This window comes from Sus scrofa, chromosome X (assembly GCF_000003025.6).
Source record: "Sus scrofa isolate TJ Tabasco breed Duroc chromosome X, Sscrofa11.1, whole genome shotgun sequence".
In the NCBI taxonomy this organism is placed as follows: Eukaryota; Metazoa; Chordata; class Mammalia; order Artiodactyla; family Suidae; genus Sus; species Sus scrofa.
Genome location: NC_010461.5, coordinates 26,444,071 through 26,588,249, shown reverse-complemented (window position 1 = coordinate 26,588,249; position 144,179 = coordinate 26,444,071). Strand labels below are relative to the sequence as shown.

At 40.3% G+C, this 144,179-nt stretch overlaps 1 protein-coding gene across 10 annotated transcripts; it reads right to left on the bottom strand.

Annotated features, from left to right (window-relative positions):
• On the bottom strand, positions 29,358 to 117,828 carry GK (glycerol kinase). 10 transcript variants are annotated; one of them, XM_013986029.2, is made up of 22 exons: positions 117,495 to 117,828; positions 104,943 to 105,016; positions 100,625 to 100,731; positions 93,538 to 93,615; positions 83,167 to 83,250; positions 79,159 to 79,235; positions 76,205 to 76,342; positions 73,695 to 73,804; positions 72,384 to 72,450; positions 71,300 to 71,317; positions 69,372 to 69,407; positions 68,928 to 68,995; positions 62,211 to 62,253; positions 61,113 to 61,193; positions 48,819 to 48,897; positions 47,745 to 47,841; positions 47,154 to 47,238; positions 46,626 to 46,746; positions 46,373 to 46,516; positions 42,901 to 42,981; positions 39,609 to 39,695; positions 29,358 to 34,885 (listed from the first exon to the last, which is right to left on the bottom strand). In XM_013986029.2, the coding sequence occupies exons 1-22, from the start codon at positions 117,570 to 117,572 to the stop codon at positions 34,881 to 34,883; spliced, it is 1,758 nt and encodes a 585-aa protein (XP_013841483.1). In that variant the 5' UTR covers positions 117,573 to 117,828; the 3' UTR covers positions 29,358 to 34,880.

Genomic DNA, 144,179 nt, shown 5'->3' with positions numbered 1-144,179 from the left:
AGACAGATTTAGTCATAAGCACAGTCTCATCGAAGGAGAGTGACACAGATCTATCTTCAGAGGCAAATGAGATCAGGAGACGCTAGAGTGATTAAGACAGTTGCTGTGACGTGTGAGTAAGACCAAGAATCTTTTATAATCAGGATGTCCACTCTGTATGGATGAGTTCCCAGGGTTTAAGACAGAGCTGGGTATATTGCAGCCATTCAGCAAATATTTGATCAAAGAGTGCTGATTAAATGAATAATGAATAAGATTGAAGGAAGACTTCTAAAATAATTGTCGTATTATATACCCACCACCTAGAAAGTGGAAATAAGCATACAGACAATGGTACTTGTTTCTATGAACCTTCAAATTTTCTTTTTAAAAATATTCCAGTTTTTTTTTTTTTTTTTTTTAGGGCTGCACCTGCAGCATATGGAAGTTCCCAGGCTGAGGGTCAAATATGAGCTGTAGCTGCCAGCCTCTGCCACAGCCACTCGGAATGTGAGCCACGTCTGCAACCTAACACCACAGCTCATGGAAATGCTGGATCCTTAACCCACTGAGCTAGGCCAGGGATGGAACCTGAGTCCACATGGATACTAATCAGACTCGTTACCAATGAAAACTATGAAATATTATGAGAACAATTCCTTAATTAGCTTTGAAATACCTAATAGCCCATCAGTTTGTTGGCTCAATTTTGGGGGCAGATTTTCCTAGAAAAATGTTTAACCAGTATTATTTATTAAATGGATAGATTTGGATATCATCTTACCACCTAAGTATTTTACTATCAGAAATAGAATTGTTCTACAATTCGTAACTGTCAAACATGATGAATTCTTGTATTTAAATAAGGCCGTAATTAAATACACTGTGGTATTCTGGAACAGAAAAAGAACTTTAGAGGAAAAAAACTAGTGAAATCCAAATAAAGTCTGGAGTTAAGTAGCCATGTGCCAGTACTCATTTCTTTTTGACAAAGGTATCATGGTTATATAAGATGTTAACATTGGGAAAAACCAGGTGAAGGGTTTATGAGAACTTTAATAACTTTATAACTTGTCTTTTTTTGTCTCTTGGTCGTTTTCACGGCCCCGCCCATGGCATATGGAGGTTCCCAGTCTAGGGGTGCAATCGGAGATGTAGCTGCCAACCTACGCCACAGCTCACAGCAACACTGGATCCTTAACCCACTGAGCAAGGCTCAGGGATCCAACCTGAAACCTCATGGTTTCTAGTCAGATTCGTTTCCACTGATCCACAATGGGAACTCCTGGGCTTTCAATTATTTTCCCTAATTTTGCTTCTCCACTGGCTCCTTACTCCTCACATATACTTAGGGCTTTCCCACCCTTAAATGCTCTGATCTTTTCACAAATAGCTTATAATTTACAAGGGAAAATACTGTAGCTTCAGTGTGGAGAAATCTTGCAGTCACTACCCTAAATGAGTGATCAAAGTTACCGTCACCAGTAATGTGACAAACCGACATTGTGTGGCTCTTATTAGGACATCATGAGAAGGAAGCATCACTCATGTGATGTTCTTGCCCAAACTGTACAACTAAGCTGAATCGTAGGTAAATATTAGAGAAACCGCTATTAAGCAACATTCTACACAACAATGTCATCACAATATCAATGTTATGAAGACAAAGAAGGCAGAAGAAGTATTCTGGATTAAACATGACAAAAATATGTGTGAGGTCCTGGATTTGCTCCCAGACCGGGAACATTTGCTATGTAAACATCATTATGAAAATTGACAACATGTGAATATGGACCATGGGTTAGATAACGGTGTATCAAATAATTTTACTCATTTTGAAAATCGTAATGTCTTTTGTAAGGGAATGGCTAATTCTTAGGAAATACATTCTTGAACTACTAAGAGGTAAAACAGATGATATCACCAATGTACTCTGAAATTCTTCAGAAAGAAATATGTGCATATATGTGTGTGTACTTATGTATATACACACAGGAGAACAATAAAACAAATGGAGCAAAATGATTTTGAAAGTTTAAAATTAGATTCATATGAAAAGTTATGCCTCTGCAAATCTTCCATAATTTGAGTTCAAAGTTGGTTTTTTGGGGGTTTGGTTTTTTTTTTTTTTTTTTTGGTCTTTTTTGCTATTTCTTGGGCCGCTCCTGCGGCATATGGAGGTTCCCAGGCTAGGGGTCTAATCGGAGCTGCAGCCACAGGCCTACGCCAGAGCCACAGCAACGCGGGATCTGAGCCGCTTCTGCAACCTACACCACAGCTCACAGCTGAGCAAGGGCAGGGACCGAACCCGCAACCTCATGGTTCCTAGTCGGATTTGTTAACCACTGCGCCACGACGGGAACTCCTTTTTTTTTTTTTTTTTTTTTTTTTTTTTTTGTGTGTGTGTGTGTGTGTGTGTGTGTGTGTTTTTAGGGCCGCACCCGCAACATGTGGAGGTTCCCAGACTAGGAGTCAAATAGGAGCTGTAGCCGCCAGCCTAAACCATAGCCACACCAACTTGAATCCGAGCAATTCTCAACTCACTGAACGAGGCCAGGGACTGAACCTGCATCCTCATGGATGCTAGTCAGATTTGTTTCTGCTGAGCCATGACAAGAAGTCTTGAGTTCAAAGTTTTGAACTGAACACATGTATCTTCTCTCCATCAAGACTATTAAAATGATAGTAAAGGAGGAGTTCAGATTGTGGCACAGCAGAAATGAATCCGACTAGTATCCATGAGGATGAGGATGCGGGTGCGATCCCTGGCCTTGCTCACTGGGTTAAGGATCAGGCATTGCGGTGAGATGTGATGTAGGTCGCAGACACGGCTCTGATCCCATGTTGCTGTGGCTCTGCCTTAGACCGGCAGCTATAGCTCCGATTAGACCCCTAGCCTGGGAACTTCCATATGCCACAGGTGTGGCCCTAAAAAGACAAAAAAAAAAAAAATTTTAAATTTAAAAAATGATAATAAAGGAATTTAAAAAGTACAAACATGTAACTTGAAGTAAACAGAGTAAGAGTCACTGAGGGACAAGTGATCACAACAAATTTCTGGAAGACATTAAGAGAGGACTGATGATGACAATAGATGAGAGTAACCACTGCGCCACGATGGGAACTCCTACTATGAACAATAGCTCCTGGGATTGCACAGTGGAAACAACTGTGGTGTAGGTCACAGATGCAGCTTGGATCTGGTGTTGCTGTGGCTTTGGCATAGGCCAGTGGCTACAGCTCCAATTAGACCCTTAGCCTGGGAACCTCCATATGCTGTGAGTGTGGCTCTAAAAACAAAAAAAAAGAAAGTTCATTGTGAGGTGTGCAGGTCTTTGACTATCTACATTGAGTAGCACTGAGAAAAAAAATTAAATGCCAACAAATTACATAACTTAGAAGAAATGGATAAATTCCTACAAACATACAACCTAACAAGACTGAATGATAAAGACGTAGAAAATCTCAACAGGTCAATTACTAGTAAGGAAATTCAATCAATAATAAAAAACCTCCTAACAAACAAAATCCAGGACTAGACAGTTTCCCTGGTGAATTCTACCAAACATTCAGAAAATACCAATCCTTTTCAAACCTCCAAAAATATAAGAGGAAAGAACACTTCCAACCTCATTTTATTAAGCCAGATACCAAAGCCAGACAAGGACACTACAAGAAAATAAAACAGACCAATATCCATGATGAACATAGATGCAAAAATTCTCAACAAAATAATAGCAAACTGAATGCAATAGTACATTCAAAGGATCATACACCATAATCAAGAGAAAATTATCCTTGGGATACAGGTATGATCAGCATATGCAAAATAATGAAGTGATGTACCCACATGAACAAAATGAAGGATAAAGTCATGATCATCTCAAGAGACTTAGAAAAAGCATTTGGCAAAATTCAACATCTTTTCATGATAAAAACTCACAACATACAAATGAATTTATTTACAAAACAAACAGACTCAAAGATTTTGAGATCAAACTTAAGAGTTATGAAAGGGGAAACATGGAGGAATGGTATAAATTAGGAGTTTGGGATTAACATACAGACATTACTATATATAAAATAGATAAATAACAAGGACCTACTATACAGCACAGGGAAATCTCAATATTCTGTAATAACCTACATAGGAAAAGACTCTGAAAAAGAATGGATATATGAAGCAACTTATACAGCTTAACAGCAAAAAAGCCAATCAACCAATGGAAAAATGGGCAAAAGACCTGAATAGACTGTTCTCCAAGGAAGATATACAGATGACCAGCAAACACATGAAAAAATGCTCAATATCGCTGATTATAAGAGAAATGCAAATCAAAACTACCATGAGATACCACCTCATACCAGTCAGAATGGCCATCAGTAATAAGTCCACAAAGATCAAGTGCTGGAGGGGCTGTGGAGAAAAGGGAACCCTCCTGCACTGTTGGTGGGAATGTCAACTGGTACAGCCACTATGGAGAACAGTTTGGAGATACCTTAGAAATCTATACACAGAACTTCCATATGACCCTACAATCCCACTCTTGGGCATATATCCAGACAAAACTCTACTTAAAAGAGACACATGCACCCGCATGTTCATTGCGGCACTATTCACAATAGCCAGGACATGGAAATAACCCAAATGTCCATCGACAGATGATTGGATTCGGAAGAGGTGGTATATATACACAATGGAATACTACTCAGCCATAAATAAGAACGACATAATGCCATTTGCAGCAACATGGATGGAACTAGAGACTCTCATCCTGAGTGAAATGAGCCAGAAAGACAAAGACAAATACCATATGATATCACTTCTAACTGGAATCTAATATCCAGCACAAATGAACATCTCCACAGAAAAGAAAATCATGGACTTGGAGAACAGACTTGCGGCTGCCTGATGGGAGGGGGAGGGAATGGAAGGGATCGGGAGCTTGGGGTTATCAGACACAACTTAGAATAGATTTACAAGGAGATCCTGCTGAGTAGCATTGAGAACTATGTCTAGATACTCATATTGCAACAGAACAAGGGGTGGGGGAAAAATGTGTTCATGTAAGAATAACTTGATCCCCATGATGTACAGCATGGAAAAAAAAAATGAGAAACCCTTAGAGAAGTAACACATGAAGACAATGTCAAACTCCATGAAGGAAAGGCTGAGAAAGAGGGGCTGGGTATCTATTTGCCTAGAAATAATATACATATCAGGTTTAGAAAGGGAAAGAAAAAACTCTGCTTTATTTTTTCCTTTTACATTCATTTATCATCTACTTATAAATTTTTAACACCAATATTGTTCCAAATGCTGAGCTGGGAACTTAGGAGACAGCAGTGAAAGATGTGGAAAGTCCATACTCCTAATAAAGTGAACATGTTAATGAAAAAAAAAGAATGGATATATGTATACATTTAACTGATTCACATTGCTCTACACACGAAACTAACACAACATTTTAATTCCACTATATTCCAATAATATTTAACAAAACATTTGAAAATAGGAGTGCTGGAGTTTCCATCACGGTGCAGTGGAAACAAATCTGACTAGGAACTGTGAGGTTTTTGGTTCAATCGCTGGCCTTGCTCAGTGGCTTACGGATCTAGCATTGCCATGAGCTATGCTGTTAAGTCACAGACACGGCTCAGATCTGGCATTGCTGTGGCTGTGGCATAGGCCTGCAGCTGTAGCTCCGATTTGACCCCTAGCCTGGGAACCTGCATATGCCACGGATGAGGCCCTAAAAAGCAATAGATAAACAAATAAATAAAAAATTTTAAATATGGGGTTCCTGTCGTGGCACAGCAGAAACGAATTCGACCAGGAAATGTGAGATTTCATTTTTGATCCCAGGCCTCGTTCAGTGGGTTAAGGATCTGGTGTTGCCATGAGCTGTGGTGTAGGTCACAGATGCAGCTTGCATCTGGCATTGCTGTGGCTCTGGCATAGGCCAGCAGCAACAGCTCTGATTAGACCCCTAGCCTGGGAACCTCTATATGCCATGGCTGTGGCCCTAAAAAGACAAAAAAAAAAAAAGATTTTTAAATAAGTAAATAAATAAAATTAGGAGTTCCATGGTGGCTCTGCAGGTTAAGGATCCAGCATTGTCACTGCTGTGGCTCAGGTCACTGTGGGTTTGATTACTGGCTGGAGAACTTTCACATGCCACAGGCACAGCCAATAAATAAATAATATGTAAATAAATAAATGGGGAAAAACTCACAACAAATTGGGTATGGGGGAATATATCTCAACATAATAAAGGCCATATATGACAAGTCCACAGCTAACACCATGCTCAAGGATAAGAAGCCGAAAACTTCCTCTAAGATTAAGAGTAAGACACTGATATCCACTCTTACCACTTTATTCAAGGACTGAAGGTCTTACAACACTTAGGTAAGAAAGGGAAATAAAAGATATCCAAATTATAAAAAAGAAGTAACATTCTCTGCAGATGACATGATATTGTATATAGAAAACCCAAAGACTTTACCAAAAACTGTTTTAACTATCAGTTAATTCAATAAAATTGCAATACACAAAATCAATACACAAAAAAAATCAGTTTTGTTTTCAAACACTAACGATGAACTATTAGAAAGAGAAATTTTATAAACAATCACATTTACATAGCAACAAAAATAATAAAATATTTAGGATTAAATTTATCTAACGTGGTAAAAGATTTATACATTGGAAACCATAAAACATTAATTAGAAAAGACACAAATGGGGAGTTTCCGGCATGGCTCAGTGGTTAACGAATCTGACTAGGAACCATAAGGTTGCAGGTTCTATCCCTGGCCTCGCTCAGTGGGTTAAGGATCTGGCGTTGCCGTGAGCTGTGGTGTAGGTCACAGACTCGGCTTGGATCCTGTGTTGCTGTGGCTCTGGCGTAGGCCAGTGGCTACAGCTCTAATTAGACCCCTAGCCTGGGAACATCCATATGCTGTGGGTGCGGCCCTGAGAAAAAAGACGAAAAACAAAAAGACACAAATTGAAGGATTTATGTGTTCATTCATTGGAAGAATATGGTTAAAATGTCCACACTGTGCTTCCTATTGTGGCTCAGCAGTAGTAAATCTAACTAGTATCCATGAGTGTGTGGGTTTGATCCCTGGCTTCACTCAGTGGGTTAAGGATGCGCTGTTGCCATGAGATGTGGAGCAGGTTGCAGAGGTGGCTCAGATACTGCATTGCTGTGGCTGTGCTGTAGGCTGGCAGCTACAGCTCTGATTCAAACCCTAGCCTGGGAACTTCCATATACTACAGGTGTGGCCCCAAAAAAGACAAAAAAAAAAAAAAAAAAGAAAAAAAAACTTCACACTATGCAAAGCAACCTACAGATTCTGTGCAATTCCTATTTTAATTCTAATAGCATTTTTCACAAAAATAGAAAAAATAATCCTAACATCAATAAGTAAGCACAAACAACCCAGAAAATTTGAGGCAATCTGGAGAACAAAGCAGGAGGCATGATACTTCCTGATTTTAAACTATCTTATAAAGCTATAGTAATCAAAACAGTATTGTATTGACATAAAAACACACACATAGATCAATGGAAGAGAATACAAAGCTTAGGAACTCCCTTGTGGCACAGTATGTTAAGGATCTGGCATTGTCAGCACTGTGGCATGATTCTGAGCCCTGACCCAGGAACTTTTTTTTTTTTTAATGGTTTTTGTTTTTGCCATGTAAATTGGTGCAGCCACTATGGCAAATCATATGGAGGTTCCTCAAAAAATTAAAAATAGTACTACCATATGATCCAGCAATCATATTTCTGGGTATATATCCAAAGAAAATAAAATCACAACATTCTATATTCCTTTCAGAAACATATGAGGCATGACAGGGAATCCAAGTGGGAATGGAAAAGCTCTCTTACATGCACTGCTTCTTTCATGGTGGGGATCAGGAGGAGGAGAGGGAATCTTTCCCAGAAGCCTCCTGTAATTTCTCTTCTACTGCAATGACCACAGATGACTCCCAAGGGCAATTCTGACTGCAAAGTTGGCTGGATAAGTGAAGATTTGGCATTTTCAGCCTCTATGCAGAGATAGGCAAGGAAGAAGCCTGGAGATGGCAGTCAACTAGGGAGTCAACAGAGTCTGCCGTAAGCCAGCTCCCTGGTGTTAACAATGATGAAGAGGGGTCCTGAGAAAAGAGATGACTTGTAGCAATTTAGTGTTATGGCCAGAATCAGAACTAGAACTTTTTTTTTTTTATTGCTTACCAATGTATGTGCCTTTAAAAATATCTTCAACCCAGATAATGGTTTTCTTTGTACTGATGTTCAAGTCCTGGGTTGTTCTGAGGCTCAAGTTTACCCCATCCTTTCCTCCACTTGGCTGAGCATCAAAATATACAGGGGTCTTCCAATGACTTCTTTGGCTAAAACTGTATAGGTGTTAGATTTTACTACATCACAAACTACTACAACATTCTAGCTTAGAGCCAGCATTTATTTTGCTCATGATACTCTTGGTCAGCTGGATGATTCTGGGCTGGGCCGCCTTGGTTGATCTCACCTGAACTCCCCATGCACCACTCATGCTGGCAGCTGGGTGATCTAGGAGATGAATTCACTTTTACATCTGGTATATGGATGGAGGTTAGCTGGGGAGCTATGGAAGTGACTGGGCTATGTGTTTTATTGTCCTTGGCAGACCAGATCGGGCTTCTGTACATGGCAATCACAGGGTTCTATGAGGTACAACAGAAATCAAGCCACAGTGTGCAAGCACTTTTCAAACCCGATTGCATCACATTTTTTTGAGGGTTCTACTGGCCAAAGCAAGTCACGTGGTCAACCCAGATTCAAGGGCAGATAGATTACTCCTTGTGAAGGGAGGCAAATAATCATGGCTGTGTTTGCAATCAGCCACAGTTCAAATTAGATTCCTATGGCTTATAATCAACTACTGATAAAAACTTTTTCATTGTTAAATAGTGTTAATGTGGAATGTTTTATAATCATTTCTCATTGGCATAATTGCATTTAACTAGATAGGCAAACTTTACAAGAAATGTATTTGGAATTGATAAACCAACAGTGACTTCAACCTCCTACTGGTATTTAACAGGGTAATCTCATTTTCAAGGACTTTAGAGAGGATCTTCAATGATTTCAGAGACACATTGTGTAACTACGTATTTTGTGTGCTGAAACTACTTCCTTTGTAAAAGTGGCTGGTAATACTCTCAAGTGCTTTTCTGCTTATAGGCAAGGAGGGACAGTTCTAGAAACTGCTGTTTGTAGAGAAGACAGTAACAGCTCACATCCTGTTGCAAAAGAGAACAATTTTGAGTGTCATACTTGGAATATGTTTTACCAGAAACACTGCAGGCTTAAACTTAAAACCCCTTCTAAGGCAGTAGAAGTGGCTCAGCACCTATTATTTAATCTTCCAGCTCAGTAAAACATTCCTACTTCCTCAAGCAGTGATGAGGCCATTTGGAGCCCAGAATGACCAGACAAATGGGCAACATTAGTTACCATTGCTTCTCTGCTTCTCCTCAAGAAACATTAACTAAAATGTCCTTTTAAAGTAAAGCATCTGGACCTATTTATCCCTGTTTCACAGTGTGAAGGGGGTTGCATCCTAACCAGAGGACTGCATTAAGATTCTGAGTATTTATCAAAAACAAATTCAGGGAGTTCCTATTGTGGCTCAGTGGGAAAAAACCCAACTAGTAACCATGAGGATGCGGGTTTGATTCCTGGTGTCACTCAGTAGGTTAAGGATCTCGCATTGCTGTGAGCTGTGATATAGGTCACAGATGCAGCTCGGATCCGGTGCAGCTGTGGCATAAGTTGGTGACTGCAGCTCCAATTCGACCCCTAGCCTGGGAACTTCCATGTGCTGCAGATGTGGCCCCCAAAAAGAAAGAAAAAAAAATTCAACAAGGAGAGAAATGACCATCAGTATCTCTCTTTCCTGAAGACTTAGAACTCTCAATCAGTGTCAATCCGTGTTTCCTTACTTTAGAGTCTTTTCGAATTTTCTAAGGTGAAAAGTTGCCCCTAGATAACATTCTTCAGAAACAAAATTTCATGTGCACTGAGCCTTTCCCTGACCCTCTCTCTCTCTCTCTCTCTCACACACACACACACACACGCACACATGCCTACACACCTGACCAAACTCCTGAATAAATGCTGACTTCTAACAGGCCTCCTCACCCACCCCACCCCCGACCCCCCAGAGCTGGCAGTTCCTTTTTCAGGGCCAATACTGAATCTCAAAAAGTTTTCCAATAGTGAAATGACATCTTAGCAAGGTAAGAGGTAGATTGGCAGCTGGGCTGAAAATAGCTGGGACTTGTTAGGCCAAACAAATTGGGCCTTGTTTCTCTTTGACATGTCAAGGAGAAAGTTAGTTGCAGGAGCTGAGCACTGCTGGAGTAGAAAGATGACCACTTCAATCACTCCTGGGGCCAAGGAGACCTCCCCAGTTACACACTCGCAGTAAGACTCCTAGGGCTGAAAAAGGGAGGGTACGCCAGGGAATAAGTCCTGATACTGTTCCAGCACCCTTTGCTCTGGAATTCATCTTTGCTACAAGATGCACATGCATATTGGGGAGGGTCCTGTGTCCAACCAGGTGTCAGAAATAAAACAAGGTAATTGGCCAAAGGAAAACAAAGACCCAGAAGAACTGTCCTATATAAGTGAGTTAAATCACCTCTGTTGAGCTCCTCACTCAGGGGGATGCCCGCGTCCTTACTGCTCTTTAGGGTATACCTTATTTCTTTGCTTCTGACTTAAACTACTTCTCTTTGTGCTCTCCCACATGTTGTACTATGATGCTAACAATAACTTCATACCTGTTTTCATGGTCTTTGCCTCCTTGATACATTCTTGCTTTCAACAGGGGCAAGAATCAGGTCAAATCTGCTTTTAGCCTCTAGCTAGTTTAGTGGCTAGGATTCCTGATGTTTAACCAGGCTGCCCAGGTTCAATTTCTAAGTCAACAATTAAGATTTGGCTTCACCCCATCACTCACTGCTGTCCCTCCAGGATCGTTAGGTTCATGTTTAGAAAACTATTAGAGCAGCAAGATTGGGATAATTTTTGCTGTGTAAAAAAAAATTAACCCCTAACAGCAAGGTTTAACAAAACAATCATTTCAATGCTCATGATTCTGGACGTAAAGCAAATCATGTGGCCAAACCCTGAGTCTGTATACGTAGGGACTAATGGTGTGGACACAGAAAGGTGGAAAAAAACTGGGGCTCATGACTGCAGCCATCTACTACTTTATCTGTGAGTTCCTTCAAAGCCTGTGGTGTGAAGATGACAGCACTAATGGCCTGAACCTGGCCAGAAAACAGGTTGGGACTTGAACCCACGGGCCGTGACTTGAACACAGCCAAAACCCAGATTGGGACTTAAACACACAGTTTTAAATTGGAACCACCCCCTGGTGTCTGAACTTAGTGAGATTCAGGTTCTTCATGCCTCCATGCAAAAGGAATTCAGCAAGAGACAAAGTGATAGCCAAGAAACAGATATATTAAGATAGGATGCTTGTGAGAGATGCAAGTGGGCAGGCAAGGAGGATCTGCCCCCAGGATCCCGGTGGGCTACAGTTTTATCATCCAAAGGGAGTGGGGTGGGCAAAGACCACCTCTTCCTTTCTGGGAGTAGTAGCTCCTCCCTGGTATCTGGTATCCAAATCATCAGCAGAGTGGTCCTTAAACTCCTGCCCTAGGTCTGAACCTGAATGCAGGCCTCATCCCATCCCCCAACCAATGACCTGAGGAAAATATCTTGCCTCCACAAGTCAAGCAAGCCTGCTTTGTTCTGATGGCTTTCTGGAGCAATTATTAGTTTACAGTGGTCTCCCAAAGTTTCCTAGGTTTCCTTCTCTATCTATGGTCCCTTATTGGGACTTACACAACTACCTGTGCCTATTCCATCCCTATCAGTTGGATTTTCTATGGCCCCAGGGATTTTTTTTTCTGCAGTCCTATATATGTAAGACATGACCAATCTTTGAATAAATTTAATAAGGAGGCTAATCAAGGATAGGAAAGTATGTATGTTGTTTTGATTTTTATTGAAGTTGGCTTCAATTTATGCTCATTTTTCTACTGGCAAGAGTTTAGTGTTATATAAACCAAGAGAACTCATCTTGTAGACTACAGAAAGGTTAAGTAATCATGATCACCACGTGTTATCCCCTCAAACACCACTGTTTATAGACCTACATCCAAAAGTACCCATATACATTCATTTCTTGTTTACAAATTAGTTCTCTACTCGCACAAAGGAGACCACATAATTATTTCAAATATAAAAGAAACACTTTTTTACTCTTTTTGTCCATTATTTCGTCACTTCAAAACACTAATTAGATTACTCATTCATTCCAAAAATAGTTATTTGGCCTATTACATCCAAGCAACACAGTGTCATACAAGATACTGGTTTTCCCAGTTGTTCTCCCCTCCCTCCTGGAGACTTACTCTTTCAGCAAATATCCACTGAGTATATTTTCTATGCCAAGTGCAATTATAACTCTGCATATCAAACTCAATGGAAACAATCTAAATGTCCATCGAAAGATGAATGGATTAAGATATGGTATATACACACAATGGAATACTACCCAGCCTTAAAAAAGAATAAAATAATACCATTTGCAGCAACATGGATGGAACTAGAAACTCATACTAAGTGAAATAAGTCAGAAAGAGAAAGCCAAATACCACATGATATCACTTATATCTGGAATCTATACAGCCCATATGAAACTTTCCATAGAAAAGAAACTTATGGACTTGGAGAAGAGACTTGTGTCTGCCAAGGGGGAGGGGACGGGAGTGGGATGGACTGGGATTCTGGGGTTAAGAGATGCAAACTATTTTATTTGGAGTAGATAAGCAATGAGATCCAGCTCAGCACAGGGAACTCAATCTAGTCAGGTGCGATAGAACATGATGGAGAATAATGTCAGAAAAAGAATGTATATATATGGGGACTGGGTCACTTTGCTGTACAGCAGAAATTGACAGAACACTGTAAACCAACTATAACAGGAAAAATAAAAACCATTTAAATTAAAAAAATCAAGCTCATACATCAATCAACAAATATGTACTGTGTGTTAGTTATGTGCCAGGCAATATGCTAGACAGAGCTGCAAGGCTGCGAAGAGCTCAGGATTCTTTACTTTTTTTTTTTTTTTTTTTGCTTTTTAGAGCTACACCCGCCACACACTGAGTTTCCCAGGCTAGGGTTCTAAATGAAGCTACAGCTGCTGGCCTACACCAGAGCCACAGCAACACAAGATGCGATCCGAGCGGCATCTGTGACCCACACCACAGCCCAGAGCAACGTCGGATCCTTAACCCCCTGAGCGAGGCCAGGGATCGAACCCGCAACCTCATGGTTCCTAGTCTGATTTGCTTCCGCAGCACGACGACGTGAAAGCCCTACTTTCTGGAGTTTACAGTGGACTTTGACAGACCGTTAGTCCAACAACAACAACAACAAAAAAAACACACAAACATGAGTATATTCAATCACAAAATGAAGTAAGACGTAAGTACAATAAGGAAAAAGAATACAACCTGCACTAAGGAACCAGAAAAGTGATGCTTGAGAGATGAGAGGCCTAGGAAAAGTGGGGAGCAGGATGAGCAGGGGAAGAGGCAAGAGGAGAGGAATCCACTGCTAAAGCCACAGCACACAAAACGGCTCTATCGCTGGAGGAACACATCCCAGTACCAGAACTGAAAGAAGGGCAGTGGTAGACAGATGGTGGTGGGCAGTAGGGGATGAGGGGGTGGATCATGCTGTTGAAACCTATGGTGCCCTCCTGGGTACAAAAGCCTTTCCGTTACTTATTTGCAGGAAAATGGTTTCAGCCTTGGAGACCTTCCCCGAGTTCAAAAGCACAGTTGCTAAGCAGGTAAGGGAGGGAATGCAGAGACAAAGGAACAGGCAAGAATCTATTAGTGCAACCATTAAAGCAGGCTCCTGGTTCCTCCTTAAGGACTATGCATAGCAACATCTTCGAGTTCTTCTACAGGAACTGAGGCCCCCAGGTGGAGTACATACAGGTGCAATACCTAACTTCAGGCAGAGCGCAAGATAAATGAAGCACCGCCCACTTCCCTCATCAATCACTAATCACGGAAAAAGTCACACACCCTGCAGCTCTCATCCCAAATACTGCCTGTAAAAACCTCTCCCCCAAGCCATCAGGCAGTTTGGGATCTTAGAGCAGGAACCAACTGTCTCCCTGCTTGGCCCTGCAATAAACCTTCCTCTGCTCCAGACTTCAAAGTCTCGGTTTGTTTGGCCCCACTGTGCGTTGCTCATGTGAACTTGCCGTAGGTAACACTGTGAAAGGCTGAAGGTCATGATCATTACATGGGCTTTTAAGATAAATGAGAGCGGAGTTCCCGTCGTGGGGCAGTGGTTAACGAATCCGACTAGGAACCATGAGGTTGCGGGTTCGGTCCCTGCCCTTGCTCAGTGGGTTAACGATCCGGCGTTGCCGTGAGCTGTGGTGTAGGTTGCAGACGCGGCTCGGATCCTGTGTTGCTGTGTCTCTGGCGTAGGCCGGTGGCTACAGCTCCGATTGGACCCCTAGCCGGGGAACCTCCATATGCCGCGGGAGCGGCCCAAGAAATAGCAACAACAACAAAAGACAAAAAGACAAACACACACACACACACACACACACACACACACACACACACAAAAGAAACACTAAGAAATTTAAAAAAAAAAAAAAAAAAAAAAAAAAAAAAAAAAAAAAAAAAGATAAATGAGAGTGACTGAAGAAGTTTAAGAGGGAGGAGTTCCCGTTGTGGCACAGCGGAAACAAATCCGACTAGCATCCATAAAGATGCGGGTTGGATCCCTGGCCTTTCTCAGTGGGTCAGGGATCCCGTGTTGCCGTGAGCTCTGGTGTAGGTCACAGACATGGCTCAGATCTTGGGTTCCAGTGGCTGCGATGTAGGCCAGCAGCTACAACTCTGATTCAAACCCTAGCCTGGGAACTTCTACATGCTGTGGGTGTGGCCCCCCGCCCAAAAATAAAGAAAAAAAAGAGGGAGGAAGACTAGTCAAGTTTTTTTTTTTTTTTTTTGCTATTTCTTGGGCCACTCCCGTGGCATATGGAGGTTCCCAGGCTAGGGGTTGAATCGGAGCTGTAGCCACCGGCCTACGCCAGAGCCACAGCAATGCAGGATCCAAGCCGCGTCTGCAACCTACACCACAGCTCACGGCAACGCCGGGTCCTTAACCCACTGAGCAAGGGCAGGAACCGAACCCGCAACCTCATGGTTCCTAGTCGGATTCGTTAACCACTGCGCCACGACGGGAACTCCTCAAGTTGGTTTTTAAAGTGATTGCTCTGTTAGGTGAGAGAAGAGGTCAGCACGGTGGATGAAAGGAGAGGAATAGGAGAAATCCCTGTGGAGGAAGTTCAGGTAGGAGTCTGGGCTGGGGTTGCCAGTATAAACGGAGAAAAGGAGATGGATTTTGGTTTTATAGGAGATAAAATAACAGTCTCTGGGATGGGTATGCGCAGGCTGAGGGAGAGAGTGATATGAAAGCTGACTGACTCCAAGATACCCAGATGGCTCAATAATAATACCTCTAGAGAGGTTTCTACGTATGATCTGCAACCAATACCAATGTGTGGATTTCCCCACCCCCACCCCTGACCCAGCAATTCTGACACCAGCTGGGTACCGTGTAAGACAACTCAATTCCAACACCATGTACCTGGAGACAGGGTCACATCCCACAGCAAAGGGCTCAATCCCACAAAACCGCCCCCCACTTCACACAAATCTCCCGTTTGTTACCTGTGCTTCTGACCCACAGACTATGAGTCAGAGCCTCCCACGACCTCCTCCTCAGGTTTGCTTAACTTGCTAGAGCAGCTCACAGAACTCAGAGAAACATTTTACTTACCAGGTTACCAGTTTATTGTAGTTAGGAGAGAACTCAGGAACAGCCAGAGAGAAGAGATGCACAAGGCAAGTCTGTCGGAGTTGCCATGCCCTCTCCAGCGCACCACTCTTCTCAGTCTCGCACAGTTCACCAACCTGGAAATTCTTGGAACCCCGTTCTTTTGGGTTTCTAATGGAAGTTTCACTACCTTGGCCGTTGGAGATGGCCTGCCTCCTCAGGCCCACCTCAAACTCCAGGGTCTGCCTCCTTCAGAGATCTGGGGGTGGGACTAAAGGGGCCAACCCTCTTATCACCTGGTTGGTTCCCCTGGCAACCAGCTCCCAGGTTTAGGCACTTTCCTAGTGACCTTATTAACGTAACAAAAGACACCTTTATTACTTTCATCATAGGAAACTCCAAGGTTCGGTGCCAGAGAAGGGAACAAAGACCAAATGTATATATAGCTCATTGAAAATGACAGTGTCAGAGTTCCCATCGTGGCTCAGTGGTTAACGAATCCGACTAGGAACCATGAGGTTGCAGGTTTGATCCCTGGCCTCACTCAGTGGGTTAAGGATCTGGTGTTATGGTGAGCTGTGGTGTAGGTCGAAGGACGCGGCTCGGATACCGGATCCCGCGTTGCTGTGGCTCTGGCGTAGGCCAGTGGCTACAGCTCTGATTAGACCCCTAGCCTGGGATCCTCCATATGCCGCAGGTGCGGCCCTAGAAGAAGACAAAAAGACAAAAACAAACAAAAAAATCACAGTGTCACACCCAACTTGTTAGAGGTGGAAGCAAGGCACTTTCTTCCGCATGAGAATTGCGAAGGCACTCCATCAAGTCATTCAGGAGAGGCACCAGTTAGTTTTTACTAGGTCATAAACCATCCCCAAAACGTAATGGTTTAAAACAACAATCGTTTATTCACTCACAATTTTGAGGTCTCACGATTAAAGTTGTGCTTGTATGAGTGGTTTTTTTCTACTGCTGACCTCCAGGCTCAGGCCGATGAGTGCAGACAGCTGGAAATACAGCTAACTAAGCGTCCTCAGCTGAGGTGACCTAGTCACTGTTCCACCTGATCTTCTGGTCTTCCCGAAAGCAAGCGTGGCTTCTTTCCATGGTGGTCTCAGGGCTCCAAAGAGTAAGGAGAGAAGTTACTCCCAAAGAGCTAAGGCTTTTCAAGCTGCTGCTTGCATTTTGTTTACTTTTGTCCCACTGGACAATGCAAGTCACATGATTTAAGCCCAGAGTCATTGTACAAGAGGATCACTCCGGGGCATGGATAAAGCAAAGGGAGCTGGGACCGAAGAGGAGAAAATAATTGAAACAACCTGCCACACGTGATTTCATTATTTTAATTATGAATGACTTGAAACGTGTGGGAGGATTTCCTATGATCTCAGGAATTTATTTACATTTATGAATCAATACATTGTTATTGCCAGCTAAAGAAGGTCACTCATCATCCAGCTGTATGAACATTGAGCTGTATTTTTTTGTTTTTTGGCCACCCCGAGGCATATGGAGTTCCTGGGCCAGGGATCAGATCTGAGCCAAAGTTGTGACCTAAGCAGCAGCTTTTGGCAATGCCAGATCCTTAACCCACTGTGCTGGGCTGTGGATAAAACCTGTGTCCCTGTCCTCCCCAAACACCACAAATCCCTTTGCTTCACATCAGGAACTCCAAAAGATTGAGGGGTTTTTTTTGGGGGGGGGGAGATTTTTAAGGCTGCACATGCAGCATATGGAGGTTCCTAGGTTATGGGCGGAATCCGAGCTACAGCTGCTCGCCTCAGCCACAGCAATGCCAGATCCAAGCAGTACTTATGAGGAACAGTTTATAAGAACAACTCACCTGTTGTGGCAAAATACAAGATCTATAGAGGTGATGATCCTAAAACCTGGTGCTAGCTGTGGTGATGTAATGTGTGTCCTTAGTAGTCAAGATTATAGCATAGAGTTAGTTGACGTTCATCCCTTTGATGGATTGCCATCACTTTGATGCATCAATTCCCTAGCAGACTCTCCAGCCCTTGCTGGTTTTTTGCTTCTAAAGAAAAAACTTTGAATTATTTTTTTAGTCTCCAATCTGTCATATTTGACTCAGAGTGTTGCTGGGATCACTATACATTTGATTATGTCAGCTTTCGATTGTAAAAATACTCTTTCTTTCTGACATAATGATTGTTTCAGTCAGCTGTTAGTATGTAAATGACAAAATACAAATTTTCTGATGCATACAATAAATACTGATTTTGCTCACATGTCTGTGGGTCTGCCGGGGAGTCTATAGATATAAGCTCATCTGAGTCAGCTCCATGTGTATCTTATTGTTGTTCTTGATCCATAGGATTAAGGATTTTTCATTAAGGACATCTTTTTTTTTTTTTTTTTTTTTGGCTGAGTTGCAGGCACGCGGAAGTTCTGGGGCCAGGGTTTAGACTTATGCCAAAGCAGAGACCTGAGCTGCTGCAGTGACAGCTCTGGATCCTTAACTCACTGAGCCACCAGGAAACTTCAGTAATGACTTATCTTTTAAATCTACTGGCCACACCCGAGTTTCTGGGTTGATTGGCTTGCTTGTGTTTTATTTACTTTTTTATTTTTATTTTTTGGCCTTTTTGTCTTTTTAGGGCTGCCCCCGTGGCACATGGAGGTTCCCAGGCTAGGGGTCTAATCGGAGCTCTAGCCGCCGGCCTACGCCAGAGCCACAGCAACGCCAGCTCTGAGCCGCGTCTGCGACCTACACCAGAGCTCACGGCAATGCCGGATCCTTGACCCACTGAGCAAGGCCAGGGATCAAACCCGCAACCCCATGGTTCCTAGTCGGATTCGTTAACCACTGAGCCACAACGGGAACTCTAGTTTGCTTGTGTTTTAATTTGCCTCTCCGCTCTCTGCATCCCTCTCCCCACACACCTGTGTTTAAAATCTGGTTTTTAAAAAGTTTTAAGACACAGTAGCTGCTTTCTTTGACTTTTTATTTCCAATTTTTAAAATGATTTTTTAAAAGACAGCTTTTCTTTTGTCCACTTTGTTTATGAAATGTATTAGAGACATTTTAGTGTGTCTATTATTTCTACACTTGTCAGTTGCCAGATTAGGTGGGTAAGAAATTTGTTCACTAAAAGTAATTTATCAAGTGTATGACTCACTGTGCCCTTTTTATTCCAACTATATCAAGACATTTTTTCCTTTTCTGTATTATTAGTCACAGAGGATAGATCACCTTCTGTCCTTAACTTTAAATGAAAGTTCTAGCTAGACATTTATCAAACATCCCAGTACTTTCAAAGGCTGTTCAGGCTATTTTGCCAGTTATCTGAGAAGCAATGGCCATGAAAAGAAGCTCTGAAATCTCCCCAGAGAATCAGTGATGAAAAAATGAATTACTCCTAAAATAGATAAATCTTCTGTGGTTGATGGGATAGGAATTTGCTAATTTAGGGTCACCTACTTAGGTACAATTACATATGCTTAATGGATTACTAATAAATATTAATGGCAGAAGTTACTGAAGTAGAAAATAAAGACTTGCAAGTAAATATACCTGCAAATATTCACCATGACAACTTTATTGAATAAAAGTGGGCCACATTTCTAGGAAGCAAGTTGTGTCATACACTAGACTGTGGAATCAAAGCTAACCCAGTAGGATTTCAGGACATGTGGCTGAATTACATGTGACCACCTACTATCCCACTATCATTTCTTGGTAACATGTCTGAACGTGTACATCACCCAGCTTTTGGCCTCAGAAATACATATGGCAGGACAACAGTTAATAACTCCTCAGGGAGTTCCCACTGTGGCGCAGCGGAAACGAATCCGACTAGGAACCAAGAGGTTGCGGGTTTGATCCCTTGTCTTGCTCAGTGGCTTAAGGATCTGGCGTTGCCATGAGCTGTGGGGTAGGCTGGCAGCTACAGCTCTGATGAGACCCCTAGCCTGGGAACATTCACGTACCGTGGCAGGTGCGGCCCTAAAAAGCAAAAAAACAAAACAAAACAAAAACCTCCTCAGGAGTTCCCACTGTGGCAAAATGGGATTTGTGGTGGCACAATTGGGTGGAGGATCGGGCATTGCCACAGCTGTGGCATAGGTTGCAAGTGCAGCTCAGATCTGATCCCTGGCCCAGGAACTTCATATGCCAGAGGGGGCATATGACAAACAGAAAAATAAATAAATAAATAAGTACCCCCTCCCCAATAATGATCAGAAGAGAGTCAGTGGTGCTAAGAAGTCTGGTAGCATGGTTAAGAGTATTGGCTATGGAGTCTGACATACTTGATCCTGTGTCTCGGTTCTGGTCCTCACTTGCTCTTTGATCTTGAGCAAATCATTCAACACCCCTGAGTCTCCTCGAGGGATTCAGGGATCTTGTCTTTCCTGGGGAAGATTCTAGTCCTAGGATAAGCCTCCTTGAGCACCACTCTACCGTTGCCCCTCCCTGCTCCTGCCCACCCACAAAGCCTCTGAATTTCCCTCCTGTGGTGTTTGTAGGGAGAAGAAACTGAGTCTCCCTCCTGGTGGAGACTTGGGGCTCTGTGCCTTTTCTTTCCTCACTCACTGCCCTTAGTTGCATTTGCATCCCCTCTCTTGTCCCTTCTTCCTTGTGAGAACACAGTGAGAAAATGGGTGTCTATGAACCAGGAAGCAGGCCTTCTCCAGACATCGAATCTGCTGTTGTCTTGCTCTTGGACTTCCCAGTCTCCAGAACTGTGAGAAATAAATATTTTTTTTGTTCAAGCCACCAGTCTATGGTATTTTTGTTACCATAATCTGAATGGACTAAGACACTGTCCAACCACAACCCCCTCCACAGACTTGCAGAGTTAATCACTATTCTGACTTTCATGTTGATCGCTCCCTTGCATTTTTTAATGGTTTTACTACCTACATATGCCTAAAAAAAATCACATGGCCTTTGGGATTTCCTCTTCAGCGAGGTGCTTGTTCCATTCTTCTACCCATCTTTCTAAACTAGGTTGTCTGCCATTTTCTTATTGATTTGGAGGAGTTCCTTTACATTCTGGATACAAGTTCTTGGTCATATATATTATTTGTCCACTTTCTGACCAGCGTTTTCATTTACTCTTTCTGCTGTTATTTCAGCAGGTTCATTTTCATGAGGCCTTGTCTTCTAGTGCCATCATGGACTCCATGCTGGTCATTGCAAAAGAACAATTATTACAAAGGCCTAGAATGGAGGAGCTTTGTGGTTTTACCAGGTCAGACACTTCAGAGCACTTCCTGTCTAGATTGCATCTACTAAGTTCAGGGCTTGAGGGACCCAACTCACTAAAACTATGATTTCGGGGGCTACACATCTGCATGAAGCAGGCATGTGCCTACTACTCAGGGAGTCTTCTCTTTCTTTCTTTTTTCCTTTTCTATTGTCTGCCCTGTGGCATATGGAGTTCCTGGGCCAGGGATCAGATTTGAGCTGCAGTTGCAACCTATGCTGCAGGTATGCCAGGCTGGGGATTGAGCCTGTGTCCCATAACTGCAGAGATGCCACAGATCCCATTGAGCCACAGTGGGAAACTCTTTCATTCTCTTTCTTCTTCTCTAGCTGTGCTCAGAGCCAAGGCAGGCTTCTCTGTAGTCTCCTGAGGGAGGGACTAAGGGAGTAGGTCCGGTTCTTAACCAGGAGGTACAATCTTCTTGGGTCCTTCCATAATGCTGGAGAATCACTTTTATTTTGAATGTGTCCTCGTGCTGGACATAGGAGTTGGAAGTGTGAAGCCCATTCATCTTTGGTGCTCTGATATCTTTTATCTCAGACTACAAATTGCCATCCTCAAACTAAAAATTAACCTGGGAGGATAAATAATAAGATCCTATTGTACAGCACAGGGAACTATATTCAATATCCTGTGATAAAACATAATGGAAAAGAATATGAATAATAATATATATATGCATAATTGAGCCACTCAGCTGTAAGCAGAAATTAACACATTGTAAATACATTAAAAAAAATTAACTTGGGAGTTCATTATTGGTTTTTTTGCTCTTCAATATTTTTTTCCTTTTTGACTGTGTTCATGGCATGTGTAAATCCATTGGCTAGGGACCAAACCTGCACCACAGCAGCAACTCAAGTTACCACAATGATAATGCTGGGTCCACAATCCCATGTGCCACAAGAGAACTCTAGCTCTTCAATACTTTTAAGATATTATTTCAACATTTTCAGTGATAAGGTTGACCAAATAACCTGATATGGTAAGTATGGCCACAAACTAACTGCAGCTCTTTCTACCAAGAGATGAAATCTATTTTCCTTTTGATTTGCTTTGACCAACAGAGAGATATAGAGGTGACACTGTGGGACTTCCCAAGCCAAGGCCTCAAGAGGCCCTGCAACCTGTCCTTTTGGAACCCAGCCACCATGAAAAGTAAGAACAACTTAGGTGCTCTGGTTGAGAGCTTTAGGTAACTTGTCAGATGTGTGAATCGGGTGGACCGGGGCCAGCTAGCCCCCAGCCAACTTGTCATCTGACTTTAGGCCCATGATTGATCTAAGCAAGGTCAACAGAAGAACTGCCCCCAAAGACCCCTGGCCAAATTGTTGGTCCATATATTGTGATCAATAAAATTGTTTGGGGGCAAAGTTTTGGGGACAGTCTCTTATGCAGCAATAAATAACCTATACACATAGCTCACCAGTTATTAAAACTACAAGTACCCTAAACTGAAATCTTAATGCTAAAAAATCAATAACTTTTTGTTATTCATTATTTTGAGAAAATATTTATGTAAAATTTGTTAATAAGTATATTCTACTTAAGTAACTAAATATTTGATAGCAGAATTGGATTTTAATCATTTTCTCTTTTCCTTTAGAAAATGTTTAAGCATACATAGTTACAATGGCCAAGTCCATTTAGATATACTAAAGCCATTTGTTTAAAAAAGCGGATAAGAAAAACTCCACCTTCCTTTCTCTAATCCCTTCTCCAAGGGGACTAAAATTAGCTCCACTAAAAGCAATTTTAGAAACAAAATTCATTATTCTTTGTTTTTGTCTTTTTGTCTTTTTAGGGCTGGACCTGTGGCATATGGAGGTTCCCAGGCTAGGGATCTAATCGGAGCCGTAGCTGCTGGCCTACACCACAGCCACAGCAATGCCAGATCCGAGCCACGTCTGTGACCTACACCATAGGTCACTGCAAGGCAACGCCGGATCCTTAACCCACTGAGTGAGGCCAGGGATCGAACCTGAAACCTCATGGTTCCTAGTCAGATTCGTTTCACTGCGCCACAATGGGAACTCCAAAATTCATTATTCTTTAACTTTGCTCTGGCTGTGGTCTAGGCCAGCAGCTGCAGCTCCAATTTGCTCCCTAGCCTGGAACTTCTGTACGCCACAGCTGTGGCCTTAAAAAGGAAAAAAAGTTCTTATTTTATAGCAAAAGAATTCCATTTAAAATGTACTTTACCCAAAAGATACCTAAGGAATAAATTGTTAAAATTGTTGGCTCAACAACTGTTTTATGATTAAAGGAATTTAATCCTATTTATAGCTTATTAACATTTATAACAATCTATCGTGATTGTCTTTTCAAAGTATATCCTTTGTCTCATACAACTGCATGTGGAAAATGTTTGAAAAATATTTTATAAATTAAGTTAGTCACCATTTTCCAGATTAGTTGTGTTTTATCATATTTGGATGCAAAAGTGCTTATGGTGCTTAAAACATATGATCAAAGTTCTGGTGGACTGTAGCAATAAAGAACATTTTCTTAATAACTTTGTAAAGCTCTATATGTAAGAAGCTAATGACAATAATAGAGTTTTAAGAGACTTGCATGATATTGAGATAATGATGGTATAAATAAAAAGTACAATTTGTCTTGGTCATATTTGTGGATTGCTATTAAGAGATTATTTATTTATAATTTTCTAGAACCACATAGGTGAAAAAAGAATAAAAAGAGGAAGAATAAAAAAACAATTTGGTTGGTATTGGGGAAAATAATGGGGTGCAAATTTTGCATTGGAATTTGGTTGATTCTATAAGGTCCAAGAGTAAACTATGAACACAGATGTTTAAAAAAGCTTTTTTTTTTTTTTTGTCTTTTTGCCTTTTCTAGGGCCACTTCTCGTGGCACAAGGAGATTCCCAGGCTAGGGGTTTCTTCGGAGCTGTAGCCACCGGCCTACGCCACAGCAACTCAGGATCTGAGCCGCATCTGTGACCTACAGCACAGCTCACCGCAATGCCGGATCCTTAACTCACTGAGCAAGGCCAGGGACTGAACCCGCAACATCATGGTTCCTAGTCAGATTCGTTAACCACTGCGCCACGACGGGAACTCCCTAAAAAAGCTTAAAAAAAGAAAATAGGCTTTAACTATGAAGATCTTTATGATTGAATAAATTTAGGAGAGTATATAAGGTACAATTGGCGAAGATATTTCAGTTTTTAAACGGTTAAATGTAAAATTACAGATGATGAATAACGTTATCTATAAATCTGAGTTTTATCATTAGTGGAAGTCTAAGGAAAATCAAAGCTTCAGGAAAGTGTAAACAGGTTGATGGCTTCGCTCAAGCCTTCGGTTTTTATGATCCTAACATGAAGGCATTCTGGACACTGCCTCTATTACTACATTACTTTCATGTAATTATGATTACTAAAGCCAGTACCCCAGCCATTTCTGCAGTATAGGCTGATGGAAAGGAAGCCTACCTGAGACAAAAGAAAAGCCTGAACATTCTCTTACACCAGACACAAAAATAAACTTGAAATGGATCGAAGCTCTAACATAAGGCTGGATACTATAAAACGCTTAGAGAAAAACATAGGTGAATGTAAATCAAAGCATATCTTTTTTGGGGGGGGCACACCCAAAGCATGTAGAAGTTACCAGGCCAGGGATCAAACCTGTGTCATAGCAGTGACACAAACTGCTACAGTGACAATGCTAGATCTTAACTATCTATGCCACAAGGGAACTCCAGCAATATCTTTTTTGATCCACCTCTTAGAGTAATGAAAATAAAAACAAAAATCAGCTAATGGGAACTAATTAAACTTAAAAACTTTTACACTGCAAAGGAAACCATAAAAAAAAAAAAAACCCAAAAAGACAACCCACAGAATGGGAGAAAATCTTTGCAAATGAAGCAACTGACAAGGGATTAATCTGCAAATATCTCATACAGCTTATATCAAAAAAACAATCAAAAAATGCTCAGAAGATCTAAATAAACATTTCTCCAAAGACAGATGGCCAAAAAGCACATGAAAAGATGCTCAAGATCACTAATTATTAGAGAAATGCAAATCAAAACTACAATGAGGTATCACCTCACACCAGTCAGAAAGGCCTTCATCAAAAAGTCTACAAACCATAGAAACTACCTTGTGGCACAGAGGGTTAAGTATCTGGTGCTGTCACTGCAGCATTCCAGGTCGCTGCTGCGGTGCGTAAGTTTGATGACTGGCCTGGGAACTCTCACATGCCACAGGAATGAGCAAAAAAACCCCCAAAACCTACAAACCATAAATGCTGGCTAGGGTGTTGAGAAAAGGGAACCCTCCTACACTGTTGGTGGGACTGTAAATTGGTGAAACCACTATGGGGAACAGTATGGAAGTTCCTTTAAAAACTAAATACAGAACTACCATATGACCCAACAATCCCACTCCTGGTTATATATCTGGAGAAAACCATAATTTGAAAAGATACATGCCCCCCAATATTCACTGAGGCACTATTTACCATAGCCAAGACACAGAAGCAACTTAAATGTCCAACAGAGGACTGGATAAAAAAGGTGTGGTACAGAGTTTCTATTGTGGCACAGCAGGTTAAGGATCTGGTGTTTTCACTGCTGTGGCTCTGGTTACAGCTGTGGCTCGAGTTCCATTCCTGTCCTGGGAACTTCCTCATGCAATGGGCATGGCCAAAAATAATCAAAAAAGGTATGGTACATATATACAACAAAATTCTACTTGGCCATAAAAAAGAGCGAAGTAATGCCATTTGCAGCAACATGAATGGACCAAGAAATTATCATACTAAGTGAAATAAATCAGATAAAGACAAACATCATGAGATCATGAATATGTGGAATCTAATAAAAATGATACAAATATACACACTACTATTCAAAAAATAGATAAGTAGGAGTTCCCATTGTGGCTCAGTGTGTTATGAACTGGACTAGTATCCATGAGGATGCGGGGTCAATCCCTGGTCTCACTCAAGTGGGTTAAGGATCTGGCATTGCCATGAGCTGTGGTGTAGGTTGCAGACACAGCTTGGATCCCTTGTTGCTGTGGCTGTGGTGTAGGCCAGCAGCTAAAGCTCCAATTTGACCCCTAGCCTAGGAACTTCCATATGTCACAGGTGCGGCCCTAAATAGCAAAATAAATAAATAAACAAAATATATAAATAAAAAGGATCAACTGTGTAGTTCAGGGAAATTTCAATGCTCTGTAGTGACCTATATGAGAAAAGAATTTGAAAAGGAATGGAGGAGTTCCTGTCATGGCTCAGTGGTTAACGAATCTAACTAGGAACCAGAAGGTTGCGGGTTCCATCCCTGGCCTTGTTCAGTGGGTTAAGGATCCGGCGTTGCCATGAGCTGTGGTGTAGGTCACAGACGAGGCTCAGATCCCACATTGCTGTGGCTCTGGCATAGGCTGGCGGCTGCAGCTCTGATTAGGCCCCTAGCCTGGCAACCTCCATGTGCCGCAGGTGACAGCCCTAGAAAAGACAAAAAAAAAAAAAAAAAGGAATGGATATATGTATACATATAACGGATTCGCTTCACTGTACACCTGAAACTAACACAACATTGTAAGTCAACTACACTCCAACGAAATTTTTTAAGAAAAAAAGCCTGAGTGTGGGAAACAGCGCCACCTAGGTATTGAATTTGCTTCTAACAAGCCAGCTTTTTCAGAGGTCACTAGGTTCTATTCCACATTACCTTGAGCAAGCCAGTAACAGGTTTTAGACTACAAGTAATAGACTTTAAAAATATAGGGGGAGACTTCAAAAAATATTACAAAGGCACGGTCATCAAAACAGTGTGGTACTGGTATCAAAACAGACAGACAGACCAATGGAACAGAATAGAGAACCGAGAAATAAACCCTGACACCTGTCAATTCATCTTTGACAAAGGAGGCAAGAACATCAAATGGGAAAAAGAAAGTCTATTCAGCAAGCATTGCTGGGAAACCTGGACAGCTATATGCAAAGCAATGAAATGAGAACACACCCTCACACCATGCACAAAAATAAACTCAAAATGGCTCAAAGACTTAAATATAAGACAAGACACCATCAAACTCCTAGAAGAAAACACAGGCAAAACACTCTCTGACATCAACATCATGAATATTTTCTCAGGTCGTCTCCCAAAGCAATAGAAATAAGAGCAAAAATAAACCCATGGGAGCTAATCAAAGTGAAAAGCTTTTGCACAGCAAAGGAAACCCCAAAGAAAACAAAAAGACAACTTACAGAGTGGGAGAAAATAGTTTCAAATGATGCAATAGACAAGGGCTTACTCCCTAGAATATATAAGCAAATTATACAACTCAACAGCAAAAAAGCCAATCAACCAATGGAAAAATGGGCAAAAGACCTGAATAGACTGTTCTCCAAGGAAGATATACAGATGACCAGCAAACACATGAAAAAATGCTCAATATCACTGATTATAAATGCACATCAAAACTACCATGAGATACCACCTCACACCAGTCAGAATGGCCATCAGTAATAAGTCCACAAAGAACAAGTGCTGGGGCTGTGGAGAAAAGGGAACCCTCCTGCACTGTTGGTGGGAATGTCAACTGGTACAGCCACTATGGAGAACAGTTTGGAGATACCTTAGAAATCTATACACAGAACTTCCATATGACCCTACAATCCCACTCTTGGGCATATATCCAGACAAAACTCTACTTAAAAGAGACACATGCACCCGCATGTTCATTGCGGCACTATTCACAATAGCCAGGACATGGAAATAACCCAAATGTCCATCAACGGATGATTGGATTAGGAAGATGTATATATACACAATGGAATACTACTCAGCCACAATAAAGAACGACATAATGCCATTTGCAGCAACATGGATGGAACTAGAGACTCTCATCCTGAGTGAAATGAGCCAGAAAGACAAAGACAAATACCATATGATATCACTTCTAACTGGAATCTAATATCCAGCACAAATGAACATCTCCACAGAAAAGAAAATCATGGACTTGGAGAACAGACTTGCGGCTGCCTGATGGGAGGGGGAGGGAGTGGGAGGGATCGGGAGCTTGGGGTTATCAGACACAACTTAGAATAGATTTACAAGGAGATCCTGCTGAGTAGCATTGAGAACTATGTCTAGATACTCATATTGCAACAGAACAAAGGGTGGGGCAAAATGTATACATGTAAGGATAACTTGATCCCCTTGCTGCACAGTGGGAAAAAATAAATTAAAAAAAAATATATGGGGGAGTTCCTGTCATGGTACAGCGAAAACAAATCTGACTAGGAACAATAAGGATGAGGGTTCGATCCCTAGCCTTGTTTAGTGGGTTAACGATCCGGCATTGCGGTGAGCTGTGGTGTAGGTCACAGATGTGGCTTGGATCCTGAGTTGCCGTGGCTCTGGCGTAGGTCGTAGGTCGGCGGCTACAGCTCTGATTAGACCCCTAGCCTGGGAACCTCCATATGCCTCGGGTCCGGCCAGAGAAAAGGCAAAAAGACAAAAAAAAAAAAAAATCTATTAGACAAAGCAACTAACTAGCAGTCGCATCTCCCTGATTATGAGTAAAGAGAAGTGAAATATGCATCCATAATGGGGAGGAAAAAAAACCCAGTACAGGTGAAACTGGATAAACTGTTCAGTTTCAGAGCTTGGTTCCCTTCCACAGCAGGTATTAATCATTTCGATCGTTACACTACCATTTTATTTTACCCATATCTTTGTGGTCTTTTAAACACATGTTTGGTAGGCAACAAATTTCAACCAATTTTATTATTTAGTGCTTTTTTTCAACTCTAATGAACTTGCGTCTAAAAAAGAATAAAACAGGTCTTGTGCCTGATTTGAAATCCAATATAATTGCAATGATCTTTTCCCCTTGGTATTAAACAAATCTAGAATCGAGACTTTTCTGCCTTTAATATGTAATTATAAATATAGTGGGCTGACAGCAGTGGGATTATATATTAAGATTTGCATAAGGTTCTATATCACAAATAAGACAAATAAGTATCTTTTTGAGTTAGAGTTCATAACAAATGGCTAAGCAAGGATATATTTTCTAACACACATTATTTTTTCTGAATACCGATGTTTTATATGAGGTGCTTGAAATAACTGCCAGAACAGATTTCAGCCCTTTTAATTGGAAATGGTGTCAGAATAAACAAATAACTGCCAGAACAGAAAGATTTCAGCCCTTTTAATTGGAAATGGTGTCAGAATAAACAAAATTACACTAATGGACAGTGAGAGATGGACTTAGATAAATATAATCAGGAGGACAATACACAATCTTTTTATCATGAAACATTTTAAGCATACAGAGAATATAGTGAATACACCCATACCCACCACTCAGTCAAAAGATTTTGCTATTATTTGCTTTAGCTCTTAATTTTTTAAGAAAAACAACTTTCCAGGTTCCAGTGAAGCGTCTTGACCTGATTCCATGCTCTGCTTTTCAAAGGTAACAATCATCTTAAACTTGGTATCTTTCATCCCATGCAAGTTTCATACATCTAATTCACCAGTATGTATCCATATACATGGTCATTATTGTTTTGCATTTAAAAAATTTTATATCAAGTTTATGAACATTCAAGATCTATGAAAATACCACCTTAAAAGTCTGGGGAAAAAATGAAAGTAAACACAGGCATTATTTAAGACTCCGGATGATTTTCTAGTCTTTTAACTTCTTTTACTTTCCAATTTTTTGAAGAAAAGTATTAATCTAATTTTCAAAGAATTTGACCCAAAAATTAATGGACAGAAATGCTCATTTTACAAAGACCTCCTTTGGCTGCTGAGAAACCAGTGGTGTAGAGAGTGACGTTGCAAATATTCACTAGCTCTTGAATCAGATTTACAATTAATTGAAGAAGTGGGTGACAAAGACCTATCTGTTTGCTCCTGTAAACACTGTAGTAAAAGGAAAAGATGTGGTGGTAAATTAAAGGCTGAAAAGTTTAACATGAGTTTGGGAAGAAAGCTGATGATAAACAGATGAAATTAAACTTTCAAAAAAATTAAGAAACAGCATAGTTAGAAAAGATTCCACTTAGGAAGAAGTCGTTGCTGGTAATCATGGTAATATATTTTGTTGAATATGTTCAGAAGACTACCTCCTTTATATCAGTATTTTCCATCCTTTTTTTGGGGGGGGGTGCGCCCATGGCATGTGGAAGTTCCCGGACCAAGGATCAAACCTGTACCACAGCAGCAACCTGAGCCACAGCAGTGATAATGTTAGATCCTTAACCAGCTAGGCCACCAGGTAACTCCTATATCAGTATATTCTACTGGACAGACCATGAAAATTGCTGGGAAGATAAATAGAAGCCCAGATCTTCTATTTCATCATAATCTTTTATGTATCAGTGACAAAAGCCATTTTTCTTTTTTCTTTTTTTTTGTTTTTTTGTCCTTTTAGAGCAGCACCTGCAGCATATGGAGGTTCTCAGGCTAGGGGGTCTAATTGGAGCTGTAGCACCAGCCTACGCCAGAGCCACAGCAACACCAGATCCGAGCCGCATCTGTGACCTATACCACAGCTCATGGCAAGGCCAGATCCTTAACCCATTAAGTGAGGCAACCTCATGGTTCCCAGTTGGATTAGTTTCTGCTGCACCATGACGGGAAGTCCAAAAGCATTTTTCTTATTTCCAATATTAAGATACTTGAAAAACAATGAAAGTGAAATTCAAATGAGAAAAGTTTATTAAGCTCCATTTTTCAAAGAGCAAATAAAATTTATTTCCTTCAGAGGGCTTGTTTCAAGGACTACAAGCTCACATCCTGTCAGAGACTGGTCATTTTTTTTTTTTTTTGGTCTTTTGTCTTTTTTTTTGAGGGCCGCACCCATGGCACATGGACGTTCCCAGGCTAGGGGTCTAATCAGAGCTGTAGCCACCGGCCTACGCGAGAGCCACAGCAACGCAGGATCCAAGCCGAGTCTGCGACCTACACCACAGCTCACGGCAACACCGGATCCTTAACCCACTGAGCAAGGCCAGGGATCGAACCCGCAACCTCAAGGTTCCTAGTCGGATTCGTTAACTACTGCGCCATGATGGGAACTCCTGGATTTATTTTAAATAAATGCAAACTAAAATTACATTTTTATTGAGATATAATTCATATACCATAACTGGACTTCTTTAAAGTGTGTAATTCCGTGTTTAGCATATTCGTAAAGTTGTGCAATCATCACCTCAAAAGAAATCCTGTCCATTAGCATTCAGGTGCCATTTTCCCTCCCACCCCCAGACTCTGGCAGCCGCTAATATACTTTCTGTCTCTATGGATTTGTCTCGTCATATCATACAATTGTAATCATAAAATATGTGGCTGTTTGTGTATGACTTTTTTTACTTTGCACAGTTTTCAAGGTTCATCCATGTAGTAGCATGTATCCATACTTTATTCATTTTTATATCTCAACATATTCCATTGTATGGATATACCACCTTTCATTTAACCATTCATCAAGTAACAGACATTTGGCTCTTATGAATAATGTTGCCATGAACATTCAAGTACAATGGCCTGTGAATTTAAGTTTGAAAATTTTAAATTAGTTTTCTAAATAGTTAATAGGTTAACATGGTTCAATCTTATACATACTAGCAATTTACATGATTCAAATACATAACATACACACACACACACACATATATATATATATACACACACACACCTTTTTTATATACATATAAAAGTTTTTCCCCACTCCTGTCCCCCATGTCTAATCATTGCTTTCTGTTCCAGTTATAATCTTAACATTATAAACACTGTTAATAGTTTATTTATGCATCCTTCCAGAATAGGCAAAATCTCAATTTTCCCTCATTTTTTAAAAATGGAAAGGTAGCAAATTTACGTACTCTTCTGCATCTTACTTTTTCACTTATCCTAGATGTTCACATATGTAAGTTTCTAGACCGTGTCTTCATTCTTTTCTAAAGCTGTATGTTTGACATTGTATGGCTGTATCACGGTTAATTTAACCAGTCTCCTTTTGATGAGTGTTTTGAGGATGATTTTTTTTTTCTTGGCTGTGCCCACGGCATGTGGAAGTTCTTGAGCTAGGGATCGAACATATGTCATAGCAGTGACCCAAGCCGCTGCAGTGACAGTACCAGATCCTTAAACTCACTGTGCCATAAAGGAAATCTGTGGATGATTTAAATGATCTGATATTTATAAAATCCACTTGTAAACTAGTCATATAATAAGCAACCAATGAGATAAATAATATCAGGTTTAGTAATAAGCAATAAAAGAAGCTATTTAATTTTAATGCTACACAGGAAAATTGAAAAAGGCCTGAGGTAGTAGTTATTATCATCTGTCAACCATTATGCCATCAGGTAAAATTAGTTGTCTGAAATAGAAAGAAAACTGATAAATAAACATATTGGTCTAGTCAAACAACTTGTGTTTTAACCTATCCTCTGCTTCTCAGAATATTTATGTTTATAGATCCCAAATTTAATTAATCATTTTCACGAAATCTGATGACAGGGAAATATCTCCAGAAGTACTTGTGAGAGTTTGATATTTAACATTTTATACTCTATGATAAGACTAGAACTAAGGTATGTGCCTATAGGTACAGACCAATTAAATTGGTTTTAAAAGTCACTAAGGGAGTTCCCATTGTGGCGCCGTGGAAACAATCTCACTAGTATCCGTGAGGATGCAGGTTTGATCCCCGGCCTCCCTCAGTGGGTTAAGGATCCAGCGTTGCTGTGAGCTGTGGTGTAGTCACAGACATGGCTCGGATCTGGCGTTGCTGTGGCTGTGGCGTAGGCCAGCAGCTGTAGCTTCAATTCGACCCTAGCCTGAAAACTTCATATGCTGGGGGTACGGCCCTAAATAAAAATAAATAAATAAAAATAAAAGTCACTAAGTTTTTGAGTTCCCTGGTAGCACCAGGATCTGGCATTGTTGCTGCTGCGGTGCAAGTTTGATCCTTGGCCCAGGAACTTCTGCATTGCATGGGTGTGGAAAAAAAAGTCATTAAGTTTTCCACTAATTATCTATTATGTGACCTTATGGGTTGTTAGGTTGCAAGAACAGATCAACTGTACCTCATTATTTGAATATTATTAGTTAAAACTAGCTATTATAAAGTTCTAGTGAAAAAATAATTTTTGGAATCCTGTAGACTGTTGAATGTAAATCCACTATGGAAAAACAGTATGAAGATTCTTCAAAAAAATTAAAAATAGAACTACCATATAATCTAGCAATCCCACTTCTGAGTATATATCCGAAAAACTGCATTATTCATAATATTATTATTCACAATATTATTATTACATTATTCACAATATCCAAGATATAGAAACAACCCAAATGTTTACTGACAGAGGAATGGATAAATAAAATGTGGCATATTCAAATAATGGAATCTTATTTGGCTTTAAAAAAAGAAGGAAATCTTGGAGTTTTCTTGCGGTTCAACGAGTTAAGGATCTGGCATTGTCACTGCAGCAGCTTTGCTCTCTGCTATAGCACGGGTTCAGTCCCTGACCCAAGAATCTCCACATACTGCTGGTGTGGCCAAAAAATAAAAAAAGAAGGAAACCCTACTATTTGTGACAACATAGAGGGACTTGGAAGACATGTTAAGTGAAATAAACCAGACACAGAAAGACAAATAGTGCAATGATCTCAGTTCATGAGTGGAGTCTTAAAGTTAAATTCGTTGAAATAGAAAGGACACTGGTGGTTAGCAGGGGCTGAAGTGAGGGGGGAAAGGGAGTTGTTCAATGGAAAAGAAGTTACAGTTATACAAGATGAGTAAGTTCCAGAACATAGTGCCTAGAGTTAATAATATAGTATTGCGCACTTAAAATTTTGTTAGGAGGGTAGATCTCATGTTAAGCTTCTTCACACATACACACACACACAGCAAAGGGATACAAGGAAACTATTAGAGGCAATGGATATGTTTATAACATTGATTGTGGTGATGGGATACTGGATATATGCGTTATGTCCAAACTAATCAGATTATATACATGAAATATGTGCAATTTCCTGTATATCAATTACATACCTCATTGAATCTATAAAAAAATAGCAATTTTTGCATTTCTATTTACTATTAGGTAGACACTATGCAGTAAATACTACCTACTCTACTGCCAATGCTGTTAGTTTCTGTGCTATGACAGCTTTTTTTTTTTTGGTAGTTCCTCCTAAATACAGCTACCACTCTTCATTTCCACATGATACAAAATACCCATAAACCAAATAATTGAGCTTTCGGCATTTCAAAACAAACACTGAAAAAATTCTAACACATTACTACAGAAGAAAAATGCTTTACTCATGTTACTGATTACCCGGAGAACAAAAGATTGAGGTGTTCACTATTGAGTTCAGAGAATGATTTCATACTTGACTCCACCAACTAACCCAGGTAGAGAGGAACAGAAACAGAGAATGGAACCAGTAGGTCATGGTTAGCCTTGACCGCAAGACCCTATTGATAACAACTGCTGACCTCACCAGGGTATTTTCTGGATGCTGAGATGGACCAGTGTAGTCTTTTCTAACAAAGTAAGATGCTCATCATTCCAGAAACTAGTTCTTCGGCTGTTGGTTAATTCTTCAGAGTGTGCCTGATCAAGTGCTAACAGCTGAGTTTCACGTTTCCTGAAACATCTCTCTCAATTTAACTTTGATCTAAGTTCTAGTCTGTAAATGAGAAATGGAAGTAAGAATGAAGGTCAATTAAATTTATCATTAAATATCAATGCATACAATTTCAAACATTTATAAATGTGGCAATTTATAGAAAAGGAACGTAATCATATTATTTGAACAGTGATTTTCACAATTACTTGCACTAACTCAACCTACCTTGGTAGAAACATAATTATGTTTAAAAGTATATAAAAGTAATAATTTCATAATGTCTTTCTATAATATTTATGTCACTGAAGTGGCAGCTGCATCAATAAAACCCAGCAGATTCAGTAATTTAGAAATAGCATAATCAGAACTGCAAATGCAAGCTACTACTAATTCCAAAAAGACCATTTTACTTTAATATAAATATTTTCCATTTTCAGCACTGATAGAAGAAAATAACCTTATATGGACTAGTGCTTGTATTTGAAAATAATGATAAGGTGATATTTGTAGGAAAACCAAAATTTTAAGATATTTTAATGATGACATTAAGAAACTTAACTAGGTAACTTTTTACAACATATAACACTAAATTTTGAGAAATTCTTGGTGAAACAGTAAAATCTTTTCCTTAAAAAAAATTTTTTTTGGGTCTTTTTTGTCTTTTTAGGACTGCACCCACAGCATATGGAAGTTCCCAGGTTAGGGGTCTAATCAGAGCCGTAGCTGCCGGCCTATGCCACAGCCACAGCAACGCAGGATCCAAGCCGAGTCTGTGACCTATACCACAGCTCATGGCAATGCCGGATCCTTAACCCACTGAGCGAGGCCAGGGATTGAACCCAAAACCTCATGGTTCCTAATCAGATTTGTTTCTGCTGCGCCAAGACGGGAACTCCTTTTTTTCAGTTTTAATGCAACAATAAACAGAGATAACTTTGCCATCTCAAATAGCTATTATAATTGCTTATTAGCAGTTGAAATATACTTGGATAGAAAGAGACTTGGCTTTTTTTTTCTACTTATGTTTTTTAAACTTTTTTTTGACATCCCCTCAAAAGGATCCTAAATGTCTAAAATTATGTTGAAGGAAAAATAACCTTATATGGACTAGTGCTTGTATTTGAAAAAATGTTTACTGTAGTATTCCAGTTTTTTCTTTTTTTAGCATATAAAAATAAAGTATAATAAATTATAGTCACAATAAAATACATTTTCTTTTATTGATATAGAACTTATACTTAAATTTCAAAAGTTGGCTCTTTAAGAAAAAACTTCTTCCGGTAAATAGTATGCATGACTATTACCCCAAAATGTATACAGCTGTTTTCCCCCAAATATTTGTACATACAGTGGCCTATATAAGACCAGCCCGGTTATACCTACTGAATACAATGTGGTCTTAATTTATAAATGGGCTACCCTCCGTATATAAAATATATAGGTATGTATGTTACACATATAAAGTAAGAAATGTAAAAAGGAGATATGAAAAGAAAAAAGAAACAGAAAGTGTTCTTCCCTATAAGATCCAGGCAGAAATTTGGATGATTAGTGAGAACGTGTACTCAATTTATAAATGGTCTACCCTGCGTATATAAAATACATAGGCATGTATGCCTATATATACAAAGTAAAAAATATAAAAAGGAGAGATGAAAGGAAAAAAAAAAGGAAAAAGTGTCCTTCCCTATAAGGTTCAGATAGCAATTCAGTGTGATTAGTGAAACCATATAACATACATGAAGAATTTTCAGTTTTGGCAAATACATTTTAGAAAAATGCCTAAGCTATGAGAGTACTAAATTTCCATTTTAAGAATTTAGTAGAGGTTTCCATTTAAACATTCAGTGAAGATGTTGTGGTCTCCCTAACATGCAGAAAAAAAGACTTTTTCCACAGAAAAGAAACTCACGGACTTGGAGAACAGACTTGTAGTTGCCAAGGGGGAGGGGGAGGGAGTGGGATGGACTGGGAGTTTGGGGTTAATAGATGCAAAGTGTTGCCTTTGGAATGGATAAGCAATGAGATCCTGCTGTATAGCACTGGGAATTGTATCTAGTCACTTGTGATGGGGCATGATGGAGGATAATGTGAGAAAAAGAATATATATATATATATATATATATATGAATGACTGGGTCACATTGCTGTACAGTAGAAAATTGACACAACACTGTAAAACCAACTATAATGGAAAAAATAAAAATCTGTTAATGACCAAAAAAAAAAAAAAAAAAAAAAAGACTGGTTACAGTGGGGGGAGGGGCAGTCTGTTAAAAGGAAACAAGCAAAAAGTCACTCATTTTTAGCTGGTTAGTCTTAACTCCTTAATCAAGGGTATGTAGTACAAGAATCAAATACTGGCCCATCAAAGTTTGAATATGTGTGAGAAAAGATTTCAATGGACAGGATCTGGGTTCTTCCTAGATCTTAGAGGGAATGAGGCAGGAAATGATGGCAAAAGAGGGGCTCAGCCCTAAAGGTGGTTGGTCAAATTTTAACCACTGACATTAAAAAACACACCAAATGTTTCTATATCATTCTTTCTGCTGCATTTTCTTTATTTCAAGCCACAGATCTACTTGGAGGGTCATGCAGCTAGTGGCTTATAAATAAAATCAGAGTCTATGAATAGTGTCATGACATTAAAAGACAGAATTGCTGGATTCTTTCAATAGGTAAAGAATTCGCGTCTTTGGAATCCACGAGTCGGTATTATTTATGGCATACCTGAATGGGGACAAAAATCATATGTCAATAACAATATACATGCAATTCAGGAATTAAAGCAACAAAGACTATTCAGTCACTTATTGAGCTAGAAATTACATGATTCCTAAATATTGCTTCACAGTTAAAATGCAACAAACATAACTGGGCCACTTCCCAAAGTAGCAAATGAACACTACTGTTAACAGTAACCAAAGCAAGCCATTCCCATTCTTCTCAAATCTCAGCATATGTTACCAAGAGAGATCCTAAAGATGGTAACCATATTCATTTGGGAAGCCTAGGAATTGGGACACTTAATGTATCCTTGAGCTTAGAGATATGCTACATATCCTAATTTCTAATTTTAGACCAGGGCTTTCCATACTGGTATCAAAGAGGAAAATGGAAGGAGAAAAAAAAATCAATGAAAACATTCAGCTGCAATGTTTTTTTTCCCTCCCTTTTCCAGACAATCATTATGCAGGCAAAAAAACTCAGGATAAAGAAAAAAAATAGAATTTTTCCTAAAAGAGCATTTAAGTTTTTAAAAATAAATTTAAATTACAGTTCTTCTGGTGAATATTTGGACTTTTTCACCAAATATTCCCAAGAAACAGAAAGAAAATAAGCATATGCTATTTCTGTATAGATTACGTATACAGAAGCCCTTTAATAAGGTGTACGCACAAACAATACCAACATAAGGTATGGTTATTATGGAGGCAGAAGATGTGAATGAATTTATCATGAATATAAAGAATACAGAAAAAGGTAATCTAGTCTTAAATCCTCATGCAAATTGATAAAATGCAAATTTTATCATTAATTAAAAGATAAAGTTCTGAAGTAATTTTCATTCCATTTCTGCTGATGTAAATAACTTTCATTCCATGTAGACAATACTTTGGTGATTATGTTAAGCTGATTAATGCTTGTCAAATTTCTACAAACAGATATTACCCCATCAATAAAAAGTATTACATTTTAGCCAGATTGTCTTAAGAGAAATAATTTAACACTTCCTAGTTAGGAAGATTTTTTACATGTTTCACTTTCTTGGCAACATATGAAATATATCATTTCCACCTAGGCCACTCATTTGAAGAAAAACTGAGCTATCCTAAGGAACATCTTCCAAAAATTATTATATTTAATACAGGTTATACAATATGTTTCATAACATACTGAGCAATTTTATTCTTCTAAGAATATTCAGAAGTTAATCGGCAAAAAAATGATAATTCAGTTTGAATTTCAACCCCAATTTATTTCAGCAATAATTTTCAAAAACTTCAGTTCCCAAAATGTATTTTTTTAACTAAAATAGAAGTGAATATGAATCTCCCCCAGTTTTAGAGTTTTACAGAAACTCTGACAGACTCTTGCTGAAAGTCTAACCAGAAATGACTTGTGCAGCAGACTTTCATAAGTATGAAAAACAACTTATGTCCTTTTCTTTTTTTTTTTTTTTTTTCTTTTTAGGGTTGCACCTGTGGCATATGGAGGTTCCCAGGCTAGGGGTCGAATAGGAGCTACAGCTGTCAGCCTACACCACAGCCGCAGCAATGCCAGATCCAAGCCTCGTCTGTGACCTACACCATAGCTCACGGTAACACCAGATCCTTAACCCACTGAGTGAGGCCAGGGATAGAACCCGCATCCTCATGGATACTAGTCGGATTTGTTTCCACTGTGCCACAACAGGAACTCCCAACTTAGGTACATTTGAAAGCCAATTTAGTTGGATTCAAATGCAGTAATTTACATGTCATCTGTCACTCTGAAAGTCTTTTAATTTAACCATTAACAGTAGTATTTTTACTTGTGCTTAATGTTGCAGCTAACAGCAGAAAGTAGTCCCTCAAAGGAATCATCAACTACTGAAAATAAGAGAATAAAAACAGAGTCACAGTCCTTATATCTGACTACCCCCAAAGATTAATTGGTCTAGCTAATTAGACCTTTAATGGATTTTCCAGATTCCCAAGAACAGGAAAAAGGAAAAACACTGAAAAATACACAAATACATTAATGCTAACTAATAAATTGTCTAATTTAAAGAGGAACTGACCTGAGAGGTACCTTGCTCCGATTAACATTACCATGCTACTCACTATAAAAAAGCCCAAGGGTAGACTACAGAAGATACTAGGGTCACCTGTGGTCATCCAAGTAGGAGGGAATTCCAGTCAAGCAAACCAAAAGAGAGACACATAATTACAATATTTGTGTTAAGAATCACATGATAGCAAAACAAAGTTATAAAATCATATATTCATAGAAGCTAGCAAAGAGTTATCACTTCAAATTAAAAACAGAATCAATATTGAAGGCTTATGACAGTTCACAAACAATACAGACAGCATTCCACAAGTAGCCAAGAACATAATGCATAAAGACCAACATAAGCCTTCTACTAGCAAAGCCAAAGAAAGCTGATGGAGAACTTTTTGGGAGGCTGTTGATTTTAGCCTTCTTGATTCTTCCCCAAAAGCTGCTAAGTGGGCAACCCAATTCCCCTCAAATTCAAATTACAGATCCAATGTACCTGAATATTAGTGTTACTATAATTTAAAAACTAAATTGTAGGAATCTATATTTCAAAATATTGCCTTAGAACACTTTTTACAAATATTTTCTAACCTCAATTCTCTCAGAATATTCTCTCAGAATATTCTTCTAAAGAATATTCCACATATATGTATATATTGAACTTAAAAATTATAGGAGTTCCTGCTATTGCACAATGGGATCGGTGGCATCTTGACAGTGCTGAGATGCAGATTTGATCCCTGGCTCAGCACAATGGGTTAAGGATCCAGTGTTGCCACAGCTGCAGCTTAGATTGCAACTGTGGCCCAGATCTGATCCCCGGGCTTGGGAATGCCATATGCCACAAGGTGGCCAAAAAAGAAAAATAAATAAATAAAAATTTTGTGTCTAGAATATTTAACACTTTAAAAAAAAAAATGTTGTCTTGGTGGGTTTGGAGTATAAAGCCATAAAGTCATCATTTATTATAAGCTCTCTCCAAAAAATATAAAACCCCCAATCACTGAATGTACGTTAAAAATCCTTTATAATACATTTAAAGAAAGCAAATATAATTGCTTAAAAAATGGCAAAGTGTTTTGGAAATTAAGCGAACATAATATTCTTCCCATAAATTAAAGCAATTTAAAGAGGATGAGAGACCAAGTAGCAATTCAAATACCCTTTCAAGATTATTAAAATAGGATTCTGTCTGTATTGCTATTACCATAGAGCGTATTGCTATATCATATGGCTTATGTTGCTTAGGGAATACAAATAGCATTTCTCCAACTGAATATTACTATTCCATGCTTATTATACAGTTTAGAGAGTCTCAAAATATTATACATTAGATTGCTTTTCATAACTCTACTCAAGATTTTTTTTTTTGGTCTTTTTGTTTGTTTTTAGGGCCATACCCACAGCATATGGAGGTTCCCAAGCTAGGGGTTGAATTGGAGCTACAGCTGCCAGCCTACATCACAGCCAGAGCTGCCGGCCTACATCAGGATCCAGAGTCACATCTGTGACCTACACCACAGCTCAGGGCAATGTCCGAACCTTAACCCACTGAGCGAGGCCAGAGATCGAACCTGCAACCCAATGGTTCCTAGTTGGATTCGTTTCCGCTGTACCATGGGAACTCCTACTCAAAGTATTTTTCAAACTTTGACTTAAATCTGCTGCAGTCTAATAGAGAGAAAAACAAAGCTTGAAAAATTTAAAGCTCTCAAAAAACTTAATTACTTTATAATCAATGCTAATAGCAGAAACCAAATAAATCGTATAATTTTCTTTTATCAACTTTTCCTTGGCATTAAAAATTCACTGACAAGATGAGGTAAGCAAACAGAGAAAATGATCAATTGGTTTTGTTGGAATTTTGCAAGTAAAATTATATCCTCACCTGCTAGTAAGGAGAAATGTGTGTATGGCACTGAGGTTGGAGCTGGGGGGCGGGGTGGGGACACAGGAAAGATTGTGCCATTAAAAAAAAAAATCCACCTAGTCAAAGAAACCATTTTAACTCAAATTTGCCTGAGCCATTAATTAAAGGCAACGAGAAAATAAATCAGAGTGCACACCTGTCATATCTTGCACAGCAACTAGCACTGTGCTACAAAAATACCTATGATTGAGAAGTCTATTTTATGTTTTAGGGTCATTTGTTTGTTTGTTTGTTTATTTATTTATTTAGCGTTTTAGTGCTGTACCCATGGCATATGGAAATTCCCAGGCTAGGGGTCCAATCAGAGCCGCGTCTGCGACCTACATCACAAGCTCATAGCAACAAGGATCCTTAACCCACTGAGGCCAAGGATGGAACCCATATCCTCATGGATACTAGTTTCGTTAGTTACTGCTGAGCCACGACAGGAACTCCTGAGTTTAATTATAAAGAGTCTCCAAACTGCAAACAATCTTAGCAAGAAAGGTCTTGCCACTCTCTTAGAAAGGTGAATCTCTGAACAAAATATTAGAAGAAAATGGGTATGAAGCTTATTTAGGAGAATAAACAAAAGCTTCAAATAGGAACATCTGGGACTGAAAATAGAGACCACAGTGGCCTGCGGTAGATGATACCAGAAGCTTCTCCCAAAAGCCAAATACATCACAAGTGGTTCTATACTCACTTCGGCCACTGTTCCATTCATTATGCTCCAAACCTTGCATTTAACAAAGGATTAAAATATATGCCACATTAAAGGAATATTTAAGGCCATTTCGCTATTAAAGGCAGCTCAGGGCTATCTGCAGCAATGCTGGATCCTTAACCCACTGTGTTGGGTCAGGGATTAAATCTATGTCTTGACATTGCAGAGACAATGGCATTTTTAATTTACTATGTTAGGTACTTTTCTTCCTCTGATTCCAATGAATTCTCATAACATACACTCACTAAGAACTTGGAAGCAGTCTAGGAATTGATGAAATACATTCCGAAATTAATGTAGCTTTTGGTTGGTTCAGGTCATGAAGACAGCCCCCCAAAAAGGCAAAGTCAGACACGGAGAGGAAAAAAGAGTCTAGCTGATTTTTTTTTTCATTAAGAAGAAACTAGAAATAATTTGGCTCTTAGAAAACTATCAATCGAAGTACCAGGAATCAACAAATAAGGAAAGATAAGGCAGGATGGAGTTAAGTATATCAACCTGATAATTTACATTTTATGTTTAGAATTTTAAAAGTGTTTTCAAAATGTTAGAAACTATGACCATATACTAATGCTTTTATTTAGAGCAGCCTTGCTAAGCATAAATGGTCATATACTTAAATAAGCCATTAAACATATTAAGACAAAGTAGCAATAATAATAAAAACATTTTTACCACTTTCTGAAGACTGAGTTGTAACCCAACCCATTGACTTCATCACGGCTTTCTTCCACGTAGAATAACGGATTTCACTTTCTGGAAATAGAGGGTAGGAAAACCACTCATAAGAAAGGTAAGATGTTCTAAGTACCATACTTAGGTTCACTCATCATTCTTCTTTTTTTTAAAATGATTTTTATTATTCCCATCATAGTTGATTTATAGTGTTCTGTCAATTTTCTTCTGTACAGCAAAGTGATCTAGTTACACACACACACACACATATATAATGCATTATTTTTCTCACATTATTCTCCATCATGCTCCATCACAAGTGACTAGTTATAGTTCCCAGTGCTATATAGCAGGATCTCATTGGTTTCCATTCCAAATGCAATAGTTTGGATCTACTAACCCCAGACCCCCGGTCCATCCCACTTCCTCCCCCTCCCCCTTGGCAACTACAAGTCTGTTCTCCAAGTCCATGCGTTTCTTTTCTGTGGAAAGTTTCATATGTGCTGTATATTATTTTCCAGATATAAGTGATATCATATGGTATTTGTCTCTTTTTTATGCACTTCACTTACTATGAGAGTCCCTAGTTCCATCCACACTCAATATTCTTAACAAATTATTACGTGTATTCAAATGATATTTATTACATGTATTAAAGTTTGGAGCTTTACCAGGACTCCAGAATATCTTTTTTTTTAAAACTCTGATTTGGGAAAATATGGGTGCTACTGATGGCCAGTGACTAGGAGAGAAGCTTGCTTGGAAGTTCGAGGGAAATTCAGCACAGCTTGCAGGATGAAGGGAGTTAGGGAGAAAGGCTATGTGCTAAGATCTGGCCATTCACAAGCAAGTGGTGATGAATTAGAAAGGGGAATTCTATTTGATCTGTTTTCTCTTTTGAGGTGGCAGAGGAGCTTGGGACATAGGGAAAGGTATGTTATAATATGGAAAGACTAGGAGGAGAATTATTTTTGGTCAAAGGAGTTGACAAATATTGATTTCTCACAAGATTCAAATTGCAGTCCTGTGAGAAGAGATGTCTTATTATTTATTTATTGATTGATTGGTCTTTTCGCCTTTTCTAGGGCTGCTGCCTTGGCATATGGAGGTTCCCAGGATAGGGGTTGAATCGGAGCTGCAGCCGCTGGCCTACGCCAGAGCCACAGCAATGCAGGTTCCAAGCTGCATCTGTGATCTACACCACAGCTCATGGCAACACCTGATCCTTAACCCATTGAGCAAGGTCAGGGATCGAACCCGCAACCTCATAGTTCCTAGTCAGATTTGTTAACCACTGCGCCACGACAGGAACACTGAGAAGAGATGTCTTTAAAGGTGGAAATCCACAATGAGAGGACTAAGCGCATATGCACACTGAGGTATATGGAATGACAGGCCAACAGGTACCTGCTGTATAGCACAGAGAACTCTACCCACTATTCTGTGATAATCTATGTGGGAAAATAATCTGAAAGAGAATGGATATGTGTATATGTATGACTGGGTCACTTTGTTGTATAGCAGAAATGATCACAACCTTGTAAATCAACTATACTTCCATAAAACTTTTTTTAAAAAAAGACTAAACAAAAATGGGCACTGGTATGTACACATATGCTGCACTCTTCCTAATGAGAGGAAACTGCCCTTTCTTTTTTTAATTTTAATTTTTATTTTTGTCTTTTTTTTTTTTTAATTTTATTTTCCCACTGTACAGCAAGGGGGTCAGGTTATCCTTACATGTATACATTACAATTACAGTTTTTCCCCCACCATTTCTTCTGTTGCAACATATTTTTGTCTTTTTTAAGGCCACACTGTGGCATATGGACGTTCCCAGGCTAGGAATCCAAGTGGAGCTGTAGCCACTGGCTTATACCACAGCCACAGCAATGCCAGATCCGAGCTGTAACTGTGACCTACACCACAGCTCTTGGCAATGCTGGATCCTTAACCTACTAAGCGAGGCCAGGGATCAAACCCGTGTCCTCATGGATGCCAATAGGGTTCATCGACCACTGAGCCAGGACGGGAACTCCTGATGCTATTTTATACACAGGTTTTAAGGAAGTTTTAAAATGAAATTCATTATATAAAACCTTATTTTTATACTCAATATTTCAATTTTTTTACTGAATTCAAGAGATGCATGCATCACAATACTTTAATAAAGGTATTGGTCACTTTAATAAAGGTATTGTGGCTTAGCTTTGTTAGGATGGTGAATCAAATATTTAATGCTCATTTATAGAAGTTGTTGCTGCTTTTGTCAGGCTAGCCCTGCTATGCTTAAAAGTTATCAGAATGTCCCTTAGCATAGTTAATCCTGTCCTAAAACTGGTCTGCCCCACCAAAGATGGTCAGATGTAGACATAAGAGGTCTGTGGCTGATACAACTCTCTTCTCACTGTCAAAAAAAACCTATGCTGGGAGTTCCCTAGTGGCCCAGTAGTTAGGACTTGGCACTTTCACTGCGTAGCCCAGGTTCAATCCTGGGTCTGGGACCTGAGATTCCACATCAAGGCACTGCATGCTCTAGGGGAAGAAAAAGGTTATACTAACAAGCTAGAGTTGACTGTGGCAGAGTTATCCTTGTACATGAAAGGACTGTAAACAGCAGAAGTGAATGGTAAAAAGGTGATTTTGAAGTTTTTCTTTTTTTAATAAGGAAAGAGAGTTACTCGGTGGCTTAGAGATTAAGGATCCATTGTTGTCACTGCTGTGGCAAGGGTTTGATCTCTACCTGGGGAATTTCCACAGGCTGTGGGTGTGGCCAAAAAAAAAAAAAGAAGGAACTATTTCACTCATTCACACACATTTAGTGTAGCCCAATGTGCTTAGTAGCTAAATATGAAATAGTAGCATTTGCTACTATCTTATTTAGTTTCTTCTTCTTCTTTTTTTTTTTTAGGGTCGCACCCATGGCATATTGGAGGTTCCTAGGCTAGGGGTCCAGTTGGAGCTATAGCTGCTGGTCTACGCCACAGCCATAGCAACGGCAGATCCAAGCTGCATCTGCAAACTACACCATAGCTCATGGCAACACTGTATCCTTAACCCACTGAGCAAGGCCAGGGATTGAACCCGCAACCTCATGGTTCCTAGTTGGATTTGTTTCCACTGTGCCATGACGGGAACTCCCTTATTCAGTTTCATATGAATAAACCGAAAGGCAAACTCTCTTTCATTTTGCACAGGAAACTTTTTTTTTTCTTAAGGGCCATACCTACAGCATACGGAAGTTCCCAAGCAAGGTGTCGAATCAGAGCTATAGCTGCCGGCCTACACCACAGCCACAGCAATGTGGGATCCCAGCAGCACTTGCAGCCTATGCCTCTGCTTGCAGCAACCCCATATCCTTAACCCACTGAGCGAGGTCTGGGATCAAACCCAAGTCTTCATGGATATTGGTTGAGTTTGTTACTGCTGAGCTACAATAGGAACTCCTGCATGGTATACTTTTAAAAAGTACCCTCAGCGTTGATCTGAGGTTCAAACCGCTCCACTGTGACAGCTGACAAGTCCTCAGGGTCAAGACTCCATACACCAACTCCTTCAGCAGCTCCTGCTGCCATGGCGGCTCCCAGGGCAGTTGTTTCAGGCATGGAGGGCTTCACTGAAGGAAGAGAGCTCCATCAGTATCTTTGCAGTTACGTATGCCTAAAACACACTTCTTCCAAATGATGCATTACTCTTGGAGTTTAAAGAAATGAAGACTTACTAACCTACTGGGATATATAGAATGTCTGCTTGGAGCTGCATGAGAATTTTGTTGTTGGTCATCCCTCCATCTACCTGCAGGTGTCTGAGTGGCATTCCACAGTCACGGTTCATGGCATCCAAAATCTTATATAAAGCAGTACAATGAACATAATTAAAGAGGTTGGTCTTTCAGGGCCCTCCTTGATCTGATTACAACCAAACATTTCTCTGTGTTCACCTCTACATCCAGCCAACCCAAACCACTTTATTTTGCATTCTGATTTCTTGCTACGATGCCTATGTTGTTACTACTGTTTTCTTTGCCTAATATGTACCAGTCAGTATTCCCCCCAACTGTAAAATTCCCAGTGCTTGGCAGATAACAGGAACTTAGAAAGGAATGGCAGCTGGAAAAAGACCAAAAACTTACATTTATTAACTATTTAGTAAATTCACTATAAAGTCTTGAATAAATTTCAAGCATTAACATACAATTTGTTTAAGAGTAATAAAAGTAGTATAAGTACAAGGAAAAGGCCCCTATTTATTACCTCTCGGGTTTGGAAACAAACAGCTTCCAATGCAGCAAAAGCAATATGGCATCTATTGGTGAACTGAGTAAGCCCACAGATGATCCTAAAAATATATGCAAAGATTTTTAAGATTAGAGTGGAATAAATGAGAAATGTCCTAACTATGGAAAGGTTGAATTTGGTAGTTAGAAATGTGCAGGTCGAAAAATAGACATTAAAAAAACAAAACTGGACATAAACATTAAATAGCTCAGAAAGTACTTATAGTCTATGGTCCTGCACTCCCATATGGAAAAATTCATGATCTATCTGAATAGATGACAGTAGTATAAAACCCAATCAGTATTTATCTAGATGATGTCCCTTTGGTACATAACTTACAGGTATCTTAAAGATAAAAGATAACACTAACATGAATGTGAATATGGCAAGGGCTTACTGTCAGATTATTTATAACTTCTTGGAATTTAAAGGTTCTGAAATTATACTCTCCAGGTAGAAAAGGCTTCCTCAATATTTGAAAATAGAAAACTATTAACATATAAGTTATTGGCTAATATAGTAAATAAATCAAGACCAACAAAAGCATACCTTATTTTAAATTCTTACCCTCTTGCACTAGGCTCCCAATATGGTGCATACAGCCCTGAAAACGCTGGGACGAAATAGCAGCCATAAGAAGTACCTACTTCTTTAGCAAGTTTTTCTAGCATTAAAAACAAAACAAAAATTGCTCTAATATATGCTACTTATTTTAGTTAATAAATACACATGTTTAAAACATTAGGACAGGGATTTTGGTTTCCTATTATTTAGTATAGCAAAATGTTCCTAATTATAGCAGAATATGGGAGAAACAAAAGCAACTTTTTCCGCACTGAACACCCTCCACTAAAACATAACCCACCCAGCCCAAGAAATAAAGGAGCTGGATTAAGATATTTTAGCTCATTTCCATGATTTTTAAGGTTGTTAACCAGCAGATGAAGAAGTGGCCTTCAGTGTGTTCCTAATTGGGAATGTTGGACTTGCCATGTGGCTCACAGCATAACTAATTGGGAATGTCTTCCCGATTGTCTCATTTTTAGGTGAAATTAAACAAGTAGATGAGAGTGGGTAGGGAGTTCAAAATAATTACCCATCATCTGAAAATATCAATATCAATACTCTGAAAATAGCCATATTAATACTTAAATTATAGGAACTGGAGTTTATTTTTTTAATTAAAACTCCGTGGCATGTGGAAGTTCTGGGGCCAGGGACTGAACCTCTACCACCGCAGCAACCTGAGCTGCTGCAGTGACAATGCTGGATCCTTAACCCACTACACTACAAGGGAACTCCATACTGGAGTTTTAATTCTTACTCTAAGAGTTCTTTCTCATCAGATAAATTTAACTGCATATTCTGACAATCTTTGGTGCTCAGCTTTACATTTGGGCAATTTGTATACCCTGCCTTGCCAGTTTATTAATAACCTCCACTACTGATGTCAATTTATTGTTTTATAAATCTACACAAAATAGTCTTATAGGTAAATCAAATGCAAATAGGGATCAATCAAAATCAAAAGGGATCCATAGTTTAATGTCACATATGGGGCAAAGTAGAAGTGTTAACAGGTTGCACAGGTAAAATATATAAAATTTTCAAGATTCTAACCCTTTGTTAGAACATACTCACCAATTTCCTCAGAGGTCTTTATAATTCCAAGATTGTCTCTTAGCCAGCGAACAACAGCACCAGCTATAGCTACCGAACCCTATGGGGAAAAAGAAATTTGAGAGAAACTGTATGTTATCACTATAGAGAAAGTTTTTTTTTTTTTCTTTTTACGGCCACACTCATGGCATATGGGAAGTTCCCTAGCCAGGGGTCAAATCAGAGCTGCAACTATATACATATACCACGGTCACAGCAACACCAGATCTGAGCTGTAGCTGTGACCTACACCACAGCTTGCAACACCAGATCCTTTACCCACTAAGCGAGGCCAGGGATCAAACCCACATCCTCATGGACACTAGGTCAGGTTCTTAACCCAATGAGCCACAATGAGAACTTAGAGAAAGTTTTTGAGCATAACTTCTATGAATGACACTACCAGATGGGAAAAAAAAAAAACTGAAAAAAATGTCAACTCTGGGACTTCTACAAATATCATAACTTAGGTCTTCTAACACAAATATAGTTTTATCTAGGTCATTATGGAAGTTTTTCATGAGAGAGAAGAGAGCCCTCCAGTACACCTTTGGACCTACCCCTGTAGGTAGACATTAATGCACTGAGCAATTTGCTTCTTGTACAACTGGTCTACCTGTTGCTAAACTACTGAGGTATATTATCATCCAGAATACATTCTGATCTCATCCACAAAGTTACTGGGAGAGCCACCCTGAAAGTTTTTTCCAAGCGCATTTGCCATATCTAATAGTATATTAAATCTAGCAACCACAACAAAAAAGTGAGCAAAGAAGCTAATGAAAAAGTAATTATTCTTGACTACAAAATCACTAAGGGATGGGGTGGAGAGGGATGCACAACTATGGCAATAAGGAAGAAAACAGACAATTTGGAGTCAGATGAACTGGGCTTGAGTTCGAGTTCTAGTTCTTAATTGCTATGTGATCTCAGGCATACTGGTTAGGCTTGCTGAGACTTCATTTATTCACCTATGTCATGTGGTGACTCTAACAACAGTTACCTAAACAAACTACTAAATACAGGAAGTATACGGGAAGGTTCTTACTGAAAGAAGTATTAGCTTCACCAATTCTTTAAGTGTTAAAGAGTATCAGCTAAATTCCAATGATTCATGTATGGATAAACAACATGTAGTATAACCTCACAATGGGAAATATTTGGCCATGAATAAATGTGAAATTTTGCTACGTCATGGATGAACATTATGCTAAGTGAAAGAAGTCAGTCACCAAAGACAACACATTGTATGACTCCATTTATATGAAATGTCCAGAATAAGCAAATCCATAGAAACAAAGAGGAGATTAGTGATTGCTGAGGGTTGGGGTAACAGAGTTACTTTTGGGGATGATAATATCCTGGGGGGAGTTCCCTGGTGGTGCAGCAGGTTAAGGACTTGGTGTTGTCACTACTGTGGCTTAGGTTGTTGTTGTGGCACAGGTTTGATTCCTGGCCTGAGGAACTTCCACATGCTGTAAGTGTGGTCAAAAAAAGTGTTCAGAGTCACCCCAAACCAAAATATCAGGTGATATTAAGTGAAGGAAGTGGAGTGTACTTTTTTGTTGGTTGCTTCCCTGTACCCAATTCAGTGAATTAATTACAAATGGTTACCCTACCTGCCATTAATTTTCAGGATGTAAACAAACGATATGCTGACCATACTGATACATTCTATCATTCACAGCTGCTATGAGAACAAGTCACTATATGCTTCTGCAAAGTTGACAGAACATCACAGTTGTTCTTTTTATACAGTGGATTTTCAGCTATAAAAAATTATTTGAGGAACAGATTGATATCACTGTGCAAATACAACCAGACTTTAATAATGGGAGAAAAGACAATTTAGCAAATACCTGACAAAGGACTATAACACAATGCCTCCTCCCAAAAAAGAAGTTGTTAATATACTTCCTAACTTTGATACATTATATAATTAGGTACATGGTTGGACTATCAAGGAGAACTAAGTATATTTTTTGCTTTTGGAGATAATTCAATTCTTAAACACCCTTTGGAAGCAAACAATTCAGAGATAGTAGTTGCCAAAGACTAGAAAATATAAAGGATTTTCTAGACAAGTGCTATTTAATAGAAATTTAATGTAGGCCACACACATAATTTAAATTTTCTACTTATCATATTTAAAAGGTTACATTACATTTTGCTTAACCCAATATATTAAAAATATCATTACAACAATCAGTATAAAAATTGAGATCTCTGTTACATAATTCTTTGAAATTGGTTATGCATTTCACAGTTACAGCACATCTCAACTCTGACTAGCCACATCTCAAGTGCTTAACAGTCACGTGTGGGTAGTGGCTACCACAGTGGACAGCATAGTTCTAGATTTAAATGGAAAAACAGATGTTCTTTCTCCATAACTCTAAAATAGACTCTGGATCTACATGGCATCTAACCAAGAAATGTGCATATTTTCAATGGTTTTAGGTGAGTAAATAATGAATTTTCAAAAGCTACTGAGCTAGAAGTCTAGATGAGTGGTCCTATGGCTACCAGCTAGTGTAAATTTATGTTTTGGGAAATCAAATGCTGATGTACCTCATTTCTACTGGTCGCTAGCCTGGGAACCTCCATATGTCATGGGCACAGCCCATAAAAGACCAAAAAAAAAAAAAAGAGAGAGAAACCTCCAAATTCACAAAAGATGTGGTGGTCTTCTCAATCCAGAGGCAGGAGATAAAGTGGAAGATGGTATAATACTTTGAAGATGAGCAGAAAGATAGAGTACAGGAATGGAAACCTAAAATGATAGATAGAAGGTGACTGTCTACTTGATATCAAATGTTATTTTCAATTACATCATAAATACAAAGACTCAATACTTCAGCTCAACTAAAAATATGAATCAACCCTTATGCTAAATCACGATCCACTGGGAAAGCTGCAAACAAGCCTAACAGTGGCTCTCTAGAGAAAAACGTAAGAGAAAGGAGAGGGTAAAAAGAAGAATAAGTTCAATGATAACCAGACAAGAGAAGTAAATTATGCAAAAACTAAACACATAACCTGGAAAGACAAAGGCTAAGTAACAGGCTATGAAGAAAGATGAGGTTAAAAATGAGTAGATCATGGAGTTTCTGTCATGGTGCAGCAGAAAGGAATCCAACTAGGAACCATGAGGTTTCGGGTTCAATCCTTGGCCTTGCTCAGTGGGTTAAGGATCCGGCATTGCTGTGAGCTGTGGTGTAGGTCACAGATGTGGCTCGGATCTGGCATTGCTGTTGCTGTGGCGTAGGCCAGCAGCTGTAGCTCCGATTAGACTCCTGGCCTGGGAATGTCCATATGCTGTGGGTGTGGCCCTAAAAAGCAAATAAATAAATAAATAAAATAAGGAGATCTGATGTCATGTCATGTCATAGCAGGCAAACCTACTTTCCCTCAAAACCTCCTTGACATGAATGCCATTGCCATGGATAACAGTAGATATTTCAGGATGCAAGGGAGTTGTATTTTACAATGCAGTTATGGTTAAAATCAGTAAGTGTGGAAAAAAATGTAAAATTAAGGTTACCCTTAAGTTGCTTCAAATTAACAATTAAGCATAGTAAACATAATTTTGTGTATGCTACAGTAACATGTAACATTATATATATAATTTATACTTTCCTTAACTTCTACATGATTACAAATGCAAAATCTAACTCTACAGCAATCTTTTTTTCTTTTGCAGGTGTGGCCATGACATGTGGATTTGGGCCAGGAATCAAATCTGAGCCGGAGCTGCAACATATGCCACTGTTGCAGCAACGCTGGATCCTTAACCCACCATGCCAGGCTGGGGATCCAACTGGTGCCGCCACAGAGACAAGCTGGATCATTAATCCACTGCACCACAGTGGAAACTCTTTAAATTTTTAAAAATCTTTTTTGGCCATGCCCATAGTATGTAGAACTTTCCAGGCCAGGGATTGAACCCGGGCCACAGGAGTGACCCAAGCTGCTGAAGTGACAATGTCAGATCCTTCCTAAACTCACTGTGCCACAAGAGAACTCCTCTATAGCATTTCTAACTGCAAAGAAAGGAGAACAGGAACACAGCATTGAATTGAGAAACCATTATTTCTGAAATGTAATCTGAATTATTAATACTTCAGTAACAAGTTTGGGAATTAAAATTAAAGGCTCTCACTCAGAAAGTATACTTTCCAAGAAAGTAGATTACAAAAGTTCATGAACAATGTTTATAGGCTGTGACAGACAGATTTTTTTTTTTTTAATTTAAGGGCCACACCCACAGCATATGGAAGTTCCCAGGCTAGGTGTTGAACCAGAGCTGCAGCTGCTGGCCTATACTACAGCCACAGCAACAATGGATCTAAGCTGCATCTGCAACCTACACCACAGCTCAAGGCAATGCTGGATCCTTAAGCCACTGAGCAAGGCCAGGTATCAAACATGCTTCCTCATGGATACTAGTCGGGTTCATTGCTACTGGGTCACAATGAGAACTTCTGGATTCTTAATTAAGGTGGCCCCATGATCCTCGCCTCCTGCTGTTCATGTCCTTCTGTGATCTCTTCCCCTTGAGCAAGGTGGGATCTATGACTTGCCTCTGACAAAAAGGACATGTCCAAAGGTGATGGGAAGTATGTGATGTTGTGTATGTGACTACATTGCCACACCTGTTTTCTGGACTCTTTCCCTCCTTTGCTGGCTTTAAGGAAGCAGAGGACCATATTAGAAGTTGTCACATGGGAAGCAACTGCAGGTGGCCTCTAGAAAATAAGGGTAGCCTTTGGCTGACTGCTAACAAGAAACTGAAACCCCCAGTCCTACAACCACAAGGAACTAAATTTGGCTAATAACCTGAGTAAACCGAGAAGCAGATGGAGCCTCAGATGAAATTGTAGCCTCAACCGACATCTGGACTGCAGCTTCTTGAGAACACGAGCAAAGGAAACAGCTAAGATTTGCCTGGACTCCTGATGTGTGGAAACTGAGATAATAAATGAGTATGGTTTTAAGGTGCTTATATCTGTGGTAATATTGTTATGCAGCAATAATTAACTGATATATGAGGCTTTTACCTAAAATGGCTCAAGAGGGATGACAAACTCCAAAAAGGAAATCTTAACACTCTAATCATAAATCACACCAAAGAGATGAGAAAAGGATACTAAAAAAAGGAAGGATATAAGGATCAATTTTTGAAGTACATATTTAATAGACAAAAATGGCATAACATAGGATTTGGCATGTAAACAATATTTATTGAGTATCTACTACATGCCAGACTCTGAGATAGAGTGGTTGGTGAACACGGCAAATAGGTACTCTGGCCTCAGGGAACTTATATCCTAGTGACAGAATGGAGGAATATGGAAGTCTCAAATCCAAAGTAAGCTCAAATTCATAATCATAATCAAGGCCCCCCAAAGAATTTTGTTTTGTGAAATAATATTTAGAAAAAGATGGTGAACAGGAAGGGAGAAGCACAGCTTGGGGAGGATAGTGCACACATGATAGAAGGAAGACAAAACTACTGATCTATTTTGCTTCAATTATCTTCCACTACTAAGAACATTTTCCAACTTGAAAGAGTGGGACAAACTTAGGCAGTTTAATATGAGTTTAAAGCCTCATAAACACCTGAAGGATCATGTGTCCCAATTCCTTTTTACTAATAATGAAAATAGGGACCTAGAGATGTGAAAATGTCAGACTTAGATGAATCACATGCCAGGGGGTAGGGAGAAAAAAGAAGAATTTTCTTGGTGATGAAAAAGGGGTAAATATCCCTATCAACAGAGATGGCTGAGTTTGTACTTGAAAAATCAGATAACAAAATGTAAGAGAAAACCACAATAGCACATGTTAAATAGAGAACAGTACTGATGTCGACAAACAGAAATGCATGACTGAGTAGGATCTGAGGCCACAGGCATGATAGATTCTGATTCATTTTTCTGTATGTATGTATGTATGTGTCAGAGAGCAGGAATGGTGGCCTGAACTGACTCTTACAGAGGAAAGGAATCCAAAGTGTTTTCTGTAGACCAAGAATATCATCAGTGCTTGAAGCTAGAGGCTAGGTGGTACACTCTTGCTTGTTTAGGGATGATGGAAAACAAGCAACTGTCTACTTGCTGACTAAGGATATTGGCTTAATGGGAAATGATATCAGAAGGGAAAATTCCAAAATACAGAAAGAAATCTATTATTAAAACATTAGCCATAGTGTTGGGAAAACAGAACAGCTACATGCAAAATAATCAAACCAAGCTACTTTCCCACATCATATGCAAAATCCAACTCCAAATAGATTAAAAACTTTAACAAGACCTGAAACCATAAAACTCCTAGAAGAAAACATAGCAGAGTGTTCTTTGACCTTGGATCTTAGCAATATTTTTTGGCTCTGTCTCCTCAGGCAAGAGAAACAAAAGCAAAAATAAACTAAAAAACATGGATGGACCTAGAAAGCAATATGCTATGTGAAATAAATCAAAGAAAGAAAATATAGTATGATTTCACTTATATGTGGAATCTAAAAAATAAAACAAATGAATAAATATAATAAAACAGAAATAGACTCAAAGAAACAAAATCAAATGCTAGTTGCCAGAGGGGAAGGGGGAAAGGGGATGAGTGAAAAAGATGAGGGAGATTAAGAGGTACAAACTTCCAGTTATAAAATAAACAAGACATGGTGATATAATTAACATAAAGCAGTGGGAATATAATCAATAATACTGTAATAATTTTATATCATGACATGCTAACTAGACTTATTGTGGCGATCATTTTGTAATGTATAAAAACACTGAATCACTATGTCGTACACCTAAAATTAATATAATATTGTAAGTCAATTATACTTCAATTAAAATTGGTTAAATTAAAAAATGTACTTTTTGATAAATTAGATATTACTGCATCTCATATGCTAGCTTGCAGTTATCACTTCTTTTTTTTTCTTTTTGGCCGTATCTATGGCATGTATGTAGAACATCCCAGGCCAGGGATCAAACCCACACCACTACAGTAACCACAGCCATAGCAGTGAATGTGGGATCCTTAACACACCGAGCAACAAGGGAATTCCAAGTGTCACTTTTAGTAAAAATGTGTGGAAGGGAAAAAAATGACGTTAGTCAACAAAATGTAACAGCTAGAATAGAATTCATTCTACTCTGACAAAAGTATGTGCTAAAAGTACTCAAAGAGGTAAATTAACATATGATTACAATTAAAACCTCATGAATTACAAATCAAAAGAGAAATAAGACAAAAACAGACACAAAAAAATAGCCAGTTAAAGATTCTAGAAATTACTGAGTGAAATTAAAAAAATATAATAGGAGTTCCTGTCGTGGCGCAGTGGTTAACGAATCCGACTAGGAACCATGAGGCTGCGGGTTCGGTCCCTGCCCTTGCTCAGTGGGTTAACGATCCAGCGTTGCCGTGAGCTGTGGTGTAGGTTGCAGACACGGCTCGGATCCCGCGTTGCTGTGGCTCTGGCGTAGGCCGGTGGCTACAGCTCCGATTCAACCCCTAGCCTGGGAACCTCTATATGCCGTGGGAGCGGCCCAAGAAATAGCAACAATAACAACAACAACAACAACAACAACAACAACAACAAAAGACAAAAGACAAAAAGACAAAAAAAAAAATAATAGATGAGATAGATAGACCTTTCTTTTTTTTTTTTTGCTTTTTAGGGCCACACCTGTGGCATATGAAGTTCCCAGGCTAGGGGTCAAATTGGAGCTACAATTGCTGGCCTATGACACCACAGCCATAGCAATGCGGGATCTGAGCTATGTCTGCAACCTATGCCACAGCTCATGGCAAAGGCAGATCCCTGACCCACTGAGCGAGTCCAGGGATTGAGCCCGCATCCTCTTGGATACTAGATTAATTTCCACTGCACCACAACAGGAACTCTGAGATAAACCATTGAGTAGGCAGAGATAATACATAAATTAGTATTTCCATACATGGTATTTCTACATGGTAATGAAAAAGAACGAAACAATAACTATATCTAACAATACAGATTAATCTCCCAACTATAAAGCTGAGTGAAAGAGGACAGATAAAAGATTGCATAATGTATTAGTCTCTTTCTTTTATATTTTTAAGATATAACGAATTAAAAACATGTAAAACTAAACTCTGGTGTTGCACATTTAAGTGTTAGGACTATGTAGAAAAGAAAGTGACTATAATAAAAGTCACGGCAATTGTTACGTAGGGGAAAGGAAGGAGGCTGTGACTGGGAGAGACACAAAGAATTCCTGGTAGTGTGCTGTTTCCTGACCCAGGTGAGGTCACACTAGTCTTCCCTTTGGAGTTATTTGTTAAGCTGTACATTGATGTTTTATGCATTTTTTTGTATATATCTTATATTTCACAATGTAAAAGTTTTTGTCTCGTCTGTTTTAAAGAGAGAATTTGGCAAGGTAAGGTAGATACTGAGAAACTCACCAGGGATGCAGCACAGAGAAACAAAGAGATTTAAAAAATATAAAAGGGCAGTAAAGAGACATGGAGGGTGGGTTGGAAGGTTCCAATATCCATAAAATAGCAATTCCAGGAGAGGATGGAGGTAATGGCTGAGAAGCAATATTTGAAGATAACTGCTGAGAATGTTCCAGAACTGAAGACAGACTTGTATCCAAGTACCTAACAGAATAAGTAAAAATAAATCCAAACTCAGGCACATCATAGTAAAACTATGGAACATTAACGATAAGGATATAATGTTAAAAACTTCCAGACAATAAACCAGATTATCTATCTACAAAGGAGCCACATTTAGAACAGAGCAGCAAAGGGCTCATCAGCATCAAAAAATGGCCAGAATGGGTGTAGAAGAGATTTTATATCCACCCCAGAGAGAGAGCAAAATAAAGACACACCAGGAATTCCCATTGTGGCTCAGCAGAAACAAATATGAGTAGTATCCATGAGGATGTGGGATCCATCCTGGCCTTGCTCAGTGGGTTAAAGGTCCAGCGTTGCCCTGAGCTGTGGTGTAGGTCACAGAGGTGGCTCAGGTCCCTCGTTGCTGTGGCTGTGGTGTAGGCCAGTGGTTACAGCTCTGATTCGACCCCTAGTCTGGGAACCTCCATGAGCCATGGGTGTGGCCCTAAAAAGACAATAAATAAATAAATAAATAAAGACACACCTAAAAAGAATAGTCTCACTACCTCAGATTCTATGAAATATGAAAGGCTGTTCCTCAGCAAGAAAACTGGGCATGAAGGCGTCTCCTGGTGGCTCGGCTGGGTAAAGATTCATTGCAGTGGTGCGGGTTCCATCCCTGGCTTGGGAACTACCACGTGCTACAGGCACAGCCAAAACAAAAACAAAACAAAAAAAAAAAAAACAAAAATAAAATCCAAAAGGAATTCCCACTGTGGTACACTAGGTTAAGGATCCAGCTTTGTTTCTTAGTTAGCAAGGGTTTGATCCCTGGCCCGGCATACTAGGTTAAAGATCTGGCATTTCTGCAGCTGTGGAATAAGTTGCAGCTTCAGCTCGGATTCATTCCCTGGCCCTGGGAACCTCCATATGCCGTGGGTGTGGCCCTAAAAAGACAAAAGACAAAAAAAAAAAAAATCTATCCACTACTAACATAACACTAACATACGAGGGGTGTGTGTGTTGTGGCTGAGTTGCTAGATTAGTAGAAGGGTGTGATATATGTGAGATGCAGTGAAAACAACAATGGGCTTGGGAGATTGGAGCCCTGAATATTCAGATTTACAAGGAAGGAAACGGCACAGTGGGGCTGCCTAGGTATCTAGACTTTGATGTCTAATAACCTGGATTTGCAATGAGGACTGGCTGTCAAATTACCTTGGCCATGTGATTACAATTTCACTTGTCTTCTTCATGTATAAAACAAGGGCTGGGTGTAGCGAAGCCTGTTGCCATTTAGTCTCCTTTCCCTCTCTGCTTTAAAATTCTATGAAACTAAAGAAATTACGTAAATTGAGACAAAATCATAAGGCGTATTTGTTAGGTCTCCAGATGAGACAAAACTAGAAGAGAAACAGAGTCAAGAGTGAAAAAGAGGAGTTCCCATTGTGACTCTGGTAACAAACCCAACTAGCATCCATGAGGACTCAGGTTCGATCCCTGGCCTCACTCAATAGGTTCAGGATCTGTCACTGCCGTGAGCTGTGGTGTAGGTCACAGACATGGCTCAGATCTGGCATTACTGTGGCTGTGGCATAGGCCAGCAGCTACCATTCTGATTGGACCCCTAGCCTGGAAACTTCCATATGCCCATGGGTGTGGTCCTAAAAAGATAAACAAACTTGGTTTGATAATTCATTTGAAAAATAGCTAGTAGATATCTTAATATATAATCCTGGACCCAATTATATGATGGGGCTATTAGACTAAATTAATGAACTCTCAGGCTATAGTAGCCAAAATGTTTATAGTCACAGAGGCATAAACCAAACAATGGGCATACTCCATTTTACTGCTCTTCACAGTCAGTGAGTTTTTTGCAAATAGAAGATTTGTAGCAAGCATGTGTTGAGCAAGTCTATTGGTGCCATTTTGCTAACAGCATTTGCTCACTTTGTGTTCCCGTGTCATATTTTGGTAATTCTTGCAATATTTAATACTTTTTCATCATTATTATATTTGTTAAATGACCTATGATTAGTGGTTTTGGGTGTTACTTTGCAATTCTTTTGGGGTGCTATTAACGGTACCTATATAGAACAGCAACAATAAATGTTTATGTTCTGAGTACTCCAGTGTTCCCCATCTCTCTCCTCCCTCTCCTCGGGTCTCCCTATTTCCCAAGACACAACAATATTGAAATTAGGCCAATTAATAATTCTACAATCACTTCTAAGTATTCAAGTGAAAGAGTCTTATGTCTCTCGCTTTAAATCAAAAGCTAGAAATAATTAAACATAGTGAGCTAGGAATGTCTAAAGCTAGGACAGGCCAAAAGCTAGGCCTGTTGCACCAAATATTTAGCCATATTGTAAATGCAAAGGAAAAATTCTTGAAGGAAACTAAAAATTTTACTCCAGCGAACACATGATAAGAAAGTGAAACATCCTTATGTTGCTGATATGGAGAAAGTGTGAGTGGTCTGGACAGAGGAGCAATCCAGCCACAACATTCCCTTAAGCCAAAGCTTAACCCAGAGCAAGGCCCTAACTTGATTCAATTCTATGAAGGCTGAGAGATGAGGAAGCTTCAGAAACAAAGTCTGGAGCTAGCAGAGGTTGGTTCATGAAGTTTAAGGAAATAAAAATCAACTGTTTCTGTAACATAAAAGTGTAAGGTAAAGTAAAGCAGCAAGTGCTGATGTAGAAGCTGCAGCAGGTTATCCAGAAGATCTAGCTAAACTAATTAATTACAATGGCTACACTAAACAACAGATTTTCAATGTAGATGAAACAGCCTTAAAATGGAGGAAGATGCCATCTGGGACTTTCACAACTAGTGAGAAGTCAATGCTTGGTTTCAATGCTTCAGAGGACAAGCTGATGCTCTCGTTAGGGGCTAATACAGATGGTTACTTTTAAGTTGAAGCCAATGCTCACTGACCATTCTGAAAATCCTAGGCCCTTAATAATTATACAAGATCTACTCTATCTGTGCTCTATAAATGGAATAAGAAAGCCTGGATCACAGCTTTACAACACGGTTTACTGACTATTTTAAAACCTACTGTGGAGACCTAATGCTCAAAAAGGGATTCCTTTCAAAACATGACTGCTCATTGACAATGCATTTGGTCGCACAGATGATCTGATGGAGACATGCAATGAAATTAATGTTGTTTTCATGCCTGCTAATGCAACATACATTCTGCAGCCCATGGATCAAGGAGTAATTTTGAATTTTGAGTCTTATTATTTAAGAAATAGATCTTGTATCGCTAGAGCTGCCATTGATGGTGAGTGATTCCTCTGCTGGATCTATTCTGAGCAAAGTATATTGAAAACCTACTAGAAAGGATTTACAATTCTAGATGCCATTAAGAAGATTTGTGATTCACGGGAAGAGGTCAAAATTACAACATTAATAGGAGTTTACAAGAAGTTCATTCCAACCCCCATGGATGACTTTGAGGGGTTCAAGACTTCAGTAGGGGAAGTTACAAGAAATAACAAAGTATTCAGAATTAGAAGAGGAGCCTAAAGATGTAACTGAATTGTTGCAACGTCGTGATAAAATTTTAACGGAGTTGCTTCTGTGATTTTCACTAGCCTTGAATGTTTGTCATATTGGCTATACTAACTGAAATGTACTTACTTCTAATGCATAATATACTGGTTTGTCTCTGCCAAGTTTGTAAGCCACTGTAGTCAGAAGGCCATGTTCAGAAAATACACACTGCAGGAAAAAGAAAAAGATTTTATTAGTCAGGAAAACAAAAAGATACCATAAGAATATTTTTAAAGCAAAACAATCTAGGTACAACATAAGTCAATAAATAAAAAATTAGAAATTAGATCTTTTTTTGTCTCTTTTTTTGTCTTTTCTAGGGTCGCACCCACGGCATATGGGGGTTCCCAAGCTAGGAGTCTAATCAGAGCTGCAGCCACCAGCCTACGCCTACGCCAGAGCCACAGCAATGCTGGATCCAAGCTGTGTCTGTGACCTACACCACAGCTCACGGCAATGCCAAATCAGCTAGGGATCGAACCCACAACCTCATCGTTCCTAGTCGGATTCGTTACCCACTGAGCCACGATGAGAACTCCTAGAAATTAAATCTTAAAAGCCAAAATTACCCATATTAAGAAAAGTACACTTAAAGAGTACAAAAAGCTTATCCCTTGTTCCAAATTAGGTTTGTATAAAGAATCTGACATGGTCCTAGATGATACCCTATTAATACAATTAAAAGCACACATATAAAATTCAAAGAACCTAAATGTTTCTTACAAGAACAATTCAAATTTAGTGATTTTCATAGTTTTTATTGAGCTCTAAACTAAACTCTGATAAAAATTAAATAAAAGCTGCTGATTCAAAAGTAACTTAAAAGCAATTTTTTTGTTGTTTGTTTGTTTTGCTTTTTAGCGTTGCACCTGCAGCATATGGAAGTTGCCAGGCTAGGGCTCAAATCAGAGCTGCAGCTGCCAGCCTATGCTACAGCCACAGCAACATGGGATCCAAGCCTCATCTGCAACCTATACCATAGCTTATAGCAATGCCAGACCCTTAACCCACCGAGAGAGGCCAGGGATCGAACCCACACCCTGATGGTTACTAGTCGGATTCTTAACCTGCTGAGCCACAACGGGAATGCCCCTTAACGGCAAATTTTGTTGAAGTATTACTCATATCAAGTTAAAAAGACTTCCATTAATCTTTTAATTTGAAAAAACAAACCAACCAACCAACCTTACGGCCAGTGTTACATAATAAGAAACAGCCTGTTCCATACCTAGAGTTGGGGAAGAATGAATAGTAGGACAATTTTATTAAAAATAAATGATGAAACATTAATAATACAAAAGTAACATTTAACTTAGTACAATAAAATTAAAATTTTAGAAAAGTTCCAAAAGCTAACAAACATTACATACTCTTTTAGGAATAACGTTTTAAAGAAGACTCTAAAAGAAAATGTACTTAGAGCAATCTTAATGGAAATATGCAAGTATAGTATTTGGCGCTTGGTCAGTCATCACCCAAGCTGTGTTTATAAAACACCACTGAGTTACAACAAATCCTAAATTCAGTCATAGTTACATTGCTACTAATTCATGTGGAGTGGAGTAAGAATAAGGGCCATTCAGCAATGGGGCTGGCCAGCCTAGCTCCATGATAAGTAGAGTCATAAACTTCTGGCATGAAGAAGGGGCCAGATCCAGGTTGTGGGGTAAGTGTAGCTTGACTGGACAGGAGTGGCCTAGAGGGAAGATTCTTTCAGGCCTCGCTTCCCCATTCTCTGTGCAGGACAGGATGTTCTAACAGTGGTGGGAAAGTCACAGTCAGTCAGCACGTCACACAGCTGCCATGGAAGAAGTGAATTTATATTGTGGCAGCCTTATCAGCATAAGCTTTGGAGCCTGCCACAAGCTGGTGCTTGGACATGAATGAATAGTTTTGACTCGATTCGGCAAACAAGCAGTCCAAACTGCTATCAGGAAGGATCATGTGGCAACAGTTCTCAACTGAGTTGGCTGCAGACTGTCACCATTGGCTCTCAGCTGTCCTGCCTGAGCTTGGGATTCCTCCCCATGGGCCATGCTGCAGGGCTCTGTGACATTCATCCAGGCAGGTGGTAGAACGGGAAGTGCTCAACCCTGGGGCCAGCAGAGAGGGTCCCAGCAGATGCTATCACCAGTCAGTGCTAAGTCAACAAACCCCTTCAACTGTGTCTATCTTGTGGAGCAAACAGAAACCGTGGGCAATTTTTTCTGAGGAACATTTTCCCAGTCATTAGTGTTGTGAATCAGAATTAACCTAGGACTATCTAACTCTTCTGGCTTGATTCTAAGCCTATTTGATGAGCCATTAGCACATTTGAGGAGCATGGGACTAAAGAACAACTCAGTTTACACTAGGTACTGGTAATAACACATTCACAAATTCGAACACATAAATTGCTATACCTTTTTACTTCTGCCACGCTGAAAAGGCTATATAAGTCAATCTCCTTTAATAAATATTTATTAAAGTGGGAGTTAATGATCTGTTACACACTTTTTTTTGTTTGTTTGTTTTGTTTTGCTTTTTAGGGCCACACTCGAGGTATATGGAGGCTCCCAGGCACAGGAAATTGGAGCTGCAGCTGCCGGCCTACACCACAGCCACAGCAATGCCAGATCTGAGCCGTTTCTTCGACCTACACCACAGCTCATGGCAGTACTGTATCCCTAACCTACTGAGCAAGGCCAGGGATTGAACCTGCATTCTCACAGATACCAGTCAGGTTTATAACACACTGAGCCACAATGGGAACTCCCTGCTCCACTTTTTATTTATTTATTTATTTTTTTGTCTTTTGTCTTTTTTTGTTGTTGTTTTTTTGTTGTTGTTGTTGCTATTTCTTGGGCCGCTCCCGCGGCATATGGAGGTTCCCAGGCGAGGGGTTCAATCAGAGCTGTAGCCACCGGCCTACGCCAGAGCCACAGCAACGCGGGATCCGAGCCGCGTCTGCAACCTACACCACAGCTCACGGCAACGCTGGATCGTTAACCCACTGAGCAAGGGCAGGGACCGAACCCGCAACCTCGTGGTTCCTAGTCGGATTCGTTAACCACTGCGCCACGACGGGAACTCCCCCTGCTCCACTTTTTAAAGGAAAAATCTGTACTGATTTAGTCCCCATATAAACATTCTGTATACGGAATGGTCGTGTACAAGTCTTAAAGTACAAAATTGATGCAGAGGCTCAAGGCACTTAATAAAAATGAATTCTTAAATAAGCATACTTAATAAGTAATTAATGAGCATTATCAACATATGAAAAGACTCCCTTGCTGTATTTAGGCCACAGCTTGCAAAGTAGTATAGAGGTAATTACATTCCTCTTAAATTTTTATTATTTTTTTCTTTCCTCTTGTCAAACATATATAGGGCTCTCAGCATTTAGGTGATCTACGTATTTTTCCTCAAGACTGCACTGTGTTCAAATACCACAGAAAGATATCTGACTTTTCTAACTCCTGGGAAGGTAAATGTCATTTGCCATCCTCCGTGGAGAGGTGTGCCATAGAGGGTGCACCAGGGGAGAGTGAGTGGCTGTGGCCAAAACTGTGAAGGAGGCAGAGGGCTTCCTCTATTACCTATAGTCAGGGCATCTGGGGAGAGGAGGCACTTAAAGCACAAACTCAAGAATGGAAACACAAAATTCCCCAAAGTTGGCAAGATCCTGTTCATCTAACAAACTACCTACTTCACTCATTGATCCTGGATGGTTCCCTTTCTGCAAAGCACAGTCTTTCTGTTTCTCTTTTCTACCCACCCATAGCTCTTTTGACCGTTTGTGATCTGGCTTTCATCCTGAGCATTCTAGCAAAGCCTCACTCTTGGAGGTCACCACTGAAAACTGAATATCTAAGTACAATGGTCTGTTCTCACTCTTACTCAGCCTCCAAGACCTTTTTGTAGTATTCTGCACTGCTAACCAAGCCCTCCTCTTAAATAGCTCTCCCTGGATCTCTACGTTAATGACTAACTAACTACATTCTATTTGTCTGAATTCTCCATCTTCCTTCTAAATATATCCTCTACCTATATACTTTTTCTTGGTAATTTCCTCTATTCTTACTGCTTCAAAAATCACTGAAGTATGAGAAATTCAAAATCTCTACTTTTCTACTGAACTTATATCCCATTTCTAAATGTGTATAATGTATGGCCTACTATACTAGTACCACGAACATGTCCCAAACAGAAATTCCTCTACTTGGACCCATTCCCTACTTTGGCTAAGAATAACCACTGGGCCCAGGTGACTAGACTCCATAAGTCCTTCCTGTCTCTTGTCCTTCTGCACCTCTGCAGTGCCATGGACATCCACCCACATCTCCCTCTGTCCTCACTCTTCTCAGTTCCTTTTTTTTTTTTTTGGTCTTTTTAGGGCCCACCTGTGGCACATGGAGGTTCCCAGGCTAGGGGTTGAATCAGAGCTATAGTTACCAGCCTACGCCTCAGCTCCAGCTATGCCAAATCCGAGTCACATCTGAAATCTAGCCACAGCTCATGTCAACGCCGGATCCTTAACCCATTGAGTTAGGCCAGTTATCAAACCCGAGTCCTCATGGATACTAGTCAGGTTCATTAACCACTGAGCTACGACGGGAACTCCATCCTTTTCAGTTCTTGTCCTTGATATTTTTTGTTTATTTGTTTGTTTTTTGTCTTTTGAGGGCTGCACCCATGGCATATGGAGTTCCCAGGCTAGGGGTCCAATCGCAGCTGTAGCTGCCGGCCTACACCAGTCATAGCAATGTGGGATTAGAGCCGCATCTGCGACCTATGCCACATTTCACAGCAACGCCGGATCCTTAATCCACTGAGTGAGGCCAGGGATCAAACCTGCATCCTCATGGATGCCAGTCGAATTCTTTACCATTGAGCCATGACAGGAACTCCACCATTCTCAGTTCTTGTCCTTGATACTGAGATGTCATAGTGGCCTCCTTCATGCCCTCTTTTCCTGGAGTCTCCTAACTTTAACCCAGGATCACCATATTACTAATGAACAGCTCCAGTCATCGATGAACACCAGCTCATGAACCTTTAGAAGTGTCCCACTGCCTTCACAAAATAACTGCTCTGCCTGAAAATTAGGGTTTCATGACACCACCCTAGCCTTATTTTCCCACAACCACTCCGCTACCCGAATGTTGTCTACATTCTCTAAACAAGGTCTTCCACTTCTCTGTTTGCATCTTGGTTCAGTGTTCCATACATTCCCCAGCATCACTCATTCCTTTTTGTTTGTTTGTTTTTTAGGGCCACATCTGCGATATATGGAGGTTCCCAGGCCAGGGGTCCAATTGGAGCTACAGCCGCCAGCCTACACCACAGCCATGGCAACACGGGATCTGAGCTGCATCTGCAACCTACACCACAGCTCACAACAACACTGGATCCGTAACCCACTGAGCAAGGCCAGGGATCAAACCCGCAACCTCGTGGTTCCTAGTTGGATTAGTTTCTGCTGTACCATGAGGAGAACTCTCTCTCTCTATATATATATATATATATATATTGCTCATTCTTCAAAACATCTCATTACTAACCATCTTTTGTGATTTTTCTCCCCTCCCTTTGAAACCCAACAGCAGTACTTTCAAGTTTCTTATGACATTTAAATTCTGATTTATAATATGGTGAACTGTATATCTGTGTTCTTTCCCCTCAGGAAGAAAAACATGAGCCCAAAGATCTTACAATTTGCTCTTTCTCTCTTCCAATCTGCAGTGGCTGCAGAGGTACTCAACAAGTCCATCCTAATTTAAATTCATCACTTTAGGACTGGGCTGCAACCTACGCAAATCCTTTAGCCCACTGCCTTGGGCTGGGGTTCGAACCTGTGCCTCCACAGAGACAAGCTGGATCATTAACCCACTGCACCACAGTGGAAACTCTGGCATAGTGTATTTAAGCGGGAGGGGAGTATAAAGAGAAGGAAAATGTGGCAACTTTATTGGGCACCTCCTTTACGCTCTATAGTGCGTTATGTTCTTAACAAATAGAGATAGCATCTGATTTACTAGCATTAGTGAACCTGGCAGAGGAGGAAAGAAGGGGGTGGAGGGGAGAGTCTACTTTTCGATCATTTCTCTTGACTCCTGACTCAGCTACCTAGAGCCCAGAGTTCAAAGATTATGTTTCTGGACCCACAGTAACTCAAGCTCTCCTTGATGGTAACCTCAAGATATCATGACCTACAAAGAATTTTCCTATGTCCCCCTCAACCAAAAATTCTCACACAAACAATGTCACACTTTTGCATGAAGACTTCTGATCCTGCTAGAACTACAAGAACTAAAATGTTAGACATCCTATTATTCATAAAAAAAGAACATAACCACTGAAGCTAACATTGATGAGAGAATTAGAAAATCCTCAAGAAAAGAACAATAAAGTGTAGATGGCCTCCTGGTGGGTCTATGGAAATCTTTTCCACACAGAAGATGGTAAAGCATAGATGTTAAGTGCCCTGGCTAAGTCGAATCAGCTGGATCTGGGTGCAAAGACTGCTTCTTTCACTTACAAGCGTAACCCTTCTGAACATCTGTTTTCTCATCATAAAGTGTGAATCATATTACTCTTAGATATGGGGCTTGTTATTGACTCTGCATATATGATTAGTAAGACGATGAGATTAGAAAGAAAATGCACCAAATCTCTACTTCCATCATTCCTTCTGCTTCTTGTAGGAGAAACTCCAGATAATGGGGAGATTGCACGGTGGCAGGGAAATAACATTGAAAATCCCACAAAAATGACTTTGCAATTAGCGAGAAAGTCTAGGGCAGGAATAATTTGTTGAAAATTGTGTTTAATGACGGCTGTCAACCTCCCCCAAAGGCAAGTGTATTTTTTTTTTTTGTCTTTTTGTCTTTTTTGTTGTTGTTTGTTGTTGTTGCTATTTCTTGGGCCGCTCCCGCGGCATATGGAGGTTCCCAGGCCAGGGGTTGAATCAGAGCCATTGCCACCGGCCTACGCCAGAGCCACAGCAACTCGGGATCCGAGCCGCGTCTGCAACCTACACCACAGCTCAGGGCAACGCCGGATCGTTAACCCACTGAGCAAGGGCAGGGACCGAACCCGCAACCTCATGGTTCCTAGTCGGATTCGTTAACCACTGCGCCACGACGGGAACTCCGCAAGTGTATTTTAAACCAACATTTAGTTTCTGGATGGGAAAGGTACTGAATTTTATAAATTAATGTTTTCACCAGCCTCATCAGTTTGCTTGCATATGGCATAGTGTATTTTTTTTTTTTTTGGCCACACCCATGGCTTTGAAAGTTCCCAGGCCAGGGATTGAATCCAAGCCGCAGCTGCAACCTATACAAATCCTTTAACCCACTGCCTTGGGCTGAGGAATCAAACCTGTGCCTCCAGAGAGACAAGCTGGATCATTAACCCACTGTACCACAGTGGGAACTCTGGCATAGTGTATTTTATGTGAAGGAGATAAAGAAAACAAAAGGCAAAAAGTCTAAATATCTGCATTGGAACTCAATTTTCAGAATGGATGAACTTCAAAAGCTTTTCCTCATTCAAAACACTAAAGAGGAAAACAAACCAACAAAACACCATTGGTTTTTCAGGTCTGTTTCTTTCTTTCTTTTTCCTTTTTCTTTTTTTTTTGGTCTTTTCTTGCCTTTTCTAGGGCTGCACTAGCGGCATATGGAGGTCCCCAGGCTAGGTGTCTAATCGGAGCTGCAGCTGCCAGCCTACGCCACAGCCACATCAACAAGGGATCCAAGCCGTGTCTGCAACCTACACTACAGCTCACGGCAATGCCAGATCCTTAACTCACTGAGTGAGGCCAGGGATCAAACCCGCAATCTCATGGTTCCTAGTCAGATTTGTTAACCACTGAGCCATGACGGGAACTCCTTCAGGTCTGTTTCTTAAACTCACGTGTTTTTGGCTTGTCCATCCTGGAAGCACATTTGTCCCACCAATGCAGCAGACTGGTCACCCAAACACTGAAAATATACATGACAGGAAAGAACAGTGACTGAGACGAAATTATTAGTTTCCTTTTTAGAAGAACCATAAAATTGATTTTCCCTTCTTTATTTATGAAAGAACGAATTGTCTTATGGTCTTTGCATTGCCTCCATTAGGCCATTTCCCCAGTTAACACTCCTAGCCGGTATAGGATGGGAGAGGTAGAATTTATTGATTTTAAAAATTCTCAGTATTCCACACTGTGCCACATAAAGACAAGAATCAGCCAATCCTGCTGCTCTTACTTATTGGCCATCATTAAGGATGGAGCAGATTGATGAAGGAATGCCATAACATGGAAGGGTATAGGAGTGGGGAGGTAGCAGGGAGATGTCTACTGGCGAAACTTACCCCGGATATTGGCACACCTTCCAAGGCCCCAGCTTTCTAATAAAAGTTTAAAAAAAGGGTTATGAATAATCACAAACTTGGCTCTGTGAACATAATTGCAACAGGAATGAACACAAATAGCAACATGCCAGAGCATGTGGGCAGACAAAACAAGGCAAGTGTTTCAACTACATGAGGGGTTCAGAGAAAGAGACATTAGAAATATTTCTAGAATGACAAGAGACCTGGACATGAAACAATTGACTGGGTGTCAGCAGACATGTGTTCTGCTCCTGGTTAGTCACCGAGCAGGCCACTGAAATTTCTCTATGCCTCAGTTTATATATCTACAAAATGGGCCTGGGCTTTTATGAATGCCAAAGGCCATGAGCTCTTCGCTATTACTGCTGTTACTAAGAACAGATTACACTATATCCTTTAAAATGAAAACATAAATAGCTATCATACCAGTACAGAACATGCTTATTTTTGGAAGGCTGTATTTTACCAAATGTTCTTCCTACCCAAACTGCTCTTAAGAAACATGACAGTGTTCAGGTATTGGGTATTTGTTCATAGCCAACATCATTCTTCAAGTTTTGATCAGCAAGAGTTAATCTATGTCATTAATAGTGTTTTTTATTTTGATCAAGTATGGCTAGAATCTCAGGGAAAAGAGGAGAGTTAACTGGCTGACTGAAGACAACCAATTTTAATTTTTAAAGAAATTTATAGTAATACAAAACAATTTGTGTTGGTATTAAAGAATTAGGGGGAATGAATGTGATCCTTAAAACATGTACAACGTACTAGGAAGAACACCAAACAAAAGCTTTGGCCCAACCTCTCAGTCTGCCATTTGTTTTGTTTTGGTTTTTGTTTTACAGCCACACCTGAGGCATATGGAAAGTTCCCAGGCTAGGGGTCGAGTTGAAGCTGCAGCTGCCAGCCTACACCACAGCCACAGCAACAAGGGATCCGAGTCGCATCTGGAACCTATGCCACAGCTTGCAGCAATACCAGATCCTTAACCTACTGAGCCATAACAGAAACTACTCAGCCTGCCATTTGTGAGCCTGTATCAGGGCCTCTGGAAGCTTCAGGTTCCCTGTCTGTTGTAGTGAAGGTAGGAAGAGAAGCCACCTCACATATCTATGATCACAGAATAATAGCATATGTGTGGAAACCCTTTATAAAAGAGAAAATACTCTCTAGAGAATGGATTTTATTTCTTTCATGCTTTCTGGTTAATTCAAGGTCTGTCTTTTTATATACTATATACAGTCCTAGAGAATCTGAACTTGGATACTAAGTGAAGGATAAGCTTCATAAAGGGCTGAAAGTGAATCAGGAAACCTAGAGGCTGGCTATCTTAACGTACTTAAATATTGAAAGAAGACTTTGCTTATACTACTGAAGTTACTATCCAACTACAAGCAGGATCAATTATGTGTGGTCAGGTACGGGAAGTGCTCCTTCATCTTCACAGGAAGGGCGGGGGGAGGTCTTTGGAGGATTCCTGGGAATTTCCTCTGATGAAGCATGCAGAAAAAGTGACAGTGCATTTCCAGCTAACTGGTCTGAAAGGCTGGGCAAGAAAGATAACATTTAAGATAGATGTTTATGACATCTAAAAACTACATCTAATTTTCCAATTAAGCTAAAGCCCAAAGCACATCACAACTGTACTTTATAACGAGGTCCACAGAATTTCTCACTACCTCAGTTTTTTATTTTGAAACATCACTGTCTCATGGAAGACTTAAATGAGATTAGGCTTTAAAAATACCTAAAGCTGGACTAGAGCTTATAATAATTTGGAGGGTCATGGAAGGTTCTAGATAAATCTGTTATCTGTAAATGGACTTCTGCTTATCTAAAACTAAATGGAAATGCACTGTATCTTTTCCAAATGAATGGGTAGCATAATTGGTGGGCAACCTACTCACCAGGCTATGAGAGATTTTCTATAGTCAGCAAGGGGGAGAGAGGGGGACAGAAGCATAATATTTTAAATGCAAGAGAAAACAGGCCAATTAAATTTTTCAACCATCCTCTGAAACTGTTTCTCAAGTATAGCTTTTTCTCCTCCAAACCAAGTCAGTTTACAGATAGCTCCGAAATTATCAAAGCACTTTTTAAACTATAGATAAGCAACAACAACTATGCTTCCCTTAAAAGATCCGATGTGGCCTTCAAAGGCTTGATTGCAATTTAAACATTTACTAGTTTTTGCCTAAGCTTTATCCAGAACACTTTGTCTTCTATTGTATTATTATAACAAGAGATTCTAATGCTTTTCATGAAATGTCAAAACATTTTTTTCAATTCATCCTACACCTTTCTTAATTTTTACCATAAATTCTAGATTTTTGAACTGAAATATCCATTCAAGTCCTCCAAGAGGTTTTCATCCATGATGTGTAATCAGAGATATTCAGTGATGCTAAGTGTACTTTTTGCTGAGACTACTTCTTCTGTGGGTTTCAATGAAAACAACAGTAAAAATATCCATGATGAAAATCAGTTTAATTAGCAATCACAAGAGACTCTTCGCTTTCGGTTTCTTTGCTAAAGTTTTGCTCAGGCTGATAAAGAATCTAATATGAGACATGGTTTGGCCATTAAAGGAAATTCAACAGAAAAAGAATACCACTAACATGTGAAGAGACCATCCTATAGATTAAAAGCAGGCAAGAGAACTACTAAACAGATTATTTGGATTAAAGAATAAATTGGCTCAAATATTTCCTGCTACCCTCTGCAGTGAGATTACCAGATTATCTGAAAAATATTTTACAATACTCAAGGACAAGCCATTTAAGTTTATAAAATCAGCTGGTAAGTAGGACTCAAGAATTTTTAGTTATAAAACTATTTAAACAATACTAAATTCTTCTTTCATACTGCCAACATTCACAAAAAAATCACAGGTCTCAAAATATAAAATGTAACACAAAAGACTTTTGAATTCTGAGTAGTAAAGCTTTTTTTTTTTAAGATAAAAATTATTGTTTTTTTTTTTTTTTTTACCATTAGGCCATAGATCTCAGAAGAACTCCGAACATTTGGAAGAATTTTCATTGGAATTTCAAAAAATCTGAAAAACAGTAAGGTAAGATTGGGTATGCAACTATTTTAATTTTTTTTTGCTTTTTTTTTTTTTTTTTAAGGCTGCACCCACAGCATGTGGAAGTTGCCAGGCTGGGGGGGGGGGTCAAGAGATGATTAGATTAGGAAGATGTGGTTTATATATACACAATAGAATACTACTCAGCCATAAAAAGGAACAAAATAATGCCATTTGCAGCAACATGGATGAAACTAGAGACTCTCATCCTGAGTGAAGTAAGTCAGAAAGAGAAAGACAAATACCATGTGAGATCACATATCTAGAATCTAATATACGGCACAAAGGAATCTTTCCACAGAAAAGAAAATCATGGACTTGGAGAATAGACTTGTGGTTGCCAAGGGGGAGGGGGAGGGAGTGGGATGGATTGGGAGCTTGGGGTTAATAGATTCAGACTATTGCCTTTGGAATGGATTAGCAATGAGATCCTGCCGTGTAGCACTGGGAACCATGTCTAGTCACTCATGATGGAGCATGACAATGTGAGAAAAAAGAATCTATACACGTATGTGTAACTGGGTCACCATGCTGTATAGTACAAAATTGACAGAACACTGTAAACCAGCTATAATGAAAAAAATACAAATCATTACATAAAAAATAAAATAAAAGCTTCTTGTAAAAGAATATATAACACTGAGTTCCCGCTAGGGCACAGTAGGTTAAGAATCTGACTGCAGTGGCTACGGTAGCACAGAAGTGCAGGTTTGATTCAGCCCCACACAGTGGGTTAAGGATCTGGCACTGCCACTGTTGCTGTGTAGGTCACAGCTGTGGCTTGGATTCAGTCCCTGGCCCAGGAACTTCCTTATGTTGTGGGGGCGGCCATGAATTTTAAAAAAATTTACGAGTTCCTGTTGTGGCTCAGCAGTTAATGAACCCAACTAGGATCCATGAGGAGGCGGGTTTGATCTCTGGCCCTGTTCAGAGGGTTAAGGATCAGTCGTTGCCATGAGCTGTGGTGTAGGCTGGCGGCTACAGCCCCAATTTGATCTCTAGCCTGGGAAACTCCATTCGCCATGTGTGGCACTAAAAAGACAAAAAATAAATAAATAAATAAAAAGAGAATATATACCATAGACTTGCATATTGTAGTTGTAATATCAACAATTTTAAAGTTTGGTGCTCCAGTGACAACTGAAAACAGTACGATTTAGGTGATACATAGGCAAGACATTTGGAAAAAATTCTTAGGGCAAAACACAACTCACTCGCAGAGTTCTTTATCCCATTCCAAAGAATGAATGTTGAAAAGCATCGTCCTGCTTGCATTTGTTACATCTGTACAATGGACACCTCCATTGGCTCCTCCTGTCAAGCACTAGATAGAATGGAAAGGACATATTAAACATGTACTTACGTGCAGTGTAATTTACACTTTGTCAAGAGTCATAATCAGCAGCAGAGCACAAAAAGCAGGAGAATGGAACATTTTAATTACTTAATTCTCTCCTTTCCAGCAGTGTCCAGTAGAAACATAATGTGCACTACATATGTAATTGAAAATTTTCTAGTAGCTACATCTAAAAAGTATAAAGAAGGAGTTCCTGTTGTGGATCAGTTGGATAAGAATCTGACTAGTATCCGTGAGGATGCAGGTTTGATCCCTGGCATTGCTGTGAGCTGCAGTGTAGGTCACAGATGTGGCTTGAATATGGCGTTGCTGTGGCTGTGGCGTAGGTTGGCAGCTGCAGCTCCGATGCGATGCCTGGTTTGGGAACTTTCATATGCTGCATGTGTGGCTCTAAAAAAAAAAAAAAAAAAAGCAGGTGAAATTAATAATACTATATGCATTTTTAAATGCAGTATATCCAAAATATCCTTTCAATATTAAAAATTATTACTGAGACATTTTACCTTCCTTTTTTTGGTACTACTAACTCTGAAATAGAGTCTGTATTTCACACTCAGGCATACCTTGATTCGGACTTGCCACATTTCAAATGCTAAATGGCCATCTGCGGTTTAGTGGCTACCATGTTAGCACAGTTCTAGTCAACTGATCGTTAAATAAATAATCAGTTTTGTTTCCATTCTCTTTATCTTTCAAAGATGCAGAGTCTTGTTAAATTTAACAAGGTGAAATACATTGAAATGCCTGCCTCTTAAGATCTTGCTGAACCCTGTGTTGCTGCTGTTTGTTCACGTGTGTGTGTGTGTACAGGTGTGCACATCTTTTGGAATAACAATTCTCACTTGGTTGTCCTTGCACAGACCCATGCACATATTCTGAAAGCAGAGTTTTAAACAGATTTCTTCTAAGCAATTGGCTAGTGGAAAAGGCTAGTGGAAAAGAAGTACAGTTGACCCTTGAGCAACACAGGTTTTAATTGTGCAGACAGGTGTATTTATAGGTGGATTTTAAATAAATACTATGGTACTATATGGTCTGTGGATACAGAACTTCTAACTATGGGAATTTAAGTATCCTTGGCGGGTCCTAAAACCAATCCCCAGCAGATACCAAGGGACCGTAGGGACTATATGACAGGCAAGAGATAAAGGCTACTTAAATCTGCCAACTGCTGGAGTTCCCATCGTGGCTCAATGGCAACAAATCTGACTAGTATCCATGAGGATGGAGGTTCGATCCCTGGCCTCACTCAGTGGGTTAAGGATCCAGCATTGCTGTGAGCTGTGGTGTAGGTCACAGATGTGGCTCGGATTTGGTATGGCTGTGTTGTAGGCCAGCAGCTACAACTCTGATTCAACCTCTAGCCTGGGAACTTCCATATGCCATGGGTGTGGCCCTAAAAAGACATACACAAAAAAATTTGCCAACTGCTAATTACATAAATTAGTTATTCTAAAGATAATACACACGAGATATGATTTTGGTAATCATCCACCATTTTTACTGAAATAACGCAAGAAAAAAGAAAGGAATTAGGCATAAATGCCTCTTAAATAGAGGCTAAAAAATGTTCTGCTGTTTCTTGGAGTTCCCATCATGGCGCAGTGGTTAACGAATCTGACTAGGAACCATGAGGTTACAGGTTTGATCCCTGGCTTTGCTCAGTGGGTTAAGGATCTGGCACTGCCGTGAGCTGTGGTGTAGGTCGCAGATGCAGCTAGGATCCCGAGTTGCTATGGCTCTGGCAAGGGCCGGTGGCTATAGCTCTGATTAGACCCCTAGCCTGGGAACCTCCATATGCTGCAGGAGCGGCACTAGAAAAGACAAAAAAAAAAAAAAAAAGCAAAAAAAAAAAAAAAAAACTTCTGCTGTTTCTTGAGTGGCTTTCCATTTATTTTCTTTTTTGGCCTTGCCTGCAGCATGTGGAAGTTCCTGGGTCAGGAACCAGGGATTGAACCTGTGCCACAGCAGCAGCCCAAGCCACTGCAGTGATAATGCTGGGTCCTTAACCAGCTGTGGCACAAGAAAAATCCTTGGGTGGCTTTTCTTTTCTCTTTCTTCTTAATTTTTTTTGTATTTTATGGCTGCAGTTGTGGCATAGGGAAGTTCCCAGGCCACAGATGCGACCTACACCACAGCTGCAGCAACATGGGATCCTTAACACACTGCGCAGGGCCAGGAATCAAACTTACACCTCCACGTTGACTCAAGCCACTGCAAGTTGGATTCTTAAACCACTGCCCCATGGTGGGAACTTCTGTGTGGCTTTTCTTAATGATTCTGTCAACTAAAAGTATGAAACCCTGAGTAGAAAATTGATAGGCAGTCTAAACAATTTTTCTATATGCACATGATAATTAGACATACCCAAATAAGCCATGAATCAACGGTCCCAAAAAGAGCTCTCTCTTCTTCAACTGCTTTTTGAACTTTTCTCACATTGTCAAGGAGCCAACGAAGTTTCACTGCACTGAAATAAGTGCTAAGTGGAAGGCCTGTCTTGGACTAAAAACAGATATGAAAATCAGCCAGCAAGTTAAATTCTTAACAGTTTAAAATAAAATAAAATACCAAATTAAAACCCAACAAATCACAAAATATTCAATGGCCCTAAAGGCAATCCCACAGTATCATGGATAAAAATACTTTTCCAATCTCATGACACAGGAAAACACTTTCATGAGCAAAGATCAGAGTGACACATTTGCAGTTCAAAGAACATCCACGTAGCAAGGTAAAGAGAAAATTAAATGACACAATGCCCTAAAAATCTAGATAGTTGAGACTCAGATGTTAACTTTTGTGATGTTACTATTATATATAAAAGCCTAGTTCAAAACTCTTTTATTTTATATTCTGCAAAAGTGATAAACTATTGAAAATTACAGAATTTATTGAATCAAACTAATGACCATAACCAGAAGATTATTTTAAAACATATGAACCAGCAACAATATATTTATATGTGTAAAAACAAATAAATACATATTCAATACACATACATATTCAAATAACACAACAAAAATTAGTGGAGAATAGAGTTCAAAGTTATGCCAGATTAAAGGAACATAAAGTTATTTTACTTAGGAAAGTAGTTGCAAGAGTTCCCTGGTGGCTCGAGGGTTAAGGACTCAATGTTATCACTGCTGTAGCTCGGGTCACTGCTGTGGTACAGGTTTGATCATTGGCCTGGGAATTTCAAATGATGTGGAAGCAGCCAAAAAGAAAAAAAAAGTAGTTGCCAGTTGAAATATGTTGTACACATGAAACATAGGATGTTATAAACCAATGTTAATGTCAACTTAAAAAAAAATAGTATATATTAAAAAAGAAAGTAGTTGCCTAAATTCAGCAAATACACTGAACACAGGGATGGTGAAGTGAATAAAGGTTAAAGGGTAAAAATGAAACCCAGATGGACTTATCAATCTTCCATGAGAATGGATCAAGTTCAACTCATTTTCATTAGTATGTTAAAAACTATATTTATAAGGGCTAGTGAAAGTAGTTAAGAAAATATGTACATCAAAATAATGCAACTCTCTTCCTCCTTGATCCCTATTCTCATTTATCACCTAACTACAAAAAGTGATCCCTTTTCCTTTTAATCTTTTATCAATATGATTAGTAACAAAGCTCAAACCAGGAGTTCCAGTGGCACAGCGGAAACAAATCTGACTAGAAACCACGAGGTTGTGGGTTCCATCCCTGGCCTTCCTCAGTGGGTTAAGGCTCAGGTGTTGCCGGGAGCTGTGGTATAGGTTGCAGACGTAGCTCAGATCCTGCATTGCTGTGGCTCTGGCGTAGGCCGGTGGCTACAGCTCCAATGAAATGAGAGCCTCGGAACCTCCATATGCCACAGGTGTGGCCCTAAAAGGTCAAAAAACAAAAAACAAAACAAAACACACAAAAAAGCTCAAACCAGAGGATTTAATACTTTAATGCAAACTTTTTTTTCTTTCCTTTTTTTTTTTTTTTTTAAAGGCCGCACCTGCAGCATATGTAAGTTTCCAGGCTAGGGGTCAAATTGGAGCTGCAGCTGCCAGCCTACACCACAGCCACAGGAACACAGGATCTGAGCTGCATCTGCAACCTACACCACAGTTCATGGCAACGCCAGATCTTTAACCCACTGAGTGAGGCCAGGGACTGAATTCTCATTCTCATGGATACTAGTCAGGTTCTTAGCCCGCTGAGCTACAATGGGAACTCCTTTAATGCAACCTTGTAAGTTAAGAATCTTAATTCAGTTTTCTAGCTTCCCTAAGGGGTATAAAAAGATCAGTGCTCAAAAATAATAAATGCAAATAACTTATGGGAGTATTCTTCTTCGATTTGCGGGATCAAGGGTCATCTCACAAACCAAATAATGAGACAGCATATAAATATCTCATTTTCATGATTTAAGTAGAAAGCATACAAGTTGACTACAACAGCGTTGGAGAGAAAAACATGCATCCCTTGAAGCAATGTGCAGCTGAATGCAGCAGTGAGGGTAAGGGCAGGTTGATCAAGAGAACAGAATATGAAATGGGTAAGGGTATATGCAGAACAAGACTGAAGTTATTTGTCTGGGTGAGGGTAGTGGATGGTTTGTTAGATTGCTCCAATTTATGGGATTTGAGCACTAGTTTCAGAACCAAGAACCCCAAGAAACTGCCATCTAAGAGGCTCACTGACAAATACAAAGGGAATAAACCAAAAATCAGAACTTCCCTTTGAATAGTAGGAGAACTCGGCCTTCACTGTGCTAAGAAAAATACCTCACCTGTTTCAAAAATGTTCTCTCTTCATTTAACTAAAGAGAGATCTATCACATAAGGATTGAAATTAGGCATTATTCTTATCAGCTTCTTCCTATGAGGAAAGTAGAAGAGCAGCTCAAATAAAGGATGGCGTGTCTTCTACTTTCTCTCCCTGAATGATGCTTAAAAACTCAAAATCACCTAGAAATTTCTTTGATAGACAGTAGGAAATAGGAGAGAAGGATTTGAAAAGCACAGCTGAATTAGAGGAAGCACTAGGTAAATCAGAGAAGCGCTCTTTGGGGAGTACAGTTTAAGCCACTGAGGGTGGTAAACCACTGGGATATCATACAATCCCCTTCAGTTTATCAACCTGGAATGCTATTCCTCCAATGCACCACAAGGCCAGGAAAACAGAAAGGTAAAGATTTGAGTTGACCTCAATTATCTTTAGAGAAATAGTCTATAAAGTGTATCAAGTATGTATTGTGCAATAAGATGTAAGGCCTGGCGAAAGCTCCAAATGTTTTTGTTAAACAAGCATTTTTATAATATACTTTTGAAGAGAGCTCTTACCTTGACAAAGTTATTATTTCCGGGAATTCTTTTACTAAGATTCTCAACGGTAGACTGGGTTCTTAGGTCAAGCCACACTATAGATCAAAATATATGAAAAACTTCATTAAAAAAAAATCAGATCTTAATGAAATCACTGCCAAGGACAGGAGACCGATTAGTTTCTATAGGCAATTAAAATGCTATAGCTTTCAAAAGATAGAAATTAGAAAATTAGAAATGAATGGGCATATTGTTAGAAGAGAGAATAAATTTATGAGGAAATATTTAAAGCCCCTATGCAAAATTATAGACCAAATTAAGAGAAAAATACATACCTCAGGGTGCTTATTTGATATCCTTTTTATAGAAAAAAAATGAAAAAAAAAGTTTTGGATATGGATTTTCTATGCATACATGAGTGCAGAGAAAATCTAAATGCTATGAAAGCTAGTTGTCAGGGCAAAATGCACAACCCAGGATCACCATACCACGTATGAAGCATGTACCTGAGGAAAACTTGGGAGCAATTTGTGACAGTAGAGAACTTGATACTATTATAGAGGGGAAAAAATAGGAATCAGTAGCTCATGTACAAAATGTTGTTCTACACTGTACGTTTTCAAAGTACTAGAATTCACAACCATTACCAGAATTATCTGAAGGTCACCATTCTTTCTCCAAGCTAGGTTGCAAAAAATAAAACAACTCTCCATTTTAACATATTAATGTTACTTTTAGCAAAAAACTCTAGACCACTTTCTGCGCCCCCACCCCCACCCCCCCGCAGGAGAAAGTTGTGTGCTGCTCACGACAGAAGGCTTGAGAAAGAGAAGCCATTAAATAGTATATAAAGTGAATTGTACAAAGTCAACAATAAGATCACCTGAGCTCTATTTGTCAGATTTCAGTTTGGTACTTAAACGTTTATAACTTTTAATCTGTTAGTGGTCACTTGATATTTTTAGGCCCTGACTGTGCTCAGATGCCTCCTGAGAACACTCAGGCCCACAGTCTATTTAAAGAGCACCAGGAGATTACACAGCCTGCTCACTACACATGTGGGTGCTGGCCGTTATGGTCTAGTTTGGTTCCCCTTTAACTCTACTATTCCTTTTTCATCACTTAAAAAGCAGTTATTTCCTGTAGTGAATTTTAATCAATTCTTTTCAGTTACTTAAACCAGCCTTTCCCTTGAGGGCCACTTGTGCTTGATTTTGACAGTGGCTACTTTGCACTGTCAGATTAATTACATCAGGGACTTCACGAGGCTATGGTGGTTTCTAGAGGAAAGGGAAAAAAGGGCAAGAAAAATAAGCTCATCATAGCCAGGGAAACAGAAAGCAAAGAGCAAGACCGTGGAAATACATGGCCTGGTGATTGACATCTGTATTTTCTGCCTGCCATCCTTTTCTCCTGCTGCTGAGAGTAGTGTCTCTAATCCTCTTTAGAAATGACCCCCTCCCCCCCATCGTCAGCCATCTTGGTTTGTCTGAGCTTCAACACTAACCCCAGCTCCAGTATCGTGTCCCCAGGGACTGGTTCAGGAGGAAGCATATGGTCTCATCAGCCCAACTGAGATTTGTGCTCAGTCCCTGAGAGTTCTTGACACAGAGCGGGTAGTGTGTAGCTGGAGCCTGCTGCCCTCCTGAAGAGAGAGCCCATCAGCCACGTGTGGAGCCATTCCAGAAGAGACAGATTTATAGGGGAATGCAGGCAATATTGTCTAATTCGGGAATCAAACGGCACCTGAACTAAGTTACTCTTAGAATTCCTTTTTTTTTTTCTTTTCTCTTAGTTGGGGTTGAATTTCCTATTACTTGCCCTGTGACTGATACAAGCCATTAACAGCAGCCACATGGAGCTGGCAAGATCTCCCATGTGCAGGGAACAAGGGCAGTCTACACAGCAGCAGTCTTGTGGAACCAGAACAAAAGCGGACCTTCCTCATAGGCAAGAAACCCCAGTAAGTGCTAAGGACTTAACTGGAATGCTTGGCAAAAGTAGAGGAATTTGAGGAGTTCCCGTTGTGGTGCAGCGGAAACGAATCCAACTAGGAACCATGAGGTTGCGGGTTCGATCCCTGGCCTCCCTCAGTGGGTTAAGGGGTCTGGCGTTGCTGTGGCTGTGGAGTAGGCTGGCAGCTGTAGCTCTGATTCTACCCCTAGCCTGGGAACCTCTATATGCTGCAGATGCAGCCCTAAAAAAAAGAAAAGAAAAAAAAAAAAAAACAAAAGTAGAAGAATTGGGGAGAAAAGTTTTAAATCTATGATAGGTAGAATTAACAAGCATGTTCCAAACTACAGTGGGCGAGGGGATTTAAATCAATGCAGTTTCAATTACCTACTTTTATGAAAATGAAATAAGATGGATTAGAATGGAAAATGTCAGCATTCACTGAATTCAGTAAGTATTGACTTGAGAAATTTTGTTTTAGTTATTATTCTGGTTGGCTGAATCATGTGGCCAAATATATTTCTTACCAAGGGACATGAAAACCACTGCTCTAGGCTTTTTCTTTAATGACTCAAAGCATTCCAGATCAGTCGTCTTCTATGTTTTAATGGATATACAAATCACTAGGGCGCTTAAAGATAAACCCCACTCCCAGAACTTCTAGGAAAGTAGGTCTGGGGAGGGGGCCCAACTCTCCTTTAACAAACACTGCTAGACTCAAACAATGGTTCTGATCCAGAAAGCACACCAGAACCACCTGAAAAACTTTGAAATCATGAATCCTGGTCCCTACATTGCAGGATTCTGGTTGCAGGTCTAGGCAAGGAAGGCCTGAGTCTTTCTACCTGTGTCACTCAGTGTTACACTAGAGCTTTCGAACCTCTTTTTTAGGGCACGTCTTTAGGATACTGAACCTCTTCCAATAATTAATTTAAAAACAAACTAGGGGAGTTCCCATTGTGGCTCAGTGGTAATAAACCTGACTAGTATCCAGGAAGATGTGGGTTTGATACGTGGCCTTGCTCAGTGGGTTAAGGATCCAGTATTGCCGTGTGCTGTGGTGTAGATCACAGGCGTAGTTCGGATCCTGTGTTGCTGTGGCTGTGGTATGGGCCGGTGGCTGCAGCTCCAATTTAGTGCCTAGCCTGAGAACTTCCATATGGCGTGGGTGAAGCTTTAAAACAACAACAACAAAAACAAACTAGGAGTTCCCTGGTGGCCTAGTTAAAGAACTGGCTTTGTCACTGCTGTGGCACAGGTTTGATCCCTGACCTGGGAACCTCCGCATGCCTCAGGCATGGCTTAAATAAATAAATAAATAAATGCAAACCAAAGACAAACTGACAATCCAGTGGCTCTTGAGTCCCAGTGGCTCTGTGACTCTATTGCTCTTTCACAAGACTGCTTAAATAACTAGGAACTATACTCCTCCCTTGAAAGCTTCCAAGTTTCCACACTGGTATCCACAGAATGAGCCCCTCACCAAAAAGAGTCACATTACTGGGTGTGAAATCTATGTCTTCTAAATTTGCCACCAACAAGCTATGTGACTCATGCAAGTCCTGTTACCCTTCGTGGCCTGGGTTTCCAGAATATAAAATAAGGTAGTTTGGACTAGATGGTCTCGAAAGTCCCCCTCCTTCCATTATTCCATGATCACAGAAGGCTGGCATAATATTTGCTTTATTTTTATAGCCCAAGAGTTTGAGGCAATTAGAATACATGGAATGAATTAGTAAAACTGCCCAGGAGAAAAATGTCAGTGGTCCATTCACTACCAAGCAATTCACAAATACTCAAAATTAATTGAATTAAGAACCAAAAATATTAGAAAACTCATTAAAGAAGCTAAGATGGCAGAATTACATTTGCAGAATAAGAGAACAAAAGCCAAAGAGAAGAGCCCAAGCTGGAGGACTAAGCCCCACTGGGAGGTAATTTCTGAGGATAATTGAAAGAAGGACCAGATCCAGAACCAGCAGCAGCAGTCAATTTCCACCCATGTGTCTTCAATTTCCCCCAACATATCTGAGTCGGAAGGCAGGGAAGTGAGAAGAGCCAGAGCACCAATACCTGAGGAAGTGCCAGCAGCTGGAACTGAAGAGCCAGAGAGAACAACGGCAACTGGATCTGAAGGGCCAGGAGAAACTCGAGCAGCTGGAGCATTAGGAAAAATAAGGGCAATTCATGCTAGAGATGGCCAGATCCAAGGTCTGCGTCCTCTTGCTGACCATTTAGGAGGTGGTAGGTTACATGGGCAAGTTCACTGGAATGAACATTTTTCTACACATTTGAGTATAGAAAAAGAAGAGAAGTAGGAGGGGAATAGAGGCAGTCTGGTCAGTCTCTGGTTCAATCGCATTTCTGTTTGGACAAAAACCAGGTAAATACCTGTTTCTTGTTCAGGATGACTCTCCCCTACCTGGCCACATATCTGCATCCCAGTTAGGAGAGTGGCTCAGCTGGTTATTGACTGCTCATCCAACCACTGAATTGGAAGGCTGCGTGATGCAGTGAGTGAGCATGTCCCCTAAGGGACGTCTGGAAGGAATGCTAAGGAGTCTGCTACAATCTCTGCTGGGGCCACTTGCAGGAAGACGTAGGAGGGCTGTTTGGGGAAGGCTCGGCTCCCATAAAGCACTTCCCTGGAAGGGTGGCAGGAGGTGAAGTCCATCTCTACAAAGAGGAACAACGTGTCTAGAGAACAGGGAATTCCTAAGTTCCACAGTGATTTGGAAAAACATGAGAAGGAAAATAGAGACCAGAACACCATGCAGCCTGTTTCTAGAACACATGTCCCTTATATAGAACAAATACATTAGATGTAAATGGTTTGGACCATCAAATGCATAGTTTTAAAAAAACAACTGAGGTTATCTGAACTTGTAATCAAATAAATTTAATTTAGTTCATTCTGGAAAACAAATTTTGAGGTGTGAAGAAAAATGCAGTTGCCTCAAAGCCCATGGACCAAGGTTAGTTTAGTAATGTAAGAACAGTATAGAGGGGAAAAAAATCATCTTTAGGATATTAAAAGTTGGCATCAGTTTTGTTGAGTCACGACAATAGATCAAAATGTATGCTACAAAAAATGAACAAACACACTAATCTGTATTATTTTCAGTTGACTAGAAGCAAAGGCAAATAACACATGTATTCTGGATGGTTCGTGGTGAGGTGCTACTGGCCTGACAAAAAGTGAGATCAAGGTAAGGTCCCAGGTTATAGAACACACAAGCGCTGTTGACAGTTACACAAAGTGGTTTGCCCTGCAAGAGATGTTAAATCAAGTAAACCAGATTTAATTGCTGCGTGTTACCATTAGCCAAGTAACGCTACTAATTAATCTGGTTAAGACGTCACTTGCAAAGGGGAAGAAACTATCGACGACGGTCCCTCATAATGACATTTTCAGAAATCAGATGGGGCCGGAAGGAAAATGGAGTGTTGGGGAGGTGGTGAATTAAAACATGTATGTCAAAATGTGGGGGCTGAAACCTATTTGAGCTCTTAGGTGTATTACTGCCAAAATGCCAATGGCTGACATGAATGTGCGTGATCCCAGGTAGGCTCTGCATTTTCCATAAGAACACCCATCGGATATAAACCAGTCATTTCACCTGGCAATCCTGGACTAAAAAAGGCTATCAGCCAATTCAGAACAGTGGCCATGTTGTGAATACTCGCTGAAGCCTTCTAGTCAGCCAGGCACTGTTTTCAGTGCTCTGCATGTACTAACTCACTGTACTTCAGCTCAAGATTTTAAGGTCCACCCTTGAAATTTCTCCAGCTTCACTGTCAAGGGAATAGGCATAGAATGGTAGCAAATGGAAAAGGCAGAATTTGAACGCAGAGTCCGAATCCAAAATTAAACCTCCATGATACAGGTACAGATAGGATGAATTCAGTCTTAATTAGATATGAAAAAAATACCTCAAATATGAACTTCAGTTTCTTTTTAACTAGATGTATGGCTTTCCAAAAAAAAAAAAAAAAGAAGAAGAAAGAAAGAAAATGTGTAGTAAGAGACGTGAAAAAATGAAAGTGGATTATTTTGTTGTTGTTGATTTGTTCTGGCTGCACCCATGGCATGTGGAAGTTCCTGGGCCAGGGATCGATCAAACCTGCTCTGAAGTTGTGACCTGCACCATAGGTGCAGCAATTTAAGTTAAATTTAAGTTAAGGTGCAGATCCTTAACCTGCTGCACCACAAGAGAACTTCTGAAAATAAGTTGGTATTGATAAAGCTGAATACTCTAGGTTTCACAAAAGTAAAAAACATCCTCCTTTCCAAAGAAAAACAATAAAAATAAAACTACATCTTTGTTGTTTAAGGCCAAGTGTGCTCAGGTGTTTTAGTTGGTTTGCCATCTTATGGTTTTCTTCCATGCTAATATTCTAAAACAGTTTCAGAAAAGATAAATGGATTGAACTTAAGTTTCCTTCAGATCAACATATGACTATCCAGGCTTAATCACTGGCCCAGGGTTAACTATGAGTAAAAATTTAAAAAAAAAGGGAAATAAAGAGGATGACCAAGGTTTAAAACTGCCACGCTCTGCATAAAATGTGTCATAGAGAACTTTAAATCCAACACCTCAGAAAAAATGTTGCAATACCATTTATACAAGGAATAATGATTCAGAGACACATCATTTTTGTTGGTGGTTTTCTTTAGTATACTAAAGGTCTCAAATCAGTGACTCTTGCCTCCATGGGTATTAGTCCTTATTACAAATAATATTTTCATATTCAATCATGAATTGTGCTCTACAGGAAGCTACCAGGATGACAGTCATATTGCACTAGGCTAGCCACACACACCAATCAACTTCGATGGTGAATGATGAAACCTGGACAAAAAGTGGGAAAACAGTTGCGCTATCCTAGTTTGACCAGAAGGTTCCACTGGCAGCATCAGTGAACTGTGCATATAAACATACTAAATATCAGTGATTCAAGCCTTTTCCCACTTGACAAATGAACCACCTATATAGCTTTGTGCTTCTTCATCAGCTTTGTAAACCCAAATCTTTTCCTCAATACTACTTGCAAGACAGCAAAGTCTGTAGACCATTAACAAAAGTTGGTTTTGGAAAGAAATGGCTTAGAAAAATGGCGGGAGAGTGGGGTGGAGGGAATTCTTTGGAAAATACTGATGAAGATAGTGCTAAGGGGGAAGTGAGAAAAGTGCCAGAGGGACAGAGAAAACTGATGATAGGCAATGGAGTCCCCGGTAGCTCAGTAGGTTAAGGATCTGGGGTTGTCACTGCTGTGGCTCTGATTACTGCTGTTGTGGGTTTGATTCCTGGCCTAGGAACTTTGGCATGCTGTGGACACAGCCAAAAAAAAAAAAAAAAAAAAAAAAAAAGATAAGTCAAAGGCCAGCTTCAGATCCAGGGCTACAAAACTGCTGCTGCTGCAAGGCCATCATGGCAAATGGCTGAGTCATGGCATAGTGACAGGGAAGCAGGGAAGCATTTTACCTCCATTTTAGATACCAAACCAATGTGCACCTCACTCACCACAGAATTAACACACAGATTCCTTTTTTCTTTTGTTCTTTAGGACGGCACCTGCAGCATATGGAGGTTCCTAGGCTAGGGGTTCAACTGGAACTGCAGCTGCTGATCTACACCACAGCCACAGCAACTTGGGATCTGAGCTGTGTCTGCAACCTACACCACAGCTCATAGCAATGCTGGATCCTTAACCCACTGATCGAGGCCAGGGATTGAACCCGTGTACTCATGGATACTAGTTAACCACTGAACCATGATGGCAACTCCACACAGAGATTCTAAAATAAGACAAAACTTCTAAAACAGGCCATCTGTGCCTCAATGGATAATATTAAAACACTTCCTACTCTTTTAAGTGTACCGTTATAAAACATGTCAGTTGACAAACACACCTTTATTGCAAGGAAGAACAAAGAGCCTTTCTCAGTCTTCACCAAGCCTATTTCAGGTCTACTAATAGGCCCCTGAAATTCTCTTCTCTGCTACTGTACTGGGGGTGAGTGAGCAGAATGCATATTAAGGTCCCCTGAACCATAAAAAAAGTCCCATAAAAAGCAATTAAAAAAAAAAAAAAAAGAGGAGTTCCCGTAGTGGAGCAGTGGTTAACGAATCCGACTAGGAACCATGAGGTTGCGGGTTCGGTCCCTGGCCTTGCTTAGTGGGTTAACGATCTGGCGTTGCCATGAGCTGTGGTGTAGATTGCAGACGGGGCTCAGATCCAGCGTTGCTGTGGCTCTGGCATAGGCCGGTGGCTGCAGCTCCGATTCAACCACTAGCCTGGGAACCTCCATATGCCGAGGGAGCAGCCCAAGAAATAGCAAAAAAAGACAAAAAAAAAAAAAAAAAGAAATGTAGACTGCCCCTCTCATTTGCTTGTCTGCTCAACAAGTACTGCTCATTAGTTATATAATTTACTAAGGGAGAAAATGAAGAGGAGAAGTATAGGCCTAGAGTGACAGAGATTTACAAGAGAAAGGGACAAGGAAGGAAGAAAACACAGAGACAGAGGGGAAAGTAGAAAACCCATAGGCTATGATATAAGCAAAGACAAAGAAGCTCAAAGACATGTCAAAATCTGATTCTGTTTCCACCAACCCCACCTTGTGCTGTTTTAAGACACAGAGGCTTAAGATTTAATATTGCATTGATATTCTCAACTGAAGAGGTGCATGCAGATAGGATACCTTAGTGTATTCCTGGGTGAAATTGGAGGTAGACTCTATTCTTGTCATTACTTAGTGGCTTCTTTTCCCAGCTAATTACTCCTCTGTCCCCCTTTTCTATTCCCTTTCTCTGTCTAGCTTCCAAATTCCTATCCATAGCTTCTGTGTCATAAAGGCACGCATGATGCCTGCCTGGTTTGTCACTACATGCCTAGAGATCATCACAGAACCTTTCTGCAGAAAAACACCTGAACTCATGTTGAATAAATTAATTTTACCTTCATTCCTATTGTGAATTCAACTATAAGCTGAGGCTATGTTTTTGATTTTTAAGTCTAAATTTTGAATAATTTCTTTACAACAGAGCCACAGATTCTAATTGTCCAGAAATGAGCTTCAATTGCATGCTTAATACTCACCTTGTTCAAGAAAGAAAGCCATTTTCCTCCCTGTTGGCACTCCTTAAATATTACTTAATTTCCTTCTGTTGTCTCAGGCTAAAAATCTGGCAGTCCTGTATGCCCTATTTAATTTCCAGGATACCAGCTTTATCTTTACTCTGAAAGGTCTTGCCAATTTGTCCCTCCATGCTTACTGTTCTAATCCCATCAGCTCATTGGCAGTCTCAATTTACGCCTTACTAGATTTTACTACAGAGTGACTTTGACTTTTTTTTTTTTTTTTCTGTTTAGGGCTGTACCTGCAGCATATGGAGGTTCCCAGGCTAGGGACTGAATTGGAGCTACAGCCACCAGCCTACACAACAGCCAGAGCAATGCAGGATCCAAGCCGAATCTTCAACCTACACCACAGCTCACAGCAATGCTGGATCTTTAACCCACTGAGGGAGGCCAGGGATTGAACTTGCAACCTCATGGTTCCCAGTCAGATTCATTTCCACTGAACCACAACGGGAACTCTGAACCTTGTCCTTTTTAATATAATTGCTTACATATTTAGATTTCAATACTTTGTATTTGTCTTTCCTTCCTGTTTCTATTTTTTCTCTGCTTGCCTTCTTTTAAAAAATTATTCCATTTTCCCTCCTTATAAGCTTGTTAATTATACATTATTTTACTCTTTTACTGCTTACCTTAGAGATTACAACATGAATCTTTGACAATACCAGGACAAGACACTTTAACCTCAGCTATTCCACATTCCTTCCTTGTACTACTGTTGCCATGTAGTACTTACAATTTTAATTTGCTTCTATCACAATACATTATTATTTTATACAGTCAAATTCATTTAGTTTGGCCTCCATATTTACCCCTTCTAGGGCTTTGCATTCCTTCCTGCACTGCCAATTTTCCATCTGAGAGCATTTTTTTTTTTTTTTTTTTTGGCCGCACTTGTGGCATACAGAGGTTCCCAGGCTAGGGGTCAAATTGGAGCTGCAGCTACAGGCTACACCACAGCCACAGCAATGCCAGATGTAAGCCGTGACTGCGACCTTCACCACAGCTCATGGCAACGCCAGATCCTTAACCCACTGAGCGAGGTCAAAGCCAAGGATTGAACCTGCATCCTCATGGGTGCTAGTCAGATTCGTTTCCGCTGAGCCACGATAGGAACTCCTGAGAGTATTTTTTCCTTCCACCAGAAAAACACTATTTAGTTTTACTTTTAGTAGAAGTTTGCTGGTAATGATTTCTATCAGTTTTTGTTTGTCTTTGCCTTTATATTTCATCTTCATTTCTGAAGGAAATTCTCACTAAATATAGAATTCTTGGTGGAAGTTAGTGTCTTTTAGCTGTTTAAAGATTTCATTCTATTGTACTCTTTGTTTCCACTGAGCAATCAGCTGAAAGGTTTAGTGTTGTTACTCTCTTGAAGATCATATCCTCTGGCTACTTTAAAATTGTTTTCTATCTTTACATCTCAGCATATGTTCATGTATGGCTTCCCGTGTATTTATTTTGCCTAGGGATTATAGTGTTGCTTGAATTTGTGGCTTGATATCTTTCACCAGTTTTGAAAATCATTATCACCTCTCTTTTCTTCTGGGTCTCCAATTACAACTGTGTTGAGCAGTCTTACCTTACCCTATATTCTTCTTAGATTATTTTCTGTATTTTCTAAAGCTCTGCCTCTCTGTGCTTTGGTCTGGATACTTCTGATCGCACATCCTGTTCACTAACTCAGCTGTGTCTAATATGGTGTAAAACTCATCAACTGAGTTTAATATAGTTCTAGAATTTCTATTTTTAAATTTCTGATTCTTTGCTAAGCTTATCAATCTTCTCAATGAATTCCTTAAACATGTAGACCATGGTCATTTTAAAGTCAGATAACTCAAATATCAGGATTTCTTATGGGTCTGTTTCTAATGTCACTTGTTTCTGCTGATTGTCAGTCATTGTTATTTCGAATACCTTATATTTTTTAATAGAAAACTAGAAATTGTATATGAAGAACTATACAGATAATTTTCCTCCAGAAAGGGCTCACTTTTGTTTCTGAAAGGTAGTTAGCTAGGAGCATCAGCAATCTCAGATCATATTAATCCAATCAGGTTTTTAATTGTTTGAAGCTGGGCTTTAATTCCTGTAGAGGTTTGGTATAGTTCTGCTTTTCTTCTAGGATTGGTCTTTCACAGTTCCAATCAAAAGTATGGGATGTTAACAATATTCATTTCCACCCTTGGTAGCTTCTGACTTCATTTTTTGCCTTTCCATGAGCCTATGAAAGTTCTGCTTAGCCTCTCAGATACTCCTTTCAGAATCTATAGCTATATCTAGGGGGAAAAAAGCCACCAAATTCCAGGCTTGCTTTCCTTCTCTCTTGGATCTTGGTCCCATAGAGGAATTTTTCCCAACTACTCTAGCTGTTCTCAGCAGACAAGTACATTAAAAATAACCCAATCCACCATTGTGGGAAGCTAAACTCCCCTTTATTACCCATTTTGTCCCATGTTGCCCAGTCCACGACCTTCAGTGCCCTCTAGATGCTTACTAACCCCTATGAAAACACAGGCTTTGGGGATGGAGAGGTTTACATCGAAACTGGTTTAACATCTACTTATATGGCATTAGACAAGTTATATAGCTTTTCCACAACTCATTTACCAAAAAAGGCTGTAAAATTTGCATCAGGGTCATTGAGATTAAATAATATGGGTAAAGTGTTTAGCACAATCTCTAGAAGACAGTAATAGCACTTAGCACTTATTGATCATTATTATCACTGCCAGTTCTGTTAAAACTAGTAAATAGGGAGTTCTCTTGTGGAACAGCAGGTTAAGGATTTGTTTTGTTACTACAGCAGTTTGGATCACTGCTCCGGCACAGGTTTGAGCCCTGGTCTGGGAACCTCCACATGCTGCAGGCGCAGTTAAAAAAACAAACAAACAAAAACAACAGAAGTTCCCATTGTGGTGCAGCTGAAATGAATCTGACTAGGATCCATGAGGTTGCAGGTTTGATCCCTGCCCTTGGTCAGTGGGCTAAGGATCCCAAGTTGCTGTGGCTGTGGTGTAGGGCAGCAGCTGTAGCTCTGATTCAACCTCTAGCCTGGGAAGCCCTGCCAGGGTTTTGGCCCTAAAAATAAAAACAAAACAAAACAAAAAAAACCCAAAAACCAAAAAAACAAACTAGTAAACAACTCATCTTACGCTTGAATCTGATCAGATGCTTCACTCTTTGGAGAAATATGTGTACACGTTTTCAGTTTCATAGCTTGCTCACACTATCCTCCAATTCTTCCTTAATATAATCCTTCAATACAGTCTTCAAGGCCTAAAATGGATTTCAACCTTCCCCAAAGGCATTCCAAAACTTTAAAATCCATACTAACATGCTCTAACTCCTACTAAACTTAGCAGCAATTTATCAACTATTCCTTATTTTGTGTTAGTCTCCTTCTAAAACTAGATTATAAAGTATTTACAAAAACAGTCAACAATTCAAATCCTCAGTAACATTATCTACCATAGTGCCAACACATGAGAGATTCTCAAAACATGCCGGTGGTTCAGTATAGAAAAAATGTTCTTCACATCTTACAGGTACAGTTTGAGTTAATGCTGCGCATAAAATGAATGGGGTGCAGAAAGACACAGGTAAAGAAAAAGAAATGAGTAAAATAAGCACATCACAACAAGTTTTTCTGGTAAAATATTTACTCAAATCCTTCACTGTAAGTATAATTTCAACTAACCTAGTTGCATTATTTTAAAATGACAACTCGGAAGTCTAAAAGTTGCATTTTTTACAATCCAAAGTTTAGAGCTTAACAGGAACTTTGTGGTTCCTGTGAATAGCCCTTTCCTTACACAAGAGGGGTGTGGGCGTGGAGGAGTAAAACCTTAAGAAGTTGGCTAACATTGGTCTGTGAAAACACTCTTGTAGGCATTACTCATTGAAATTATAATACTGTGCTTACATGCAAAATGAGCTGTTTATGAGAATGAGAATGAAATAAAATTTTAAAAGCTGTACTTTTGTGTAGGAGAACCCTTGGCTGCAATTCTTTGACTTTTTTTGCTTCTCTGATTTTTTAACCACAAATACAGAAGACATACTCAATGATTTTTTTTTATAACACAACAACATTAAATACTTAATTTTTATAAAGGCTATTTCCAAAGGATCCATGCTACTCTTACAAGGCACCTTTGTAGTATATTTTCTGCCTGAGTATCACTTTCTTCCAACTGATACTAAAGTAATGGTAAAATAAAAATAGCTAATTCTATAAATTGTTCCATCTCTAACAACGTCTCCTTCACAATCCACAACACGGTGTTCTATTGACAAAACAATTGTGCTTTGCTATTTGTGACAGAATGATGCCTTTTAGAGATTTAGAACAAAATTTTCCTTATAGCAAGGAAATTCAGTCATTCAGTGCTCAATTGTCATGTGGTACTAAGAGTGAGGCTAAATTATACCCATGCTTATTCACATTTAATAAGATATGATATCTCACTTATAACTGGAATCTAATATCCAGCACAAATGAACATCTCCACAGAAAAGAAAATCATGGACTTGGAGAACAGACTTGTGGCTGCCTGATGGGAGGGGGAGGGAGTGGAAGGGATCGGGAGCTTGGGCTTATCAGACACAACCTAGAATAGATTTACAAGGAGATCCTGCTGAAAAGCATTGAGAACTTTGTCTAGATACTCATGTTGCAACAGAAGAAAGGGTGGGGGAAAAATGTAATTGTAATGTATACATGTAAGGATAACCTGACCCCCTTGCTGTACAGTGGGAAAATAAAAAAAAAACTATAAAAAAAATAAGATATGATATCTAACACTGATATATTTGGGATTGAGCTTTTGAAGCCCTGCTGAAATAGCAAAGTTTACAGAAAGAGCTAAAATTTCTAGATTTTACTTTCATAAATGCAACTGAATGGATTTGAATTCCTAAATGGGAAAAACAAGCACACAAGTACTTTATAGAGAGACAAAGAGGGGACTGGGAACTTCTGTAATCTTGAGTTTTGAGGGAAGGAGGTGAGATCTTTCAGGCATCAGAAACCACAGGGATTATAAAAAGTTCTGGCAACTCTGGCTCATTTGCATGACACGAAGAATCAGGAATGGGAGGGCATACAAGAGTTAATTCAAGATGAAATCTGAAAATGGTAAATATATAACAACTAATTCCTTAGAAGACTCTTCTGCCCAACCCACGAGATTATAGGAAACATGACTACATGCTTCTGTAGCCAGATATTTCCATATGACAACACCTGCAAGGGGAGAAAGGCCTTGCATTTGATGTCCACACACAACAGCTTACCTACGGCATTGTAGAGAGGCTCTCCAGTTAACTTGTCCCAGACCACAGTGGTTTCCCTCTGGTTACTGACACCGATAGCTTTAAAGAGAAAGTTAAACAGAAAGAAGTTAGGGAAAAAAAGCATAAATCTGAGGATAGTTCTCATTGTTTGTAAAAATAATGAAGTTTTATTTTTATTTATTAATTTTTGGCTACACCCACAGCACGTGAAAAGTTCCCAAGCCAGGGATCGAACCTATGTCACAGCATAGACAATGATGGATCCTTAGCCCACTGAGCCACCAGGGAAATCCTTTCTTTGTTTCATTTTTTTTTTTTTAACAGGCACAACTAAACCTAACAACTTGAAAAAAACTTTTGGAAGTATTTGTACTGGTGCTGAGTTTATTTTCCTTGAGTGGCCCCAGGAAAAGAAACATCCAAAGTCAAGTGTTTCTTTTTCTTTCTGCAGACTCCTTCCTGCTTCATTACCAGCACACCTTGACATGGATCCAGATCAATATCCAAATGAAAGGCTTTTTAAGGCAGGCTGCATTGTATAAAGGGAATGCAATGACTTCCCAAATTTGCAATACCCAATTTATCATGCTGAGGAGACCAACAACAACCTCATTCATTTATTTACTAAGTGCTACAAGAAATTTCCCTCCATGTGTGTGCACACACACATGCCCACATTTTAAGAAAACAGCCAGATGAAATCCCTTCATTCTGGGCAAACTCATATTATGGTTAGTTAGAAATTCTGTTTTCTTTGTGAATTTTAATAACATGTCACAAGACATAAGAGTTTCAATCAGGTACAGGTATAGTATGTGATGGCAATTACATCATACTAACGTACATACAACTCAAGTGCTCTAGTTACCGTGAGTTATTATACGTAAAATACTAATCCATCCCATCTTATTAATTCAGCCTGATTCAATTAAGTTGGAGGTTCTCAGAACTGGTTGCCCGTTAGAATCCACTGGGATTTTTAAAAATACTTAAGTTACCTGGGGTGTGATTCAAGCATTGATATTTTTTTCTTAAACTCCCCCAGGAGATTCTACTGTAGTTTGAACACATTGGGCTAAAAGATCAAACTCTTCCAGAATTTAAGATTAGGGCAGAACCTTCAAAACTATAGAATTAACACTCTTATGCTCAAATCTATGGAACTGACTGCCATGTAACCTTGAGACAGAGCTTCTAGTGACTATATACTTGCTACCTCTCCAGGCAAACCGATCTCCACTGTCCAGCTTTGCTATTAAAAACAAATCCCTGGGAGTTCCCTGGTGGTCTAGTGGTTCAGACTTGGAGTTTTTACAGCTGTGGCCCAGGTTCAATCCTTGGTCTGGGAACTGATATCCCACATCAGGCCACTGTATACTGTGGCCAAAAATTAAAAAGGAAAAAAAAAACCCTTTTCCTCATTTCTTCCACCTATTCATCTTTGCTATATTCTTTGGAGATAGAATAAAGTTAATCCTTCTTCTGCATGTCAGCCTTTCACACTTTAAGCAGTTATTTTGTCCCTCTAGTCTTCTCTTCCCCTGTGAAGGCTAAACAATGCAATTTTCTTCCACTGGCCCTGCCTCCATATGGCATGGTTTAAAGTCCCTTCATCACCTCTCTTAGGAACATGTACCTCTCTGTCCATACTACTCAGGCTGTACACACAGAATAAAACACTATAGGAATGCTTGGACCAGCAGAAAGCTGAGGGGGATCAGCAACTCCCTTGTTCCAAATTATCTTTATCCAATGCAGATTGACTTACTTCATTTTACATATTTTCCAGAGGTACAAGAATGAATCAGATTCTACTATCAGGAAACTTAAAGGTGTAGGATAAGAGGAAAAGATTTTTTTTTTAACAGAAGATAAAGAATTATACGAATAAAGGAGGAAAAGAGAATGTGGGGGACAAGGGGGCCAGAAATCAACAGGACATGGTCTTAATTGTTATAGTGACAGGAGGGGATGGGATTAATATTCAGGTGGAAGAAGGGGGTAAGAGATCCAGACATTAAGTACAGGGATAGGAAGGTGAAGAATGAGGATCCCAGAGCCTCAGCTTTCTCTGTGAGGTAGCACACAAGGCTGTCTGCTGAAATGGGGATTGCGCTATTCAACAGAACTCAGGCTCTGAAGCCAGATGGCTCGGCTTCAAATTCCAACTCCTCTGCTTCCAAGCAACGCGACCCTAGGTCTTAGTTTTAGCTTCTGTAAAATGGAGATAAAAATAGTTTCTACCTTACAGGATTAGAAAAAGGAATCCCTGAGTTAATGCACATTAAAACAGTGCCTGGCACATAGTAACCGCTCAATAAATGTTACTTACTGCTGTCATTCACTGTTGTCATTATTGTTATACAGAGAGTGGAGTACCAGTCACAGAATCCCCCCCCGCCCTCCCCCCCACAAAAATGGGAGGTAGCTAAGCAAGACCCATAAGGGAATCCCGCAACAGCACTGTGGGCACAGCAGAGGCCAGAGAGCTCAGTCAGTCCTTGGCGCAATGGTTGTTAAAGTACAGTATTGTGAACACTGTACGTGACAGCTTGCCAGTGAAGGCTCAGGGTGAATTCATGGTCCACTAAACTCTACTATTCTCCCCCAGCCCATTAATGTTCCATTAACTAGCTGGCTGCTTCCTCAGCTGAAATCCTTGAGGTGCTCTTCTACGCCCCTCACACCACCTTTCTTTATTGGCTCATTCTTTGTATTCTGAACTTTACTGGCTCATTCTAACTGGCATAGAGAACATTATCTAGAGCTATTTCTGTCTGATTCACTGGTCACAGGTTCCACTCTAACCACTCCTTCTTCCCTATCTTAATTCAGTTCCTTTGTGCCAAGTAAAATTGCTTTTCTTGCAGACAATCAAAGTCCAGTAAAACAGCATCTCAGGATTCTCTTCCAGCCACAAACACATGTCTGGTACTAGTTTCTCCTGACACAGGCCTTAGGCAGTGCCTCTGAACTTCTTCAACGTGCCAACTTCTTATCATTTGTACCCTAAAATCCTCCATGCTTTTCTGTTTCTTAAAGAAAATTTTTTTCTTACTGCTAATCCAAACACAGGTGCTTTTTCTTAATAGTTCCCAATTTTATTTTATTTATCTTATTTTTTATTTTTTGTCTTTTTGTCTTTTTCTAGGGCTGCACCCACATCATATGGGGGTTACCAGGCTAGGGTTCCAATCGGAGCTGTTGCTGCTGGCCTACACCACAGCCACAGCAACACCAGATCCAAGCCACATCTATCACCTACACTACAGCTCATGGCAACACCAGATCCTTAACCCACTAAGCAAGGTCAGGGATTGAACCTGCAACCTCATGGTTCCTGGTGGGATTCATTAACCATTGAGCCATGACGGGAACTCCCAATAGTTCCCAATTTTAATTCCCTCCTTCTCAGAATAACATTTGGGTTTTATAATTCTCCATGCTAGTTCACCTGCCATTTAAGAGCATCTGAAAGTGACATGCATAAAGTATATATTTCCTGGCCTTGCAGTCTTCTGGCTGCAGATACTATAACCACTGGCACATATAAAGCTTAATGTACTACTAGTGTATATAGCAGTTTCATGCTTCACTCATGTGTTTTTTTTTTCAGGGGATGTTTTTCTCAACACTGACTGTCACTAGTAAAATCAGCCTCCCCTCCCAGACATTTAAAAACGAGAGTAATTTTACTAGCTAGTTAAATGCTATATTTGAAATCTAGTTAAATTTTGCTTAATATTACCTGTGACAAGTTATAATCATAGTTAAGGAAACAGACCTGGTGGGAAAAGGCTTTGGAAATACTGCATAATGTTATCATTGCTGTCTTGGTAGAATTATGGATGACATGCATCCTTATTGAAAAATAAAATCATAATTTATAATTGGAACACATTTCTGGGAAAAAACCAACAAACCAACCCCCCCCCCCCGTAACACCCATAGCAAAATAACAGGAACCCCAGAGCAAGGCTCTGGGACTACTAAGAGAGCCATGCAGGAAGAGGTATAAAACTGTGTGTGTGTGTGTGTGTGTGTGTGTGTGTGTGTGCTTGTGACTGTTGCATATGGAAGTTCCCAGGCTAGGGGACAACCACAGCAACACCAGATCTGAGCCACGTCTGTGAGCTACACCACAGCTCACAGCAACGCTGACTCCTTAACCCACTGAGTGAGGCTAGGGATTGAACCTGCATCCTCATGGATACTAGTTAGGTTTGTTACTGCTGAGCCACAGTGGGATTTCTGGTATAAAGCTTTTAAAGAAAGCAGTCTCTGGAGGATGTGTGCCTGTGGCAAGTTATAACAACTGCAAATGAGATGTGACCACTGCTAGGAGGTTTGTTCAGAGAAAGAGTACCTCTCCGAGACTGCTGAGAGTCTGAGAGGTGAAGGAAAATGTGTGGGTATGTTGGGTAGGGGGAGGCAGCGGGTGTAGGGGTTTCTCTGTTCTCTAAGCGAATGAGAGCTACTATCTAATCACTGAGGAGTTTAGGCTCTCAGCTTTGTAACAGTGTATGTTTGTTTTGCTTGTATCATATGAGAGAGGATGAATGAGAGTGTCTGGTATTGTAACTCTTTATATTTGGTATTTCCTTCAGTCCAGTGACAGGCTCTCCAAGAAGGAAAGAAGCAGCCTATTTACTTGTCTTGGGCACATGTGAGCTGTTAAACTGGAAAGTGAACTTTAATTTTGGAGGCATTGTTCATAGGGACCTGAAATCAACAAATTAACAGATGAGAACGACTAAAACCAATGAAACTGGAATGTGCAAAAGAAATACAACCAGCTATAATGAACTCAATGATTGTTTAGATAAGACAATAAATGAATCATTCTCCAGCTGGAAAAAAAAATGCATTGATCTGCCACAATGGAACTAAAAACTGAAGTGGTTTTTGAGATTACCATCAGTGTGGCTCAAAAAAGCAATGGACCAGAAGACAGGGCAGCTGTGCTTTCATGTTTTCTGCCACGAAATAGCTACATGACCTTCAGTAGGTCCTTTCCCCATCATCTGCAGCCAGGTCTAGGTGATGGAAGATCCCTTACAGCATCAGGGTTCTCTGATATGCAGTTCTACAGAGGCAAGCAAAAGCTTGGCCCTAGGCAGTGCCAATTCAATAAATTATCAGGGAAAAAGTATTTAACATAACTGGCCTGGTATGGAGGAGCTTGTGGATCGTTCTCTTTCTTGGCCATAGTGGTTGAGAAGGCAGTGCTGGGTCACTTTGGTTCAGGTATAGGTTTCACACTGGCCAGACACAGAAGAGTGTAGAGCAGAGAGCTGTGTGTTCAGGATTCTTACAGACAGGGCAAGTGGAAGACAAGTCACTTGGACTGGAGTTACGTGTCATCTTCACAATGACAAGAGAAAAAAAGAATGGCACCTGAGTAGGTCCAAAAAGCCAACACACTGCAGCCTACCCTACCTGTAAGGGAGGTAGAATGAGGTCAAAATCATGGGCAATGGCTCTGGAACATATGTTGAGACATGGCATTTAGCTACTTTAGCTATTTAGTCACTGGTAATGGATATTTTGATGAGAGAGTGTGCTACTGAATGCCTCTTACATGTTTACATTGGTTAGAATATGAAAGCTGTGAGGACAATTCAAGGAAACTGACCAACAATCACTTTGACACACAACTCATCTAAAACTTAGTGAATGGAACTCTTACGTTAGAAGTTCTTCATTTAGGAGTTCCTGTCGTGGCACAGCGGAAACAAATCTGACTAGGAACCATGAGGTTTTGGGTTTGATCCCTGGCCTTGCTCAGTGGGTTAAGGATCCGGCATTGCTGTGACCTGTGGTGTAGGTTGCAGACGCAGTTCAGATCTGGCATTGCAGTGGCCCTGGTGTAGGCCGGCAGCTATAGCTCTGGTTAGACCCCTAGCCTGGGAACCTCCATATGCCACAGGTACGGCCCTAATGAGACAAAAAAAGACACACAAAAAATAAAGAAGTACTTCATTTACATGTAGGGATAAACTGAGGATAGGATATAAAAAAACTGTTAATATCAAGTCATACATGGGTCTTTCTTGCTGTCTTTTGATTTTAAGGCTGCACTTGCGGCATATGTAGGTTCCCAGGCTGAGGGTTAAATCCGAGCTAGCACTGCTGGCCTACATCATAGCCACAGCAATGCCAGATCCGAGCCACGTCTGTGACCTACACCACAGCTCATGGCAAAGCCGGATCCTTAACCCAATGAGTGAAGCCAAGGAACGAATCTGTGTCCTCATGGATACTAGTTGGGTTGTTTTCACTGTATCACAACAGGAACTCCAGAGCCTATCAATTTTAGACGACTGGGTTATTTTTTTTTTTTCTGTCCACACTGCTCCACACAGCAACCAGGAAGTTGTTTTTAAATTGCAAGTCAGATCCTGTCATCCCCTATCATCTTGCTTAAGTTCCCTGTAACACTAAGAATAACGTCCAAACTCTTAACTGTGGCTGACAAGGCCATATCCACTTCCCAGATTTCAGTTCCTACTGACATCCCTTACCCACCCTGTGGTGTAGGTTGCAGACGTGGTCACCACAGGGTGGATAAGGGGTGTCAGTAGGAACTGGTCACCCTTCTTTTACTCTATTTTTGATATGCTGCTCTTTCTGATCCAGAAACGGGCCAAGCTTACCCCTACCTCAGGGCCTTTGTACGTGCTGCTTCCTTTTCCTCAAACATGCTTCCCTCAGGTATTATTTGCATGGCTGGCACCTTTTGGTCCTTGAGCCCTCAGCAAAAGTGTCACCTCCTCAGAGAGGCCTTTTCTGGCTGTCCAATCTAAAGCAAGCCTCTCTAGGCACACTCTACCATATCACTCGGTTTTAATTTCCACACAGAATTTATCTGCTCCTGAAATTAGCTGGTGTTTGTCTGTTCTTACTGTTGGTCTCACCCTCACCATAACAAAAGCTTTGTGAAAATAGGGACGTGATCTTCCTGTTTATTGTTATAGTCTCAATTCTCACAAAAACACTTGACACTGCACAGGCACTCAAGTATGTGATGAACGAAGGAAAGAATTTGATTGAGACAATCACATATAGAGTAAAATATTAAAGATACCTTTTATGTTGGAAATATCAATATTGAGCTGTCCAAGTTTCTCACAGGTTTTCTCTATACACTCATATACAGAATTCAGAATTTCCTTAGGGTCCTGTTCCACCCATCTTTAAACAAAAGAATGCATTTGGTTAGTTCACAAGAAAGCAAAACAGATATAATTTATTTCTCTAGAGATGTACACTTATGAGGGTGTGGCTGCACAAATGAAAGAAAATCAGATAAGCAAAGCACATCCAATATTCTGAGGAAATGATTTATAAGAAAGTGTATTTCCCTTACACTTTTATTATTCCTCAGACAGTAATTAAACATTTGAAAGATGGTAATACCAGGCCACGAGTAGCAAATATTCCACCTGTTTTTAAATCAAAATCCAGTAAGACATTCCCCAATTCTTTCTTTTGTCTTTTTGCCTTTTCAGGGCTGCACCAGAGGCATGTAGAGGTTCCCAGGAGAGGGGTCGAATCAGAGCTGTAGCCGCTGGCCTACACCAGAGCCACAGCAAAGCAGGATCTGAGCCACATCAGAGACCTACACCACAGCTCACAGCAATGCCAGATCCTTAACCCACTGAGCAGGGCCAGGGATCTAACCTGCATCCTCATGTATGCTAGTTGGGTTCATCAACCAGTGAGCCACGATGGAACTCCTCCCCAATTCTTTATATCCTGTGGTTTTGATTAATTCTGATAAACTCTCTTCTTATTTCTCTAGCCATTAGTCATTTCTTTTTTCTTTCTGGCTGTACCCAAGGCATGTGGAAGTAGGTTCCCAGGCTAGGGAATGGAACCCATGCCACAGCAGCAAATCAAGCTGCTACAGTGACAATGCCAGATCCTTAATGTGCTTACCATAAGGGAATTCCTATCTAATCTGTTTAGAAATGACTGATGAGGGAGTTCCCATCATGGCTCAGCAGTTAACGAACCCAACTAGTACCCATGAGGATAAGGGTTCGATCCCTGGCCTCACTTAGTGGGTTGAATGTTGCCATGAACTGTGGTGTAGGTTGCAGATATAGCTTGGATCTGGCATTGCTGTGGCTGTGGTGTAGGCTGGAGGCTGCAGCTCCAATTCGACCCCTAGCCTGAGAACTTCTATATGCTGTGGGTGTGGCCCTAAAAAGGCAAAAAGACAAAAAAAGTGACTAATGAGGAGTTCCCTTGTGGCTCAGCAGGTTGAGGATCCAGTGTCGCCATTGCTGTGGCTTGGGTCACTGCTGTGGTATGGGTTCCATCCCTGGCCTAGGAACATCCATGTCTTATGTGCAGCCAAAAAAAAAAAAAAAAAAAAACCAAAAAAACCAGAATATATATATGGATATTATTCTTTCGATGCATTGATATATTTCCTTATTTATTTACTTATATATTTATTTTTAATTTTATTTTTTGATTTTTTAGGGCTGCACTTGCTGCATATGGAAGTTCCCAAGCTAGGGGTCAAATCAGAGCCACAGCAATGCCAGATATGAGCCGCATCTGCAACCTACATCACAGCTCACGGCAACGCTGGATCCCCAAACTGAGCAGAGCCAGGGACTGAACCTGCATCCTCATGGATACTAGCCAGATTCATTTCTGCTGCACCACAATGGGAACTCCCCATTTATGTATTTATTTATAAGGCAAGACTAATTCTAAAAAGTCAAATAAGCATGCTAAGCTCTTTTACCATTCTCTGTTCTAAAATATTTTGTTAGGAGTTCCCGTGGTGGCGCAGTGGTTAACGAATCCGACTAGGAACCATGAGGTTGCGGGTTCGATCCCTGCCCTTGCTCAGTGGGTTAAAGATCCGGCGTTGCCGTGAGCTGTGGTGTAGGTCGCAGACGCGGCTCGGATCCCGAGTTGCTGTGGCTCTGGGAACCTCCATATGCTGCGAGAGCAGACCAAGAAATGGCAAAAAGACAAAAAAAATAAATAAATAAATAAAATAAAATAAAACAAAATATTTTGTTAGAATTTAGGGGGAAATTTTTAAATTCCCTGCAGTAACTATTTCAAGTAGACAAGTAACTGGTCCAAGTTTTCAGACTCAACCAGGGAAATTGTGGTTAAGGTACAATGACCTCAGAAGGATAAAAGGTTCATAATAAATGACAAAGAAAAATACCTGGGAGAAACAAATGGTGACTGAGGAAATTCAAAAGTAGAAGTGATACAAGTTAAAAGAATCCTACACTTTCTCTGGAAAGTAGCAAGGGAATTCCAAATGCCTTTCTTTTCTGCCTTCCTCAGGCCTGCCCAGCATTCCTGAACTTTGAGCTCTGACTCTAAGTAATTATTTGGAAAAATAATTTATTTTTCCAAAAACCCAATCTCTTGCCACATAGTTCTAATTTTCACCCCTCCAAGACTAGCTATACTTTCTCCAAACTGCACTGGGATCAGGCCTGCGGATGGTCATTCTAATGCCAGTAACATATCAATAGCTTTTTTAAAAAATTTAAATATAGCTGATTTACAATGCTGTGCCAATTTCTGCTATATAGCAAAATGATCCAGTCATGCATATATATATATATATATATATATATATACATATTCCCTTTTTTTATATTATTTTCCATCATGGTCTATCTCAAGAGATTGGATATTCAATAGCTTTTATTATTAAACAAAGGAATTCTGTAAAACACAACAGTACACTTTATTTATTTATTTATTTTATCTTTTTGCCTTTTTCTTGAGCCGCTCCCAAGGCATATGGAGGTTCCCAGGGTAGGGGTCTAATCGGAGCTGCAGCCACCGGCCTACGCCAGAGCCACAGCAACACAGGATCTGAGCCTCGTCTGCGACCCACACCACAGCTCACGCCATTGCTGGATCCCACTGAGCAAGGGCAGGGATCAAACCCGAAACCTCATGGTTCCTAGTTGGATTTGTTAACCACTGCGCCACGATGGGAACTCCAAGAGGACACTTTAAATGGAAAATTTAGTAAGATTCTACTTTTTTTCTTTTCTCACTTTCAATCAAAGTGAACATAGCAGTTTGTGGAGTTTTAACAAATGTATATATGAAACTAACCGAAACCCTAGTCAAGACACAGAATATTCCTATCACTCTGGAAAGTTCTTTTGTGCCCCTTGCAAGTCAATCACACACTTTACAGGCAACCACTGTTTGAATTTCCATCACCCTAGATTAGTTTAGCCTCTTCTTGAATTTCAGATAGAACCATGCAGGATGTGTTTTTTTGTGGCCGGCTTTTTTCACATTCCATGATATCAAAGAGAGTCAACCATGTTGCTGCATATATCAGGTCACTTTTTAAAAACTGCTGGAACAGTATTTCGTTGTTATTGTTCTACGTTTGGCAGACATTTGAGGGGCTTCCAGTTTGGGCTATGACAAACAAAGCTGCTATAAACATTCATGGAGATAAGTCCTTCTATATACTTTCTTTCCTCTTGGATAAATCCCTAAGAGGAGAATGCTACAGATGCATATTCATTTTATAAGAAACTGCCACACAGTTTTTCAAAGTGGTTGTATCATAAATATTAAATTAAAAAAATACTGTATAATACTTGTATACATATTATATAATACATATAACATATGTAGTAGTATCACAATTACTACGTATGAACATTATTCCCCAAAAGGATGATTTTAGTGTTAGATGATAAGATATAAGAATGCTTTTTTAAAAACAGATCTTTATTTAAAAAACCCTTAGGGAATTCCCGTCGTGGCTCAGTGGTTAATGAATCCGACTGGGAGCCATGAGGTTGCGGGTTCCTTTCCTGCCTTGCTCGGTGGGTTAAGGATCCGGCGTTGCCGTGAGCTGAGAGGTGTAGGTTGCAGACGTGGCTCGGATCCCGCATTACTGTGGCTCTGGCGTAGGCCTCTGGCTACAGCTCCGATTAGACCCCTAGCCTGGGAACCTCCATATGCCATGGGAAGCGGCCCTAGAAAAGGCAAAAAGACAAAAAAAAAAACCAAAAACCCAACAACAACAACAACAACAACAACAACAACAACAACAAACCCCTTACACTCAAATCTGCAAGGCAGCAATTTGGCAGTGATGGAGACACAGAACTAAATGACTTCAAGGTCAATGCAGAATTTCTGATATCTAATACCCCTTTGCTTTATTATTTTATTATCCCTACCTTTTCTGTCATCCAATTCCTAAGCCATAAATCATAATTTGCTGAGTTACCAAATTACTGCTTCTTTTCTTGACTAATCCTTCAAATCTTCTCAGGCGGGTGTTTGGTCAAGTTTACAAAGGCATAGGGCAGGTGTGGTGAGATGGACTAAGAAACATGATATATCTTTACATATTAAATTAAGAAACCTACCCTTCTTTTGGAAACTCTTGTTTTAGTTCTACTTGATGATGACTAAGTAGTTCAGCTGTTTTTGAGTTGAAAACCTGAAAAAAAAAAAAACAGCTATATTAGGGTAAAAATGCAGGTAGAGAGCAAAGACAGTTAATAAGTTATTTTGTGGGAGTTCCCGTCATGGCTCAACGGTAATGAACTGCTGAGGATGTATCCATGAGGATGCAGGTTTGATCCTTGGCCTCACTCAGTGGGTTAAGGATTCAGTGTTGCTTTGAGCTGCTGTGTAGGCCAGCAGCTGCAGCTCCAATTCTACCCCTAGACTGGGAACTTCCATATGCCATGGGTATGGCCCTAAAAAAAAAAAAAAAAAAAGTTATTTTGTAACTGAAGTTCTTAGTCACTGATAGAAAAAGTCCAATCAGATGAAATGCTATATAAGATGTTCCACTTTCTCTTTGGATAGAATCATGTAAGTTATAAGGTAGCTTCTGCACTAACTTCTGAAGTAAATAAAATCTATTAAAGTAAAAGAGGCAATTCCTTATTCTTAAAAAAAATGGTTACAGAGGTAGGAAATTTAATACATCAACCAATTAATAGTATGGATTTCTTTTAGAGAATAGGGAAACCAAGAATAAAGAGAGCTTGGTGGAAGTTTTCATCCTGCAGCCATCTTGGATGTGGAGACAATAAGAGTCACAGATGCCTAGGCAGGGAAGCATGCTATGTAAATTCTTTTGAGGGAAGTGCAACAGACACATCTAGCTCTTATAAGAGTTAAACCAGGAGTTCCCGTCATGGCTCAGTGGTTAACGAATCTGACTAGGAACCATGAGGTCTCGGGTTCGATCCCTGGCCTCGCTCAGTGGGATAAGGATCTGGCATTGCTGCGAGCTGTGGTGTAGGTTGCAGATGCGGCTCGGATCCCACGTTGCTGTGGCTGTGGCGTAGGCCAGCGGCTACAGCTCTGATTCGACCCCTAGCCTGGGAACCTCCATATGCCACAGGTGCGGCCCAAGAAATGGCAAAAAGACAAAAAAAAAAAAAAGAGTTAAACCACATCAGCAGGGGGAGAAGTGCATGGTGGCATCAAACTGAGTGCTCTCTGTGGCATGCTTATCATGAATTCCTAACCCCTGATTATAAAACATTAAAACTAAAGGATGACTTAAAAATTATATATATATATACACACACATATATACATAAAAAAGAAAAATAAATAAATAAAACCAATGGAAGAAAGCTACCAAAGAAGTACAATATAAGCATTTACAATTTTAACACTAAAACAACTTTTTTTGGGGGGAGGTGTTCATATCCGAAGCATACAGCAGTTCCCAGTCTAGGGGTCTAGAGCTGTAGCTGCCACCAGCCTACACCACAGCCACAAAGTGGGATCTGAGCTGTGTCCGCGACCTATACCACGGTTCATGGCAACGCCAGATCCTTAACCCACTGAGCAAGACTGGGGATCAAACCTGCATCCTCCTGGATATTGGCTGGGTTCATTACCTGCTGAGCCACAATGGGAACTCCTAAGACAACACTTTTCCAAAAGTTAGCAAACTTTTAAAAAATATATTGTCTGTCACCTGGGTCTACCTAGACTTATCAAATTACTTAGTCTTTAAGAGTACAGATTCATATTTTAATTAAAATTAACTTCCAAAATCACTGTAATTGCAGCAGGAAGGTCACATCCATTAGTTAAGAAAATGTTTCCAGGGTCTAGGTTTCCTGTGGGAGGAAAATTACTCACTGAATGAAGACTAAGAAAGAGAAAATAATCAGGGAAAACACGTGGTGGGCTGGCTTGCTACTCCCTCTCTCCCCCCACACACATCACATTTTTTGGAGGACTTGATAATTATAATGAAAGAAAGAAGGCAAGTTCTCAAGTCCTTTGAGGAGATAAAATGTCTTACAGGTCAAAGGTTAACTTGACACATCATAAATAAAAGGCACTGGGCAGATGCCCATGTAGTATCCCGGTAATTTACAACTTGACATTGGGTCATGTCTCTAAGATGTCCACTCTATCTGACCTGTTTTATGGGCTGTATTATCTCTGGGGCATAGAACAGTGCCTAACATAGGGTTGATAATAAGTATTTGTTGAATATCTAAAAACCATGGGTCGGGAGTGCCGGTTGTGGCACAATGGAAACAAATCTGACTAGGAACCATAAGGTTACAGGTTTGATCCCTGGCCTCGCTCAATGGGTTAAGGATCTGGCAATGCCATGAGCTGTGGTATAGGTTGCAGATGTGGCTCCAATCCTGCATTGCTGTGGCTGTGGTGTAGGCTGGCAGCTGTAGCTCTGATTATTGGACGCCTAGCCTAGGAACCTCCATATGCCGCAGGTGTGGCCCTAAAAGGCAAAAAAAAAAAAAAAAAAAAAAAAAAAAGCTATGGTCTATGAGGTACTTATTAGGAGGAATAACTATCAAATAAAATGGGAAATGGTTATGTGGCAGAAAACCTCTAATAGGAAACCACAGTTGTATAATTTTTCTTCATGTTACTGCTGCCTCTAAAGTCTACTCAAGTCCCCAAAAGGCTCTGGGATGAGAAACAAGGTGTGTCTTTTTGTTGGCTGGATTTATAAAGACCTCAACAGCAAACCTGTGGGATTATATAAAGAGAAGATACCTCTTCCATCACTTCCTGGTTTTAATTAGATTAACTGCAGGATCCTCACACTAAAAAGCGGCTTAAAGGCCTTTGGAATGGGCACGGAAAAGTGAAGGAATTTGGTAAATGCTAGGTGCCGTATTAGAGTATGATGTCATCTGATCACACAGCATTTGGATGTAACAGGGTAGAGCCTGGACCACTCTACTTCTTTAGAGCTCTGAATCTGAGGAGAAAATGTGTATCACCTTTAGGTATTTAGGATTTGACACTTTGTATTACTCCCAAGTTTGTGGGACACTTTTTTTTTTATTATTATTAAAGTATAGTTGACTTACAATGTTGCTGGTTTCAGGTACAGCAAAGTGATTGTCTTTTTTTTTTTTTTTTTTTTTTTTGCTTTTTAGGGCCGCAGGTGCGGCATATGGAAGTTCCCAGGTAGGAGTCAAATCAGAGCTACAGCTGCTGGCCTCCACCACAGCCACAGCAATGAGGGATCCGAACCGTGTCTGACATCTACACCACAGCTCATGGCATTGCCAGATCCCCGACCCACTGAGTGAGGCCAGGGATCAAACACAAATCCTCACAGATATTAGTTAGATTCCTTTCCAATGCACCACAACGGGAACTCCAGTCATGCATATATTTTTTCAGATTATTTTCCCTTATAGGTTATTGAGCTACTGAATATAGTTCCCTGCGCTACAGTAGGTTCTTGTTTATTTTATAAATAGTAGGGTGTTTCTGCTAATCCCAATCTCCTAATTTATCCCTCCCCACCCCCTTTCCCCTTTGGTAACCATAAGTTTGTTTACTCCTCTGTGAGTCTGTTTCTGTTTTGTAAATAAGTTCATATTGCACTTTTTTTAGATTCCACATATAAGTGATATCATATGATATCTGTATCTGTCTGACTTCACTTAGTATGATAATCCCCAGGTTTACCCTGTGGAATGTTTCTTTAGATTTAATATTTTAGAATCTGCAACTTCATTAGTGTGGCACCATCCAAAAGAAATATAATGCAAATCGAAAATGCAAGCCACGTATTTAACTTTAAATTTTGTCAGAAATTTTCACACGTAATGCTCTCATACTGAGCTCTAAGAGACTAGATAATACTGATAAACAAGGTTAAACTCTGGGTTCTCTAAGTACCAATGCAGTGCTTTTCCAGGACAAAATCATACTGAGACGAATGAGGACTTTTGCATCACCCATGAAGTGGCAGCAGATACAAAGAGGTTGTCTGACATAGGGCTATAAGTGCTATAAAGAGGAGTAAGGACACTCAACCCAGATGTGTGGGGGTCAGAGAGGGGCTCTCAGAAGAGGTAACTTCCAGGCTAAGATTTAAGGTAGAAAAGAAGGGAGTCCCTGTGGAACTGGGAACAGTGGGGGAAGTTAAGCTGAGGCCAAGAGAGCAGCTATTTATCTGCAGAGATCCAGATAAGTTGCCCAGAGGGCTCCCCTTGGGGGCCAGCAGCAGAGGGGATGGGATGATGAGGTGCATTGCTGAGAGATATTCAACTGACTAGAGCAATCATATGCTTCAAGGGCATGAATGCATATGCCCTTGATGCATATAAGGAGTGACAAAAAGAGATGAATACTCGAGGTTGACAGGTTACAAGTTACAAGTTAGGACAGGTGGTATTTATAAGACAAAGTAGGGGAAGGACCTGTAGTTAAGGTACAGATGGGGTAAGGAGATTGCAATTTTCATTTTAGATAATGTGTGTTTGAGGTGTAACACAGAAAAGTGGAGACACCCAGCAGTCAGCTGCTTATGTTTTAGGTCATAAGCTTAAAGAAAGAGCTCCACTGTAGGTCCTGCTGTGGTGCAATGGGATTGGCTGCGTCTCTGGAGAGCTGAGACGCAGGTTCAATCCCCTGCCTGGCACAATGGGTTATGGCTCTGGTATTGCCACAGCTGTGGTGTAGGTCACAACTGTGACTTGGATCTGATCCCTGTCCTGGATGCTTCCACAGGGAGCCACAAAAAAGAAAAGACAAAGCTCCATTAAGGGTACAACCATGCAACTAGTAGATAAATAAGTCCTGGAGAGCTAATGCACAGCATAGTGATTATCGCTAATGGTACTGTATCATCAACTTCAAAGTTGCTAAGAGACTAGATCTTAATTGCTTCCACTACAAAAATAAATGATAATAATGTGACATGACAGAGCTACGTGGATAATACTCTGGTGGTAATCATATTGCTATTTACAAATGTATCGAACAACATGTTGTACACCTTAAATTTGCCTAAATTATGTTAATTATATATCAATTAAAAATAAAAGGAAGAGATCCATTCTTAGGATTTCATGTGGTCCAGAAAGGCAGTTGAGAACTTCATGGTTGGTGTAACACGGAGGCAAAGAGCACAGGCCTGGGAGAGAAGGGGCTGGGGGTCAAGTCCAGCCCTGCCGATGTCAGCTGTTTGACTTTAACTTTTCTAAGGCTTGACTTTTCCAGGACTAAGAGGATTAAATAAAATAATGTATAAAAAGTATTTTGCACAGGGCAGGCACATAGCATGTGCCCAAATGATGTTACCACTACTGTTGTGGCTACAGCTGCTGCTACTTTTATTACTGTTACTATTATTACCACTACCACCAGCAGAGCAAATAGGTGATAGGATTCAAAATCATTTCTATATTCAACTCTAAGCCCAAATAATGTTAGTTTCAGACTGGGTTTTTATTTTTTTAAAGGTGTGGGGAGGCAATGAAAAACTGAAGAAAGAGAGTTCCCACTGTGGTGCAGTAGGTTAAGGATCTGGTGTTATCTCTGTGGCAGCGAGGGTTAGATCACTGGCCAGATGCAGTGGGTTAAGGACCTGGTGTTGCCGCAGCTGTGGCGTAGGTCAAAGCTGCGGCTCGTATTCCATCCCTGGCCCGAGAACTTCCATATGCCACTGGTATGGCCATAAAAAAACAAAACAAAACAAAAAGCTGAAGAAAAAAGTTAACATAGGAAAAGAATTCAGCATAGTACAGGCATACAGCAAAAACCTAAAAGGTGTTACTACTGCTACTGCTGCTACTACTATTGCTACTTATTGTTATTGTTACTTTTATTACCTATAAGCAGTAGAATTAGAAGTCACTGGTTCTTGGAGTTCCTATTGTGGCACAGCAGAAATGAATCTGACTAATATCCACGAGGATGTGGGTTCTATCCCTGGCCTCACTCAGTGAGTCAGGGATCCGGCGTTGCTATGAGCTGTGGTGTAGGTGGCAGACACAGCTTGGATCCCGCATGGCTGTGGCTGTGGCATAGGCCAGCAGCTGTAGTTCTGATCTGACCCCTAACCTGGGAACTTCCATGTACTGCAAGTGCGGCCCTAAAAAGCAAAAACAAACAAAAAAAAAAGCCATTATTTCTTTTTTTTTTTTTCTTTTTACAGCCATACCTGCAGCATACGGAAATTCTTAGGTGAGGGGCTGAATCAGAGCTGCATTTGTGACAGCTTTTGGTAACGATGGATCCTTAACCTACTGATCGAGGCCAGGGATCAAGCCCACATCTTCATGCATACTATGTCAGATTAACCCCACTGAACCACAATGGGAACCCCTAGAAGTCATTAGTTCTATATTCACCACTATGCCTAGATCATGATCAATTCCACATTTGGAGGAGGAAGAGAGTTAAAAAAAAATCAAACAAGGAAATTTTTTTTTTATCAAAAAATGTTGGCAGCTACAGCTCGGATTCAACCCCTAGCCTGGAAATCTCCATACGTCACAGGTGTGGCCCTAAAAAATAATGTTGGAAAAGGACTTTCTAAAACAATGCATATCTTCTGTCTCAGCAGAAGGGGAGTAGTGGAGAGATTACTTAATAAGGACTGCTATCCTTATTAAATAACTGTCTTTAAGGCTTGCCTTGCTCACCCAACTCAGCCATCCCATCATAAACATACATTGACTTCCCTCTCCCACTAGCCTACTCATGACACTCAACTTTACTGTGTGATAAGACATTTTTCAGGAATGTAAAGTCCCTCTCTAAAATACTACAATACCATGTACATTTGCAGAACCTAAAATAAAAATACTAGCTACAAATATGTTACATTGCAAATCTGACCACAAAAGCCTAAAAACGGCAGCTTCCAACAAGCCACAGCAGTAGAGGAAACACAGCAAATGGCATTCTGTTTTTCTTAAAAAATGAAATTGTATTAGAGAGCTGATAACATAATCTAATATAGCTACAGCTGCCGAATTCAACTTTTCCCAAGACCCCACAAGCTTCCCCTTTCCACGCTTTCAATCCAAGAGTTCTGGTCAACACACTGAGTCCTGTAGATCTCTCTGTTCATCTAATGAGCACCAACCACACGCCAGAGGCTATGTTAGGCTTTGGGGAGGGAGAAGCAAACTATTCTGCTCCTTGAGGAACTCAAAAGCTCTCTTAACACTTAGGCTTGTGACAGACAAGAAGACAAGAGAGGGTGGTAGCTCTCTCACGAGAACATGTTTCTGCGATTTCCGTAATGTGATAGGCAAGAACATAAACCAAGAAAACAAACTAGGGTGGGGGGAAAAATAACACAAAAGAATCATAATTACAGTTATTATAAAGGGGGCCTCATTCCAACTATGAGCTAAATTAGTTTCACCAAATTTACTGTTCATTAGTTCCCGGCCCCTAATGGGTGCTCAATAGCTATGTGTTGAATAAAGGAAAGCAAGCAAGCAAGCGGAAATCCATTTCTAAACGTGGAGATCTCTAAGTATGATGAACCAACCGGAGCCAAGGCAGTGTTTCTTGCCAAAACAAGCATGGAGCTACAATTCTAGTCATTCTTCATAAATGCAGGCTATTGGAACAAAATGATTATGCAACCATTATCCACAGTGACTACACCTAAGCCCTGCCCAGGCCCTCCGCTTAATCTGAGTCACAAGATGATCAAGACCAGCAGTACTTATTCAAAGGCAACATTTTTTACATATTGTGAAACCAGTATGTAAGTATGTTTTTCTTGGTGAAGACTCATTTGTGCCCATATTCAGAACTGGTAAGTAGCCTGCCTAAGCCTCCCATCTTCCCTCTATGGTATAGGCCATTCCATATTCAAGGTTCTGCTTCTATGAATTCAACCATGTATCAAAAATGTAAAAAAAAAAAAAAAATTCCAGAAAGTTCCAAAAAGCAAAACTTGAATTTACCCTGTGCCTAGCAACTATTTACATAGCACCTGTGTTGTATTTACAACTACCTACTTGGCATTTATATTGTATTAGGTTTAAGTAAACTAGAGATGGTTTAAAACATATGGGAGGATATGTGTAGGTTATAGGCAAATACTGCGTCATTTTATTACAAGGGGCATGAGCAACCTAGGATTTTAGAATTCACAGGGGTCCTGGAGCCAGTCCCCCAGATATCAAGGGACAACTGTACTCAGGTAGCTGGTGAGCCTAAGGCAGGAAGAGTTACCAGGATAGGCTTTTGACTGGATTTGAAGCTTAGTTCCACCAGATACTCTGCAAGCTTGGGCACACTCTTCAGCATTGTCTAATCACCTGGGGCAAGGAGCTTAATAATACAACCTACATCACAGTTGTTATGAGGATTAAATGAGATAATCCTGGAAAAGTCCTCATCGAAATACCTGACACACTTGAAGTCACAACATATTCCACGCCTTCATTTTTTTTTTTTTAAACAGTCAACCTAGCGGGTAAAAAAACAAAAGTTACCAAGTCAAAGAAGGAAGTTGACTGTTTAAGCTGACGCTTTTGTCTTATAAAGAAATGGCCCCTCCTTTAAACCTGTTACACTAATTCTCTTTCCAAGAAGTTCCTGCTCTGCAATATGGGTAAACATGTGCCAAGCCCAGTTCACTTTCCTATCAGACAAGGTTCCTATCAAATTCTTCCTTTGGTACAAAACATGTGCAATGGGTCCCAAGATTAATTCTTTGACAACTAGAGGAAGAAATGAACACACTCTAAAACTGCAGGTCTACTACTAAAATAGAAGCAATTAAGTAATCAAACATAACCAAGTCAAAGCATTTTAAGTTTCTTTGACAAGGTAAAAAAAAATAATCAGAATTAAAATTCAGTTGACCTATAAAAATCTAGTTGACAAACATGTATAAAGTGCTCCCTGTAGGAAAAAAAGGTGTTCATTTGTCATGTTGACCAAAATATTTTAAGGACTACAAAGATGAACAAGTCCTTAAAAAGGAGGTTCCTGCTTTCAAGTACAACAGATATATAATAACACAAAGTGGGTGATAAGAGCTACGAACAGAGACATAAAATACTACAGGAAGGGTAAAAAATTCTAAGGATTTGAGGAAGACTTTGACTAAGAGATGGCAGTTGAGCCACTATTTGGAGGTAGAATAGAATTTCAAGAAGCAGAAGTTTCCGCTGTGGCACAATGGGTTAAGAATCCGACTGCAGTGACTTGGGTCACTGCAGAGGTGCAGGTTGGACCCCTGGCCCAGAGCAATGAATGGGTTAAGGATCTGGTATTGCCACATCTGTGGTGCAGTTTGGCACAGGTTAAAGCTATGGCTTGGATTAAATCCCTGACCTACGAAATTTCATATGCTGCCATGTGGCAATTAAAAAAAAAAAGAATTTCAAGAAGCAGATATGGGATAAAACGGAGGAGGCACTTCCCTTGGGTGAAAGAACATGAATAAAGAAATGTTGTGTCCTTTATGGGAGAAAGCCGATATAGCTGACATAGAAGGTGGGAAAATAAAGTTTAGAGGTTACTGGTCTTGTGAAAGTTGAATTAGATATGTAAATGTAGTGAATAATGGTCAGGAAATTATTTTAATACTTTTCACTTTATAAGCTTCTTTGTGACAGTTCTTATCTGCTGTATTTCTTCCTGGGAAGGTAAGCAATTATTTTTGAGTCATAATTACAACGTGGACTAGTTGGCTGGAAGAACTCCTGGAAATCACCTAGTGACTGAAGCACTTATTCAGCAAATCTATTATCTATATTTTTCAGGGAGTGGTTTAGCAACCTCTTTCCTTATAATCAAGGGGGTTGGGAGTGGGGAAACACCCTTCAAAACCATTCCCAAGTTTTTCTCTACTTCACACAGGATCACTACGTCTTCAATCTACCTCTGAAGCTTTTCTTCACAGCTGTTTCTCAAGGAGCAGGAAACTTGATGGGTCAACTTTTATTTTGTGTGTTTTTTTTTTTTTAGGGCTGCACCCACAGCACATGGAAGTTCCCAGGCTAAGGATGATTCAGGACCTGTAGCTGCTGGCCTGCGCCACAGCCACAGCAATGCCAGCCACAGCAATGCCTGATCCAAGCCATGTCTGAGATTTACATCACAACTCATGGCAATGCCAGATCCTTAACCCACTGAGTGAGGCCAGGAATCGAACCTGAGCCCTCATGGATACTAGTCTGGTTCGTTACCAATGAGCCACAATGGGAACTCCTTGATGGGTCAAATTTTAAGCATCATTCTATAAGCAGGATGGGAATCTTCTGCATTTGCACCTTAGCTTACACACTGAGATCAAGCAACAGCAAAACTGAACCCAACTGCTATTTATTTATTTTAAAATTTAATTTTTGTTATGGCTACACCTGGGTATATGGAAGTTTCTGGAGCAGGAATTAAATCTGAGCTATAATTGTGGCAACATCGGATCCCTAACCCAGTGCACTGCAGCAGGAACTCCTGAACCCCAATTTTTTTTTTTTTTTTTTTTTTTTTGCTTTTTAGGGCCATACTCAAGGCATATGGAGGTTCCCAGGCTAGGGGTCCAATTGAGGCTACAGCTGCCAGCCTATGCCACAGCAACATCAGATCCAAGCCGCATCTGCGACCTACACCACAGCTCACCACAACGCAGGATCCTTAACCCACTGAGCGAGGCTGGGGATTGAACCTGCAACCTCATGGTTCCTAGTCAGAGTCGTCTCTGCTGCACCACGATGGGAACTCCTGAACCCAACTTTTAAAGGCTAATGTTGTTTACATCATACATTGAACCACTGATTTTGATAATATGAAGTCGATTAATTCCTTCCCCACCAATGCAGAAAGATGCCTCTTGGGCAACAGAAACTGAGGGACCAGGAACATGCAGTAGATAAAGACTGCTGGATGACAAGGACAACAACAGTAAAGAGTGAAAAGAAAAACAAGCACAGTAAGGCTGGCAACAAAAAAGGAAACCTACAAAGTTATGAAATATCTTACCCACTTTCATTGAGGGCAAAGGCTGTATAAACTAGAGAACAACTGCCACATTTGGTTTGGCCCCTACAGTGCTTTATGAACTAGTTGCCAACATTTGAGGACAGGAAGATTTTACTGAAAACTCTTGGAAGTTCCAGCTTTTCTTAAATAATTTGAAGATCTGGCAACACGGGGCTAATGTTCCTGCTTGGCTGTACCCCTGAGCCTGAGTTTGCTCTCCTTCCTCTACCTGCCTGGCCCCTGCAAGCATCTGTATGGGCAAATCTTGAATAAAGCTTCAAAATTCAACCCACAGTTAGTCAGCATACATGTCTCAATGCTCTTTCTTAATTTGGAAAGATGGTAATAATGATTGAATATTTTACATATTAAATCCAGTTAGGCAAACTTTCTTACTTATGATTCAGGATTACTTTCCAAACATTTATATGAAAATCAAGACAAAGTGAAACCTGCCCTGGGTGATCATATGATAAACAATATAAGAGACAGGAGAATTACGTCTTGGCAGCTCAAACCAGGGTAGGTCATTAAATACCATTCAAACTAAAACTTGACTAAAGGCTTTCACTTCAGACAAGAGAAACAAGTATCAAAACCAAGGTACAAATTCAGGTTTCAGCTAAATGGTCACAGAGCTTTCAAAATATATACAGTGTATATACAATGTATATATACGGTATACTAAATAATGCATGAAAACATGATTTGAGGCAAAGAAGTGAAGAGAGAGCTAAGTAATCATTAAATATTTACATCAACTTGCCAGGTTAGTCAAATGTCCATTGAAAGCATGGGCTCTTAACCAACAATCGTTTATTTAAATTATTTTTAAAGTACCTTTCTGAACTCAGTGCTAGATCACTGTAAGAGCTAGTTTTTTAATTGCACAAAACAATTTAATCAGCAGAGAGTCACTTAAACAGCACTCCACTATGTCAAAACTCTGTCATACATAGTAAATAAAAAAAAAAATTCCCTGTCAATTTAAGCTGTGAAGCGAGGCGAGGACAATCATCTTTGTAATGCGCAAAGTATCAGAGCTAAAATTGACAAATCCTCGAGATTAAATTAAGATTCTGGTTAAAGCAGTGTAATTTGACTCTTTGCCAAAGTGTTCGGCCACTCTCCCCGCCCTCCTCCTAGCGTTCTACCTTCTGCAGTTTCTGGGGAGAGGAAGATAACGCATCATCACGCTAATACTACATTCGTTCTACAGCTCCAAAGGACGCTGGGTTAGGCTACCACAGTCGTGACACAGCTTCCCCCCCACCCCCGCCCCCGCCCCATTCAAGGACGTCCTGCTCCCGGCAGGCCAAATGCTTCTGGGGAAGACTGCAGCAGCGGTCAATGTGGCCACCTGTCCCTGGCTGCAGGCGGGCCGCTCTGCACGGATGTTCGGCGAGTCCTAGCTTCCTCTGGGGTAGGAGTCCCTTCATTAGTAGGGGACCCGGCTCCACAATCAAGGCCAGGGCTGCTCAGCTCAGCTGCGGGGGTCGCGAGAGGCTGTGTTCCCCCAGGCCCGGGCGGAGAAGCTCCAGCGTGGCAAGTCCCGCTCTGGGCCCTTGGCCTCCTTCCCTTGCCTGGGGGCCAGGGCTCTGGGTCGTGGGAAGAACGGGACGGCGACGCGACATCCCGCCCCACGGTCCCAAGGCTCCCGCTCAGGTTCAGCACCTCTTCAAGTGCAACCCCCGGCTCACCAAAAAGCGCGTCGAGCTGGTGCCCTGGTCCACTGCTCCCACCAACGGTCCCAAAACTGCTTTATTCGCGGCTGCCATGAAACCAGCTTGGGGTCGGCGAGGAATTGCAGCCCGTTTCCTTGGTGACGGCGGCGGGCGGAGAGTAGGGCGGCGAGTCGGAAGGGCCAGGCGGCTGGCGGCAGTAGATCGCTCTGTTCGCGCTCCAGGCAGCCCCTTTACCGGCTCAGAGGCTCTACCCCGCCCCTCCAGCCCAGGCCCCGCCCCCACCCGCGTTCCCCACGACTCCGGGGGCGGGGTTGGGGCAGGCGCTGTCTGCCTGGCCAGCCAATTACCGAATGCGGAAAGAGAAGGGCTGTTCAGACAATCTGAGGCTAGACAGACCTCACGGGGGCGGGGCCAGGGCGCGGCGGAGGCGGTGGCCCGCGCGGCAGGTCACGTGGGCCGGGGAACCCGGCGGCAGAACCCTCCTGCCGCTGGGCCGGAGGCGGAGGCCGGTGCTGCCCTTTGGCAGGGAGGGTCAATGGCCCGGGGAAAGGGCACAACCCCACCCACACCCTGGGGCTTCCTCTAGCGGCTGGGTCCCAAAGGGCAGAACTGCTTGTTCCTCTGGTGGGATGTGCAGAGCACGGCGTGAGTCACTCCGGACCAACCCTGCCAGGCCTTCCCGCGCTTCCCACGCCCCGCCCACTTCCCTGTTCCCCGCTCGAGATCAAAATAATCCCCCTCTAAAGGGACTGACCCTTTGTAGGGTCACATTCAGGAGCAGCGCAAATCTTTTGCCTTTGGAGGCTTTTCAGGGACAAGGAAAGCCTAAGTTCCTTCGGTTTAGCTTTTAGGGGAAGCCCTCAAAATCACCATCCCCAGGTCATCAATTGACCACCCGCGAAGATTTCCCGAGGCACCTCCTTGTCCTGAAGCGCCCTTGCTCCTATCTTGACCTGACTGTGTCTCCTCCCTCATACGCTATTTCCTCGCCATAGGTTAAGTGCTCTAAACAGCAAAAGGAGAGAAAAGAGGCCTTCTCATTTGACCTTGAATTTACCTTGCCAGGATTCTTTTGGATCCTGGAAGTATGAATCTTGTTCCAGAGTTTGAAAACCCCTGGCAGTTGCAGAGGTTTTCAAACTCAGGAATAAGATTCACTGTATGAGTAGTTTACAGAACAGGGCCGGGCATATGTGTGGGTGTGTGCACATGCATTTATTTATAATTTATATAGTTATATATTCATTTTTTCAAGTATTTAAAATGCTACCAAAACAATATTTATCCTTCTGTGCTATACATTCGAACTTATTTATACTATTGCATATCATTTTTTAAAATGCTGGTTGGAAAAATCACTAAATTGACTTTGTAAACCAGGCCCTATCAATATCAAAAGCATTGTACTATTCCCACTCTCACTTTTTTTCCTGTTCCATTACTCCAGTCTCTGTGTTCTGTAACATCATTTCTATTTTACACCCTCTTGCTTTACCTAGCACCACCTCACTTATTTATCTCTGTGTTTATAGTTTTACCACTTTTGCTCTGGAAGCAAATTTTCTTTTTTCTTTTGGCTTTTTAGGGCTGCACCCGAGGCATATGGAGGTTCCCAGGCTAGGGGTTGTATCAGAGCTGTAGCTGCTACTAGGGGTTGTATCAGAGCTCTAGATGCCGGCCTACCCCACAGCCACAGCAATGCCAAATCAGAGCTATGTCTGCAACCTACACCACAGCTCACAGCAATGCCAGATCCTTAACTCACTGAGCAAGGCCAGGGATTGAACCTCTGTCCTCATGGATACTAGTGAGATTCATTTCCGCTGAGCCAAAATAGGAACTCTGCAAATTTTCTTATATTCTGTCTAGAAATCAAATTGTGGTGTTCCAGATGAGGCCTACTTATGGGGATGCTGAACTTAATAACTAAGGATAAACTGGCTTGCTTTAGGATAGGAGTGCAGATGGATCAGTATTTCTGAATTTTCTGGAGAAGACACAGGCATACAGGTGAATATAAAGGAACTAGGCTAACTTGCCCCTAAACTCCCTGAAAAACCTTAATTGAACGATATAGATAAGGATTTCCTTGACTCAAACTAGCAGTAAAAAGAAAGCCACCTAACCTAACACATGGATCCAATTAAAAAAAAATCCCTGCTCATGTTTGAACTTTTACACACTTTTGACTCTCAGATTCTGACGGAACAGCAAATTATTTGTTCAGCAGTATTGTGTGATCAGAATTCAGAAGCTTCAGAATAAGTAGGGCTAGATATACATGAATGATTCTGAAACTTATTGATTCTGTGGTTCCTGCAATAGTTTGTGTTCTGCATCATCATTCCTTTTACCAAAACAGAACTTAAAGCCATTGAGGAAATGTGACTTATGCACATCTCATCCTGAAGGAATATGAACTTTGACCCCTTCTTGTCTTAACACAAGCATTTAGAACATCTGCCCAGTGATCCAGATACTTAAGATACTTATCGGACCCTTACTCTAAAATAACTCATGATTCCTTACAGACAAATATTTCCTTTTGATGCCAGAAAGACGTTACTGGAATTTGGGTTCTTTTTCACACAGCTGAAAAATGAACCTCAAGAACACATAGACAGCAAGCAAGCAAAGTCTTTATTACAGGAAAGCAAATAGCTCCCAGGACAGCTGGGAAGGGGGAGAAGAGCCCCCCTCTCTATTGTCTTATAGGGGTTTTATCCCTTAAAGATGGGGGGAGTACCAACATGGGGTCCAGGAAGATGTGGTTTTCTCCTATTGGTCTTGCCCAATTACCTATATCAGTCTTTGTCCAATAGGGGCCTTAGGGTAGAAATGTCCCATAAGTCTCATGGTTTCTTTGCCCATTTCTTCTTGTAAACTGAGTCACAGCGGGGGTAGGGATTAATGTCCATCTGGGCATAGGTACACTCCCTACAGCAAACAAGGCCTGTGGGGGTGTTACTCCCTGGAGTCCTTCAGCCACAAATGTTAATCAATAGCCATATCAAAGAATGTGTGGAAACCCATGCTCCTACACTGACTACCTGAGTTATTATTCTGCCTCACTTTCTTGTGTTGAGTCAGTTGCAAGTCTTGAACAACCTTGTGGCTTTTGCCTTTATAAGCCCCTGACCTTTTCTTCCCCAGAAAAGAACCTTAATCTGTGCCTCTTGAATTGCAATTCTTAAGACTCCAAACAAAGCTCACTGTTTTGCAGCCTTGATACTGACTTTTGATACAAAGGGAAGGGTCTTAAATGGAAGAATCCAGCCCAGCCTATCTCAGTTCCACTCTTCAAATATTTACTCTGATTCTCTTAAACTGATTTGCTCTTATCCTTTTGGAATTATTCCTTTTGCCTGCCCTTTCTCATCCCTTCAAGCCTAGCTACAGTATACAAACTCAAATCTGTATGAATGTAAAAATCAAAGAATATATACTCTGATTCCATTTTGCATACTATAATTGAGAAAAAGTTGGAATTAATCACTGAACTGTTGTTAAAAAATTAATCAATAGTCAATCTAAGAAAGAAATGGAATTTTTTATCCTGGCCAACCTGAGGATTATAACCCAGGAGACAGTCATTTAGAAAGTTCCTGGGACTGTTAGAGGACAAAGCAGAATTATCTAAGTTTTTGAGACAAAAGATGATCTGTCAAATGATGTATTAACAGTTTACACAATCCAGATCTGCATGTAGAAAGCCAGTAGTGGGGCATCCTCGCTCTACAAAGCTAAGAATGTACATTATCTCCTAAGGAGGTCTGGTTACTACAGATGCACAATGCACACCAAAGAGGAGGGAGGAGGACCAAAGAGGCAGAGAATAATTTTTTTTTTTTGTCATGGATGTTCCTCCTGGGCCAGGGATTGAAGCCGAACCAGAGCAGAGACAATGCCAAATCTTTAACTGCTAGGCCAACCAAGGAACTCTAGAGAATGCTTTTTTTTTTTTTTGTCTTTTCTATGGCCACACTCGTGGCATATGGAGGTTCCCAGGCTAGGGGTCCAATCGGAGCTGTAGCCACCGGCCTACACCAGAGCCACAGCAACGTGGGATCCGAGCCACGTCTGTGGCCTCCACCACAGCTCATGGCAATGCTGGGTCCTTAACCCACTGATCGAGGCCAGGGATCGAACCTGCAACCTCATGGTTCCTAGTCAGATTTGTTAACCACTGAGCCATGACAGGAACTCCCCGAGAATAATTTTATTTTTAAATTTTTCTTGTCTTGCCATAAAGTATGAATTTAATTTTATCATAACAATGGTGTCCAGAGTGCATAAGGGACTTGTCTGAGACCAGTCAGCCCTCTGTGGTAGAACCAAGACTAGAATTTCCATCTTGTGACACAAGCATAGTGCCCTTTGACGGCAGCTTGAGGGAAAGGAAGCTGAGGAAAATTAAGAAGAAAAATGGATAAAAGAAGGTAGGATGCTGATTTACCTTGATCTCCCCAACACCCATAGAGATTTGAAGGCAAAGCATTAAACACTTGATCTTCCTGAACTTGACTCACACATTGCCTCCCATGGCTATCTCTTGCTTGTTGGTAAAATAGGGAAAAAATGTCACTAACAGGGGAGGGTTAATGTGAGACTTAAGTGACATAATGCCTGTGAAAGCACTGTACGAGCAGTACAGTTGAAAAGCAAGATGAAAAATCATCATGAAAAGCAAGATGTAGTCTCATTGGCAAGTCTGTTTCCACCAAAGAAATCTGGAGGTGAAGACCAAGGTCCCTCATGCAAATGATTTAAGTAGCTTGAGTCATCAAAAGCTCACTATGATTTCTGACTGTTAGAGCAAGAAATCAGTGTTAATCCCCCCCCCACACACACACACACCCTGAGGATCTCGGGGTGTTTCACTTATTCTTCCTCTAGTTTTTCTTGTACTTTTACACAGAATTCATATAAGCAAAAAGGCTATATTTCCCTAGGGAATTTTTTTTTCCAGTAATGCTTCTTGATCTTTTCATATGTACCTGACATTTTTTCTGGCCTAGTTTATTTGTTAAGCTAGCCTTTCTTTAATCTCTTCTTGCTATTCTGAGTTACTTGGGTATGGATTGATCTAGACATGCAAGGGATAACATGGAAAGTTATGATGGAAAAGAAGATAATAGTAGTACTGGCATGCATTTTATGAGACTGGGATGATTTAGGCAGATATATGAAATGATTTGCCCAAGGTAGCAGAGGACCTTAAAGTCAGATAAAAAAATTCAAGTATACCTGATAAAAAAAATAGCCAAATTGGGAGCCTTCCCCTCCCCTCCCACCATGGAAACGGACAGTCCACACACATGCATGTTAATAATCTAAGTGTAACCACCCAAAATTATGTATCACTTTATGCAATGTGACAGTTGTAACAGAGTTAGAACATGGCAATGGTTTCTCAAAGTTTACCTACATCAGAACCACCTAGGGAACTTGTTGATGGGTTCCCGACTCCAGAATTTCCGGTTTAGTAGATGAGTTCTCACAATTTTTTTTCTTTTTTAGGGCTGCACCCAAGGCATATGGAAATTCCCAGGCTAGGGGTTAAATTGGAGCTGCAGCTGCCGGCCTATGTCACAGCCACAGCAATGGGGGATCCTTAACCCACTGAGCGAGGCCAAGGATTGAACCCTCATCCTCTTGGATCCTATTTACTAAGCCACTAAGGGAACTCCACAATTTGCATTTCTAACAGGTTCCCAGGTGATGCTGATATTTCTGGTACAAAGACCACACATTGAAAACCACTGTACTGGCATGCTAGAATTTCTACTTTTCTAGGATTTAGCAAAACTGTGAGGTATGAGAAATCTGTCTTAAGACTAACATATACACACTACTAGATATAAAATAACAAAGACTGACTGTATAGCACACAAAACTCTACGCAATATTCTGTAATAACCTATATGGTAAAAGAACCTGAAAAAGAATGGATATATGTATATATATAACTGAACCACTTGGCTGCACACCTGAAGTTAACACAACATTGTAAATCAACTATACTCCAATGCAAAATAAAAATTAAATTAAAAAAAATTAAATAAAGGGGCTTTCCTGTTGTAGCACAGCAGAAACGATTCCGACTGGCATCCACGGGGATGTGGGTTTGATCCCTGGCCTCGCTCACTGGGTTAAGGATCTGGTGTTGCTGTGAGCTGTGGTGTAGGTCAGCAGCTGCAGCTCTGATTTGACCCCTAGCCTGGGACCTTCCATATGTCGTGAGTGTGGCCCTAAAAAGACAAAAAAAAAAAAAAAAAAAGAAAAATTAAATAAAAATGTCCATCTGAGGAGAAAAAAAAAATACAATGTAAACTTGTATTTTGCAATACATTATGTCAAAGGATGCCATGTTAATGTCTTTGGTATAAAATGGTAACCTTTCTCTTGATAAGCAGAGAAAACTCATTGGTTACACATTGACATTTCCTGTGGCTACTCTACTTTCACCCACCCAAATTAGTTACAACTCACTCTGTCCCTTCACAGATACAGAGGCGACTGGACTTGGGCCATGTGACCTTCATGGTCAATAGGATGTTAGCAAGCATGATGAAGGCAAAGACTTAATAAGTGCTTGTACAAGTGGGCCCTGCCCTCTTGGATCTGAGCTGCCATGCTGTTAAGAGAGCCAAATTACCCTACTAGCTGATGAGAAGCCACGTGGAGGAGAACTGTGGAGTTCTAGATGACCAACACCAACTTTCAGATATGGGAATGAAACCATCTTGGATACTTCATTCCCAGCAGAGCCCCCAGCTGATTGAAGCTGCTCAGTGAGTGATCTAGTTGCATGAGCAACCTTAGCCAACACCACCTAGAGCAGGACAACCACTCAGCTACACCTCGAGTGTTCACAGAGTTAGGAAAGGTAATAAACAGTTGCTGGTTTTAGTGACTTGGTTTTGGAGCAACAGAGAAATGACACAATAGGGACATTTTAGTGTGATCTCTACTCAGAGAATCGAATTCTTGGACATACTTGGGTTACCATAAAGACACTGGCTCTTTTGGAAAAATCAAAGTATGAGCCTCCAGGTGTTTTCTCATTTTCCAAAACCTTGCTTCTGATGCAAGTTGAGAAGTTTCAACTTGAAATCCTGTTCCTGCTAAGGTTCTGGGGAAGGGATAATACATGAAATGTCCTTAAGGTCTTAGTTGGGTCTGTTAAAGGCATGGTGGTGCTTAAGATGGAACCACTGTCACTTTGGTTGTTTTTATTTCCTTCCCCCAGTATCTCTTTGGCTCTCTAGTCTCACATTCCTCTTATTTCCTTCAAGCTTTCTCTTTTGTGTGCTTGTTTGCCTTTCCCTTTCCATATGCCCAACTCCAAGCCTGAGACAAAAATTTTTACTTTTGTTCCTATTTATTTTCTGCTTTTTGCCTCTATACATACAGATGTAAAAAATATGAATACTGACAAAAATGAAGCCAAAGTAACCATAATTATGTTAAATACTGTGTTCAATTACGTTCATGATTATAAATCATGCATTACATTTATAATTATGGGGCAATGACTTTTCAAGTGCTCCATTCACACATTCATATCATCCCCCCAAAAGAAAATTGATTTAGTGCCTTTCTGACAAGTCTTATAGTGGTCACACAATATATGCTGAATTAATGAAGGGAATTCACTAATTTCAATGAGATTACAATCATTAATTTGCTGATTTTTTTGGGGGAAAAAAAGTGTGCCCTTGAAAAGAAAAGGTAACTTTACAGTTTATTTGGTTAAGCTCCCTATTTAAACTTGACTAGGAAAAAGAATTGGAGGAAAGTCTATCATTTATTATTCAGTGGCATGTAAGGAATGGAGAACAATGATCTTAATTGAAGTATATTTGTGATTCTTGCAATGGCAAACTCTATTCATGTTTGAAACATTCCACCAAAATAATCTGTGTCTTTGGGGATTTTTGTTTTTTAAGAGCCATGCCTGCAGCATATGGAATTTCCCAGGGTAGGGGTCCAATCAGAGCTACAGCTGCCAGCCTATACCACAGCCACAGCATCGTGGGATCTGAGCCACGCCTGTGACCTACACCATAGCTCACAGCAACGCTGGATCCTTAACCCAGTGAACCAGGCCAGGGAGTGAGTCCTCATGGATCCTAGTTGGGTTCATTACCACTGATCCACTACAGGAATTCCTGGGGATACCTTTTATGTGTGAAGAAACATATGGATTTTTTTGTGTGTGTCTTTTTGCCTTTTCTAGGGCTACTCGCTCGGCATATGGAGATTCCCAGGCTAGGGGTCTAATCGGAGCTGTTGCTGCTGGCCTACACCAGAACCATAGCAACTTGGGATCCGATCCACATCTGTGAGCTACACCACAGCTCACGGCAATGCTAGATCCTTAACCCACTGAGCAAGGCCAGGGATAAAACCCTCAACCTCATGGTTCCTAGTCGGAATTCATTAACCACTGAGCCATGATGGGAACTCCTGGATTTTTTTAATTTTTAAGAATTTTAAAAATTTGTATTTCTTGGCTGGACCTGCAGCCAAAAAAATTAATCTAAGTCGCTCTTCCAAAGTCACTCAAATGTAGGAAGTTGGTCACATGTGTGTCTTAGGAATTTATTGCTATTTATGAAAAAAAAACTCAGAGTTATTAGCTAACCTATAATGAATCAACAGTATTATTTTCCAAAGATACTATAAACATATAAATATTCTATATACTAAAAATTGATCTATCACTGAAAAAATTCTGGCCTTTTTTCAGAGTTTACTTTTTTCTTTTCTTTTCTTTTTTTGGCCACCTGTGGCATGCAGAAATTTCTGGCCCAGGAATCAAATTCACATGACATCAGTAACCTGAGCCACAGCAGTGACAACATAGAGTCCTTATCCGCTAGGCCACCAGGGAAACATTCTTTTTGTAAGCCACTCTCCCAAGGCCTCATTTCTCACCAATGCACACACCTGTTACCAATCTCTCTATGTTACAGAATGAGGAATTAAAAACCTTAGAGAAACACCAGATGCTGGTGAGGATGTGGAGCAAGAGGAACACTTGTTTATTACTGGTAGGAATGCAAAATGGCACAGGACTTTGGCGTACACTGTGGAAGTTTCTTACAAAACTACACAGACTCTTAGCATACGATCCAGCAATCATGCTCTATGGTATTTACCCAGAAGAGGTGGAAACTTATGTCTACACAAAAACCTGCAGCAGGTATTTATAGCAGCTTTATTCATAACTGCCTAAACTTAGAAGCCACCAAGATGTCCTTCAGTAGGTGAATGGATTAACTGTGGTACATCCAGGCAATGGAATTTTTTTTTTTTTTTGTCTTTTGTATTTTGAGGGCCACACCTATGGCATATGGAGGTCTTCAACCTGAGGGTCAAATCGGAGCTCTAGCTGCCGGCCTACACTACAGCCACAGCAACGTGGGATCCAAGCTATGTCTGCAACCTACGCCACAGCTCATGGCAACACTGGATCCTTACCCCACTGAGCAAGGCCAGGGATTGAACCTGTGTCCTCATGGATGCTAGTCAGATTTCTTTATGCTGAGCCACAATGGGAACTCTGGCAATGGAATATTATTTAGCGCTGAAAAGAAATGAGCTATCAAGCCAGGAAAAGACATGGAGGAATCTTAAATGGACATTGCTAAGTGAAAGGAGGCAATCTGAAAAGGCTACACAATGTATGATTCCAACTATATGACAATCTGGAAAAGGCAAAATTATGGAGACAGTAAAAAGATCAGTGCTTGCCAGGGGCTTGTGGGGTAGGGATGAGTGGAGATGAGCAGTCAGAGCACAGAAGATTTTTAGGTCAGTGAAACTACTCTGTATTGATACTGTGATGATGGATAAATGTCATTATATGTTTGTCTAAATTCATAGAATGCAAACACTGAGAGCAAGCCCTAATGTAAACTATGGACTGTGGGTGAAAATGATATGTCAATGTAGATTCATCGGTTGTAACCAATGTACTGCTTTGGTGGGAATATTGATAATGGAGGAGGCTGTGGGTATGTGGGCAGTGGTCATATGGGAGTCTCTATTCATTCTACTTAGTTTTGCTGAGAACCTAAAACTACTCTTTTAAAAAATCCGTTTTTTTTAAAAGCCTGTAGAAATAGTTTTGGTAGATACGAATGGTTCTGTTCCTACTTACCCTCCTCAGCTAATTGTCATGTTACCGGGCATTTAATATTTTGGTTGAGAAATCACCACTCTTTCCCTCCCAATGCTATTTCAATTCTTTGGTCTCTACCTCCTTTATTTTTGACCACATTGCTTGCATTGGTATACTTGATTATATAAAATAAATTTTATTTGAATTATTTTTAATTATATTTAAATAAGCTTATTAATTTAATTTTTTTTCTATTTATGGCTTCTCCCATGGCATATGGAAGTTCTCAAGCCAGGGATTGAATCTGAGCCACAGCTATGACCCAAACCACAGCTGCAGCAGCACCAAATTCTTTAATCCACTATATGGGGCTAGGGATTGAACCCACACCTCTGCAGCGAGCTGAGCTGCCACAGTTGGACTCAACCCACTGTGCTACAGGGGGAGCTCCTGAATTTAATATATATATATTTTAAAGCTAAGGCTATTTTAAACATTTGATAGAAATTGGGAGAGTTCTCCTGTGGTGAAGTGGGTTAAGGATGGTACATTGTCACTGCTGTGGTGAGGGTTGCTGCTGTGGCAAGGGTTCGATCTCTGGCCAAAGAACTTCCGTATGCTGTGGGTATGGCCAAAAAAAAAAACTTGGCACTATATGAAATTACCATTTTTTTGTCTTTTTAGGGCCGCACCCGCAGATTATGGAGGTCCCCAGGCTAGGGGTTGAACCAGAACTGTAGCTGCTGGCCTACACCACAGCCACAGCAATGCTGGATCAGAGCTGTGTCTGTGACCTACACCACAGCTCATGTCAATGCTGGGTCCTCAACCCACCGGGCAAGGCCAGGAATTGAACCTGCATCCTCATAATTACTAGTCAGATTTGCTCTCTGAGCCATGATGGGAACTCTGAAATTACTAATTTCTGGAAAAAAAGCAGGTTTTTTTCCCCTGCTTTTAAGAATAGGTGGTCCCTGGAGTTCCCATTATGGCTCAATGGTAAAGAACTGACCAGTATCCATGAGGATGTGGGTTTGATCCCTGGCCTCACTCAGTGGGTTAAAGGATCTGGCATTGCCTTGAGCTGTGATGTAGGTTGTAGTAGCGGCTCAGATCTCGAGTTGCTGTGGCTGTGGCTTAGGCTGGCAGCTGCAGCTCCAATTTGACCTCTAGCCTGGGAACTTCTATATGCTGCAGGTGCAACCCTAAAAAAGAAGAAGAAAAAAAGACTCACACACACAAAGAATAGGTGGTCCCCAAATCTCTGCTCTTCAGGAAAATTTCAAGAACACTTTGTACTTCCATTTTCAAATATACCTCAACCACTCCACTCCTCTTCATGCCCTTTCCCCTAATTGCTGGTTAATGACACTACAATCCACAAATGGAAATTTTCTCCTTATAGTTCATGTCTGGCTGCCTGGAAATGATGGTGATGTCACAATCATGGTTAGGCAACCTGGCAAAAGGAACCTGGTTAAAGGGAAAATACATTCTATCTGTAAATTAGTATTTGTGCAATGAAGAAACCGTAATTTTGTGTAATTCTCCTGTCATGACCTCCTCTTCTTTTGGATGGGGTAATACAATATCTCTGCCTATTAAAGAGAACTTGCTTTGATTTTGTGCCAATGTCCAAACACTTTGGGATGCTTACTTATTTCACAGGTGACAGAGTCCATATTGCTTCACCCTGTGGAGATCTCCAGCCTACCAGTCTCACAGATATGGACACCCCCATTGACATATATGTGTTCAGAAATAGAGAACAGAGTGATCACTTTTAACTTTTGATTCATAGCCCCGTGGTTATGAAACTTAAAGACACAAGCCCCATTCCAAGGGTTTGGTGCCTTCTGTGGTAACCTCAGTGAAGTAATTTGGAGGAGAACAGATTTTCCTCTATGATTATTATTTGGGAGTTTTCTCTGCTCACAAGTATAAGAGAGCTTCTTATGTGGATTGTATTCAGGGAAGATGATATTTTAAGTCTTTTGATACCCCCATCCTGTTAATTCTATTGAAAAAAAATTTTTCCAAAGAAGGAAAGGCTGGGAGTTCCCATTGTGGCTCAGTGGTTAAGAAACCTGACTAACATCCATGAGGACTCGGTTCGATCCCTGGCCTTGCTCAGTGGGTTAAGGATCCAGTGTTGCCATGAGCTGTGGTGTAGGTTGCAGATGCAGCTTGGATCTTGGGTTGCTGTGGCTGTGGTCAAGGCCAGCGGCTATAGCTCATATTTGATCCCTAGCCTGGGAACCTCCATATGCCACAAGCGCGGCCATAAAAGACAAAAAAAAAAAAAAAAAAAAAAAAAGAAAAAGAGAGAGAGAGAAAATGAAGGAAAAGCTGGAAGTTCCCGTCATGGCTCAGCGGAAACAAATCTGACTAGTAACCATGAGGTTGCGGGTTTGATCCCTGGCCTTGCTCAGTGGGTTGAGGATCTGGCATTGCCACGAGCTGTTGTGTAGGTCGCAGATGTGACTCGGATCTGATGTTGCTGTGGCTGTGGTGTACGCTAGCAGCTATAGCTCCTATTCGAACCCTAGCCTGGGAACTTCCATGTGCTTCAGGTGCACTCATAGATAATAAAAAAAAGAATGCCATTCATTGACTATCATCACCATGCTGCACACCCCCGCATGAGCTATGCTTTCACAACCGGAAGTCTGTACCTCCAGATCTCCTTCACCCATTTCACCCCCCAACTTTCCTTCCTCCTATTAACCACCACACTGTTCTCCATATCTATGAGTTTTGTTTTGTTTTTCTTTCCTTTTTTTCTTTTTTTGTCTTTTTGCCTTTTTGCCTTTTCTAGGGCTGCTCCCATGGCATATGGAGGTTCCCAGGCTAGGGGTCTAATTGGAGCTGTAGCCACCGGCCTACGCCAGAGCCACAGCAACACGGGATCCAAGCCGCATCTGCCACCTACACCACACCTCATGGCAACGCCATATCCTTAACCCACCGAGCAACGCCAGGGATAAAACCCGCAACTTATGGTTCCTAGTCAGATTCATTAACCACTGAGCCATGATGAGAACTCCTGTTTTGTTTTTCTTGATTCCACATATACATGAGATCATGCAGTATTTTTCTTTGTCTGACTTTTTTTTTTTTTTTTTTTTTTTTTTTGGCCATGCCCATGGGATACGGAAGTTCCCCGGGCCAGGGATTGAACCCCCGCCACAGCTGCAGCCTGAGCCACAGCTGTGACAATGGTCATATCTTTGACCCCTGTACCACCAGCAAAGTCCTGTCTGACTTACTTCACTTAGGATAATGCCCTCAAGATTCATCTACATTGCCACAAATTATAAGATTTTATTCTTCTTTTATTACTATTTAGACCAGTGTTTTTATGGCTTTACAGTCCTGAGTCTCTGAGTTAAAATTTTGATCTTTTCCAATGGTATGTAATTCAAGTTGTAGCAAACTGGAGGTTTTCTTAGACTCAGTCCTTTAAAGATACCACTCTCCTGGCCTTTGGCCTTTGCTCATAGCCCTTCTTTAGCAGTATTCCCTTCTCCCTCCATGCCCCCATTGCAGTCGTAGCATGTCATTGCAATAACAGTTTTCAGTGTTCACTCCTTGAATCTAAGTGCTTGCTTAGTCCCCGTCACCCTGGGTCTACACTTGATCAGGTGACTTGTTTTGGATAAGGGAGCAATAATAACTCTGATGTGAGCAGATACTCAAAATGAACTTCTTCATTTGGGCCAGGGCTCTTTAGCTGCTCCTTTGGTAGTCTTCAAATCACCATGTGGAAAAGACTGGGCTAGCCTGTTGGAGGATAAGACACCTCATGGAGCAGAGAGAAGTTACTGCTACCAAGAGTCTACTAGAAAAACTAGCTAAATAAATGCTGGACATGTGAGTGAGGCTATCCTAGAATGTTCAGCCTCAGCCCACCCAGCCTAGACCAGAAGAGCCATCACACATGTTCCAATCATCACAGATAATCCACACAACTATGAGCTAAATAAAATCTTTTGTTGTTCTAAGCCCTTAAATTTCAAGATGGTTTATTATACAGCAAAAGCTACATGATACACAGTCTCACATGCAATCAGTTTGGTTTTCTGTCAGTGTGAGGGAATACCAATCACACAGCTGTTTACCCATCTTTCCTCTTCAATACAGAAAACATCTTAGTCCAGTTGTTTAGTTACAAGGAACAAAATCCATTTAAGTTAGCTAAAAATAAAACTCTGTGTGTGTGTGTGCGCGCGCGTGCGCGCACACGCACATGCATACAAGTGCATATGCTAAGTGGGAGGTAAGGGATGGTTTTAATGACAAAACACAACTTCTTAAATACATGTCCTGCAGCTCAACCAGGCTTTATGTTTGGTGGCACTGGAAGACTCTGAGAACTGAGTTTACGCTAATCATTTTTTTTTTTGTCTCTCTGGGACTCCTCTCAGCAACTCTTTGAGCATCTGTCCTGTTTTCCTACTTAATTTCTTTTTTTTTTCTTTTTTGTCTTTTGTTGTTGTTGTTGTTGCTATTTCTTGGGCTGCTCCCGTGGCATATGGAGGTTCCCAGGCTAGGGGTTGAATCGGAGCTGTAGCCACCGGCCTACACCAGAGCCACAGCAACGCGGGATCCGAGCCGCGTCTGCAACCTAACCACAGCTCACGGCAACGCCGGATCGTTAACCCACTGAGCAAGGGCAGGGACCGAACCCGCAACCTCATGGTTCCTAGTCAGATTCGTTAACCACTGCGCCACGACGGGAACTCCCCTACTTAATTTCGAAGGCTCGCTTTCTCTGATTATTTAGCAAGTTCCACAGAGCTCCAAATGACACCCCAGTCTGCAAGTCTAGAGGACTCCATCCCTTATTAATTATAATCTTCTTCAAATACAAACCCTCAAAAATTGATTAGCTCAACTCAATTCCTGCTGCTTATAAGTAAACTTCCCTTTTATCAAGTGATCACCCTGATCTAGTCAGCATGGGTGACACAGGACACTGTGTTTCAGGCTGTGGCAGCAAGGGTGATGCTTTTCCTCACTGCTGGTTGTGTATTGGCTATGATGACTCTGCTCCATGTTTATTATTTTCTTCCTTGGTTTAGTATGATTGCTTGTTCTTAGGCATGTTTATCTCATGGTGATGGCAAAAGTGCAAGAGAACAAATGGAAATGTGCAAGGCCTATTAAGGCCTAAGCTTGAAACTGTCATACTGGCACTTCCACACAGATATCATTTATCCATACAAGGTACATGGCCAAGCCCAAAGTCAAGGGGTAGGGAAATCCATTCCACCCATGAGGAGACCATGACAAGTGTCTGCTTGCAGATAGAGCTGAAAAATTGGGGTTAGTAATGCAACCTTATCCACTTTCCCATCTTTATGTCCTTGATCTGTGTATCTTTGGAACAGCAGAGATGGTAGTGGTGGTGGCTAAAGGTGAAGATCAGGAAGAGATGGGTCTGGGGCTAGAGGAACTAACTTGTCTAGAAGGATGGCTTCTAAGATTATCAGCAGCCAAAAGGACATAGGGATATGGTACATATGGGCTTGCTCTGGATCAATACTATTATTCTAGGAAATTCAATATGGTACCATAGGTGCAATCTCTGGGCCATGACATGGCACTACAGGTGAGGGCCAGCCAGGTTGTTCAGGGCAGAGCTAATGGGAAAATGGCCGTGCACATCAGGAAAGCAACAAAGATATATAGAGAAATATGTGTGACCAACATAGAACCATCAGAGTCAAGCTGGCAGCATAACAGCAAGCACTGGCCCAAAGCTAATAGCACAAGACTATTCAGGCCCCAGAAAGTCTGCTTTGGTCAGGCTTGGCTAGGGCCTGAGATGAAAGGTTATTATTGAAGGTCCTCAAGGCCTGGCAAGGAAAAAAAAAAAAAACCCAACGTGGACTAATTCTGATAACTCGCAACGCTTTTTCTCTCTTGTGCATCCACTGTATCCAGCCCCCAACTTGCAGCCATAGATTATCATGATCTACTTTGTCTGGTTCTTAATGTGTCATGTGTGGATCATGTGAAAAATTATATTAAAATTAAAAAAAAATTCAGGGAGTTCCTGTCATGGCTCAGCAGTTAACAAACTTGACTAGCATATATAAAGATGTGGGTTCAATCCCTGGCCTGGCTTAGTAGGTTGGGGATCTGGTGCTGCCATGAGCTGTGGTGTAGGTCTCAGACACAGCTTGGATCCCTTGTTGCTATGGCTGTGGTGTAGGCCAGCGGTTTCAGCTCCAATTGGAACCCTAGCCTGGGAACCTCTATCTGCCACAGGTGCAGCCCTAAAAAGACAAAATAAAAAAATTCAGAGCAGGCTCATACCCATAAATTTGGTTTTTTAAGGAGTAGATATCAGGGTAATGAAGTCAGAAGACCCAGTTAGTGTAAAATGATGGTAGGAAGAAGAGGCAATTAAAGTAAATCATTAGTAGGGGTTTACGCTGATAGCCCCAGAAGAGGCTCCCAATACAAGCGAGGTACTAATGGTGGAAAAGAGGCTGTGCTCTGACTGTCAGCATTAGGAGAAATGGGGGAGGAGCTTGTTCCGAGCACTTAGGGGAAGAAATGGACATTGGCCAAGGAGCAGTGGAAACTCTTTAAAACTTCCTCATCTCTGAATTCAGAGGAAGCTCCTATTTATTTCTGCAGCCTCATCCCCCATAACTTCCCCATGTGTACTCTAACTACTGCCAAGGAGCCACTTTCTGTTCCCCAAAGATATCCTGCTCCTTCCCTATTCTGTGCCATTGACTGTGCTCTTCTTGCCATCTAGGATGATGTCTTTCCAATTTTTTCTTATTGAATTATTCCCATCCTTCAAGGCCTCTCTCCAATTCCATTTCTTCTATGAAATGGATTCCTCAAGAATATATGACACATTCTTACTTTAACTCCCAGAAAACAGATCACAGTCAGCCTTGTATAATGATTTTTCCTGTGCTTATTTTATCCATTCTTTTCCTCCGCTTCTCTTTGTGTTAGTTATCTATTGGACGTTCTATGTTTTACCTGGACCTATAAAGACTCTTGTTCTCAAAGTCTCTGCCCTCAAAAGACTAGTTAGTCTAGAGGGCTATGTACACAGATAAATGGGAATTGAAGCATGTGGTAAAGACTAAATAAAAGTAAGCATAAATATTATGGACCCTCTAAGAAGGGAACTCTAACCAGCCTTCTAGAGTCAGAATCCTGAAGGTAAAGGGCAGAAATCATTCAAGCAGAGTTAGCAGCATGTGCAAAGACCCTGGGATTACTCTCAAATTGCTGTAAGGATCAATACATTAAATATTTATCTTTAGATCTTGGTAAATTAATAACCAAAATGTACTAATTACAGAAAAATGTACCTATTGTGTCATATCTTCTGGTAACCTTCAATAAGCTATTATCCACTGCAATTTATAAATGAGGAAACCAGGCTCACGCTTTAAATGATAAACCCAAAATCGACAGAATTCAAAGTGGCAGAGTAAGGGTGACAACATGGATATTCTGATGCCAAATCCATGCTCTTTCCTCTATATTCTGCCTCTCAGATCTGGCTCCTCCTGATTGGAGGGAACTGGGCAAAAGGTCAAAGAGACGCTGCAGAAGAAAAGTCAGGAGCTGAAGGATAAATGACATAGTTTTTGCCCAAGACTAACTCTACTTAATAAAGTATACAAAATGCAATATCTAGTTGGCAAACCAGAGGGTCTTAATTCCTTCCTACGTTCTCCTCTACTTTCGATGGTTGATACTGCCTTGCATCGAGACAGTAAAAAGGGTGGAGGTGAAGAATGACCTCTAACCTACTTAAAGAACGGATGTGGATGCAGTAATGGAAGCCAACAAGAATGTCATAACATTCAAGTGTAAAGAAGTATTTTAGAATTGCACAAATCATCTGACTGAAATTCTAACCTCAGTACAAGTGACATCCCAATGGTGATCTTTTTTTTTTTTTTTTTTTTTTTTTTTTGCTTTTTACAGCCATACCCGCAGCATATGGAAGTTCTCAGGCTAGGGGTCAAATCATAGCTACAGCTGCCAGCCTACACCACAGCCACAGCAACTTGGGATCCAAGCCCTGTCTTCTGCAAACTACACCACAGCTCCTGGCAACGCCAGGTCCCTGATCTACTGAGCGAGGTCAGGGATGGAACCTGTATCCTCATGGATACTAGTCAGATTCGTTTCTGCTGTGCCACAATGGCAACTTCCAATGGTGCACTTTTTAAAAGAATAATAGGATATTACTATATTCTAACTCAAAACAAAGATTTACTTCATTTCCTCTTAAAAATATACATGTGCAGGTAGTTCTCTTGGGGCACAGTGGATTAAGGATCCAGTGTTGTCACTGCAGCAGCTTGGGTCACCACTGTGGGAAAAGTTTGATCCCTGGCCTGGGAACTTCCACATGCTATGGACATGGCCAAAAAATACATGTGCATATATATATGCATGTATATTTGTATCTGTATACATTTAAGGAGGTAATAAGGGTAAAATCTAACAAGAAGGTGTAATTCCAAAAATTCTGGTCTCTACAGAGATCAGCATTGCCACCCTCAGTAAAATGTGAAAACTGCAATTACCAAGTAAGGATACTGCAGCCTTAAATTAAATGTAAATTGCTCCCCTAATTAACAGCCTTGAATCATGGAATATTCGTGTTAGATGAAACCTCGGAAATCACACCCCATTTTCTATGTTAACAATGAGATTCAGGAGTTCCTGCCATGAGGCAGTGGCTTAGGAATCCAAGTGCAGCAGCTCAGGTGGATATAGAGGTGTGGGTTTGATCCCTGGCCTGACACAGTGGGTTAAAGGATCTGGCATTGCCACAGCTGTGGCATAGGTCACAGCTGCAGCCAGGATTCAACCTCTGGCTCGAGAATTTCTATATGCCAAAGTGTGGCCTTACAAAAAATTAGATTTAAAATTTGCTGGTTATCCTGGGTAACATTTTTTGGGGGATTTTCATATATGTGATGTCATTTCATCAAGGAAATCTTGCAAAGTAGACATGACAGATAGTATTCCAATTTTACAAATAGGAAAATGAAGCTCAGAGTTTAAGCCTTGCTTATTAGCACAAAGGTAATAAATGTCAACTTTTGTGCTTTTTCCTATACCCTGTGACCCTTTGTGAATTATTAATCTGATGGAAATGACAGTTAAAGAATAATAATAACAAAGAAAAAACTGGCATTTCATTGTTTTCTGATGCAATGCAATGAGGAAGTGGAAAGGGTTCTAGATTGGAGTTTGAAACTTATGTGCAGCAGTTACTGGCTGAGTGACCTTTGGGCTAAATGCTAACATGTGTTCATCTTAGAAGTCACAAGCCTGGAACTTGACCTGTCTACCAGGGTTGGTATGAAGCTCAGATGAGATAAATGATGAGAAAATGCTGTGTAAACTACAAAATGTTAACTGATTATATGGTGAAAACAAATTGTGGATGATCCATGCTTCAGAAATGTAGAGGATACTAAAAACATTACCTTTTTTGCTACTACTCTAATGAGGGAAATCTGTAACTTATAAAGGAGGATTTGACAAAATTAATGGCAGAAATGACAATCCTGAACACGAGAAGAAACATATGTGCTCTCGTTTAGGAAGATACTATAATAAAGGAGGTATTCCACAAGTTAATTACAGAGTCACTACATTACCAATTAAAATCCCAACAGCCTACTTAACAGAATTTGATTACCTGTAAACTTTTTATGGAAAAACACTCAACAAAGCAACGTTTTTACAGAAAAAAGGTAACAGTGTAAGATTTACTCTGGCAAACTTTAAAATGACTGTCACAGTTTTCTAATACTACCTTCAGTAGAGAAAATAAAATGATGAAGTAGAATAGATATAAAAAGAAGACCAAAACATTTTATGATGGCACTATATGGCAAGTCAAGTGACACAAAGTAATAAAAATGAATACTTAATAAATGTGCTAAAGAAAATGGATAGGAATACAGGGAAAAATTTATAGTAATATATATCACATTCTAAATCACATCAAATTAAAGAATTAAATATTCAAGAGCCATCTATGAACAAAGCTAAAAGAAAAGAGAATCATAAATCTTAAATTGATTGTGGAAAGGAGATAATTTCTTGATAATTAAACTAAAAACTATCTATGGTAAAATGAATAAAATAAGAAATGAATTGTTTTCTCACAACAATGAATAATAAAATGAAAACAAATAAGATATTTGTACTTGATATGTAGGAATGGAAAATTTAGACCCAAAATATGTAGGTAAGAGAGATACTGGTTTATGAAGGCAAAAACTACTTTCTAATGGAAGCATGGTCAAAGAATATGAACGTACAGTTATGTGAGAAGAAATACATGTAGTAATCAAACATTATTCAAAGGTTAACCTCCTCGAAGAATTTAAAATTTTGTGAATTGGAGCAACTATAAGGTGTCATTGTAACTATATATAATTAGCAAAAATAAATCAATTAAAATAGGTCATTGATGACAGGGTCGTAGAGATAAAAGATATTCTTATACAGTACTAATAGAATGTGTGAAATCTTTCCCAAAGAAACACTTTAAAAGAAAAGAAAAAGACCATTTTGGTAGTTCCCATTGTGGCTCAGCAGACATGAACCTGACTAGTATCCATGAGAATGCAGGTTTGATCCCTGGCCTCACTCAGTGTGTTAATGATCTGGCACTGCCATGGGCTGAGGTGTAGGTTGCAGATGCAGCTCAGATCTGGAGCTGTTGTGGCTATGGTGTAGGCCAGCAGCTGCAGTTCCAATTTGACTTCTAGCCTGGGAACCTCCATATGCTGCATGTGCAGCCCTAAAAAGACCAAAAAAAAAAAGGAAAAGAAAAGACAAAGACCATCTTGTACAAAGACATTCATATTTGCATATTTTATTCCAGTCAAAACTGGAAAGTATGCGAAAAACTGCTGTGGAGAAATTACTAGACAAGGTGTGATATGTATGGGCAAGAGATTAATATTCTCTTCAGAAGTGACAAATGTTAGGACCATATAAATATATGGAAACAAATATATAAATTAATGTTGGTGTTCCCGTCATGGCCCAGTGGTTAACGAATCCGACTAGGAACCATGAGGTTGCGGGTTCGGTCCCTGGCCTTGCTCAGTGGGTTAAGGATCTGGCGTTGCCGTGAACTGTGGTGTAGGTTGCAGACGCGGCTCAGATCCTGCATTGCTGTGGCTCTGGCGTAGGCCAGTGGCTACAGCTTCAATTCGACCCCTAGCCTGGGAACCTCCATATGCCGCAGGAGTGGCCCAAGAAATGGCCAAAAATAAATAAATTAATTTATTAATGTTAAGTAAAACAAGTAAAGATGTTTATACCAGCCTTATAAAACTGATGGTGTAACAGGAGGGTTCAAAGGAAACCTGTTGCTAAATAACATTTTTTTCTTTTTAAGGCCACACTTGCAGTACATGGAAGTTCTTGGGCTAGTGGTTGAATTGGAGCTGCAGCTGCAGGCCTACTCCACAGCCACGGCAACACTGGATCTGAGCTGCATCCATGACCTACACCACAGCTTGCTGCCACACTGGTTCCTTAACCCAGTGAATGAGGCCAAGTATTGAACCTACGTCCTCATGGACACTATGTCAGATTCTTAACCTGCTGAACCACAACAGAAACTCTCCAAATAACAAATTTTATTTATTTTTTAAATGATTATTTTTTTCCATTATAGCTTGTTTACAGTGTTCTGTCAATTTTCTACTGTATAGCAAGAGGACCCAGTCACACATACATATATATATATACATTCTTCTCTCTCACATTATCATGCTCCATCATAAGTGACTAGATATAGTTTCCAGTGCTATACAGCAGGATCTCATTGCTTATCCATTCCAAAGGCAACAGTTTGCATCTATTAATGCCAGATTCCCAGACCACCACAGTCCCCCCCTTTGGCAACCACAGGTCTGTTTTCCATGTCCATGATTTTTTTTCCTGTGGAAAAGTTCATTTGTGCTGTATATTAGATTCCACATATAAGTGATATCATATGGTATTTGTCTTTCTCTTTCTGACTTAACTTAGTATGAGAGTTTCTAGTTCCATCCATGTTGCTGTAAACGGCATTATTTTGTTCTTTTTTATAGCCAAGTAGTATTCCATTGAGTATATATACCACATCTTCTTAATCCCTTCATCCATCGATGGACATTTAGTTGTTTCCATGTTTTGGTTATTGTGAATAGTGTTGCAATGAACATGCAGGTGCATGGGTATTTTTTAAGGAAAGTATTGTCTGGATATATGCCCAAGAGTGGAATTGCTGGGTCATATGGTAGTTCTATATTTATTTTTCTGCAGTACCTACATACTGTTTTCCATAGTGGTTGTACCAATGTACGTTCCCACCAACAGTGTAGGAGAGTTCTGTTTTCTCCACACTCCCTCCAGTATTTGTTATTTGTGGACTTATTCATGATGGCCATTCTAACTGGTGTGAGGTGGTACCTCAGAGTAGTTTTGATTTTCATTTCTCTAATAATCAGGGATGTTAGGCATTTTTTCATGTGCTTCTTGGCCATCTGTATATTTTCCTTGGAGAAATGTCTATTCAGACATTTTGCCCGTTTTTCAATTGGGTTGTTGGTTTTTTTTGCTGTATAAGTTGTTTGTATATTTTAGAGATTAAGCCCTTGTCAGTTACATCATTTGACACTATCTTCCCCCATTCTGTAGGTTGTCTTTTTTTTTTTATGGTTTCCCTTGCTGTGCAAAAGCTTGTCAGTTTGATTAGGTCCCATTGGTTTATTTTTGCTTTTGGGAGACTGATGTGAGAAAACATTTGTAAGGTTGATGTCAGAGAAAGTTTTGTCTATGTTCTCTTCCAGGAGTTTGATGGTGTCTTGTCTTATGTTTCAGTCTTTAAGCCATTTTGAGTTTATTTTTGTGCATGATGTGAGGGTGTGTTCCAGTAAATAATTTTTAAATGAAGATTTCTCTTCTCATTTATTTTGGTTTGACTTTATTTTATACCATGTATTAACATAAAAATATGAAAATACATTAAAAAGTCAGAGATGGGGAGTTCCTGTTATGGCACAGAGGAAATGAATCTGACTAGTATCCATGAAGATGTGGGTTCAATCCCTGGCTTCACTCAGTGGGTTGGGGACCCAGTCAGCTGTGGTACAGGTTGCAGACACGGCTCGGAACCCACATTGCTGTGGCTGTGGTGTAGGCCAGCAGCTACAGCTTCAATTCAACCTCTAGCCTGGGAACTTCCACATGCCACTGGTGTGATCCTAAAAAGACAAAAAAAGACAAAAAAAAAAAGAGAAAAATCAAAATAAAATGCTTTGTATCACTTATAAGATTAGTAGTACATTAAAAATATATGATGATATCTTGTGATGGTGAGAATGTGGGGAAACAGTCATTCCTATATTGTGTTGGAAGGAGTGTCAATCGACAGCAGTGACTTCTAGAGGGAATTTTTGCAACTACTATCAATCATTTAAATGCACTTTTCATCTAGAAATCTCACTGCTAAGAATTTAACCTAGAGATATACTTGGAAAATTTCTTCAAAGTATGTTCAAAAGGATTTTGATTACAACATTATTGTATAAGAAAAAAAAGAAATCACTAAAGCACTGATTAATTGGAAACTGGTTAAATAAACTGGGATATCCTTCATTTTTTTCTTTTTATGGCCACACCTGTGGCATGTGGAAGATCCCAGGCTAGGGGTCAAATTGGAGTTGCAGCTGCCGGCCTACGCCACAGCCACAGCAACACCATATCTGAGCCTCATCTGGGACCTACGCTGCCGCTGATGGCAATGCTGGAAACTTAACCCACTGAGCGAAGCCAGGGACCTGCAACCTCACAAACGCTATGTTGGGTTCATAACTCATTGAGCCATAATGGGAACTCCTTGGGATATCCTTCAGATGGAGTACTATAAAACAACTAAGAATGAGGATTGTGTACATCAAATTGGGAAAAGATAAATTAAGAGAAAAAAAGGTACACAATCATGCATGGCTCTGGATGTATATGGAAAACACACACATACACACACATATTATGAATTCTAGAAGAGAACACAAGAAATTTGTGTAGGACTTGCCTCTGGAGAGAGAGATATGGAAGAAGAAATAAAAGGAAATCATTTACTTAAGATCTTGTCCCATCTGTACAGCACGGATTTTCTAGTCATTTAAATCTATTACTGATATTTTGAAACTGTCATCAGAGTTTATGTAGGTTGTGGAGTCAAGGGTCAACATTTTTTTTAATGTATCTTGTATCAATTTTTATACTCCTCTGTATATTTTCTTTATATTTCTCTGATAAAAAGAATATTGTAACTTATATATGAGTTACATTCATGTGAAAGGCCCTGGGAAAATGTTCATGGAATTTTATGTGAAAAAAGCAAGTTGAAAAAGTGAAATTTTCCATTAAAAAAATCTTGGGGAAGGATAACTATCACATTATAACTTTGGAAGGGCAGGATTAGTAAAGAACAGAAAATCTTTTAAAGAGAAAAATCCAGGAGTTCCCATCGTGACTCAGCGGAAACAAATCTGAGTAGCATCCATGAGGATGTGGGTTCAATCCCTGGCCTCGCTCAGTGGGTTAAGGATCCGACATTGCTGTGAGCTGTGGTGTAGGTTGCAGATGTGGTTCAGATCTGGCATTGCTATGGCTATGGTGTAGGCCAGTGGCTGCAGTTCCGATTCAACCCCTAGCCTGGGAACTTCCATATGCCACAGGTATAGCCCTAAAAAGACAAATAAAATAAAAATAAAATAATAAAAAAATAAAAATCCAATTGAGTAAAAAAGATTAAAAATATCACCAAGAAGCCGTATGGGACCCATATTAGTTTCCTATTGCTGCTGTAACAAATTACCACATATTTAGTGGCTTAAAGCAACACACATTCATTATTGTACAGTTCTGAAGTCAATATTGCCAAATGGCTCTCACTGAGCTTTAAGTCATGGTATTATCAAGGCTGCCCTCTTCCTGGATGATTCAGGGAAGAAATCCCTTTTCTTGCCTTTTCCAGCTTCTCAAGGCTGCTAGCATTTCCTTGATTCACGCCATCTTCAAAGTCAGCAATGGCCAGTGCAGTCTTTCTCATATTGCATCACTCTGACCTTCCCCCTTTTCCATATTTAAGGACCCTTATGATTATACTGGGCCCACTGAATGAGCTAGGAAAATTTCCTCATCATAAAATCAGCTGAGGAGCAACCTTAATTCAATTGACAACGATAAATCCCCCTTACCATGGGATTAGAACATGGGACTGCTCAAGAAATTAGAACATGGATGTTTTGGGGGGACTATTATTCTGCCTACCACAAGACGTGAGGACAACGGCCACTTCTGGGAGTAGAGAGGGATGTTCCTAACATGAGTGAGAGGAGCTGGAATACTAGTGATTTATCTGAAAAGGCTGAAGGTGTTTTATAAACTCACACTGATAGTACCTCAGTCTGGTGTCTCCTGAAGGAAAACTTGTTTTTATGCTAGTTTGGTACTTGAGATGAACCTGGGAAGGAAAGAGGACTCCCAATTCTTTAATTCCTTTATCTTTCCCCCCTTCCTTTTACTAAAGATATATTTGCTGGCCCTATGTCTGCATCAGTGCTTTTGCCCTTTTGTGGAGTCCTTTATTCACCAACACAACCACATTCTTAGTGTGAAAATATGCTGCTACAGTGCTCTGTCCTTGGCACACTGCCTGAGAAAGTTCTACCACTCACAAGAGCCCTTTAGTTTTTTTTCTTTCTTTGGCCGCCCTGTGGCATATGGATCAGATTCCCGGACCAGGGATCAGATCCGAGCTGCAGCTGCAACCTTTGCTGCAACTGCAGCAAATGCCAGTTCTTTAACCCATTGTGCAGGGCCGGGTATGAAACCTGCACCCCGGCACTCCAGAGAAGCTGCTGATTCTGTTAAGCCACAGTGGGAACTCCATGAGTTCCTGCTAAAGCACCCTTATCATGATCACCCTTCACTGACAAAAGATACAAGTTAGCAACCCTTATTTGAGGTACATATGCGTGACACACCCACAGATACACATACACAAAATTTACTCTTTAGGTTTAGGTGGGGGAAAAAAAGGAGAATACAATTTGACTTGAAATAGAAAGCCCATGTACAGTTCAGGAGTAAAAGTTAATTTAGGGATAATATGAGCAATTGCTTCTGTAATTAAAATCATACTGTTTAGGAACATCAATTCTTTTCTAAGGGACTGGGTGTGCATTTTATAATTATATAATTATAAAATTATATAATTTCTCCAAGCTTAATCTTTCTTGCTCATTGTGTGGGATTAGTAGTATCAACTCTGAAGTTGAAAATGAGGTGAAAAAAATCACCATCTGAAATGGAGATAATATGAATCAAAATGGGGGAGATGAAACATGAACAGGAGGGAGTTCCTGTCGTGGCTCAGTGGTTAACGAATCTGACCAGCATCCATGAAGATGCAGGTTTGATCCCTGGCCTTGCTCGGTGGGATCCTGCGTTGCTGTGGCTGTGGCTGTGGCTGTGGCTGT

Excerpts from the sequence above, each read along its gene's own strand:
- GK (XM_013986028.2), bottom strand. The coding sequence starts at position 117,572 with ATGGCAGCCGCGAATAAAGCAGTTTTGGGACCGTTGGTGGGAGCAGTG. Across the intron at positions 72,451-73,694 it reads TGGGATAAAGAACTCTGCGA|ATTTTTTGAAATTCCAATGA; the intron begins GTGAGTTGTGTT and ends ACTGTTTTTCAG. Across the intron at positions 47,239-47,744 it reads TGGGAGCCTAGTGCAAGAGG|GATCATCTGTGGGCTTACTC; the intron begins GTAAGAATTTAA and ends ATATATTTTTAG.